Raw genomic sequence first — 143297 nt, 5'->3', positions numbered from 1 at the left:
AGCCATTAACTGACACAAGGGCAGGAAGTTAACTCATCACCACATGGTTTGACTGCTTATTACCACAGATTGAGAACGGCTGTAGGGCTCACCAAATTCCAAGGAAAAATTCCCAGTAAATTACATTCCCTATCTGCAAATGGAACTTGTGATTGGAAGCGTGTGCAAAGCCTCAGCAGGTGTCTGCAGCTGCTGCTGACTTATCCATTGCTTTCCTCTGGCTACGAGAGCATCAGTGCATCTGCAGCCTCCACCTTTAAGTCTCATAAGGAGAAAAGAAGTTCTAATTTTGTAAAAAGAAGTCTTTGGCAAATACAGAGCAACTTGAGTGAAATCTACATAAGCAAGAGGCAGCTGCCTTCAAAAAAGAATGCTGGTACAAGATCCTGTCTGCAGTTAAGGCGAGAAAATGGTCAAGATGCACCTTGACTGCACAATGACAAAAATCAAAAATTATTTCAGACCGGTCTAAAGTCTTCTGTCACCAAAGCAGACAGCTCAAGCCATTAATAACTTCCCATTCTCATTCCTTCTGACTGGTGGGCTGGCACTTGCCTGCCAGTCAGACCAGTCACAGCCCAGCTGAAAACCAGTCCTTTCTTCATGCTGCACTAGTTTTAGCATTCCTGAAAATGAATCATACCTTCCACACTCAATAAACTTTAGCAGACAACTTTTTACCCTCAAATGGTTGTAAGTGAAGTTTACATATTTTAACAAAGTGACAGAAGCATAACAGAAAAGTGTAGCAACTGCCTAGGAAAAGTATTTCCTGCAGAGCAGTTTCATAACAACCAGGGTTTAATGTTCTGCATGACTTGTACACAAAAGCAGGAACACCAGTTTTTTTCACACTACACCATCTAAACAAAATTTAACTATCTTTCAATCCCATTGTCCAGAATCGTAACTACTCATTTTTTATAAACACAAAAAAAGATTCACTACATTCAGACTTCCTGCGCTACAGAAGTGAATAGAAATCCTAACTCCCAGAGAACATGCACAGGACAAAGGTTACTCCACCTGCCACTTCCCTCAAGGACACAAGTCCCTGCCAATACCAGATGTAAGAGAAACCAGCCAGCTCACTGGCACAATGCTGCTTGGCAGTGACAGAGCCCCAGCCAGGGGTTGCACAATTACATGCAGGAACAGCAGGACAACTGCACCACTTCTCAAGGCTGCATAATACACGGTGCAAAACTCAAGAGGACTTTGGACAGTTAAATCTTACTTTGAAAAAAAAACATCAAGAAAGCCAGAATACAGAGGGCATTTGTGGATGACAGGATTAAGCACTGTGGAGAGGAAGATGCCTAGAATGAAGACTGTGAACAGAAAAACCTATAGAAGCATCAGGAACATTAGCCTGTAAGTCTTTCACTGGTATCTGAAAATCTCCTTTCCCAGTGCTGTCTTTCCAGCCTCATTTCTGGCTGCAATGCTGCAGCAGGATTGCTGCTCCCCTGAGACAGCAAACACCAAACATGGCTATATTTCAGGGCTGGGGGGATTATCAGCTTTCTGCGAACAGGACTGCAGGTGTTAAAGTGCATGGAATTTTCCTCCTTTTAAATGAAAAACTAAGTGTTTTTCACTTGGCAAACACTGAAATGTTTTCACTTGTTCTTACTAACACAGCTGTGGCCTGTCCTTCAAGACCCAGAAGTGGATCCTCACTAGTCTGCTCCACAATCATGGAAATGTCCTGTTTACACACATCACTGGGAAATACCCTACCAACTCATACCCACCACTGTTCTTATTAACAGCACACAAAACCCCCTTGAACAAACAAAAAGCCCCAAACCAAAGTAAAAACCCCACAAAGCTCATGCATGAAGTGCCAGAAAGCAGGCTGCTTCCAGGTCAGCAAGCATTTTAAGCTCTTAACTGCCCTGACTAGAAAGACAGTGAAAACAAATATTCAAGTGCTTTCTCAATAATCTTGAAAAAATAAATAAACAAACCTGACCTTCTGTGAAATCTTGATTTATCCTCCCCTTCTAAAAAGTGAAATGTTTTTTGTCAGTTACACAGGGATTTCCTCTTTAGAGGTGTGGAAGACTATTAAAAGGGTAAGAGCCAACATCTCAGCTAAAGCATTTCCTGTTAACAATCTCCTCCAGCAACAGAAAGCACAAATGCCACATCTGCAGCAGCTGTCCAAGCTAATTGTTGCTGCTTGGTTGTTTGCTAAAACTCCAGCCCTGGAAACACCTTGGCAGGAATGCAGCCCAAGTGGTGTGCAGAATCTCAAAGTCACTGAGACCACTTAAAAGGACCCCACCTCCATCACTGTAATGTCTAAGCAATTTTACCAGATAATCATGAACCTTGCCATGCACAACCTCTGAAGAACCAAAGGGTTACATGTAGATGGGGAACAGAGCTTAGAAGGGCTAAGAGATGAAACACAGACATCTGTAATTTCTGTGCTTTTGAAGGAGGAATCCAAGTACGGTGTTGAACAGGTCACCCCAGTCCATAGTGAGTATCTCAGAAAAAATCTTTGCTAGAGCAAAGAACAAATTCCTGTTTGAAGTGTCTCTGATCAGCAGCTGAAACACTGCAAACAACGCTCCCCAGAGTACTGTTTGACTTCAGTGAACAATTGTTAACAACTGAGACTGCAGAGAAAGTAACATGGCTTTCAAAGCATTCCATTCAGCAAGTTGAAAATAAAAATATAATTGAGACTCCATTAATGTTTGTAAGTTTTTATAGGTTTTATAATAACTATTTTACCCATGCTTCTAACCCTCCAGCTTCAAATTTGAGCCTAAACACCACAACCATAGGACTAATGCAATAAAAGGGCTTTTGTCCCTTCAGCTTCTTACCTCTGTTCCTCTAAGATCTTTGGGATAGTAAATGTCTTCAGTCATTTGAACACTTAGGCCAAAATCCACCAAAACAGCCTTAGTTGACATAAAGACAATGTTGCTTGCTAAAAGAAAACCAAAAATTACATCATTTAAGTGTTTGGCATGTTTGGTATTTATTTTACAACACTCCTGTTTCATTCAGATGACTGCCTGAAAAGGGACAGAAATTAGCACAACCACTCTCTATAGCCAATATCCCTCCAGTCAAAATAGGTCTGGTAATGATTTGGTTGAATTTTAAATCGTATCTTAAAAAACAAACTGGTCTGGTTTATGTAAAAGAACCAATGTCTTGTCATTTTCTTAGTTTAAAATTTAAAAAAAGACAAAGAGAGAAAATAGCTGAGGCTAGAGGAGGAAGGTAGAAGACTGGTAGGCACCACAGCACAGTGCTCTGAAGATGTTTAAGGGTCTCCAAGGAGGAGATCATGCTGTGCAGCTCTGGCTAGAAACAGCACAACTGTTGCTCACCAAGAGGTTTTTCTAGAGTAACAATTTGAGTGAAGACAGAAACAGAGAGTAACCAGGGCCCCTCCACAGCAGCCACACCAGCCACCTGCACTGGTCTGTGAGAGGAACTCAGCATGACAACAGAGGACAGACAATGGCTGTAAAATTAATAGAAGACTGAGCATTTCAAACTCCCTCAGAACTGCAGCAGTATCTAGGAGCTTAATTTACTTTCCTTCATAAAATTCTGCCTAAGGCACAACTTTGTACTCAGAGGCTTTGTTTGCAGCTGTATTTCTGATCAAATATTTAAGAATGTAGTGCTCAGTGTGAGCCTTGAGAAATTCCTGTTTGCTGTTTCAGAAGATGTGGTAAAATGAAGTCTCCAAGTTACACAACAGAAACACATTTCCCTTACAGGAAACTGTGGGCCATTTTCTGTCTTTATAGTGCCTACCATGACCACCCAGTGGGAGGGCAGACTTGATTTCAGCAGTTCTGATTCCTGGAGCAATGCTTCACACAGCTGCCTCCTTACCAGTGCTATAGACTGTGTAAATCTGTCATTTTAGGGATAACTTTGAAGATATGGATTTGAAACACCCTATAATAGATCATCCAAAGGGCCACACTTCCACAGTGCAGTGGGACCATACCTGGGACCATACCCAGCCCTAGCTGCAGCTGATTTTGGACTGAAGCTCCCCCAGACAAACAGCCTGATGGTTCCACTGCTCTCCAACCAAGGGTTAAAATGAGTGGCAGCACTGAACACCTCTGAAGAACCAGAATGTCTTCCTCCCCTTCCTTGTTCAGGGCATATTTTTTACTCTCAATAAAATCCCCATCTTCTGTATCAGCAGAACAGGCTCAACTGCAGCTCAAAAGCAGCAGATGGAGTAAGGAAAAAATCAGAGGTTTTGGGAAAGAGTCTTTTATATTAATTCCACCTGGGGAGGGAAAACACACACTGCTCCCTGCATGGAGGCTGCCATGGCTCCACCTCAGGCCTGGTGTACCCAGCTCACCCTGGCACCAAACAGGCAGGAGCATGGCCAGGGCTCACCCCAGGCACTTCTGGACAATCACATCTGCCCCAGGCAACCTCTGCCTCAACATCTGCCCTGCATCCACCAACACAGGAAAAGGCTGGAAAAAGCAAAACACACTCATATCCACCACATCCACAATGGGCTGGTTCTCCTATTCACTACTTAGATGTAGTAGGCTTTGGGCTGGTTTGGTTTTTAGATTGTTTAATTAATGTCTTTGTTACTGCCAATTAAAATAAACCCATAAGAAAGACTTTTACTACAAATGAGAAGGAAAAATAAAGGGGGAAAAAAAGCAATTTTGTAGCTGTCAGAATCTCAAAGGCTTACATCTAAAGTACTGACCTATACTAAATTAAAAAAAACAGAAAACAAAAATGCAAAACTGAGATAAAAATTTTAGCAATTCCTAATAGCTAATTTCTGTGAACTATTGTAATGCTTCAGTCTGAATATTTCTACTTTAAACCCCCAAGTTTAGCTAAATGAACTCACAGAGATGCATCTATCTGTGGGCCAAGACGGTACTGGGAGAAAAAGCATTTAATACTAATTTAAATGCAACACATTAACATTGAATTTTAAAGCATTTCAATACCACTGTATTTAATTTGGACTTAACATCAATATGTTTGATTATTTATAGACGTAATATCCAGAAGTTTTAAAAGGCAAATATATATTAAGATTTTCTGTTGAAAGAAAAAAACCAGCGCAAATTATGTATTTACTTCTAAAGTGTCTCAAACTAAGGAACGGCAGTGTAGAAATGTAAAATCTAAAAGAAGGTGCAAGATGAAGGCGAGCATGGAAACATTCAGGATGAATTTATATTAAGAGCAGGAAACTTCCAGCTGAACAGACTGATAACTTCACTCTTAAGGTTTTTATTTAAATTGAATTGCTCATGATGGCATAGGATCTACAACTTTCTAATTACCTTCTCTGCTGGAGTGAATTAATAAATAGTGTAAGTAACTGTTACCTCCAGAACCTGACCTTGCCATTTGTTAGGCATTATCCATCCCTCCCACTCAGAGATCTAAGGCTATGTGCCCCAGCTCGGTCCCAGGGACTCTACTGGGGCCCCAGCCCAGCCAGGAGCAGAAAGCACCCCAAGGAACACCACAGACGTACGTTTGATATCATGGTGGATAATCCTCTTCGAGTGGAGAAAGTCAAGTCCTTTCAGAATATGCTTTGTCACCCAAATTATTTCAAACTCCCTCATAGGCCCACAGCTCTCCAGCTTTTCCATGACAGATCCTCCCTCTCCAGCTTCCATGAAGAGATGGATTGTCTCATCCCACAAAATAGCGCCGTATAATTCAGCAATGTTTTCATGACGGAAACATGCCTGTATTTCAACATCTGATGGTTTGAACTGCTCCACTGGGACCTAGGACATTGGAACAAAACCACAGTTATCCATAACAAAAGCAAGTTATCCATGTGGACACAGATTATCCTACAGATTAACAGAAAAGGAAGTATAGCACTTGTATCCATTTGTTAAAATACTGAGCTTTACTTTGCTCCTGTGATTTTTCTTCCCTTGCAGCTGAAAAACATCCTGTTAAAAGTTGAGAGACATTTTGGAATCATGCCCAAAAAAAAAGTGCAATCTTCCAGAAAAAGCAGTGTAGCAAGAGTTATTCCCGTCAAAATCCAGTTATTACGCAAAAGCTTTATGCAAACTTCCTGGTGAAGGAGATAAAATTCCCACTGCTTTTTCCATTAGCTTTGTGCACTCATCTGCACTACCAGAACTACACACCCACCTGACAGGTGGATCAGTGCTTGCAGTGCTCATGCCCATTACTGACCTCAATTCAGTCCTTATCAGCACTGGTTTATGGCTTACAAGAAATGAAAGCTGCTTTGAAGGGAGTGCCAGCAGCAGCACGATATTTCTTTAAAAAGTACTGACAGCAGATTGCTGAGACAATAAAAGCAGTGTTTGCTTACACACAGAAAAGCTACTACTGCTCTGTTTAGATTTCTTCCCTTGGACTTGTGTTTGTGAACCAAATAAGAGGCTCATTTATTTCAAGGAGAAATACTGTTTGTATTTTCAGAAATATTAGGATACTTCAATTCTGCCATGGGCTATGCAGGAGCAGCTAACAATCTGTCCCCACGTGGGCACACAGGCTGCAGGGGAAGGACACACAGCTGCCTGCCCAACTCTTTGACACACAGAATTAATACAGGTACTTATTCATGAGCTGGAGGATGTAGAGCAATGTCCCAGCTGAGCTTTTACTGGCCCTGAATATTTACTGCTCAATTCCAAATAGTATGAGCTGAAGCTGAAAGAAAATGTCTTGCATAAAAGTAGGACAGCACTCAGCAGTTCTTTTGAGGCATCTCACAACCTTAACCCTGCCAGTGCCCAAAACACAGTAAGAGTTGCACATACTGAGTTCTCAGGGACTTTAATGGCACTGGAGTAAAGAAAACTAAAGTCTGAGCACCTCAGTTAAAGGACAAGAGCATAAAACTTCTGCAGCAGCAGGGTTTCACTACCCCCTTCAGCAGGGACAGGATCTCACTCTGATATTTCACACCAGCAGGACAAGTAGAAAATCCACTCTGCACAACAGGCCATGTGCCAGTTCCACGCACTTCTAGATACTTTCAAAATGCTGAAACATTTGCACCTTTAGAGCAAAAAAATTTAAACAAGCTAACAGAAGTGTACATTTTCCCCACCTTGTTTAGGCCAACAAAACCAAGATGATCATCAGCCAACAGTGGAATTTGATGCAGAACTTTTTGAAAATAGACTGCAAGTAGTATGTTATACAATATTTGCTCAGAGATAAAAGCACTGAGCTAACATACCAATTTGCATGCCATTCGTTTCTTGGTTTCTCTGTCTTGGGCTAAGTACACTTTCCCAAAAGCTCCTCGAGGAATAAAATCAGAACCAATATTCCTGTAAGTCAACTTCCATGGAAACAGGAGCACATCGGAGTCAATTTGATAGCGCCCGTTCTTGGGTGTGATCTGGGGAGTTAAATAAATAACAAAAAACCACAGTGAAGTTAAAACCACTACAAATCTAATTAATTTTATATATATAGTGGGAAAACCCCCATATCACTTATGTGTATGATGCACATGATCTGCTTAGCAGTCTTTATTTAGTAACACCAAATGGGAACAGCATGTGAGGTGTGGCACTCATTCACAGCCCAGGCATCCACGTTTCTCTCCAGTGACTAAGTTATGAAGTGTAAGTTGCAATTAATTGTCTTGAAACAACAACAACAGCAGCAGGGCTAATGAAATTACCCATCTCTTGTTATTAGATTTACCTGCACATGTTTGTCCTTCCTGTAATCTGTTAACTTGTTATGCCACATACCTGTTACTCATAGGTTATCTTATACAATGTGAGCAAGAGTTTCAGCATTTCCTAATATCACATGTACTGCTAGGAGTTTAATTTCCCATCTTGAACTGGAGTTTCTGCTGCTTAGTAAAAGGTCAGAGAAGTCTGCCTTGATTTTACCAGCCACTTTTCTCTAGTTTTATACCATAGTTTAGAAAAGAAGAAGTGGGAGTAACATTGCCTCCTTTAGGTGGGTAATATTGGGAGCTTTGCTTCTTGTGTATCACCAACTAGGCAAGGAGGGGATTCAGGGCACCCAGGTCAGTATCTTGCTCTAAATCTTTTTCCCAAACAGTTCCCTCCCTCTGCACATGACAGAGAGAGGCCAAACGCCCAACTACAGCCATGTGAGTACTGGTTGATCCCTCATGTTGCTTCTTCAGTCTCTCAGCTACGAAATCAATATTATTTCCTATGAATATGCTTCTTTCAGCCAGTATCCGGAATATCATTAATCTCCTTACTGCTACTTTATCAAGATTCTTGAAGAGATGTAACATCACATCAAGGATATTTATCATTTCCTGTCTGTCACACAGCGTCAAATACTCAGCTCTTCAGCTACTCTTTTTAAGATAACAGCATATCAGGAAGATTATTTGGTTTAGATTTCTATTTAAGGTGTAACATATTATCTCTCACTCTTAATCTACCTTCATGCTTTTCAATTAGGAAAGTACCTTCTTGACTGCTAAAATTGTCATTTGTGATTCATACCTACATTAAATAAATTAATTCTTCTAAGTTCCTAAATCTGGGGAGGACAAGTTCTTAACCTTTGGCCAAGGGGGCATGGGGGGCTGTCCTTCAATAAAAAGTATTCTGCTTAGGATAGAGAGAACAAGCCTTCCCTCTACTTATTAGAGCCAGGGTAAAGCAATCTGTACATGTCTAATAATCTGTACATCTTGCTTGCCTACTTCTGCACTTCAAAGGGTTGACACTAATCAATATGGGTTACACCTTATCCTGGAAAGGAAGAGACGCCGAGCAGATCTGATCTGGAGAGCAAGACAGCAACAACCACCACACTACTTCTGTTTTCAGGAGGCTTTTAGGACTAGTTCCTAGCCTGATCCTGTGAACATTTGTCTGCGGCTGCAATGCATCTTTCAGTTCAGTTTTAACTAAAAGAAATCCAGCCTGTGCACTTCAAGACCCTTTGTGATGCAAGCCATGGTGCAGCCAGTGAGGGTCACCAGGCAGTCAGAAACACTCCTGACCCCAACCAAAATGCTGTAGGTATTTCCAGAGCAGTGCCCTGCTGAAATGCACGCACAGGTAATACCCTGCCTCCAACCCTCAGTTGCATAATGGGATCACGTGAACCTAATAGTACTGGGTTCATACCAATTGTATGCATCTGTAGAAACAATATGCAAGCAAAACAACCACGAGTATGTAGAACAGTGTCTACCCTAAGCATAGGAAACATTTAATATTACTAAGTGTCATTTCAATGTTACAGAGTTGAAAAGTGATTGTTTTGCAATACTGCAATGCTCCCTCCAAATCAGAATAAAGCAATACTCTGTGGTATTTTGCACCTAAGTAACCAGTAAGCCTCAAGCAACCAGTGTTCACTTATAAAATATATTACATGCAGAATATTTAAGAAGATAGATGTAGAGTATCTTACAAAAATACAGCAGCAACACCAACATGCATGAACAGAATTCCATTGCAAGACTGATTGTTTCCAGAGCAACTGATCTTAAACAAAAGTTTAATGACACTAATATCCAGAGATCCTTGTAGAACACAAACAATTTTAGGGAAAAAAATAACATCTCAAAACAACACATCTATGTACTTGAATTCAGCAGTGTGAGATATTACATAATACTGTAACTCTTAAAATCACACTTGATAGTATGTGCTTTTTCTCCTTACATTACTACTATTGACATTTTGTGCAGATAGAGCAAATTTAGGAACTATATTGTCAGATCCTAGATCTTTATTCTTGGGAGTTTGCATAATGAATATTTTACTCATGAATACAAGGCATTAGAAGACTCTTGCTGTCTCCCAGACCTGTAAACCATCATAGTCCATAGAATCATAGGTAGGCTTTGGTTGGAAGGGATCTTAAAGATCATCTAGCTGTAACTCCTCTACTATGGGAAGAGATGTCACCCACTAGGTCAGGTTGCTCAGGGCCCCATCCAGTCTTGCCTCGAACACTTCCGGGGATGGGGTATCCACAATTTCTCTGAACAGTCTGTTCCAGAGCCTTACCACCCTCGGAGTAAAGAAATCTCTACACTTTTAGTTTAAAATCATTCCTCCTTGTCTAATCACTACACACACTTTTTAAGAGAAATTCTCCCTCTTTTTTATGCAAGTTGTGGCTTTTATAAGCCCCATTTAAGTACTGAAAGGACAAAATGAGTTTAGATTTTGCTTTTTGACTGCTTGTCTCAAGTTTGTATTCAACACTGGGAAATGTTTTCTAACCTCCAAGGATACTAGGAGATAATAGAGTGGATCCTTCTGATAACAGACCTTTCTCCATAGCTGCCTGAGACTGCAAGGGCTAGACTTGATGGGCTCAGAGACCCCTTCCAGCCCCAGGACTCCACAGCAAACCACAGCCTGTTACTTCAGGAGCTGAGCTTTATTTAGAATCATTAAAAACTTCTAATTCCTACAATCTATGAAATGCCAAGTAAAAGGAAAAGAGATGTACGTACCATATTCAAGAGGATTCCAGATTCCTGTTGTCTGCATCCTTTAAATTGCTTTGCAGTGTTAGACACCTGATTGGCAAAAGCAAGTAGGTCTTCCACAGTCCCGTATTTGACAGAGGACATCAAAGAGACCTCCCCTTCACAAAACAGTAATGATTCTGCACGTTCATCATTTTGATTTGCCTCTTCACACATAGTAATTAAGCTGTCTTCATAGACAGCAATGTCTTCACCCGGATAATGGTTCTCCATGATGGCTATCACCTCAGACATATTTAGATCAGCTAGCAGCAAGTCAATCTCCTCTTTGCTATCACTACCCGTGCTCATATACTCCATTACTGTCCACTTTGCAAAATCACCCCTGGAAAAAAAAAGAAACAAACTTGAAAACACTTTCCACCTAAATTTATTTTAGCAAAGTAAGAATGAAAAGGAGTTATCAGAAATGACCAGCAGCTCATCGTTATACAGATTTAACATGAATAACTTGTATTATGAAGAAAATCATAATTAGGATCCTGGGTGAAGACAAAACAGAGACATATTTGTTAGTGAAATTTATTTAGAAGTTACTAGTTAACCTCCCCTGTCACTCACTCTCAGATTTTTTTATGATAAAGCTTTCCCTAAGAGGAACAGGTACAGTAAGAATACACCACTGTGATAGATATGCAAAAATGAAGGAGCACCCTCAATACAAACAAAGGAATTCATTGTTTGGAAAAGAATGACAAAGAGAGATATTAATATTCTCAATTAGTTATGTCTAAGTTTGTATTGACAATTTATGTGATGTATCCAGAAAGAAGGAAAGGTCACACAGCAAGGTCATTCCACTAGTAATAGGCATCTGTTAGTATCATTGTACAGTGCACAACTGTCATCACCTGAGATACAAGATCCTTATTTTTTTTTGCAATTAACTGATCAGAACTAGACTTGAACTGAAATTTTCACCCTGACTTTCAGAAGAAAGTCAGAAACTGAGCTATCATAAAAGCAATGAGCTTTTGAAGTGGTTTCCAACAGTTTGTTCTGCTTCCACTAATCCTAATAACTTTTTAGGTCACTATTGCATCTATTTTGCTGGAATGGATTTACAGCAAGCTGGGTTCAAACTTCCCAAAAGGTCCCTTTCTATTCCAGAGAGTTACATATTCAAGTTAAAAACGTATACATGGTCAGTAATTAAAATACTGACACAAATAGTTTCCAACACATAAATGTCAAGAGCACTTACCTTGTATTTAACCTGATTACATCACTCAAAACCATTTAAAAACGTCTCAATAGAATCCCTGAAGTCATCACGTTTTTCTGAACCCGTATTTACCACTGATGATAATTTCACAGTGTTCTGTGGCAGTCTATTAAAAAAAGCAAAACAAATAAAGCCATTGCATACCAGCTCAAGCAGAAGGACTGGTTTGTACTCAAATAGATCATTTGCTTCACGGAAAGAACAGCTAGTAATCACAAGGCTGAGATAACAGGGGATTTTTCTGCAGAAAACAATGACAACTCAAGAAATAGTCAAGCTACTGTATCATCCAGATTTCCAAGTAGTAGTGAAAAACAGTTTTTCCATGGTTAGGTCCTGAGTTCTATTCTCTCTGTCTCATGCTTGCTTAAGCAAAGAGTAGGACCTTCTTTTCCTTTAGCAGAACTGACTACAGCATGCCCTCTCTAAAGAGCTCTCACTTCCCTTTTTCGTAATCCACTGCACCATCTATTTTGGGCAAAAGATAACAACTAGGCAAAAAGACACTTAAAAAAAAAAAGGAAAAACGAAAACCAGCAAACAAAACCTTATCTCAAGGACAAGCAGCAGATTGGGTCCCCTGAGGCCATGGAGCAATGTGTTTACCCAGGTACAGTTTCTGGTTATGATCACTATCTTTCTTACCCCCACCACAAGGACGTAGAAGCTTTGTGGCACATATTTCTCATGGGTTAGAGTATTTACGTCAGCTCTAATGTGAAGAAAACCAAGTAAAATGACGTGTCTAAGTTGGCAAAGAAGTTAGACCACGTGCTGAAAATTCAAAAGGCAGGACAGGACAGCAGATGCAGCATCAGAAAAGGGAAACGGAGTGCCTGTTCCTTTTCAAACTCCGATCCAAACCCTGAGAGTGACGGTGGCAGAGCAATGCTCTGCCAGCCCCCATTCCCCAAGATGGGCACAGTGACTTTCACCAGCACTCTACACCAGTTCACCCAGCCCTAATCAGCCCACACCCCCAGCACTAGGGCAGCCAGGTTGGAAACTTTGTGGTCACTAGCACTACTTGATCGGGGAGGCCCCAGGCTTTGTATCCTGGGTGCTCAGAGAGATCACAAAAAAGAAAAGATGCTGTGGGTGTTTTCCAGCCCCTATCACCTCAACTTGCTCCATGACCAAGCTATAGGCTGTTAACAAAGCCTGGATGTGGTTATTTTTCAATAGAAATGAGATTTCTATTTTTCCCCAGAGCAGGACTTCTATTCATTGGTTTGTTGGTTTTTAGGGTTCTTTTTTTGTCTGTTTTTTTTTGTTTTGTTTTGGTTTGGTTTTTTTATGCTGAATTAGTGGGGTTCAAATGAAAAGAAACAGTGCTGTCATAAAAGGAACCAAGAGACCTCATGTGTAAAGTCAGGTAAAGTTACAAACTAGTCCTGAGGGACTTTCTGAAGAAAAACATGAGCGTCTAGATGCTCTGGTCTTTTGTGGATAAAGACAAACACGTGCCACAGTTAAACTAATTTACTCTCTGACAGCATTTTCATACACAAAGCATCTGTACAGATTAGACCAAATGTAGCTTTCTTGAAGTGCCAGCTCTGCTCATTCCTCAAAATGTTCCCAAACTGGAGCACAATACTAATAATACTCTTGGCAGTTTCATGATTACTCAAAAAGTTCTGAATAACATGAAGAAGTGACTATAACCTGCATATTCTCGGTTCTTTTACTGCTTGAGAAAAGCTGCAAACCCTTCACCTTTACAACTACCTGAAAGGAAGAGGTAGTGAGGTGGGAGCTGGTCTCTTATATCAAATAACAAATGATGGAACAAGGGGAAATGGCTTCAAGTTGTGCCAGGAGAGCTTGGATATTAGGAAAAATTTCTTCACTGAAAGAGTTGTCAAACACTGGAACAGGCTGCCCAGGGAAGTGGTGGAATCAGCATCCCAGGTCACTAAATGTTTACACAATAAAAGCAGTGTCTAGACTATAAAAGTATTATACTGTACTATACTTCCCCTACAGGCAAAAAAAAAAAAGGTCCATTTTCCAATGGGGAATTCCTTCTATGTATCTCTAAAATCCTGTAATAGTGTCAGTGGTGGGCACTCATGTAGTATTCTAAATCATCCTATATAATCCAGATTAATGAAGAAATGACATCACTAAGTATGCTTTACTTAGATTGGCAGCTGAAAACTAGGTTTACCTGCAGTGGAAAAATAAAACTGCATGCAAGCACTTAAGTCAGTTGCTAAAGCACAAGACTCTTTCTCCAGTTTTGCCAATATTTCAACATCATCACATGAGTAATTTGTAAGTCAAAGGTTTATTTCTCTATTTTCTGCGTAGCTTTTCAACCCCTTTTGCCTAAGAAGTGTGCTGCCAGAGACCACTCTTATACCTATCATATTAAATTAAGAGTAACTGGATACCAGACTTCTGAGCCCCTGTGAGACTTTTTGTGTGTCAAAGGTCAATGATGGAAAAAATTGAACAAAATCTACAATAAAAATAAAATTTAAAAACCAAGACCACACAGACAAAAAACCTCAACACCCCTTGGCCCCCCCAAAAAGCTAGCCACTAACTGCATAGATTCGCTGAACATAATCATACACCCATAGTAAAGATCTCTTGTGCTGCTTTTATAGAAAAAATTTCTGGTCTAAGTGACAAGTGACTGCCCACTAGAAATTAAAAACGTCCTTATTTACTTTTAAGAAAACTTATCAACAGAACTTGAAAAACACAATCCCTCTGAAAAGAAACTTCTACTGTTAAGGAACAAGAAATATCAACAATTTCAATTTCGACAACATTTCACATATTCACATGGAATCAGAAAACCCGCGACTCTCCCAGCGCTGGCAGCAGCAGCAGAGCCCAGCGCCAGCCCCTTCCTGCCCTGCAACCCCGGGGACAGCGCAGGTGCCGCAGCCCCGCCGGCTCCCCCGGCACACGGCTCGGGAGGCCGAGGGCAACCGGGAGCCCGAACCCGGCAGCGCAGCGCAGCCCCGTCCCGTCCCGTCCCGTCCCGTCCCGTCCCGCTCCGCTCCATCCCGCCAGGGCTCCCCTGCCCTGCCCTGCCCTGCCCTGCCGACCCCGTCCCCGCTCACCCCGGGGCTCCGGGAGAGCCGCGCCGCCCGTCCGCCCGCAGCCCGCGCCGCTCCGCCGGTGCCGCGGGAGCTCCGGGGGCGGGCAAGGGCGCAGGTAGCACCGCCCTCCCCTCCGAGGGCGGGGGACCGGGCCGGCCCCGGCGCCGCTTTCTATTTCGGTTTCCCGGCAGGAGCAAGCGCTGCGCTGTCCCAGCCCGGCCTCAAGCCCGGCCAGCGACCGCCTCCTGCTCCATCGGCAATGGCCTGTCCCCGGCGGTGGCGTCGGGAAAACCCTTCCCTACACCTCATGTTTCCGTGCGCACCTAGAGGGCGTCACCAGCGTCCCACGGGTTTAAACATTATCTGAATTAAACTTCAGCTGACACGCGGGTGGAATTTAGGACAACAACGTGAAGAATTTGTTAGTGGCAGTAGTATTAAAATACTCCGGGACACACTAGTGTGAGTTGGGTAATTGCTAAAATTGAGTACGACTACTTTTTATTTCTTATCCATAAGGAAGAAATTCTCACAAAACTGTGCTGCCCAATAGCTCCTCTTCAGTCAGTTCGTTTTTAAGGAGACAAGTAGCACGTTTAACAAAACCAGCTGCCACAGCACTAGGAGCTGATGAGTTGAATCTGTCTCAAGGTGTCAAGAGACCCAAGATGGAATTTTGGTTCATTATCTGCAGGGTAATGACTATTTGCTTACTGAAGTCAATGGCAAAACCACCATTATAAAGTTTCAGGACAAACATTCACCTTAGGCTTCAGTGTTTATTAGTAGTTCATACAACTCTTTTTCTCTTTACATTATCAAGATACCCTGACTCCCTTGTTTAAATGGTTTGTGTTTGCTACCTCACTTGGGACATTCACAACTGTCCAAAGTATGTCACAAATGACATTCTGGAATGTGCAAGAGTTTAGACTCACTATAGGATTTTCTTTTCCATAGCATCATAACTATGTATATGGAACTCAGTTAGCAGGGTTAACCTTTGCTCATACACGGTTTCTTTTCCAGACTATACAGATGTTAAATACATTGGCAAGCCTCCATAAGGAAAGAGGTGTCTTCTTTATTAAGTTTGACTTTGTTCAGTTGCACCACCCAGTGCATTTGCTAAAAAAAAAAAAAAACAAACAATAAAACAAAACAAAACTATGGGGGAAAAAAGGCAAGAAAGCTGAGGATGATTATAGAAAAAAAAAAGAGAGGAAAGACTGAAGAATAAATTAGGCTATAGGAGAGGCCAGACCAAGGAGAGGGTGGAATTGGCAGCACCTTGAAAGTGGGAGGTTAAGGAGGCTGAGTAACACATCCTTAACGTGCAGCAGCTCTCACGCTAGGGTACTTTGGGTATTCTCTTTCAGGAACTTGCTTGTGCTATTGGTTTTTTCAAACCCACAATTAATTTTAATGAAACCCTTTTCTATTTTTAGACCAACTTCAAAGACGGAAAGAGGAGGAGGTCCTCTCTCCACATCAATGAATTTAGGCAGGACAAGTCTTAGGATTCCAGAGGAAACTCGCCATGGAGAGATGGAGGAAACACAAGTTTGTACTCCATGGCATGCATAAGTAGGATATAAATTGAAATGCTCTATTTTAAAAGCAATCTACTCTCTGTCTTAATGATCATACTAGAATACAAAACCAAAATAATTAGGTCATAGCAATTACTTGCAGACCCTGACTTACTGGGAGGCTGCCACAAGTATATACAGCACTGCACTGAAGACCTGCTAACACACAAATTGCCCTAACACACGCTACAGATGTGCCCACAAGTTTTACATAGATGTTTTTAAAAACCAAAGAAAATGACATTTTCTTCAGTACATGCCTGGGGAACCATTCTGCAGACCAATGACTGCTTGCTGGGTGCCTGAAGCTCTCTGCCCCAACCACCTAATTTCTGATCCCATGTGCTGCCTTCACTGCAGTATCTCTGAATTCACAGCCCTGGCCCAGGACCAGACAAACAGAATCACAAAATCAGTTAGGTTGGAAAAGACCTCTGAGATCATCAAGTCCAACCTATAAGCAAGCACTACCACACTGACTAGACCATGGCACTGAGTGCCATGTCCAGATTTTTCTTAAATACCTCCAGGGATGGTGACTCCACAATCTCCCTGGGCACCCTATCACAATGTCTAATCCCTCCTTCTGTGAAGAAATTCTTCCTGATATCCAGTCTAAAACTATCCTGGCCCATCTTAAGACTATGTCCTCTTGTCCTGTCACTGGTTACCTGAGAGAAGAGGCTGGCCCCCACCTGGCTACAACCTCCTTTTCTTCAAGCTAAACAACCCAGCTCCCTCACCTATTCCTCAAATGGCTCATTCTCCAGACCTTTCTCAGTTCTGTTGCCCTTCTCTGGATTCACTCCAGCACCTCAATGTCCTTCCTGAACTGAGGGGCCCAGAACTGGACACACTGAGGCACACTCAAGGTGTGGCCTCACCCATGCCAAGTGCACTTCCCTACCCCACTAGACAACATCACTGATACAGGCCAAAGCTTTTACTTCCCTTTATTAAGTCAGTCTGTCAAAACCTATATTAGACCCTCATCATCTTGGCCATCTGACCCTTCAGGTTCACCCCCAAGCCCACCATCACCCTCCTGCCCTTGGCTGGCAGGGCTCACACAGGGGTTGACAGCCAGCCCTGGCCTGGGCTGCTGGTGCTTCCTCACACAGGGCAGGCAGCTGCTCACACCCATGCCTCAAACCTGACCTGAGAAGCTCACAAAGTCACAGAATCTGCTGAGTTTAAAGAGACCCACAAGGATCATTGAAGTCCAGCTCTTGGCCCTATGAATAGGACAACACCAAGAATCACACCATGAGCCTGAAAGCATTGTCCAATGCTGCGACCACTTCCCTGGAGAGCCTGTTCCAGTGCCCAACCACCCTCTGGGTGAAGAATCTTTTCCTAATATTCAACCCAAACCTTCCCTGACAAAACTTCAGGCCATTCCCTCGGGTTCTGTCACTGGACACCACAGAGATCAATGCCTGTCTCTCCTCTTCTCACGAGGAAGCTGTTGACTTCTATGAGGTCTCCCCTCCATCTCCTCTAGGCTGAGACAACCAGGCAAAGGGACCTCAACTGCTCCTTTTAAGTCTTCCCCTCAAGGCCCTTCATCCTCTTCGCTGCCCTCCTTTGGATGCTCACTAAAAGCCTTATATCCTTCTTACATTGTGGTGCCCAAAGCTGCACACAGGCCTCAAGGTGAGGCCTCCCCAAGGCAGTACAGGGCAGGACAATCCCCTCCATTGCCTTGCTGGCCTTGCTGTGCCTGATGCCCCCCAGGACACGGTTGCCCCTCCTGGCCCCAGGGCACACTGCTGGCAGCTGTTTGTCTCGTCTGCCCGCAGCAGGCACTGCCCGCACCCTGGGCCACCCGCTCAGCTTTGCTCCCTCCCACCAGAGAGCCCAAACGCCGCGGGCACCCTCTGCCCTTGCAGCGCGCACGGAGCGGGCTGAGCCCCGCCGGCCGCCGTGGAACGCGGCGCCTGCGCAGAGCGGGCGCGGCCGTGCCGGCCATGGCGCTCCGCGCGGGAGGCCCGGCGCTGGCGCTGCTGCGGGGCCGCCTGCGCCTCCCCGGGCCCGGCTCCCGCGGGCACGCCCGGCTCGGCCGCTCCGGCGCCGCCGCGCAGCCGGCTGACGAGGAGCCGGGGGAAGGTAGGGACGGCTCGCCGGGCCTCGCTGCGTTCGCCGCGGGCCTCGGTGCCGCGCAGCCGGCTGTGCTCGGGGGCGTGGGGAGGGGAGCGGCCTCCTGACCCGCTCGGCCCCGCCGGAGGCGCCGGGGCAGCGCCCGCGTCCTGGGCGTGAGGAGCCCCGCAGGGCCCGGGCAGCCCGGCCGGGCGGTGAGGTCGGCCTGTGCCGTCTGGGGCTGCAGCCCAGGGGGCCAGAGTCCGCTGTCAGTGCCCGGGGCGCGGATTGTTAAATGTAGATACAGCTAGAGGTGAACCAAGTGACCCGAGAGACCCCTCAAAAGGGCATAGGAAATGTGTGACTGGCACTTTAGTGTCTTTAGGACAAGCCGAGAACTAGTGAGGCTGCTGTGCATCGGTGCCATGCTCAGACTGTGTAAAGGACAACAGAGCCAGAAGTTATGAGATCACATCATCTCTGTAGTGGCTAAGCATGTACAGCCATGTGCATGCATTTACAGGCAAAAATCACAGCCATTCTGGCCTAATGCAGGTCCATGTCACCCATCCATTGGACTTGTCTTTTTTGCAATCTTGGTCACTTCATCCTTCTCAGTTTCCATGGAAACTGTGGTATTTATCATCTTCATAAAGTGTTTCCTTATTTTTCTGATAAAAAATGCTAATATAAAACTTGCCTGTGGAAAGAACTACTGTGGTTATTTTTTACAACAGTAAATAATGCTGTGAGAGCTCAGTGAAGTTATAAAATGAAAGATTTTTTAAAAATAAATAGTATCAAGTAATACAACTATCATGTAATGATACTTAAAGGTTTTCTTGAGGCCACAATATCTCATGAGTTCTTCAAAACCAAAAGCAGAATAAAGTGCTCTCTGCTGAATATCCCTGTGGCAGATGGTAGCTGCTGGGAAATGCTCCCCAGCTTCCCAATCCAGATGACAAAAGGGAAATATTAACAGGCAACAGCTTCACAGGCTCTGCTGATGTGATGTGGTTAGTGAATTAGTTTGAAAGCTATGCAGGGAAATGATCATGATTTCAGATTTGGGAGATGGCCGCTTTGTATGCAAAGAGGAAAAAAGTTCCATGTTTCTGGATGTTCAGCGTGTCTCGATTCCATGTGAATTCTGGAGGCTGTCAGCAGCAGTACAGATTGGCAGTAGTGTGATGAGATATGACTGCTCTGTGGGTTTATTATACTGGAGTAGATGAAAGTGTATTATTAAGTGAAAATTTTGAGTGGGTGTTTACCGTAAAGGAAGGTGCTGAGTTGTAAAAATAGCAAGTGTTGAATTGTTCCGAAGTGCTGGCTTCGTGGTATTTAAGAGAGACTGTCATTTCAGTGAAGCTTGCCAAAGGTCTAGAGCTGCCTCACTGCCTAGCTGGCATTTCCTAACTCTTATGGGTGTGCTAAGTTTTTTGATGGTGAGCAGCAAATTAAAAAGTAAAAGATTCCTTGTATTATGAAGTTTCCTGTGCACCAAAGGAAGTCAGTTTTGTCTTCTTCCTACCTTTCCTACTCCTTGTTATTACTAATGTATGCATTATATTTCTTTCATTCGTTCCTCATTTTTTTCATTTTTGTTGTCATGATCTTGGAGAGCCAGGACAAACCTTTGTTCAGTTGTTCAATCCATAGGAAGGGATTAAGTGTACTAAAATCAGCCACACATCTTTCTGTTCACATAGAAAAGCCTTGATGCTTGTTTCTTCTCACAGATGCTGAAGTCAGTACCAGAAAGAAGACATTTGCTGAAGTCCAGACAGAACGACTGGATCAAGCTGAACGGACTGTTTTAATTAAGTGCCCATCAAAACTTAATGAAAAAAAATTATTGCAGTATTTAGCCAGTCATGGGAATGTTAAGAGTCATTTCTTTTTTGAAAATCGTGTAAGTAATTAATGATGTCAACTAAAATCTAGACTTAGATGAAAAGAAATACCAGAAGGAAAATTTGGTTAAGGCCTCATACATAAGTTAAGCAAATTATATACACTTATTATATTAAATCAGTTTTTATCTGTGCTAATGTTCACAAGTTGCTGAGCAGTTGATTTTTGTTCATAAGTCAGGCAAGCCACACCTCTAAGGAATAGCCAGCAACCTGTTTTGCACTAAATCTTTGAAACTTTCACATAGCACCATTCATTGTTCTGACAATAGAGGTAGCTCTATTTTATGTATTTCTTGAGTATTTCAGTTGTGAAGATGAATATAGTTCTGAACTTTTATGTTTAGTGCTTGCTTCCAAGAATAGCACATCTTAAATACTTTTAACCTCTTGTGAAAAAGCATCTAAAATGTTTTGAGACATGGAACCTAGCATTTGGCTTCAGGGCTGTCATATTAATCTGTCTCAGGAGCCCGAGGAACATCTGAGTGATATCTGTGCAATGAGTTCAAGCATTATATGCATTTATCTCACCCTGTATTTCTGTTCTTAATGTTTTAGGGCATCAGTGCTTTAATAGAGTTTTCAGAAAAGAGCAGCATAACCTCATTGCAGGATGCTGTTGGGATCCCAAGTGCTTCAGAGCATCATGTTGTCCCATTTAAATCAAGACTTTTTACTTTCACACTGAAAAACCCAGTGAGTCAACATGTTGAAGAGACACCACTTCACCTCTCTCCTCAGAGTCACATTCCAGTGAAAGACCTTATTGAAAAGCTTTGTCTTGCAGACAGTGTAAGTAGAGGTTTCTAGATCTCTCTTAATTAAAAATAAGGCTTGTTCATTTCAGATTTGCAAGTGGTCATGTGAAACTTATAAAGCTATTTATTTTTATTAAAATGGTAACATATTAGCATTTTATGTGAGTGGTTCTCCTACACTGAAGTAAATAAATGAAATTATTCATTTTCATTATGAGAATAATTTTTCTGTGTGAAAGAAACCTTTTTGAAGTTTTGAAAAATAACCTAATTGCATTGATATTAAATAGATGAAAATATATGTTAATAGAAGATGGGTCATTGTATTTTTATGGTGTTTATTTTCTGAACTAGATAAGCAGTCAGATGTACATTCTACTGAATGAGTATCAGCTTACAGAAGAAAACATCAGGCTGCGATTTCTGGCCTGTTCTTTGGTTCGAGATTTTGCACGTGCCTATTTCCCTGACAGCACAGTAAAGCCATTTGGCTCTTCAGTCAACACATTTGGCAAACTGGGATCTGATGTGGACATGTTTTTGGACTTCCGTGACACAGGAAGGCATGCTACAAAAATGGTAAGATTGTGCTGTGCATCCTCAGTTTGTTGGATTTCTTCAACAGAGCAGCTCATTTGCTATTTCACACACAGGAATGAGTTTATTTTTATTTAGATTTTATATGGGTTCATACTATAGAGTGTGAACAAGTTTATTTGAATGTTTGGATCTGAAGACTTTCAAAAACTGATTGTGATGTGGATGAGATGTTCTTTGCAATAGGAAGAAAATTATTTGGTGTTTATGTAAACTTTGCACTATTAGGGTGAATTTCACTATGAAGAAAACCCTCATCCTCCAAGATTGTTTCAGCAGAATCAGACCTTCCTATTCTATTGACATGTTTTCTTCTCTGTACCTTCTGTGTTTCAGCCATGCTCTGTTAAAGCTTGGCTTTGTTTTTTAGGGTCCTCCATGTCCTAAAGCAAAGTAAGTTTGTGCGTGTGCACATCTGTGTTTTGGGAGGATTGTCATGTTCTTTTCCTTACCTTAAAGAGATGACTTTATGCTTCAGGGAAGTTACTGGATTATGTACTGGGCAGTATATATATCTATAGGCACATATTGAGTGTGTGCAGGTGTGAAAGCTCAGGACATGGGATAGTCATGGTGAATACTTACAGGTCACAGATTCTGAATGAATAATCAAGTAAGTGATTCTCGTGAAAACCTTTCTTTTTACTTGTATGGTGACAGATAGTTTGGGAAAAAGCTGTCAGGAAAAACTGTTGAAGTTTGGGAAAAAATTTAAGCCCATTGTCTTTTAATTTTTTCCTTAGAAGACAATGGGCTTAAACTTTTGAAGATTGAAAATTCTCTCAGCTTTTCTGTACAATTTGTATATTGCTGTGTAAGTTACTTTTAAAGAAATAATCCTTCAAATGTATATTGTTTTTAGTATTACTGCAGTGATAAATCACAATGAAAGCAAATATGTCAGCTGAAGAGGAGGATTGTCGTGTGTGTGAAATGTTGAAATCTTTATGCTTAATCAATGAAGTTGCCTCCTAAATTTTGAAGGAATAACTTTTAAGTATAAAATGTCTATTTTCAAAGCATGTTTGGTAACTAGCTGTTTTCTTTACTATGTATTCTCTGTGGAGATAGAAGTTCTGTTGTGAAATGTAGAGTATTTGATCCTGAGTGAGCAGCTGTGATTACCTGTGAATAGCTGAGGGGCTTATTACTCTGGGGAGACAGAGGGGAGGTAGGTTTAGTTACAAGGTGATTTATTTAGCAGCAGTGGAAAAGTTATGTTCTGATTTCTTCACTTCTGTAGCCTTCAGGAGGTGCCAGCAATGAGGAGGATCAGGCATTTCAGCGCCTATTTACATGAAATAACTGGTTTTGAGCCTTGTGGCAAGCTGATTACTAATTGTAATTTAGGAAAAGGGGCAGAAATGGGAACATTCTTTACCAAGAGTGGATGCTAGACCACAGATAGGGCATTTTTAACCCCTGGCCAGTTTGGGAGATTAGTGAATGACTTTAAACAAGGTTCTGTGATGCTTTAGAGTAGCAGTTTTTGTTAAACTGTTGTGCTTCTTCCTTAGGTTACTGTATCAGTTTACTAAAAAGTAACTATTTACTTTTAATAATAGTAATAGTTTCATATTTGCTGTTTCCATCTACATGACAAGACTTGGGGAAGGAACACAGGGTTGAGGCAAGCATATCAGTTCTTCATAGCCCCTAGTTAGCATGAAAGTTATTTGAAGGTATATGAGGGTATATAAATATATGAAGGTTCATTTAATTGCTCAGAATATCTACTTTATAAAACAATCTTCATTCAGTTTTTGAGTAAAGTAGTGAGGTGCTGTCTGGAAAGGCCCATTGTGGTTTTTGTCACAAATATATAAACACCCGCCCACCTACAGGTCAGCTGAGAACCCATCTTTATCTTTCCTGTTAAGTGCCTCGATGTTGATAGTTACAGGCTCCTTTCACTTAGAGCCAGCCCTATGTAGCATGCAGCCCACAGCCTGATGGGATTAGGGATTGCTGTCCTGGCATGTTCCACCACACATGGTGCTGGCTGGAGAGCCACTCCCCTTGGGAACAGTCACCTCGGTGATGGCCAGAGAGACTCAGAAATTCAGCCCCTGAACTGACTTTATGGGAAAGGTTGCAAGGTCCATAACTTCTGAATTGTTTCACCTGTCTGAGGTCACTAATGTGTGGACAACAAAAGTAAGGCACTCGGTATCTCAGTTACTGTTACATCACTGTAATTTTATTTGTACAGTATGCATTCACCCATGACATGTTCCAAGGGGGAGGATAAGTCAGTGTCAAGTATAGGATTAGCAAATAAAACTAGCTGATGTGTTAAAAACACAAGACTATAAAGAAAACAGATATTTCACAGCTATTTTATTGAGGTAAAAACTACAAATAGTGCAAATCAAAATATGAAGACCTACAGAGAAGTTAATTTCTGATGTCAGAATATGTCTTCACAATATTTTTGTCTTTCAGGGAAACGATATGTGACATAAAGTATTTTTTTTAAGTCTTCCAGAATTGTATCTTAATTTTGAACAATTTAAGTAATTTGCATCCTGAATTTTATACTTTTTAAAATGAAAAAGACATTTTTACTCACACTGCTTACACATTTTTACTTTACTTACACATTTTTACTTTTACTTACACTTGATTTACTAGTAATGCATTGTTCTTTGAGGGTTTGACATGGAATTACCAATAGTTTGAAATTATTCATTGTTTGGTTGTGTTGCCCCTCTTGTAATTGTATGCTCCTCTTTGCAGTCAGAGCATTTATGCTCTCCTGGTAATTCCAGAATTACCTTTTTTTAGCCAGTAATGAGATCTAGTACTATTACACTTCTGTTTGAACATGTAGATTTATAGTAAGTTGATCACTATTAGCCTGGAAAAATTGAATCACCAGAAAAGAATGTAAAAGAGAGAGCAATATGTTTTTACCTATTTAAAGTTCTGTGGACTGCTTTGAATAATTCTTGTCTTTCAATTTTAGTTGTACAAACTCCTTTGCAAATTGCGGTGGCCTTTCAGAAGTGTTTTTAAATGTCTCTTTTGTTTGAGAGCTAACAGCTTGCTTTTAAAATTCTGTGTTAGAAAAAAGGTCCCTTTGAAATGGAGTATCAGATGAAAAGATTACCATCAGAAAGATTAGCAACTCAGAGAATTCTCTCTGTGATTGGTGACTGCCTTGATAATTTTGGTCCTGGGTGTGCAAATGTACAGAAGATCCTCAATGCCCGCTGCCCTCTGGTGAAGTTTTCCCATCAGCCAACAGGATTCCAGTGTGATCTGTCAGTGAGCAACAGGTGAGACCTGGTTTTAAAAAGTTTACAGAGAATTCTGATGTACTTAAAGTGTTCTGAAAACCTGTAATATCAACTGTTTTTTCTGTGTTCTTAATAAATGTGAATGTTGGCTCTGAAGGTAAAAAGGATATTTTTTGACTTCTGGAGGTTAGAGTTTAATGTACTTAAGTTGTCTTTCTCCAGCATAGGAAATACTTGCTAGCTGAAGCCTCAAAAATCAGTCTATGGAACAAGGTTGGCTTATAAAACAGGAAAGAAGGCAGTCAGTGTTCATTAGTCATTACTTCCCCATGGCATACGCACAGCCTTTCTTGATTACTTTTCAGATTAAGCGGCTCCAGAATGTTAATTTTTAGGGATTTTGCTTCTAGCTATTTTGGTGTCCTTTCCTTCTTCTTAAGGCCTGCATACCCCTGTTTGCTGGGAAGATGCCCTGATGCCAAGGGAATTCCCGCGGGGAAGGGGAGCCTGCGGCGTTCCCGGGGCCGCTCGCAGCACTGCCCGCTAGGGGGCGCCGGCTGCCCAGGAATCCCCCCAGGCCCCCCGTGACACAGGAATGGCCGCGTCGCCCCTTTGGGCTTCTGCTCTCCTGGGTTTCTGTCAGAAACACCCCCTCACCGCAGTAAACAGCTCTGGCATAAGTGTACATAGCCCAAAATGAGTTACTGACCCTTTGCATTGTTGTTGGAAAATATAAAAATATGAGCGATTATTCTTCAGGATAAAAGTGACAGAACCCAAGGGAATGGCCTGAAGTTGTGTCTGGGAGATGCAGGTTGGATATTGGGAAAAGGTTTGAGCCCTGGAACAGGCTCTTCAGGGAAGTGGTCACAACACCAAGCCTGACAGAGTTGAAGAATGCTGTCAGCACAGGGTGTGACTTCTGGGGCTGTCCTGTACGGGGCCAGGAGTTGGACTTTGATGATCCTAGTGGGTCCCTTCCAACTCAGATTATTTTGTGTTTCTGTGGTACGTGTTTTAGTGCAGTTTTGTGACTTCTCTGCATCAGATACAATCTGATCAGATACACTTCTGAATTACCCAAAGTTCTGTTTCAGAACATGCAGGAGCTGTTAAGGCAATACTGAACAAGTTTCTTACAATGAACTTACTTTTCTATATGCAGCCACAGTGAAAGTCAGCATGTAGTTCTGTACAAGCTTCCACTGCTGATAGTTTGGCTGGTTGGGACTGCATGTCTTGTCTTGTTATAATTTTTACTAGAAACACATCTCTCTGGACACCCTACAGCATCTCACAGCTGAAATTTAAGAAGTCCAGGTGTTACAAAATTTTGACCTAGTAAATGTGCTCAAAAGACTATGCTGAATTTTTAGAACATCTTTTAGCACTTCAGGCTAAAACTAAACCAAAGTAAGTTTTGCTCTCATACTGTACTTCCATTATTTTTCTACTTTTTCTTGCCCTCCCATTTGTACAATACATGAATGGTTGTGTAACAGCGTGATAAAGGAGATCAAAAACTGATCCATCTGAAAACCTTTATCCTTCCAGATTAGTTGTTTTTTTCAGCTCAACTAAGCACTAATCATTTGAAAATTACCAAACTGACTTGTTTTGCGGATTTCTTTGTGTCTCTGCACTTAGATTATTTTTCAGTGCAGCATTTTACTACCTTTTAGATAAAAGCTGTAAAAGATGTTCTAGTTGAATTTTATTATATGTTAGGATAGAGATATTACCTAACGTACCAAAGGTAATTATGGCTGAATTATGTTTTTTCACCTCAGTTCTGCATAGTATGACTCCACATTACTTGATGGTGTTTTCTTTATTTTGGGGTTTTTTTTTCCTGCCACTGTGATGTGGATGGAGGAAACAGGAAACAGTGCAAATGCATATTATTTACCCAGAACTGTATAATTCTTGCTATGAAAAACTACCAGGTATTTAATCCTGGATAATTCCAGGCATTCCTACCCAAACCATTCTACTATTCTACAATTCTCTTCTATTTTTTAAAATGTATAAATGTTACTTTTTTTTTTATGAAAGCGTCCTTCTCTTATAATGAACAATGAACACTGCACCTGATACTTTATAATTTTCTCAGAATTTACATGTCTTCCCATTTGCTCTGCAGCATTGCAATAAGAAGTTCAGAGCTCCTGTACATCTATGGCTGCCTCGATTCCCGTGTGCGAGCGTTGGTGTTCACCATCCGGTGCTGGGCCCGTGTCCACGGGCTCACAAACAGTGCTCCTGGCACCTGGATTACAAACTTCTCCCTGACCATGATGGTCATGTTTTTTCTGCAGAGGAGATCGCCACCTATCATTCCAACACTAGACCAGCTTAAAGAACTGGCAGGTAAGCACAGCTGTTTGTGTTTATTGCAGTTTATTTTTTATTGCACATTTGTTTTATCTAAAGTGATAAACAAACCCAAGCAATTTCTTCATGCTCTTGAATACTAATGAATACTATTTGTGTTTTAAGTTTGAGAGAATATGCAAGTTTTACATGGTTTTTTTAGTGAAAATAATGGATCTTTAAAGGCAAAATCAATCCCTTTTCAATACAATACTAATTTGACTTAAAGAGGTTAGACTTTTCTGTCCCTTAGATAAGTAAATGTAATTTACTTGTTCAGTGCTCCTATGCTGGAATTTTTTTATTTTGTTATTTAGAAGACTTGTAGGGACTTGAACGTATCTGGAGTTAAGGATTTTATGCAGACTTAACTGCACAAAATATGATGATATGATATGAATTGTTTTATAGCTACCAAAAGCTTAAAAGAAAGGTTGTGTTTTCTCCTCCTAATTTGTAATTTCCTTGAGACTGTTCAGGCCCTTTGCAAACAGTTCTTGTACCTCCACAAACAAGCTGTTCTGGAGGTTTCTTACACAGCATTCAGGGTGTATTATCTTCAGTGAATCGTATGAAAGCATTGAGAATGACACCCCAAGTTCTTGATTCCTTACTCATGTGTTCTGCTTATTGACATGATTCCTTGGAAGCTTTGAGTGCTCGAAGTGAAGGAAAAGGTCTGTGTTCAGTTACTTTAAAATAATTTTAAACATTTCCTTCAGAATTCTGTAGAAATGTTTATACATAAAACATGTGTTCTGATATTTACAAGAGCGTTCCTAATTCTGTGAAGTTTTTCAGAGGAAGACAGTGAACACTCTGGGACTGATTTTTTTTAAACCCTCGTGTAGGTAGTAACCTCAGAGAGTTGTGCTGTTAAGTGTGTAATACAGCCCTCTTTGTAGAGATACCCTGCTTGTTACTTATAAGAAGTTTTCAGAGATACAAAGATGTCATTTATCTTAGTCCTGTAGGATTTTAAAAATGTGCCATTTGCTCATGATGCTTTTTCTTTGCCTATCTATGGACTTTTTTCTTTTAAATCTTTTACCACTTAATTTGAATCTTAACCTAAAAGTTCACTTGTGAATTCCTAATTTGATTAGTATGGTAGTCTTGATTTCAGCTTGTTATCTGAATTTTATAAATACAATAGCATTTTACTGTTTATTACTTCAAAATATGCCCACAATTTTTCTTTCAGGTGAAAAAGACAAGCATATAATTGGAGGATATGATTGCTCATTTGTTAGTGATTTAAGGAAGATTAAACCTACAAAAAACACAGAAACACTTGGTAAGCAGATCTTCATAACTTTTGTTTATTTTATGACCATATTGAAAACAAACTTTTCCTTAATGTTACTGATGGCTCTTGTTTTTCTTTCCCCTTAGATGTATTGTTGGGTGAGTTTTTTGAATATTTTGGAAACTTCGATTTCAGAAAGAATTCCATAAATCTTCGAAAGGTAAATGGATTTTAATTGCTCATCATTAGCAATTGAATCTCTCTATCTGCCATTTGACAAACTGCATATGCTAAGCAACATTTTTTGTCATCTTTAATTATATATGAAAAAACATTTATATGGAAACAGAGTTCTTTCTGTGAAGGAGGAGTGTTTTCCTCTTGGAGCCCAGTAACTTACAATAACATTAAGAACATTTACAGTGTCATTGCTTGGATATGCTGGAAAGCAGAAACTGATGCAAAGCTGGTGTGATTTTAGTGAAAAGCCCTGTAATAAAAGTGGCAGTTTTAAAAAGTCAAAGTTCTTTTTCTTCTGTGGGAGGAAAACTTTTAAAATGTCATAATGTCTGTCATAGCAAAAGTCTGTGACAAACCCTGTGAGCTGACAAAATTCACATTTAAAGTTGGGAGTCCAGACCCAACCAGAGCCTACATTAAAACTTACAGCTGAGTTTTGGGTATGCTTTTGACACTGCAGTTTTCTACTGCAGTTTGTATCAGCCTACAGTTACTGTGCTGCAGCTCAATAGGCATGCCATAGCATGATAATTCTGTGCTAGCACTTCAGTTTGTTTTATATGTTTTAGTCATCCTATTGATCTGTGTGTGCATGCAGGTATAATAGGAATACATGAAAATGTAACCTCCATAACTCACACCTTTTCCTGCTGGGCTGCTTCCAGAGTGGGGTTTCAGTGCCATGTTGCTGTGTGGATGCTCATTTGTTCTCTTTCCTGTTTGGGCATTGTGGATCACTGGCTAAAGAGCCCTTTTTGCAGATCGATCCTAGAAACTGATTTATTTAGGTGGAGAACTTCAGTTTGCTGTTAAACCTGAAAAAGGGAAGCAAAATGACCTTTGGAGCCTGAGCTAGTCAGGGGAGGTATCTGGGCTGCTGCTCTTCCTCTGACAGTGCTCTTGGCCCTGGGGCAAGTGTATGTAAGCTGTACACAGAGACTTCCTGGACCAGCAGGAGCTGGTGGATTCCTGCTAGAGCTTGGGAAGAGGTTCTGCTATACAGAACCAGCCAGCTAAGAAAAATGATAAGCACTGAAATGGAAGTGCATTTAAATAACAAACTACATCGTTGTCAGCTATTTCTGTTGTACTATACCAGGTGCCTAACAGTGGACCATGACCTGAATAGCTCTGTGCTTAAAAGCAGGCCAAACTGGGAGGAATTTCAGCCAACAAAGCAATCTTGTTCACTTACACCAGCACTGTGATCTCTCTGAACAGTGTGGGAGGAATGGTTTGAACAGTTTAAGTGCATGCAGTATTTTATCAAACTGAGCTGTGCAGGTTAATATGACACCCTGATGCTGCCCATACACAAGTGGAATTAAGAGTAGGAGGTTGCAGTAGTGAGGTCTGAGGTTTGTTGGACAAGAAATGGGAGAATGGCCAGAAAGATAGGTTAAGCTGTAGTTGTGTGTTCTTTACCCTGAAGGATATCTAAGTTGAACGTGGCAACGGCAAAGAAAACCACCACTCAGAAGGTTTAGAGAACAGGAATAATGCAGTCAAGTGACAAGAAAATTAACTTCATTAATAATGACTGGGTGTTTTGTAAAATGTTCTCTGATAGGTCAAAACACTTCTAATTCTAATGTAATAACTCAAGTGATTCGTTATTTGCTCAGCCTATAATGTACATATGCAACTTTGGCTTTTTCTTTATGCTGTCTGCAGGGAAAGGAAGTAAATAAGCCTGAGTCGTCTCCTCTTTATATCTGGAATCCCTTTGAACAAGACCTTAATATCAGCAAGAATGTTAATCAGCCACAGCTGGAGAAATTTATAGCTATGGCCAGAGAAAGTGCCTGGATTTTACAGAAGGAAGATAAAACTCAGCAAATGATCAATAAAGAACCTTGGGGACTGGCAGCTCTACTGATACCATTTGGAAAAAATAATTCCAGCAAGATGAAGAATAGGATGAAAGGAATAGGAAGTGAAACAATCAGAAGCCTCTTGGACTCTTTAAAGTTAAATAATGCAAGCAGTCAACAAAAAGCAGTGGGAAAATGACTTTAAGCACAGAAACACAATAGCTAATATTCTGTTTTAGGAATTGAATGTGACACGCAGTCCAAAGAACATTAATTTTAATATTTCTATTATGGGGAATGGAGAATCAAGCAATCTCTGGTTTTCATCTTAATGATTTTTGTACAGGTCTATTCTTTCTGTACATTTTTCTCCTCCTTACTCCTCACTTTTCCATCTGTTTTATGAATGAAGAGTATTCAAATGTAAGGTTTACAGATACATTTTGGAAGTAGCCTTCGATGGGCACTCTTCTGTAAAAAAGGCTGACAGGAGCAATATGGGAAAAAGCCTTTGGGAATTCTCTTGGCTAGCATACAAATGATATGCTAATTAAAAGCTCAAGAAACAACCACCTTTCCATGAAACCACAGTCTGAAAGAAGATGAATGTGTTGGAACCACTGTTTCAATCCAGTCGTGTTTTGGAAGCCAGTAAAACCCAAGTGCATGTATCTGTTTTTGCAGTTGTTTTCCATTCATGTAGATAGTGCCAAGACAAAATAAAGAGAATGGAATTAGATAGTTGGGTGTGCAGTTTCATAAAGCATTGCACCATCACAGCTCTCCAAGGATAGTGCCACTGTTTTGTGTTGGAAAAGTGGGTTTGCTCTTGTGTTTACCACCTGATTTAAAATGTCTTTAGTTAACTCTCCTTTGTTTTCTCTACCCAGGACTGGTCTCCACCCACACTTGTTTCTTATTTTGCCTTCAGCTTCACTTTAAACCTGTATTTCAGGTTCAGGCAGGGGTTCTTGAGTGCCCTTCTTGCTTCATCACTCTCCCCAAAGCTGCTGCCTACCAGGTGACATCAAAGCATTCCCACAGAGGCATCTGTCCTATGCAGAGATCCAGAGAATCACCCCAGTCTTGCCTTGGTTTTTACATATTCAGGAGAACAGTGAGGGTCCCCCTTCCAGATCAGTTGGGCCAGCAGAGTCAGTGTTTTTTACTGACTTGAAACATTGAGTGCTCTCTGCATCTACTTAAAAAGAAGTCTTTTCAGAGGAAGGGGGAGAGTGAGAGAAGGAAGGAAATGGTAAATGGAGAGCAGGCAAATATCAAATTTTAAAAGTACATTTGTGAGTATTTCACCTGTCCAGTTTGAGAGCCACTCATGTCATTAGACTAAATGGTAGCAGTGTTAGCAGTTCCACAGAGTGTTTTCTTTATTCTTAACAGAAATTCCATGATGGAAATTACTGTATTCAGAGATAATCATATGAATGCAACATCAATTTTATGATTACTTTCTCATTTTCAGTGCTTTTAGACTCTTTAATGTTGCACTGAGATATGGTCTTGTATAGACTTTTTTCTAATGGTGTGATCTGAACAATTTGTAAGTGTGCTTTCTCTTTTCTCTGATACATTATTCATTGGAAATACTGTAGGCAATAATAATGCATACTTCCAAGTACTTGTAAAAACTGGGCAAGGAAAAGTATCTTCTGCCAGTTGACAAACTGAAAGGTTAGACCTTCCAGTCAATTCCATAATAGTTTATTCAGAGTTTAAAATAATACTTATATGTGTCCATTTCTGATTCATAAATGTTTTCTTAAATTATGACTCACATAGTCATTACCTTGGTTGCTGAAATTAATTCTCATATTAACTACTTCAAGATTGAGCCTTGATTTTGAAACTTCGTTTTCTACCTAAATCCTGGTATTAGAATTTCTTTTTGGAGGCTAGTATGAATTTTATTGTAACTTGCTATTGATGCAAACACAAAAGCTTTGATAGCAAGCTTGACACAGATTCTGTAAGGAGCCTGCTGCTCCCTTAATCTTTACAGAACCTAGAGGTGCATTGTCTGCAGTTTACCCAGGAACAGACTATGTAGCTTTTTGAAGATTAGGGCAGTACTCGAGTACTTTGGAATTTTCTTTTTTTTAGATTAACCAAATGGGTAATGGTGTAATAATAAGAATATGGGTTACCAGGGACAGAAGCATGCAGCAGAACTGTGGCAGTGTGTACCTAATTGCATTATATTCCTATAGTGTGTACCTATTGCATCATACAGGGATCCACTGATATAGGTAGGAAAGATTTTATAGGAATTTTGACACATAGATACAGGACACTTGTAGACAAATAACTGTGAGTTTTGTATTTTGGTTATGTGGTTGAGCCATGCTGAAACACAAGCTTCATTTGTAAATGGTTATAAATGTTCAAGCCGCTCAGTATTCCTTAAAAGGCAGGGCAGACTATGGTTACTGTGCATGCAGCGCCTTTCAGCATCACTTTTCTGTTTAGGCTGCCTGTCCCTTTTGGGAATAGTTCTGAACCCTTGTCACGGCTGCAGGCCAATTTCTGAAAAGATGAGAAAGAAGCCAAAAGCAGAGCTGTAGCAGTGGAATGCACAGGTTATTTTTTCAGATATCTGCTAGTTGAGGAGCTGGTGAGCAGGGAGCTGAAGCCTAGAGGCTGCAAGGATCAGCTCTCATTGGTGAGGTAAATAAGCCCAGCAGGCAGCTTTCCTAGAAGAGGCTGTAGCTGGAGGAGGTGGAGGGCTGACCATGAGCTTCCCTAAAGTAGGAGTTTTATCTGGGGAAGAGCTGAGTGAAACGGAAGCCACCTGTGGGAAGAAAACCAAGACTTGAGGGGGTGTATTTATGAGATCAAGAGAGATGGTATGATTATAATTTCCTGAGGGCAGCAGTCTTACATTGAAGATATTTAGAAACCATCAATATGGTTCTGTCACTGAAAACAAGAGCTGGATGTATGTCAAGAAAGGACTATGATTATGATCTAGATTTAAGAGCTCATTCATATGCTCCAGAAACATCTAAACAATGTCTCTGCAAGAGCAAGGCAGTAAGTTTTAGTTACTTCTCAAACTGGTGCTGATCTACTGTATTATATGGTGGGGCTGTTTGTGAGGTCACAGGTAGGGAACACTAGTGAATTAAAGACAGTTTTACCCCTCTGCCCCTTTCCCTCACTGGAAATACTTTTTAGTGCAAGTCTCATATTTCCTGGCTCTTAAATGTTAAGGGAAACTGAAAACATTTGGAAGTTCCATGTCCTGAGAAAATACGCTTTGGGATATTAACTTCAAAGTTAACGTTTGTTGCCAGGAATTTTTATTTTCCTAGATGTTTGATGCTCACAAGTGCTGCAGGAATAGATTCTACCTCAACTGCCATTGTTCCTCATTCCTCTATAACTTCCAGGGAATCTGCAGAGTTGGCCTACAGCTGACTCCTGGTTGAGCATCCTAGTGCCATGCTTGTGAAGACACAGTCACAAAACAGACTTATTACTACATTTCCTGTCTTGGGCTCTGTTCATTACACTTGGAATCCTGATATATTTCAGGCTGGGAGAGAACCCTGAACCTGGTCCAGTTGCCTTCTGAAGTGGTATCAGCTGTGAGATCAGACCAGGACTTTTTATCTAGTCAGGCCTTGAAAATCTCCAAGGATGGACACTGCACAGCCTGTTCTAGTGCTTGACTCTTTCCGTTACTGTGGTGGGCTGGGCTGAAATATGCAGCTCCATCATTGTCACTCTTAGTGGCTTTTTTTCTGATCCTGGAACATGCTCTCAATCCAAATGCTGTCTACTACAAGTGTTCAAGCTACTCCTTGACATAGAAAGCCCCAAATCTTCCCTTCTTTCTCTGTCTTTCCAGAGGAACTAGTATCCATCCATCACATGCAAACCCTCCTACCATAGCTGTTATTCCCACAGCACAAGTAGTAGTAACACCACGAGGAGCTCTAGCTCCTCCTGCTTGTTCCCCAGGCTGCCACACATTTGTATCTGTACATTTTAGGTGGGTACCTGTTCATGATATTTTATTATTCTTCTTCCTGTCTTTTATTATTCTTGTTCCTGTCACCCTGTATCCTTTTCTCAATCCATGTCCACAAGCATGCCATAACTGGGGGTTATGGTTGTCCTCTTCATTATTCTGATTGCTTTGATATGGCCACTGTGCATATCCAGCTTACAGAGTCCTCATGACACTAAATCCTGATGAAAACTTAATTCCTAAAAGGCTCTGCAGGAAAACTAGAGACTGGTGTACTGCACTGGCAGAAAAGCCCCAGAAAATACAGTGCCATGCAGAAATGATGATGCAGGTGCAGAATCACCTTAGGGCACAGTGCTGTGTCTCTGGGAGCTTGTTGCTTCCACAAGTTCAGTAGTGTGGTACAGGACACTGCTGGCCAGCAGAGCTTGTCCATGTGGATCTGAGACATCTGTGGCGCTGTTCACTTCTAAGTCTAGAGCAGTCAGGCTCTCAGGCACAACCTCACTCTGCCCCATGCTTGTGCTGGTCACTGAGGAACTGTGTTCATAGAACAGAAAGTCTTCCCTCATAGAAACAAATCTGCAAGTTCAATTTTTTACACTCTCCAGAGGTACAGGCTATAATTTTGCTTAACAAAATTTTGTACCTTTGGAGAAAGAAAAAGTAGACAAAGAACCTCCATTTAAATAATCTTGCAAACTAGTGACAGGCCCGTGCCACATTCAGCTGAAGAAAGCTTAAGATTTCCAGCTGGGCTGCTTTGGAGATATGATGAATCAACAATGAGGAAGCTTTTCAAAATAAAGTCATGTTGTTCACTGGAAAGTTCTCTTTCAAATGCTTTCCCTTGCAAATCACAAAATTACCACCAAGGTTCTCTTCTATTACTAAATTCTTGTAAACATCATGGGTAACTTGGGGTCAGTTTGTTTAAAACAAGGGTTAGGATTTATTTGAGGCTAACCTGTGCCTGGAGATAAAATCTCCTTCTCCCATAAATCCTCTTAGTTGAAAGTCTTGATCCACTGCTTTTGCAGACCTGTTTCTCATACTTTCTTTAAGCAGAGGATTGGTTTGCTTTCTTTTGCAGGACCTCCCTGCTTCTTTTCACTCTTCCCATTGTCTTTTCATTGTATCTGACCTGTAAAAAATAGTATTCCACTTCCCCTAGTATTTTGTGAAGCAATGGTGAATACAGCTGTATTCAAGAAACAGGTCGTTTTCAGAAGGTGCAATTGCAATCTCACATTGCAATGTAATTTTTTTTACTGCTTCATTTCTTGTGTAGACTGAATCTCCATACTGCATTTCCCATGGCATGGAGAGGGATCAATTATCTGGACTTGATGGGTCTCACCTTTATGGAACATGTATTTTTGGGAAGTCTCCTCAGTAAAGAGACTTGTTTAACACTGTCTGTTATATTAGAAAGCAGAAGATCCCTGCAAATTTTTGCAGGGAGGCGCTCTACCCTTCAGGATTTGTTCTGTTTTCCCTTGTTGTTACAGGGAAAACCATGTTCAATTTGTTTCACAGAATGACTTCAGAGATAGGTTTTTGTTCCCAGGCTGAGCTTTCTTGTGCATACAGATTTGTAGTCAATGTAAACAGTGCAGCCCTGTACAGGAATTTTGTATGGAACAACTCCCAGAATATGTCTTGTAGGTATTATGCTCACAGCCCAACAGGGGAGGTAAAAGCCCCAGAAATTACTAAGGCATAGCCTCTCATTTGTGGTGCTGACTCCATGAGATAGAACAATTTCCATAATTCTGTATTTCCTTTTCTCATATTGGACAGAGGAAAGACATTGCTTTCCTGCAGAGAAAAAGTAAACGTATTAGAAGTTGGATTGTTGGGGTAAAGAGCTGTAGTACTTACATTATTTCTGAATATTTCTATCTGAAGTTTGGTTTTCTAAAGTCCTTCTCTAGGAGTGATTTCTAGAGATTTTGAGGAGGAGAGAACTGGGAGAATATACAGAGGCTTTGTAGTTCAGGCAATCAGATAAATGGTACTTAGATTTGATTCATTATCAAAAGTAATTGCATAGGAGACAATGACACATGTAACAGTCTGACAATAACAAATATCACTGCCTTGTCTCTTGGAACCAGTTTTCCTGCCTTAATTTTCTGTAGTCCAGTGGTGCACTACTTTTACAGAGGATGGGATTTCAGAGAGCATACTGGATGGAAACTATAGTATCCAATACATGTGAGGCTGAGTACTTAGCCATTGCAGTAGATAAAAAGAAGCATTGCCAACTCCAAACTGAAATAAAATGCAGAGATTTTTTTTATTCCAAAATTAAAACATATAGAATTCCTCTGTGAATCTTGGGGATTCATAGTTGTTCCTTTTGAAAATTATCTTTGGGCATCAATCAAAAGAGGGTTTGCTGTAACTTCTTGATGTCTGAGCTTGCAAAGTAAGGTCTCATTTGAAATGACCATGATCTGTTTTGTTGAGACATTAAAGACCTTGGGGATTACAGTTCTGCTCGAAACCCCATGTTTAAGAGGGTTCGCATTGCAGTTGGTTGATGAAACTGGAATATTACCATTTTCAGTTATCCTAAGAATGCAAATGCTTACAGTTAGCAACACACTTTAACACTTCTGCCCATTACAATTATGTTGTTATGATTTTAGTGCTTCTTTTTAATGTAGACAGTATTTTCAATCTTGTGTGTTGCAGCAATCAATTTTATATTTCTTCTATGAGATAAATAATAAAGAAAAACATGTCCTCTGTATTTGTTCAGTAAGTTAGTGAGTGTTCCATTGTGCTGTTGAAATCTTTGATAAGATAAAGAATAACATATCTGGTGCTTCCCTTTCTCAGATGCAGGCAGAGATTACTGAAATGAGGATGCATTTCAAAGAGCAATGGTTTTGAAGGGTTGATGTCTAAATGCCCCAGTCTACAGAGCTCACCAAAGAAGTAAGAAAACAAACCCCTGAAAAAGCCAATCTCAGTGTCAGCCAGCTTCAACTCACCCAACAAACATTTTTAACTTTGGGGATTTTCCAAACAGAACAATTGTCAAACCAAATGCTGTCAAGTCATGGTTGGAGATGGAACACTTCTTGCCTTCTAGAATCACTTTATGATTAATAATTTGTTTAAGTAAATGGTGGTGTGTGAATAGTATGTCTCTATCACTTACAAAACACAGTTTCTAATGAAGAGAGCAGAAATAACACTTTGGATATGTGACAAACTCTGTGAGATATCTCTTAATGGGAAGAGAATTTTTTTTCTAGCTAGATATCCAAAGTTCCTGAACCCTGTCCTGGCAAAAAACTTGCTTTTTATCCTTTTAATTTATAAAGGGGGAATACAGGCATCTCTGTTTGTCTTGATTTAATTTTATCCCACATGTATAGGGTTACAAGTATGTGGCAGTTAGGCATAAGTGATAGAATTTTATGCTCCAAATGCTGGTAAGAGAGAAGCTTCAGATCACATAGATTAATGCAGGCTTGATTCAAAGACACCTAGACCAAATCTCCTGCACTTTTTTAGATCCTACCCACCATTGCAGCAGAGGACCATAAATATTAACAACTGCCAGCTGCTCACTCCTGGTAGGGACAACTTCCCCTGGGGTTAATCTTCCTAAGCCAATAGCAACCTTTAATTGCCAAGCTGACCTAGAGACTGGTGAAGCCTGAGAATGCAAAGAATGGTTTGCCATCTTCATAGCCCATTCCTAGCAAGACTGTTTTCCTCCTGAGTCCAGTAACAGCAGGACATATCCCTGAAATTTTTTCTCAGATGCAGAAATAGTGAACAATGATGCTATAGCATGGCCATTTCTGTTCCTCAGACTTGTGCAATGTATGGGTTTGTGTGTGTTTTTATCTAACATCTTTATTCTGTTTTTCAAAAAAGATTGATGAAATTTTTTTGTTGTTTTTGTTGTCCTTGGAGTTCAATAAGCTAGAGCTTTCAGAGCTGTTCTTCACTTGTTCCCATGTTTTTCCTGGCAAAGAGTAAAATTTAAAGCTGAGCCTTTTTCTGCTGGATGTTTTTCTTTTCTGTGATAAACACAAAGTATGCAGTTGGTGTCATGAGAGCAGTAGGTGCAGGGTTCAGCTGACACTTCCCAGCAGAAAATCTCCATCTTGCCAGGCCTTTGAGGAGACATGACAATGATTCATTTTGGAGATAACACAGTAGGAACACAAGTCCAATTGTTTGCTATGTAGGTCAGAATGGGATATGTTGGCATCTCTGTTTGCAGACTTTACAAAGATGTCTGGGAATGGGAAGCATGACAGCAAAAAACCTATTCTGATATAACTTAAATTGTTCTGCTGATGGAAGTAATCTATGAACAGTTTGCTGTCAAATAGTTGCTGTCTAGCTAGCAGAGCTGGACATTGTCTGTGTATGAGGAGATGTAATTTTTCCCATTAAACAGCTCATTTACTCTTTACCCAAGCTCTGCAATTAAAGTCTGTCTCTGTGCCAAGGAGAAAGCCTTTAGAAATACTCAGTCTTGCTGTTTCAGTATGAGTTCCTTGCAGTAGCTGCTGTACATGTACATGATGTACTTAAAAATCAGAGGAAATTGACAGTTAACTTGGTTAGCTCAGGACTTTTCTTTCAGCCTTGTGCTTTTTAATGTCTGTGCTTCAGAAACGTGTTCAGCAATCAGTTTGGGTTTTGCTTGTTCAGTCAAAACTGGCTTTGGGAACATAATTTTTTGTAGCACATGAAAACATTTTGCTGCACACCCCATTGCACACCATGCAGGACAATTACATGCCTTTTTATGGGAGTCTACCAGCTCTCCCCTGATGCCTGTTCCTTCTAGGAAAGCCTCTGGTTATTGAAGATGAAGAACAAAGCTTCTCCCTCTTTCCCTATGTGAGTGCTGCAATGGAGGGCCCTGGGACTGCTCTTGTTTGGAAGGTTTGGATGGTGTCATGCACTCTCTGGACCAGGTGTGTCCCCTGGCTGGTGCCTCCGCAAACACCTCATGTTCTCACTCCCAGGTTTGTCCCTCTGATCCTCTGTGTTCATCACCTACATAAACAGCAGCATTACTGCTAATTCTGCTCTACAGATAGGAAAAGCTGAGGCACCTTCCTATTTGGGGGAGAACAACTCTTCCCCAAATGATTCATCTCCTTTAAATTAACTGTCAGTTTCTTCTCATACCAGTGGGAGAAATGTGAAATACCTTACAACATTGCTCAAATATATGTTGTGACAAACATTACAGCCAAAACCATACCTTTTTCTTTAGGTTCTTCACCACACACATTCAAGGAAAAATATTCTTTGTCACATGTCTTGAGAGCTGAATAGACATTTTAAGCAGTTGGAGGTAGTGTTCCAAGATCAGAGATCAGACCCTGTACTATTTTTTTCTTTTTGAAAGAAGGAAATAAATCCTAATGGCTGGACATAATGTTGTCTGTGATCATGCTTTGCCTTGGCATGTTTATTAGCACAATGTAGACTTTTATGAAACTGTTCTCCCTCTATCAGTCCTAAGCATTTATAACAATTACTTTCTCTGGGGTTCTGTACTGGTTATCTTATGAAAATCTGTCTCATACAGGAAGGACACCCAGTCAGGTGATAATAAGTTTGAAATAACAATATGAGTAACAATTTGAGCTTGAAATACAGTTCAGAAGGGAAGTGGGTGGTAACTGATATTTTTATTTCAGCCTCATCAAAAGAATTCAATTGAATCTAATTTTTTTATTGCTGGTGAGGCTTATTTCAAAATAAAAAACCAACCCAAAAACCAACCTAACAGGGAAGTTCTGCATACCTACCCAAAGGTGAGATTTCTCTTCTAGGAGGGCTAAAGCCCTAGACAGTGTTTGTGGAAGTATCTGTAGCTTAATGCCTTTCCACAGCAGTCCCTAGCTGAGGATCTTGATTGTTCTTGATCATGAAAAAAGACATAAAGAATAATTATGGGAGGGGATCTTGATTTCTGTTGCTGCACTCTTATGTGAAATGCATGCCAACACAGACCAGAGCACCACATTCTGACACAGAGAAGCATCTGTATGTAAATGAATTTGAGTTTTCAAAAGGCTCCAGTGCTGAGTCCTAAATCTTTTCAGCAACTTTGAAAATGCACTAAAAAAAAATCAATCATAGACTAGTTTATGCAGGGAAGAGGAAAGGGAGCATGTCCTCTGCTGAAGCATCACGCTGTGATGAATGGCCAGCAGGTCTGGTGAGCCAGTTGTCTGTTCCAGTTTGGTCTCTGTTCCTGTAAATGAGCCAGTGTATATCTGGAAGAACAGGAAGTTGTCTGGAAACTTGATCCAACTGATCCAACAAATAGCTCCGTTGTTGCTGTGATAAAAGCCGAGCATGGCTACTTCAAATGTTTAAATAATGGTGATATTTTTAATTAAATAAGTTATTATAGCCTTCTTTAACACTGCCATTACTGTTTGTTGCTGAAATAAGTAAAAAAAAAAGGAGTATAGATCATGTGCTACACTCTAATCTTTCCATATAAACATCTCCAAAACAAGAGTAAGAAGTAGCACAATAGGATGAAAAAACATATTTTGCCAAATCTTTATCACACATATTTTGACTGCCAGGCATAAAGATTGTATTTAGTTTTGAATGGTGTAATAATTGCTGTTATATTAGGCTATTTTTATATGCATTAATTTAATGCACTAATCCAAATAAAGCTGTTTTAAGAAGTGCTAGGTTTGGTGTGATTCCTATAAAAATAAGAGGAATGGAGTCCCCCATGATTTTCTCCTTTGGCAGGAAAGGTGCTGCTGAGAAGATGCTCAAAATCCCAACATTGTTCAAAGCTGGATTTCTCAGTTGCTCATGAAAGTTTTCTTGTTCCTCCCTCATATTTATGAGGCATTTTATACACATCTACATACAAGATTTTTTTTCATAGTTAATCAGTGGAGGTAGAGTAATCCCATAATCAGTAAAAAATAAATCTGCTGTGGTCCAACACCCTGCAATTCTAGCACTATCAGAGTGGGACTGGGGCTATACCACTTCACCCTCGAGTGAAACAGCAAAATGCACATGCTCTCTGGTGGCTCAGGCTAAGACAAAAAAATGCAGGAGACTTTTCCCGGTGCCTCTGGAGAGAAATCTGTGCTGCACCTTCATGAGCCACTTCTGGCTGTGGCTGCCAGAAGGCAGCAGCTTTGCACATCCCTTCAGCTGAGGTTTGCACACTTTTTAGCTGAGTTTCGCACACATTCCAGCTGAGTTTTGCACACCTTGCATCTGAGCTTTGCGTACCCCTTCAGCTGAGATTCGCACACCTTTCAGCTGACTTTCGCCCACCTTTTAGCTGAATTTTGCACACATTTCAGCTGAGTTTCGCACACCTTTTAGTTGAGTTTTGCACACCTTTTAGCTCAGTTTCGCACACCTTCCAGCTGAATTTCACACACATTTTAGCTGAATTTCGCCCACCTTTCAGCTGAGTTTCGCACACCTTCCAGCTGAGCTCGGTACCTTCTCGCTGAGTTTCGCACACTTTTAGCTGAATTTCGACCACCCTCCAGCCGCGGCTGCCGCCGAGGAGCGCCCTCCCGCTGCCCCTCTGTCCCGCTGTCCCTCTGTCCCGCTGTCCCTCTGTCCCGCTGCCCCTCTGTCCCACTGTCCCGCTGTCCCACTGTCCCGCTGTCCCTCTGTCCCGCTGTCCCGCTGTCCCTCTGTCCCGCTGTCCCTCTGTCCCGCTGTCCCTCCCGCACGGCCGGGCTGCGCTGTCCCTGCAAGAGCGGCCCCGAGAGTGTCGGGACACAGCCCGCATCCCCGCTCCTCCGCATCCCTAATGAACACAGCAAGCTACAAACTTGGTTTTCTCCTGCTTTTGTGAGCTCCGGCAGCTTGCCGGCGGTAAACACCGGGCCAGTTTCTAATAACTCATGCTCTCTGTATGTTTGATCAGAAAAGGGCTGGCGTGGGCTGTGTTCCTGCGGCAGCCGGCCGCAGCAGGGCTGTGCCCCATGCCCACACGGGCTCCGTGACGCGCAGAGCGGCTCCAGCGCTGCGAGCCTCGGGAAATCCCCCGGTGTTAGAGAGTCTTTGGGCAACAGCACGGACCGTGCAGCTTCCGCTTCTCCAGCTGTAGGAGAGGGGAGATGGAAAGCTCTATGCTCATCCAACGTGGTTTAGGAGCTGGGAATAATGATCTTCGATGCTTGAAGAAGCTGCAGCTTTAATCAGGGAAGCTTTAAGGTGCATGTGTGGCTCACAGAGACCTTCTCAGCATCCCCCCCACTGCCCCTTCTCGGGGATTCCCTATGAAGCTGCATTCCCCAAATCATCTGGAGTCCCTAGGGATGGGAGTGACAACTCCTCTGCTTGCTGTTGGCAGTGAAAATCACCTCCAACCCTTCACACCTGGGTTTTGCTCCAATCTGAAACCTTGGGCAAAGTGCTCTATTTCTTCCTGGAAATGGAAATTCCAGCTGAGGGAAGTTAATAAATCTGTTAACATGGAAAGGGCCCAATTGCCTCCTTTGCCTATCTCATCTGCAAAGTCCATGGGAGTGTTTGCATGCTGCTCAACCTGTCAGAGACACAATGCACAGCATGTTTTCTCTTGATATAACACTGGAGGGAGAGGATGTTTTCTACATAGCATGAATATTGTGTTAATTATGTTTTCTCCCTTTTAAGGCATTTACACAGCTTGAAGAACTTCCACTTGTATTTTACAAGCAGAGAGCCAAGGCAGGTAGATGGCTGCTGTCAGCACTGAGTGGCTCTGTGCTGCACCAAGCCTGAGAGCAGGCACTGCTGATGGACTTTGGGTGAGACCCAGCCTGCTACAAGCACCTGGATTACAAAACAGGTGCCAGTGAAATAACTTTCTCATCATCCACTTCAATTCAAAGCAGGAGAATTTCTGTCATGGAAAATGGTTGCTTCTGAATGGTAAAGTCCACAAGAGAAACCCCCTCTGCCTTTCAGAGAGATGCTTTTTGATATGTGAATCTTGGGACAGTTTGTGTGTAAATATGGAGCTTAATATTTGTAAGCAATTTGCTTCACGTAGGATAGACACAGCTTTTTGCCCATCACCCATCTGAAACAACAGTGCCTTACAAGCTGGAGCCCCATTTTCCCCTGGGTGGAGATCTCTGGGGTGCTCAGGGGTTTGCTCTCTCCCTGTGCTGCAGCTGCTCTGCCCCATGGGCAGGTGCTGTGCCCTCACAAGCAGCTGCTGCACAGGTACCCTGTGTGATGCTTGCCCACAGCAGCAGTTTGCTGCCCCCATTGCCCTTTGTCACTCAGCCTCAGCTGGCAGTGCCACTGCAAGCCCCCAGCACCCTGCAAACTCGCCTCTCACTTTCTGGGAGCCTGGCAGGGAGGTAGGGACACACCAAAGGGTGAGGTGCATCCATGGCTGCCTCTGCAGCTGGGGACAGAGCATCCCCCTGTGAGCCCTCTGCAGGTCCCCTGGAATTCAGGTGCTGCCTTGTGACCTCTTGTGCTTCTCTGCCTTTTGATTCACACTTTTCATCATGTTAAAATCACACAAGTCAGGGCCTGGGCTGTGTGCCATCCCCTCTCTTCTGGCCTGCTCACACTTATCTCTGAAATTTACTTTCCTCTCTCCCTCGTGCTGGGAAAAGCCCTGGGTAGGCTCTTTATTGAGATAAATAATTCCTGCTCTGTCTATACTTTGTCACCTGCCAGCTTGGTCAGTGCTGGACAGCTGCACCATTTATACATTCTGGTGCTAAGTCCACATTCTGGATAAAAGCTGTCTCTCTTCTGTACATTCAACAACCAGCAGATGGGCAGGTCCTGACAGCCAGAAGGCAGCAAAACACCCTCTCCTGTTTAGATTTTGAGTTTACCCCCAGCATTAATAGAAAAAACTTTTATCTGCACGGAGTTTAAACATAACCAGTCCTGGGTGATGGCAAAGGGTCTGTTGGAAAGCTCTCCATCCCCCAGTGTGCAAGGACAGCATGGACATGGCCTTGCAGGAGCCTGCAAAGCACTGAGAGAGAGAGAGTTTGGGTGGTCTGCTCCCAGGAGCAGCAGCTCAGTGGGTGGGGTGGTGCTGTAGATCATAACTTCGGATGACTTCAGTGCAGCACAGAAGACTAAACTTCACACTGCTGTTCCTTGTCAAAAATCATTTACTGCTCAGCTGAAGCACAGCCAAGCCTCCCCATTGCTGCTCCTGGAGCTCCACGTGGCACCAGAGGGTGCAGCTTGCCCTGCTCCTGGGGCACATGGCCCTGCACCAGCAGAGCTGCAAGGGGCTGACAAGGCTGAGCACTTCTCCCCAGCAGGGATCTGCTCCCAGCCACGCAGTCACTGGGCTGATGGGCTCCACTTGAGCGTGTTTAGAAATGTTCCACCACAAGTGCTTGGGAAACTATGAAAAGCAAAAGAGCTCTGGCTCTGCCAGCAAAAACAACTCTTAAAAGGAGAAGATAAACTACTTTTTCTATGTGGTAGGCTCACTTTCTAGAAAGAAAAATGTCACCAAGAGTGGTGGGAGGGATAAAGGAGGCAGCTTGTATAAGGAGGTGATTTCTTTCAGCATGAAATTATGCATCTGTTCTGCCTGCCACAGACATTGCAGCATCAGCCCTCCCTCCCTTGGCTCAGCTTCTTTCTCTCAGCATGAGGCTGCAAGCTGCTGTGCTAAAAATACATATTTTTAGCATGAAATAGCTGCTTCTGCAGGATCACACCTCAGAGACACCAAAGCACCCCTTGCAAGCTCTGACCCAACCTGCTTGGACTTCTCTCCTGAGGGTGGAGCATGAGGCCATTGACTGGAAAGGGCTTTGCTGACACCCCAGGTGAACTGGGAAATCTTTCCCATCCCTCCATGGATTTCTCCATGTCCTGGGTTTGCCTTAATTGAATCTTTTTGGTAAGGAAACTGAATTTGAAAAAGAATCTCCCCAGAAGGTTTGTTCACAGTCCTGTATGCATGAATCTGTAAGAATGAACATGTAAGAATAACGTTTCTATTTGTTCTGTGACATTTTCCTACAAATTTCTCATTATTCCAGGGTAATTCATTCAAGACTTGTTGTTTACATGTAGTAGCTGCAGTGTTTAATCCCTCTGAAGAGCTGTAGACTTTTCTGTTTGGGCTGAGAGCTGACAAATCTGGTTTATCACATGCTTCTTACCAACAAAAAGCTGCAATTCACTAAAAAAGTCATTCTATCAATACTGACTGAAGAGATAAAAATCATGACAAATTGAAGCCAGGTAACATTGGAATCACAGACTGATAAGGCTGGATAAGACTGGTGGGTTCCTCTGGAGATCACCTTGCCCAACCCCTGCTCGAAGCAGGTCAGCTAGAACAGATTGCCCAGGGTCATGTCCAGTTGATGCTGAATGTCTCCAAGGATGGAGCAGTTTTTTCCATTCACCTCTCTGGGCAGCCTGCTGCAGTGCTTGACCACCCTCACAGTAGAGCATGGTTTCCTTGTGTTTAAATGGAATTTCTTGCTTTTCAGCTACTGCTCATTGCCTCTTGTCCTAGCACTGGGAACCACTGGAAAGAACTTGCCTCCATCTCCTGTAAATCCTTTCTTTAGGTATTTATACATAAGGGTGAGATCCTCCCTGAGCCTTCCCAGCCTGACCAGTCCCAGCTTTCTCAGCTTCCCCCTCTGTAAGAGATGGCTCCAGTCCTGTAATTAACTTCCTGACCCTTCATTGGACTCTCTCCAGTGTGTCCATGTCCCTCTGGTGCTGGTGAACCCTGAACTGGACAAAGCACTCCAGGCAAGAGAGGGGACCTGCTGGCAAAGCTTTGTCTCATGCAGCCCATGGCACCATTAGTGTTCTTTGCCAGTTTCCCAGATCTTATTTTTGGCTCTCCTGGAAGAGGAGGACTATTTTCTTTCTTTCAGTGCTCAGGTATCTCTCCTGACTGCCAAGGTTACAGAGTGACCTTGCAGTGACATTGGCTAGCCCCTCAGCACTCATGGGTACATCCCATGAAGTCTCATGGGCCTGCATATGTCCAGTTTGTTTAAATGCTCCCTAACATGACCACTGAAAGCAAGTCTTTCTTGCTCTGATCTCAGGGTAATTATAGCATTGTACAGCAAAGATGCAATTTTCTCTTAGTTCTCTGCAGTGCTCACAGCATGTTGTGGTTTTTTCCTTGTTGAGTTCTGCAGTATTTTCCAGAAAAAAAATTACTTCAACAGCAGGTTTTCATGTAATTATACCCTCTATATCTACCTTCCTTCTCTCCCTTTTCCTCCCACTCACCTCCAGCACCTTATTTCTAAATCCTCCTCCTCCCTCAGTACCTATGAGAGAACACCAGCAGTGTAGCATGTCCATGGACTCACACTGACTGCTCTGAGGGGCACAAGAGTTGCATGCTCAAGCCCTTGCGGTGTATGCTTGAAAATTTCAGCTTCATTTTGCAGAGGAGGCGAGCTCTGGTGAAGATTTTCCATTTGCCTCATCCTGTCCCCAACGCTACATCATCAAATCCCCAGCAAGCAGTACTGGTGCTGCATCTTCACAGTGTAAAGGTGAAAAGACTCTGTTTAAACATACAAATTTAACTTGCTAGCCAGAGTGTGCTTTAGAATACTGCAGAATTTTCCTGAAAGATTAATGATGTTAAACTGTGCTAATGGCAGGCGAGAGCAGCACTGTACATCCATCCGAGGTGGGCAGGCTGGGGAGCTGCTCCCTGGGGACCCTGTCCCACACATGGGATGGCACAGCATGGCATGGCAGCCCACCTGCCCCACCACTGTGAGCCTGCCCTGAGCTGACTGTGCTCTGACAAGCCTTGGACAGGCTTGGGGAAGAGTTCCTGGTGGTTGCTGCCAGGCGTGCTGGTCCTCACGCTTCCAGAGAGCAGGCGTACTCTGAAATGACAGGTTTTGGTCCAAAGTGCTTGTCTGTCTTTTATGTTTGCCTCCTCAAGCAGAAGAGCTCTCTCTGCATTAATACACCACTGCAGCCTTTTCAGAAATATTGGCCTGGCCTTTGCCTGTCCATCTGCAGAGCCCCTCAGCTGACTTGTGGACAGGATGAGCCCTGCTCCATTTCTTTGAGTATGTGCCCACATCACCCCAGCAACCCGCCTTGGCCCAGCCTGCTCCCCATCTTCCTGTCTGCTCTGGATGCCAAAACCCGCCTCTTGCTCCATGAGGATCCTTTTCTCCTTCTTAGTTCTTTCAGTGAGACAGGATCCTTCTGTGGTTTCCACCACGGTGTGACAGCTGGATTTTGGACGCTGCTATGCTAGCTGAGAAGATCTTCTATCCAAGAAAACATTACCCATGCTACAGGACCAAAAAAAAAAAAAAAAAAAGGAGAAAAAATGTAGCGGCTTACACTCCCACCCTGGGAGATCTGTTTACAGCGAGTGTGGAGAGCCAGGCTTCATCTCCAGCTTATCCCTGCACAAACAGATCGTGTTTGCAAGCCCAGAGCAGGTTGCATTTGGCATAAACCAGATGTCTAAAGCCAAGTATGGGCCCACTGAACTCCTTAACAGACAGAAATTATGGTCTCTGACTTTAAGCCCATGCCCCTGCCAGTTTGGGATTCTTCTGAAAAGATTTCAATTCCCCATTCTAGTGCATGAACTTGGAGGGAGAGAAATCCTACCCACAGGCTTGGTTAGAAAATGAGATGCATCCCATAAAGGACCTTCATTTTGTGCATGTAACAAAAACTTAATTAGCTGGTGTCCTTCTCTATTAATCTGCATATGACCAGTGAGTGATTTCTACAGAACCAGTGGGATAATCCCATTGCCAAGGCACACCCTGTGCAGCACCTGTTAAATGAGTCACCAGAAACTGCTGTGGAGGACACTGGTAGGGTAGAAACCAAATGAAATGTTTAGCTGCCTGCTGCTGGAGGAGACTCACCATGCTGAGGCAGGCTGCTCTGTGGCACTGCTTCCAGAGGAACAGACTGCATCCACAGAGCCTCGGATTTGCCTCTGATGTGACAAAGGAGAAGCACTGCAGCAATCGCTCGTGCTCTGAGGTTGATCACATCTGACTTTCTGCAACCACACTCAATGGACAGAGATGATTAGAGTGAATTCTGGTGCTCTTTGTGTCTCTCCAGTGCTGGGATGTTGATGAGCAGTGACACTTGCACGACTGCCGTCCTTTTCCATGGTGGATATTGCAGATGGAAGGGTAGAGACATGGTGGTGCGTGCTGCTTCTTGCAACCCTGCTCTGAGAGGCTTTTGCCCCTGAAGATCCTCACTGGACCAGCGGAATATTTATGTGGATTCGTAGACATATATGAGTATATTTATGTGTATTTCTCCAAGTAGATGTAAAGATTGGTCATTGGCTTTGGGGAGGGGAGGGAAGGTCAGAGTGGACACCTTACCTAACTGCACCAGCAACCAGGTCATACTGTGTTTGCTCCATGAAACAATCTCTCTTCAGATCTGGGTCACACTCTAAATGCCACCAGAGCCAAACTGCCCCCTGGTAACTCACATCACCCTGGTTCTGCCCTCCCTGTGCAATCCTTTCACTTACCTAATGATACAGCACAAGCCATGATCACACCCATAAACCTACAATGCTTTTCTGGGGCTCAGTGGGAAATCATCACCATTCAGAAATACAACAAAAACATAGCAGCCCACAAAGAGCTTCAAAATCAGAGAGTCTGTGTGTGTTTGAGCAGTTTGTGAAGGATGCTCTGGACAGCCCACGTGCAGGCTTCTGCTAGCAGAGATTTGCCTGGAGAGCAGCACGTGCTCTGCAAGGTGAGCAGAGGCACTGAGCAGTGCTGCCAGCACACTGGTGTCCTGGCTGAGGTAACCCCTGCAGGGGACATCAGTGCTGGCAGCACAAAGCAGCCTCCCCACCTCTCTGAGCTCTGTTTACAGAGCCTTAGCCTCAGCTGGCAGCAGCCACGATGACATGGCCAGTGGGAAGGTGGTTACATTCCAGGTTTCAGAAAAAAAGATGGCATTTCCCTGTCTTCAAAGCCACTGAGCTGTGCAGCCACTGTGTTTGCAGATGCTCCCTCTTTAGGTAGGAGAGCTTTTGGAGCAATAACCTCTCATCTAGCATCAGTGTTGTGCGGGACACTAAGCACCAAAAAAACAGCGGGACACCAAAGTCAAGAACAGAACGTTTTGCTTTGAAGTTTCTGTAGCTGGTTACGGAGAGAAAATAGTTTTACTATAAAGTCCAGCCTGTCCAGATTTGTCAGTAGAAAATGTCCAGTGGAGTTTTAGCTGTTTTATATATTTAAGAACAGATGTGAAGCTGAAGTTCTGTTATTCTTGCACATTTCTCAGCTATTTTTTGCCATGAGACATTTCATATGTTTTATACTCCAATGCACTTCCCCTCCCATTTCTGTAATCCTGAAGTATTTAAATTGTAACTTTGTAACTTCACTTCACTGGAAAAAGAAAACATATTACTGCCTCTCACACACAAAACAATTATCCCAAAGGTTGTTCTGGTGTCTCTCTTGGTCTTTGTCACACATGAGGTGGATCCTTGGTGCTGAATTTTTTTGTTCCAGCAGAAATCATGGTCATTCCCATTGTCCATTTCAGCTGAGTCAATGCAACTCTTTCAGAGAGCTGTAGCATAAACTAAATCAGTGACGTGATTTGGGTTAAGAAGCAGCAAGGCAAAAGGGGGAAGCTGCATCTGTTTAATATATGTTCAAGCAGAGCAAATAGTTTACTTTTCTCACCCATTCTCAGAATTATAGTAACTTTCTGCTGGCAAGTGAGGTGACATGCTGGGCTAGCTGTGCCAGCAGCTGTGCAGCCCCAGGGCACAGGGCCCCATGCTGGAACTTCCATTGAGACTCCCAGGCAGGCCTTGGAACAGGTTCTGCTGATGTGGAAATGTGTTGTCTTATATATCAAGAGTTCTATTACCATTATAGTGCAAGGATTCCATATCACCAGAGTCTCATACTGCCTCTAAGCACTAACTCTTCCTAGTCCCTGCAGTAGCCATCTGACTCCAGATCCCACCAATGCACTCTTTTATAATGCCCTTCTTATTGGCTGCAGGTGTGGCCTGTTAGCATCAGGCCTGCTCCTAACCTTTAGTAATCGGCTCAACTGCAACTCTTTAGGGGATAAGATTACATTCTATACCAACTTCATTTACCCATACTGTATCCCCCTACAGAAATGAGCCTCTGTCCCAGGACATGCCAGGACCCACCTGCCAGCTAACAAGGGATGAGTTGGAAGTCACCAACTCCAGAAAATCCACCAGTAACACAGTGTTGGGAAATGTGTCATCCCCAGTGAGGCAAATGCAGAATAAAGCCATGAAAATATATGCCCCAAAGGAACAGGGGCATCATGGGGAATTTTTTCTCCTTCCAATGTGCTCCATTTACAGAGCAGGACCCTGTGCCATATCCTCCACTCAGCTCCTTTCTTGTGCATCACCGAGGGGTTCTGTGCCTGGCCATGCTGTCAGCCACTGCCACAGCAGTGCCTTTGTAGTGCCTCTTTCTTCCCCTGATCTAAGACTCTCTTCAAGCATTGCCAGCTACATGATCCCACTGTCATGAAAAAAACAACAAAAAGAAGTATTTTTCAGCAGCCAGGAAGTTGGCATATTTCTTGCTACAACAAAGAAAGTGGCCATAGCCTGTTTTGTACAGATGACTTCCTTTAGTTAGGCCAAAAAATGTGACTATTTCAAAGCTGATTTATGTTTCTCACTGAAGTCCAGAATCTTAATCTCTCTTACTGTTCCCCCTGTCTGAACTGTGCTTGGCTGTGTGCAGAGCAAGGAATTAGGGTTAGAGGTGGAAGTCCAAAGGAAGAAGGATCAATTGTTCCTATTGCAAAAGTAAACAGCAGTAAGTGCCTAATTGTTTCTGTATTTTCTCATCAAGTGGATTTTTCAGACAGCTGCAAAGAGCCCTCAGTGTGTGCAAGCAGCGCAGACTGAAATCAAATCAATCAATCCATGTTCTCCTCTCCTCTTGAGGTGCTTGATTTTCTTGTCATTGGTCCAGGGCAAGGACAAGCTCCTCCAGTGCTCCAGGCCTCTGCACAGGACAGAACAGCAAAAATCCCAAAATGGTGGTATCCAGACCCAAACTGGGACAGGGGTAGAGAAATGTCTGCAAATGTTACTGGGTCACCTTCTGAGTGCAGCAGGGCAATGATCAGCCCTGAAAGCTGAGCCCTGCCCCCACAGCTGCCACCAACATGAAGGGACCACAGCACAGGGCTCTGATCCCCCACAGCCCTTGGACACTGCAGGAGGGAACTACCTCATGTGAAAACCAACATTTTGGTGAGCACACGAGCTCCTGATACCTTGTTTCCAATGGGTTTCTGTTTTGTGTTTGCCCTGGGAAATTGTGGTCTCCTATGCTGTAAATTCCAGAACAGCAGTGCTTCACCCAAAGCAAAGGAAAAGAGGGATTTCCAAAAATCACTTGATTTTCAGCATCAGCCACACTCTGTGTGTGCTGGTCCTGATGCTAAGCAGGCTTTATGAGGATGTTTGGAAGGAGGAAAATCACACAGCTTTGAACTACATATCACAGCATGGTACTCTCCTGTCTGCAGCAGCCAAGTACCATGGAAAGCATCAACCACTTTGGAACAAGCTCTCATCCCCAGTAAAGCCACAGTCTAAGCCCCTGGCTGCCCACGTTTGCATGCGTTTCTGTCACCCCAGGCTACCCAGGAGTTTCCCTTTCAGCAGGATTTTTAACTCTCCCTCCTTGCCCTCCTGGAAGTGTGCTATTTATTTTAGCCCTCGCATGCATCCTTCAGAAACAAATCTTCAAGTACTCAAAGGCCAAACTGGGCTCTGCTTTAATCTGATTTTTACCAGGCTGGCTGCCTTCAGCAGCAACCTGACCCTGCTACCCACGCCAGCCCTTGGCTTTGTCCCCTCATGAGGATGCTGAAGGATGCACTTCCCCACAAAGACAAGGATGCTTGATGCTCTGGAACTGAACTGGGCTGTCATGCTGATGAATGATACCCCTGTGCTTAAGATGGCCTTGTGGATAGTGAGATGGAGAAGGACTGGATGAGATTCCAGAGGCTCGCTGTCCTGTATGTCATGCAGATGATTTCCCCTCTCTTTCCCATTTTTTTTCCCCAAGATATTCATGTGTTTTGACAAACAAATGTAACCAGGATGCTGAAGGGATTAACCAGGATCAAAAAGACTTTCTTGACTTGGTGGTTTGGACTGTTAATCTTTGGTCTGCATTTCTCAGAGTCACTGGAAGGCTGCAGTGCTCCTGTGTGGGATGTAATGGGTGTCACATAAATCCAGGCTGCTGCACTGCAGGTTAAATGTGAGCAGAGCAGAGATGAAGAAAGGAATTCAGCGTGGGCCAGAGGCACACCCTCTGTTTTGGCAAGAAGCAGTTCACATTCTTACTCTGATTTACACTAGTTTATAGAGAAGGCTGAACTGAGTTCTTGAAGCATGTGGTAGTATTTAACTGTATAAAACTTGGAATCAGCTTCAAGCACTGCATGTGGAGAGATCAAAGCTATTAAACTATATATTTTGTGTAGGAAATATCTATGATGAAGAAATAAATTCATCTCAGTAATAGCCAACAGGGAGAACTCTTTGAAAACAAAGGCTGGTGTGGTGTCATGCCTCTGTTTACTTGTTTTGCAGGGAGATTGATTATTAGAGCTCCCATTTTAACCTAAGCTCTGCAAAGGTTTCTGTACTTTGCACAAAGCCCCTCGTGCTCCTGAGGCTGGGGCCAAGGCACGTGCAGTGACAGAGCTGAGCTCTCCGGGCTCCTGCCCAGGGGAGGGATGGGGGCTGCACCTTCCTTCTCAGTTACATGGGAAAAACTCCCCTCCTGGTGCAGTCAGGCTGGTATAACTTGCCTCTGGCCATGTTTTTCCAACAGTAAAAGAGGGAGAAAAAAGTCTTTGCTTGGCTTTTTTTTTTTTTTGGCAGATCTAATTGTTACCTATTCCAGATCAAGAGGAACCACCAAGGATGAACTGCAAAGCCTGTTCTAAAGAATCTCTGAAAGTCCTTCTGCAACCCTTGGCACTGATGCCGACCTTCAAGCCATCACCATGGAGGGTCCTTTCCCACTGATGATGGCAGCCATTTCCTGCACAATCCTCTTTGAGACCTCCTGTCTTCCCCTCCCTGCTTGCTTTCCCTCACCTAGTGCAGCTCATCTTTCATGTTCTGGTTATTTATCTGAAGGCTGCTCTCCAGGGCTGCCTCACGTGGCTATTTTAGTCATTTCCTCCAGCAAGTTCCTGCAATTGTTGGGCTGGCATTGTGTGAGTCACCCACCACACTTCCTCCCATGCTCCCTCCCAGATGGGAAAAGCCTCCTCCTGCTAGTTTTCCTTTGTTAACCAAGGCATCCTGAAGTAATTCCATCTTTAACAGCACAAGGGCTGTGCTTGACTGTGGCAGCCAGGTGCTTTGCAGGGCCAGAGCAGAGCCACCATCAGAGCAGGGGACACCACTGAGCTGCCTGGCAAGTGGTGCAGACAGGGGAAACCAGCTGGGCTGATCTACCCCTTCCTTTTCTTCCTGCAGGTCCATGTGGTCGCTCTGTCCCTGGGCTTTTGGCTGGGAGTGAAGCCAGATTTCAACTGAGAGATACCCAGACCTGGGCTTTGCTCCTGCACAGTGACCTTCCTGGGGCCTTTCCAGCCTGGAGGACACTTGGACCTTGCATCCAGCATCTGCCAGCCCTAGCACCAGCAAAAAACCCTGTACCAGGCTGTCTGCTTTAGCAGACATGAGGCACAACCAGCTCTGCTGCCCAAAGCCCCAAGGCTCTGTAAGCAGAGCCCTTTTGGTGACAGCAGTGCTGGTGCTGACTGTCACCACTCTGAGGTGGAGAGCAGGGCTGGCAGGAGCCATCCCAGCCCTGTGTGTGTGCATCTGGGCTCCACATGGCCCTGGGAAAGCACAGCTCACACCTGGCCACACGTCTTGGCTTCCCAGCTAATGAGCTGCTAGCATGTGAGCCCTGCAAATATCTCAGATACATGCAGGGCAGGTATCTAAATACACATGGTAGGCATGTGTTTAAAATCTGAAGGAAACTGCCCAGCAAGGTTTTTTTACATTCCATCATGTTTCTTTTTGCCTGTTTGTTTTGCTTTTGGCTTTTTGTGTGTTCTCATATGAAATAAAATTGCGTTTTTTCACCCTTGAGTACCAGCCTGGTATGGCATTAACATTTCTGTTCCTGTAAGAGTGGCAATCATTGGCAAGTTTGAGCCCAACAACTCTTTCTGTTTATTTTTGGAGATATAATGTTTTTCCTGCTTGTGCAGTGCTGGACAGACTGATCCTCAGGGATGCCTCTTGCAAGGGCACATTCACTTCTCTGCTCTGCCTTGCACTGAGTGTGGGTGAGGAGCAGCAAAGAGAACCCTCTGGAGTGAGCCCATGTGCGCCCATGGGTGGGTGCTGAGCCCCACAGCAGCCAGGCAGGAGAAGGCACAGACAGCTCCCAGCTTTTCTGAAGCTGTCTCTGGAAGACCAGGGACCATACATGGGTTTTACACAGCTTTACACAGCTCCTCCTCTATACAAGAGGAAATCTGACGTTTCTCCCCCGTTAGTACCTGAGGACCTTGGCTCAGCTGATGTTTTTTGTACTGCTTGTTAGGTCTGCTCTTCAGTGACACATTTCCCGCTGGGAAGGTACTAAAATCATCACCCAATTACAGGGGATAATTACAATTTCTGCAGGAGGGATCCTGATGTTTCTCATTAGCACCAGTGCTATGTGTGGAAACTGCACTTTGGGGGGAGCAGGTGGCAAAGCTGTCCCTCAGGAGCACTGGGAGAGGAGGGAGGTTGGACTGCGCCACCAGAAGCATCTGCCAGCTCTGTGCATGGACAGCACAATCCTGGGACAGTCTGAAGCTTTTCTAACACATGGAGATATATCAGAGGGTGGAAGAAAAGGAAAGGACTGTAGAAGAAAAGCTCTAAAAAAGTGTCCTGTGAACAAAATCCTGTGACTTCTCTTCATGGCTTTATTCTACATACACTGATCAGGTAGTGAAGCAGGGGGAAGGTCAGGAGGGAATTTGTGAGCCATGGGGTGGGCTTGGCCCATCCTTCAGCCTCTCTCAGCACAGGGCCATGAAGAACAACTGGTTTATGCCTCAGGGATGGTGCACAGCTTCTTTTCAGTGCAAGGAGAGAAATTTCCTCGCCTGAACACAGTGTCCTTGCCCCACAAGGGACAGAGAGACACCCTGTACACATGAAAAGGCAGGCAGCACACCCAAATTATTCATCTCTGCAGGCATCAATTCCCTCTCTGCCTCACAGCTGCAAGGAAGCTCTTGGCTCTGAGCCTGGTGCAACAGAGCAGCAACACCGGGGTAATACACCCAGACCTTTCCTTCCTTTGTCATTTCTCAGAGCATCTGGGAGCTTATTTCCTGAAAAAACAAACCAAAATCTGAAAATTGCCTAAAACTTGTCAGAATCAGGAGATTGGGATGGCTGAAAGTGCCTCCTCACACCTGTTTGGGGTTGTGCTACACCTGTGAGCTATCCTGCTCTCTGAATTTGTTCCTCTAAAGCCTCTTGGGCTGGTGATTATAGGCAGGCTGCAGTGGGGCCCCAGAAACATTCTCCTGAATTTGGTACCACACAGGCACAGCAGATCCCTGCTGAACTTTTCTGTGCTCTCTTTCAGCAGGGCTACTGGGCTGTCAAGGAGCAAGAGCATTTAAGAATCTCCTTCTTCCTGAGTTTAATAGGCTTGGAAACTGTGAAACCCTGGAGTTTGAGGTGAAGAGGTTGGTGAGCTGGAAAATGTTTGTTTTACTCCCAGTCCTGCTTTCGGCAACACTTGAAACAGCAGAGAGAAACAGTGAGGGATGAATTCCCTTTGTATTCCCTATGCCCACAGCCAGGGCCGTGGAGAACAGAATCCCTGGAAGCATTTTTTCCCCAAAGATGAGCTTCTCTAGTTCAGCCAAGTGCTACAATGAGTTAAATATTAAATATCCAAGAATCTGAGAAGTCGTGTCCCAAGCCTGCCTCACACAAAGCTCTAGTTTTTCTGATCTGCACCTACTACCTTGGTCAGCAGAGCAGGTATCTGAACTCCTCAGGCAGCCACATTAAGACTGGAGTGTCTGTCTAGGTTTGGAAAGACAGGAGTCTGCTAAGGAAGGCAGGAGCCTCCCCTGAAATGGAGAATGTAAACCCTCCCCACCCCCCCGAATTGCTATAATTTTAAATTAAGGGGCTCTCAGGCAAAAATATGGGAGCAGGAAACAACAGTTCTTTAATAGGGAAGAAATAAAAAGAATAAAATAAACAATGCAGTCCACTAGAACAACACTGACAGAGTCAGAACCCAACCTGACACCCTGTTGGTCAGGGTGTTGGTGGCAGTCCAATTGAAAATGTGGCTGCAGTCCTCTGAAGTATCAGGGGTGGTTCTGTTGGAGCAAGGGGGTTCTGTAGAGAAGGATGTAGTCTTCCTCTGAAGATCCAGGAGGAAAAGGCAGCTGCTGTTCCTCTGGGGAATCTCGTGGAGAAAAGCTGAGTTGCAATTTCAGAATCTCAGACTATATCGGGGTAGCAGTGCTTGGCTCCTCCCTCTGGGCGGAGCATCTCCCAATGGGATGTTATAGTTCTTATCAGTCATGCACCGATATTCAATAATCTGTTATCAGCAGAGATCCCCTCCCAAGGGAGGTGTGAATGTGGTCATTCAAAGACAGAGATAAGGCAAACTGCTCACTTGACAAAGTAATCTGCCATACAGATGGTAATGGAAAACATCTTACATGCAATCTTCAACAGTGTCTCACAATGCTGAAAGTGATTCTCCCTTCCACAGACCTGGGTGAAAAAATCAGAAGGGCAGCGACTGGCCAAAGTCAGATGAATGTTTGCAGCAAACTGGTGTCTCCTGAGCTGATTGTCACCAAAGACCTCAGCAGGATGGCTAGGACCAGGATGCTCAGGTGTGATTTATACCCCTGGCAAAGCCTCTATGCAATTTAAAATGTGTATGCCTGCTCTGCTTTAAATTTACCCCTTTAAGCTGTAAGGTTTTCTGGCACTGGCAAAGGGATGCTCAACCTGACCTAATTTTATGGATTTTTCTCATCTATAACCTCTATGGTTCATTGACTAGGAGGAGTGCTGTGTTTCTCATTAGGGGTTGGAAAGTATTTTTATGCTTTTGTTCACTCAGCACAGAACACAGAGCAAAATCTTCCATGTTATTCTTCTGTGTTGGCTGGGGCTGCAGTCCATGGAGAAGCTGGGGACCCTCACCCACTGGTGCCAGTGCTGCTCCAGGCACCACATCACAGAGCTCACAAGAGGGTGATGAGCAACTGTTGGAACTCAGTACATCCCCCTGGGTGTCCAGAATTGCCAAGGACCCTGCCGGGGGGCTCGGAGACCCTGGCATGCTGCCCAGAACACCTGGGGATTTGATTTTGACCCCTGAAGCAAGCTGCCAATGTTGTATGAGGACATGAAAGTCACACAAGTTTGAATGGGGTAATAACAAAATGATCACAGGGTGAAAATGTAGATTTTAGGATTTTTGGTGTGGGGGTTATGGGGACAAGATGGAGGAATCTGGGCATGTCCAGCCTTTCGTCTTCTTCTTCTTCTGCTTCTTCTTCTTCTTCTTCTTCTTCTTCTTCTTCTTCTGCTTCTGCTTCTTCTGCTTCTTCTTCTTCTTCTTCTTCTTCTTCTTCTTTTCTTCTTCTTCTTCTCCTTCTTCTTCTTCTTCTTCTTCTTCTTCTCCTTCTTCTCCTTCTCCTTCTCCTTCTCCTTCTCCTTCTCCTTCTCCTTCTCCTTCTCCTTCTTCTCCTTCTCCTCCTTCTCCTCCTTCTCCTCCTTCTCCTTCTTCTTTTCCATTTTTCTGCTGTGATGTTGGCACTTTGGGATTGCTCTAGAGTAGAAGTGCACTGTCTAACATAGGTGATGGGTATTGGGAATTAAGTGTAAATATGCTGTACGCAGTTTGTAGTATAAAAAGACAACACTGCCCCGAGGGCAGTCAGAGTGCCTGTGGCTGCCCTGCAGAGCGGATCTCCACTGGGCAGAAAGAAAATGTCGTAGATAAGAATTAATAAACAACCTCAAGACTGAAAAGTGAAGAGTCCAGACAGGTTCTTCAGTTGCGTGGGCCGAAGCAGAGACATCCTGCACATCTCGGGGCAGCAATTATCAACAGCAAGTCGAGAAAGAACAGCACCTCTCCTGTGGCCAGGATGCCCTGGGGGTATTTCCATCCTTCATACACCTGGATGCTTCCCCTTATTCCTCTTAAGAAGTGACTTGCTTTTTCTTATGGGGAAGTAAAATTAAAAGAAAAAAGTAAAAGAGAAAAAGAAAAATTTAAGAAGAGAAACTATTAATTAAGCCTAGGATTTCACAAATACCTTCTGAGAGGCTTCTGGTGAAGATCAAGTGTAATATAACATTAAATATTTAGTGTGGCCTCTCAAAAGGGATTTGATCTTTACATATGAAAAAGGGATGAGACTTAAAGATTAAACAGATCTTTTTAATATCCAGCTTCAGTTAGTCAAAATAACAATGCAATCTGCAGTGACTGAAGAATTTGCATGTGGGTGATTAGGCAGTGATTAGACATTAGGGACAGCACTCAGGTCTGCAGGGGAAGCTGGGCCATTTTCAGGGTGTCACTGAGGGACACACAGAGAGGAGAAACACTGACAGCCCAAAGGGGCGGGCCAGCAAGAAGTGACCGTGTGCATGAGGAAGGGTTGTGTGACATTCAGGGGTGGTGGCCTCATGGTTTCCCAGTTGGCCATCAAGTGAACAGCACATCCTACCGCACTGCTGTGGTATCTCCCTGTATACAAGGAAGCTCAGGAGTGTTCTCAAAGGATCTGAAGAGTCCCTCCTGCCCCAGTATTAAAGCAGGAGGTACCATGCTACAGGTATGTATATTTATGTACATAAATGCGTGAATATTAAAAAAAAAGAATTTGTGGAATGCGTTTCTCAGGCAGACAAAAAAATATTTCAAAAGGCAGAATCATAGTATGTGTGGGTAGGAAGAGACCTTTAAAGGTCATCTAGTCCAACCCCTCTGAACAGGGACATCTTCAAGTTTATCAGGTTGCTCACCACCCAGTCCGACCTGGTCGTGAATGTTTCCAGGGTTAGGCCATCTGCCACCCCTCTGGACAGCTTGTTCCAGTGTTTCACCAACCTCCTAATAAAAAGTTTCCTCATTTCCAATGTCATTTCCAATGACTGCCCCTTGTCCTGTTGCAATAGGCCCTGTTTAAATATGTGTCCCCATCTTTCTTATAGACCCCCTTCAAGTACTGAAATGTCACAATAAGATCTTCTTGGAGCCTTCTCCAGCTGAACAATCCCAGTTCTCAAAGTCTTTCCACATGGAAGAGGAATTCCATCCCTATGTAAGAAGAAAGGGAAAATGACAACATACACAGTGTGATAAAATGAAGGGTTAAATAGAGGGATGTCCCTGCTGCCACAAACCCTTCTCTTTTTCTTCTGTAAAGCAAGAAAACTGTGAGATGAAGACAGGTCATGTCAGAGCCAGCAGTTTGTTTCTCTAGGTGCCTCTAGGAGAGTTGAGCTGTGTGCAGTGGCAGCAGCACAGGGCACTGCCATGGCAGAGAGCAGCCAAACACGGCCAGAGCTGTGGGGACCCTGCACTTCACTGCTGCCATGGCTCCAGCCCCTTTCTCACTTCAGCCTTTCCTAAACAATGCATTTACAGTGTTTGCCCTGAGAAAATATGCTTGTCTGACTTTCTTTGAAGTTGATTTCAGCCCTTTTTCCCAAGCACAGCTCTGTGCCATTTTTGTGTCTGGGTGAACAGTGAGTACCTACATGGGAAAAAGGTGGGGGTGGCTCAGTCAAGAAATAAGCCTTCCCCATTCTTTCCACAACATTCCAGTCTCAATTGTGTCCCTTTTTCGTTCTGTGGAGCAAAACCCTGAATGATTTCAGTCATTTCCCTTTCACAATAATTGCTTTCCTGATGCAGCTTTGGACAGTCCAAGCAAAGAAGTGTTTTTTCTTTCCAGCAGCCCTGCTGAAGGAGTGGCAGATACAGCAAATGGAGCCCTGGTGAGCTCAGCATTACTAATGCCCATCAGATCCAGTTCTCATCACTGTATTGCAGCAACTTGCAAATTTTAAAATGTACTAAAGCTGGTGAAACCTGTCTTCAGTTTACCATTTAGATTTGCCAAATACAGAATCAGAAGACACTTCTACACATTTGCTCTGACTTCCCAGGCAGCTCAGGCCAGAGGTTCCCTGAATTAACTTGCCTTTGAACTAGAATATTTCTGTTTAACAATGCATTGTAGGAAAATTTCTGAGGTTTGAAAATCCATCCCAGTCTAGGGTAAACCTCTCCCATGTTTGGTTAATGTAATTTCTAAAACACATTCCCTTTGATCTACAACTCCCATCCTCTGACATTCAGCTCTAGATTTTGCTGCCCTTTGTGTTCCAGACTGATGAGCTCTCTCATTATATTTTTATTTTCTTTAGATTCATTTGCAGTGGAGTTCACCTTGCCTTCCTTTGGGTAGCTGCAGTGAGGATGTCTCCAGCAGAGCAAGTCAGCACAGGCTCTTTATACTCAGTTGAGGGAAACAGGTACTTTGAGGATACATTTTTGTCACCTGTTTTAGACCTCTCCTTTAAAAGGAGAATTGCACCCCTAAAGTGCCTATTTTCTCTGCATTGGCTTCAAAGGGAGCCTACAGGATAAGTTTAAATAATGCCTGTGCTTAGTCAGATGAGAACCACCCAAGCAGGCAGGGATTCCAGCCTTCCGAATTCATCTCTGACAAACTCCCAAACCACTCTGAGAACCTCAAACGTTGTTTTACAAAGAACAGCTATCACTCCTTGCAGTCATGCCCATCATACTTCCTCAGTGCCTCACAGCTTCCCAACCCCTTCCTGCAGTGGCTGCTGCTGTGATTCACAAGATCCCAGCACATCCCCCCAGCCCAGCAAGTCTGATCTGGGGAGTGAGCTCCCTGCCCATGGCAATGCTGCCTTTCCAGGGGTTGTTTTCATTGTGTGCAGAGCTCTAGGGTCTGTTTAGCAGCTCCATGTTTGCAATGGTGCTGACACCTAAATAAGCATGACCTGCTCCCAGGGGACGGCGCATCTCCTCATCCCTTGCAAGACAGCTCTGCTGTTCTACCCCCCTGCCTCTCCCAAACACCGGGATGCACTGAAGACAGGGAATAAAAAGGGAGATACTGTTGAGTCAAGGCCAGAAGGGAGTTTACTGCTCTCTCAGAACAGTCTCACTAATGGGAAAGCTTCTTGGATGGCCGGGTGAGCCCTGAGCTGAGATTAGTACCTGGGAAAGATGGCTTCTGCAGGGAAACACCATTTTCCTGCTAGCACAGCAGGTGCATATCTGGCTTCCTCCATGTCCCATGGCAGAGGCAGGTGGCTCTGCAGCTGCAGTGACCCCACTGGTGGCTCTGACCCTGCCCCCGGGACAGGCACTGGGGCTGATTGTTATTTCCCCTCATCATTCTGTTCTTGGTGCTCTTTCTGGAGAGCCTTCTTCCTGGACACCCTTTGCCTGCACCATTTATGCATACTTCAGCCTCACCCAAAAATGCCTGCTCTCTCCTAGGCCCTTCTCCAGGACACTGTGAACAAGGAGCAAGCAAGCAGACCAACTGAGACCAAAACAAGAGGGTCTCATTTCCCTTCCCCTCATCAGCTCTTGGGACTATTTATTACTTCTGAAAATTCAGAGAAATCCTTGCTTGCTGTGGGGCTGTGTCTAGTTCCCTGCTGGGTCCCCAGAATGCTTCCCATTCCCATGGCAGCTAAGGGAAGGAAGAGAAGTTCTCTTCTTTCCCAAGCAGGAGTACCTGCCTACTCCTTAGTCCAGCCTCCAGGCAAACATCCAGTGCCTACATGCAGGATTGGAATTGCCACCTCTGCAAAGCAGCTGAGAAATGTGCAGAGCAGGAGGGAGCACAAAAAAAGACAATAAATTCTCTGTAAGTGGATTGTTCACGTATTTGGAATGAACACCTGGAGAGATTGCTGACACCCCGTCTATCCAGGCAGCTTCATGCACTTCAGAGCAAACAGCACAGATCCAGCTGAGAGATATCTGCTTCAGAGATATAGCCCTGTCCCTGCCAGTCCTGTCCCCTCCAGCCTTATTTCCCTACATTCCTGCCTCCTACAGCCCTGTCCCTTGTTGACCTGTTCCCTCCATCCTTGACTGCACCCTTGAAAACCTGTCTCTGATGTCTATTAGGTTTTCCCATTTAAAGGGATAAATTGTGATGTACACATTGTCAGATGGGCTCAGCTACCTGGGCTGGAGGTGAGGGGGCCCTGGTGAGAGATGGAGAATGGCCAGGGGGGAACCAGAGCATCCCCTTTACCTGCAGGATGGGGTGAGGATGATTTGGCATTACCAGCTTGTCGTCTGTTGGCTACTGGGGTTTAACATCCACCCCTGGGGAAAAGGGGCTTGGCTGAGGCTGACCCACAGCCAGCAGCAGAGGACAGAGCTGAGAGCCCCTGCTGCAGTAGGGACCTCATGGAGGATGGCCCTCCCAGCACTGCCATGGACACAGCATGGATACAGCACTGCCATGGGCACAGCATGGACACAGCATGGACACAGCACTGCTGTCCTGTGTCCTACCACTTGTGTTCATGTGGGCAAGGAGAAACTTCAACCTGTTTGTATATTCATTTTGCTTCCAAAGTAATAATGGATTATATATATATAAGACAACATCACTGTCACAGAACTGCTGGGGTTTTTTTTCTTCCTGGCCTGGCTTTGATAGAGATTCCTGGGTTTCTATTGAACTTTTTCCCATTAGTTTTACTACCAGTTCATCCCATACTGACTTTCCATCAGCTGTGTCTTAGCTTTTGCTTTTACATAGTTCTCCCATAGCAGAGAATTTCTTTAAGAGGTAAAAAACCCCATCATTTTCTGCAATTATTTGCTGCTACTTTTTCCATATGTTATTCATCACTGATCCATGGGATAGTGAGTTGGTTTTTTTTTTAAAACATATCTATTGAGGTAAAGTTAAAAGGAAAGTAAACAACCTACTGGAGAAGAGTCTTGAAGGCAATGAAGGTTCCCAACCAGTGATGCTTCTTTCTTTGCTAAGAAAATCTCCACCAATGAAACAGCTGCTGAGCACAAGTCTGGGGAAAGGCATCCCCACAGTCACCTCATAGTATGGATCTGGTAGGTCTGAGCCTTTGCTCTCCCAGCCATTCCTTGGCATGTGTAATTAGCACTGATCCTGAAATATAGAGCAGTCCTTAAGAAGGATAATAACTGCTAAGAAAATGGCATTGTCATGCACAAGTCTGTTACGTGTGTCTTTCTCAAAGACAAACCTTAAGGCTTAATGGATGTTTGTATAAAGACATCCCACCTCCTGGAATAACTGGGATTATTGAAAGTGGAGTTGTTAGTACAGGGCAATCCATTTTAGAAGAGCCTCCTTTGCTCCAACAGCTGGTGCAGAGCATGAACGTGGTCATTGCAGGCACTGGGACATGGAGCAGGGCAGATGGTTTGGGTGAGGGCTGTAGAGAGCAGCACAGACAGGAAAGGGGGGGTCAAGTGAGTTAAGGGCCAACCTCGAATATTGATATGCACAATGTTCCTGTGCCAGGAGTGCTGCTGCCTGTCTCTGAGGCAGAGTCCAGAGGTGAAGGACTCTCTCTCACATTTCCATTGAACTGCATCTATTGAAGGGCCTTGCAAATCCATCCCAGCTGTCAAAGGCATTTTCTTTTCAGATAACCCAAGCTCATATAGTGCAGGAGCCTCAGGCTGAATCCCAGCTGGGAGCAGAGCCAGGTCAGTTATGTTACTTCAGTTTGTGATTGTCTCATGAGTCCTTCATAAAATAATGCAACTGTATCTAAGGTAGCTTGTAGGTGACAATGCATGCTGATTTGTGAGGAAGGATTTTCGTGCTAAAAGGATGATACAGAAATCCTCTCGGCAGGGAGGGCACAAGAACTCATTATTGCTCTGTCCCTGCAGTCAGTGGGTTGGGTAGGGCTTGTTAGATGTTGGCCCTTCATTTGGGCTTGAGGCTGTTCCCTACACACCAGCTTTTCTCCTCCTCTGGCCAAAGTGACCAACAGTGGCACATTCCTTGAGAGATCCCCTGTCTGATGGCACCAGCTTGGGCTGGTGGCTGCCAGCTCCCAGGCAGCAGGTCCGTGAGCCCTGTGGCCACACTGACAGGGAGAGCAGGATTTCTGCAACAGCACAAGCATGTAGCACACGGGAAAGGCAGTCAGTCCCTTTGGTATAAAGCACTGAACGATCTGACCTGCTGTCTAATTAATTTTCTATTTAATAGTAGTGATGATAATTAATACTGGACCCATATTTATTATTTTTATTAGTAGAACAGAAAGCACAATACAGAAATGTTAATTATGCTCATTTTACATACGGTGAAAGTAAAGCAGAGATGGGTGGAATGCCTTCTTCAATGTCACACTTCAGTTTACTGTCAGATCAGGAACTAAAATCTGTTTTCCAGGTCCTGGTCCAGCCTGGAGGTGCCAGGTCCCCTGATGGGGTTTTCTGAGTGCTTATGACTGCTTCAATGACTTTCCCATTGCAGCACTTCCAGAAACTGAAGGAAACCACTTCTGGGCCAGGGTTAACCCACTTCAGTTGAAGGTCACACTGAAAATCACCTGCTTGATGAGGATTTTCTCCAGGGGAGCTGGTAGAGTGTCTCATGGCAGTGAACAGAGCAAGCCCTGCTCTCTGGAGGATTTGCAGGCCCTCCAAGGACATGTTTCCTATTCTGAAATGAATGTCAGGTGTTTTGCTTTACTAATGTAGGCCCTATGCCACCACCCAAACACAAACCACCACATACATTTTTTTCTTTCATGACCCCTTATGCTGTGGTAGCCTCGATACCGCCTACTTCAACCACTCATTTTATTTCAGACCCACTTTGTTTTTGCGGCCTCTTCACTCTTTCCCTGGCTCTTTTGTTTGAATTTGCTGTGTATCTTCAGGTGTGTGTTCTGCAACACCTCTCCAGTTAGCATTTATGTCCATCCCTAGGCCATGAGCAGAGGGGGCTTTTATGGAGCTGCTCTTCTCTGCCCACTGGTACAACCCAAGACACTTGTCCAAGGTTGTCTGAGCCTTGTACAGCATCTCTGCAGCACTCCACATCACTGTCCCTGACATGGGCATTGTCGGTTTTGTTGAGTTTGTGTAATCATGGCAAGACCACAGGGAAGCCTGTTGCCCTGGAAGGAATCAAAGATGATTAACTGTATATTTGTGTATTTTTTTAAACTGAGGTTTCCTCTATTTCTCAGATTTGATTAGCTGAATTGTTTGGTAGAGGGAAAAATATTGCCAATTTTCATTTCAGCGACATAATGCTTCCATCCTCTGTATCAGTGAGTGAGTTGGTGCTTATCTTTTTGCCAGAACCAAAATTTTTGCAATATCTCTTTCAGACAAGGCTGTAATCCTGAAATACAACAAATTTAAGCAATCATTTTGTAGCTGGATATTTCTTGATTCTCCTTGTATATCTAACTAGAAAGGAGAGCTGTAGAACAGCTGGGAGAAAGTAGAGTAATTTCTGTATTAGCTGTTAGCCAGCCAGAGATTTTTCCTAGGGAAACTTGCCCACTTAAACAGAAACCTGAAAATTCAGAGTTTTTCCTGCATCTTCAACTGAGAGTGAAGTGAAATGGAGGCATTAGTGCTGAATCATTTTCAGGTTTTGTAATGGCTTAACATAAACAGCTTTTCCCACTCCAAGACAGTACACTTGACAGCTGTTAAATGCCACTCCTGCCAAAACAGGCCCTTGTCATTCAGTCCTTACCCTGGTAAACTCCCAGTTCCCAGCTGAATCATGAACCCCATGCTGCAAGGGAGACACTGCATGGCTCTCTGTGGTTCCTGTGTGTGGGCAGGCAGAGCAGCCTCTGCAGGGTGACAGAAAGCAGGTGGTGAGGAAAGCAGGGAGGCAGGAGGGTGTGGGGCTGGCAGCACATCTCACATGGCTGAGCACCTGAGCCACCTTCAGCCCCTCCAGCCTTTGGCACCATCTGCTGTCCACCCAAACCAGGCCATGCACTGGGGGAAATGGCTCCTGGTCCTGCAGGATTGGCTTCCTGACATGGAGACCAGGTAGGTGCCTCTCAGCTGTCCCTGTGGCACGGGTTAACCATGGTGACACCCAGCTGAACTGAGCTCCTCATGTCCCAATGGGCAGCCAGGGTACCACCATCAGCTGCTACCAGAAGGACTCAGACACCAGCAGAGTTGTGGCATCTCTGGAGAGAGAAGCCCTAAGGGCAGCTGCAGTCCACTGCTGTCCTTCAGCTCTTGAGTAACCATGCATAAGCTCACATTATTTTTGGGGAGTGTCTGCCACCTCGCAGACACAGTCTCCTCAGAGTGGGAAGGAGTCCTATAGAGCACCCTAGAAAGATCCTTTTAGCATGTCCTGCATTTCTGGGGTTGCTGCAGCCCCTTTCAAGTGTCATGGAAGAGTGGGTGACCCTGACTCTGTGGCACCAGGCCCCCTTCCAAAACCACTCTCCACAGGGTGAGATTACCAGCCTGGTGCATGGAGCTATCTCCAGAAGCCCTACAAACAGCACACGTGGGTAATTTGCCCATTACACCAACAGCAAAAAGAAAATGTTGCTTGCTTTCTGCACCATTTTCCCCTGGTGTCCTCTCTCTGTTATTTTGTTCCTTTTCCTCAGAGTAGTCATTTAAGCAATTTCCCATCTCACATTGAAGTGAAGTCATTTTAAGACGGCTTCCTCCTGTTTAAATTAGAAGGAGAAAGAAAGGGGAAAGTAAATATTTCTTGCTTTGTTTTGCTGTCAGTCCTCCAATATGAAAAAGTAGAAACTGTGTTGGTTGGAGATAAGTCCCTTCACCTTTCTGGTAGGAGCACCTTGCTTGTAAAGGTACTGTCAGTCTGCAAATCTGACATACAGAATTGCAAGGCACTCCCATGAGAGCAACTGCCGGGCCAAAAATACCCAGCTGCTCTTCTTTCACCAAAGTTGTGGTGGTTACAAGCTTTCAAACACAATATTTTCATTATACTGATATTTTCCAATACTATGTTGAAATACATGGGTAGTTTAAAAAGCTGACCTTTATAAGAGGCATTGTATTTTTCAAAACGATGAATGTTATTCTGAAAGATCAATAAATAAAATATGGAAGGAAGCAGTTCTGTTCATCAATGCAGGATGATAACCACCAAAACAAAGAGCCACCCTGCAGTACAGCTGCAGCAGCAGACACCAGCCAGGACTCCCTCCCCAAGGGGCTGGGGATCCACAGGAAGGGATGCTCCTGCAGTTCCTAACACCTTTTTGCTCAGCAGATGTGACCAGTGGCACCACTTGTTTTTTGGCCCTTTTCCTCTGGCCAATCAGCCTGGCCGCCACACCTGCTTCTAAACTGGCTAAACTCCTTGGCTTCAGTTCCTGGGGCTTTTTGTTTTTTAATGTCACTGCTAATGGACATCTCCAGGAGATGGGAGAGCGGAAGAATTTACATGGATAGTGTTCCAGGAATACAGGAGAAAGTAAGAACAGCTTTTCTGCTCTTGCTGGGGTAGCCCAGCCCAGGCAGGGCTACAGGGACAGCCCTCACCATGACCTCAAACCAGGCTCTGCTCTCATCAGCTCCTCACCTGCTGGATGCTCAGCACATGTCTGGGAAGTGCTCAGAGCTGGGGTAATGAACACCACTAATGAGTGGAGGTTGAAAAAGAGCATCTCACTCCCAGCTCTGGCTCTCAGGGCCTTTCCCCAGCCCTTCCTCCCTGCAGGGAGCTCTGACAGCAGCGGGAGGTGCTCGGGGCCATGAGGCCCTGGCTGGATTTCAGCTGTTTGGCCAGGAAGAGCCAAACAGTGAAGGTGCTGCATCCCAGGGCAGGAAACCAGCTGTCTCCATCCACAGCTTCAAGCACCACCACAGCAACTAATTAGTGTTGTTTATTAGTGCTGCATTCCTCTAGCTGGGCATGCTGCAGACTGAAGCTGCTTTGGTCCTCCCTGGGGCCCCAGGAAAAGCCCTGGAAGCAAATTGCCTTGCAGCATGCCCTGAGCCCCTGCAGGACCAGAGCAGGTGGCTGAGCTTCAGACTAGGAAACCTCATGGGAAAAAAAAAAAAAAAAAAATCTGTTCAAGGAAATGATTAAGGTTTTTCACCTTCCCTGCAGTGAGGTACTTCTTGTACTTCTTGCTGTCTGGTGAGACCAGTCTTGCTGGGGATGCTGAAGCTGTAGAAGCTGAGAGTGATGCAGCAGAGTCCCCTCTCCAGGGCAGCCTGAGGGGAGATGGTGGTGTGAGCCCTCCATGCACCATCCTGAGCCCCTCCCTGCCTGCAGCACAGGCTCCCCAGCATGGCCAGCAGCTCATGGGGTGGCCTTGCCTTCCCACCAGGAGGCGCCACTCAACACAGACACCCAGCAGTGAGCCTGATGAGACACACCCCATGCCTCCAGTGCACCATGAGCACCGCACTGCTCCAAAGATGGGCAGCACATTAATGGCAAATCTGCTCACACCACATCTACTGCCAGCTCTTCTCTGCAGTGACCACCAGCTGAGCCTGCAGAAGGAAATGCTCAGGAGAAATTAAAGATTTAAACAAAAAAAAAAAGGTTTTGTCTGACTGAAATGGGATAAAAGAGGATCCAGCATCCATGCTCCTGGTGAGAGGATGGCACTTTGGCTTTGTTTAAGGCAGGACTGACTTTCAGGAGACAGCTCCACGGGGTACTTGGGTGAGTGTGGCCTCTCTGTCCCTCCTGGGTAACTTGTGCTTCCTCACACACCTGTACTGTGTCCACCTCCCTCACCAAGTGGGCTCCTGCCAAGTGCACAGCTCTGCTCTCACCGCACACCTTCCCTCCTGGCGCAGCCCTGCCCTGGGCTCAGCCTGTGCCTGCCCCTCCCAGCACAGCCAGCCCTGCAGCAGAGTGTGCACTGTGCCCCTGGGGCCTGATGCTGCCTGGGGATGGATACATGGTGTGAATTGTGGTTCACACAATGCACATGGCCTGTGCTTTGGAGAGCCTCCTAACAGAAGACAAAGATCTCACAAGCAATGGCAAGCTGAGGGGGGAGCTGAGAATAATCATCCAACAGCTCTTTAATTTGCCTCCTGGGCAAATTTGATCCCTTTAGTTTCATATGTTCGAGCTTTTCTCCTCAAACAAGAGAGCTACTAATATTTTCCTTAAATAAACTTTCACATAAGGCATTTTCCCATAATCAGATTATTCCAGGAGCTGGAGAATTAGAGGAAAGACAGAACCTGTTACATGAGGTGCAAACATGGAATCCCCCCGAGCATCAGGGTGCTGTCACTTGGATAGATGGGAGGCACATTTTTGCAGGGGGAGGATTATCCTTCATTTTTAAGATTCACATTTTGATCTAGTTAGCCTCCTGAACATTTAGCAACCCCTCCCAGATTTTATCAGAGCCTCAAGGGACCAGTGGTGGGAGAGCAGTGAAGGAGAAGGACAACACACCATGACAGCACAAGACTGCAGCAGACGGAGAAGAGAAGCTGTGACAAGAGCAGGGTCACTGAAAGGACAGTGCTTGGATCCTGGCTGTGGCAGGGATTCTCTGTAGTTTGATGCTAAATTCTATAACCTGGATTTGCCAGTGGTTTTGAGCAGCCATTGGCAGGACCACCAGCACCAGCCACATCACCCTCATCGCTCTGCTGTGAGCTTCCGAGGGAGCAGAGTCAGATGAATCAGGCACAGGTCAAGAGTTGTTCTTTGAGTCATCAATCTGACAATGACACACAGTGTGTCCTAAAGACAGCAATTTAAAGCCTCCCAGGTTTCTGTTCCTTTAACTGTAAAATGGAGCAAACAAAGTGTTTCAGTTAAAAAGCCTGAAATTCAGCTTTGGGTGACATATTGTAAAGCAATATGATTAATCTCATATCTGTGGATGCTTAGGAAATAAAACTAAAAAGGAGCTGTGATCTTTGTTTTCCTAAGTTCAGAAATGACTTTATCTTCAGATTGATGCAGGTGACACTGCTTATTCTCCTTAAGAGGTATGAAGGGGCAGTAAAATGTGCATTGGGACTGTTGCTGTCTAATTCATGCAATTTCTTCTCTGTTATTTTGCTCATCAGTTGAGTCTAAATGGGAGGAAAATGGCAGGTTTGCTTTCAGGCAGCTTGGTTTCCATGGGACTTGGAATTATCAATGAGTTCCCATCATCACCACAGGAGCTGGTGTGGACTGGCTGTGGTCGCATTTATGGCACTGCCTGGGTTGGCTAAAAAATGCACAGTTTTGCTGTCTTAATACTCCAAAGCTGGTTCTGGTTCAGTAGAGGCTCCTGTTGGATTAATTTTCTTGTGAAAGCCATGCCAGCCTGCCTTGCATAAACAGTGGGATGGGGCAGCACAGGGTGGGGCCTAGATCCAGTTGGATATTTTCCAGCTGAATGTTTGCTTCCATTTGAAGATACCAGTTGGCCAAAATGGGAATGTTCTTTGGGAATATGTCTATTTTGACAGAGTGCAGCAGCCAGGGGAGTTAACTTGCTGTCATGGGGGTCCTTGCTACAAAGCCCCTCAGCACCAAAGGGCTCTAGAACACCAGCCCACACACCTGCAGGGCTGACAACAGCACCTGGTTTTGCTTAAGGGTCCCCTCCCCACCAAGTAACCTTCCTAGGGAAGCCAGACTTCTGCAAGCAAACCAGGCAGGCATCTCTGCTTCCACACAACAGAGCTTTCCTAAGCTTCTTCAAATCTTACAAGTTTTCCCAGAGTGGAAGTTTGTTTTTCTGGTCTGCCTCAAATATGAATCTTTAAAAAAACCCAATTTATAGCTCATTCTGCAATATCAGCACACAGAGATGCATGGGAATCATCAATGGTTAACTGCTTTGCTTCTGAGAATTCATAACAAATTCAAACATATCTCCTTCAAAGGAAGACAAAATGGAAAAGAAAAAAAATAATGAGACCAAGGAGACAAATCTGAACAATAATGGAAAATGTTGTGTGGGCCTGAATTTTAGCAGGACACTATCTTGCCTTCCTCTCCTTGGACATCCTTGGACTAGGGCTCCCTCACATCTGGGCAGGGGAGACACCAAGCAGCAGTGGGCAGCAGCAGCCTGGCCTTGTGCCCACAGAGCCAGCGGTGCCCTGAGCAGAAAGTGCCTGTGGTGTCTCACTCATCTCCTCTTGGGGCTGAGGACAGGCTGTAGTGGTTTTTTCACCCTATTTGCAAACAGGGATCAGGATGCTGGCTAAGGCTGCTGCTGACCCTGCTGTGACAACGTCACATCTTCTGGAGCCTGGCCGAATTCATCTCATTTGGGCTATCAAGTAGTTCTCAGAGGGTAAAAGCTTCAAACTGCTCCTGTCTTAAATTGATTTGAAGAGATTTGCTAAAAGCAAAAGACTTTGTATCCAGGTTATTCCCTGCATACAGCCCAGAACAGCCTGACAGGGCTTTTTTGTAGAGAACTGAAATACACTGCAAAGGGGATGGTAAGGAATGAAATCCACTTGGATTGTTACTTTACAGTTTAAAAAACCCAGCTTCAAACTCAGGAGCATCTGTACAAAGGAGTAACACACGAAACTAAGAAATTTGCACCTGGGTGTTGCTCAGGTAAATGCTCACATATCTGTCTTCAGAGACACTTCTTTGTGATGGGAGATGTCACTGCATCACTGTCCTTGTGCAGGGCTCCTCCCTGAGTATGTCTGGTGTGGTAATTTGGCACTGAAAACTGGGATTGCAGTGGCTGTGAGGGGGCAAGCGCAGGAGTGCAGCTCCATCAACCATGGAACATGGATGCAGTTGTCAATCTTTCTGGGATGCTTTCTCCATACTGAACAGACCAGCATCAAGCATGAGTGCCCAGACTAAGACTGGTGGCCTTCTGTGAGTTTTCTGACTTGCTGCAGGGAGGTGACAGCAGAGCAGGCCATGGCACAGGGCTGACCCTGATTCCAGCAGCAGCTGCCTTGTGATTAGCTCTGTGGCAGGCAGTGCCAGCACATCCCCAGCACAGCCTCAGAGCAGGGTTTGGCCCATCAAGTGCCAAATGCCCTGGCTTTGGAAGAAGCTACTGGCACTTACAACTTTCTACAATGCCCCCAAGATTTCAAAAATACCACCCTGTGAGGCCTGCAAGTTGTGTCTCTGAAGGATGGAGATGGGAAACCATCTGCCAGCCCCTGCATTATTCTCCTTAATATTAACTTGTTTTCATGTAATTTTTGTTGGGAACAGTTACTATGAGTTTTTTGGTCTTAGTGCACATCTGAGCCTGATGATCAGAACTTTGCCAAAAAGTTCTTTGTCTTTTTTTTCTCCTTTGCCTCTAAACACTTGTGCATGTCCAGTCAGGGCACACCCCCAGTGTGAGGCTTGGCTTTCTAGAGTGCAAACTGGAAGGAATGAGTTTTGGTCTGCAGGGCAGTGCATCATTTGAGTACAATGACCCTTGCACCTTAGGTTGTGAGTAAGTTTCCACAGCTCAAAGGAGCAGTTCCAGCACTTGAGGAATCCAATGTTAATGTGAGTTTTAGGAAAAAAAAAAAAAAGGCTTGCTATGGCCATAAAATTGGAAAGTTCCATTTGCTCCGACCTTAAGTGCAGTTTCTCTCTACTTCCTAGGAACTCCTGGTGTCTTGCTCCTTCTGATGCTTACCATAGAGAAAGCATGCTCATCCTTATTCATCTTCATTGTCAAAAACCCAAAGAAGATTTGCCCTGTCTTTTGCAATAAATGTGCCTTCTAATCCTCCAAGTGTACACAGCAGAAATAGCTCCCAAACACTGAGGATCTTACAAGAGAAAATTGATTAAAGTGCATAAAAGAGGAATCTAATATGATGTTTTATTTTCCTTTCCAGTGTCCTCCCTCTGAGCAGTTTACTTTTTTAAGTTCAATTCCTGTTGCCAGCAGTGTGTATCTGCGTAACAGGGGCAGGCAGATGTGTGCCAGAGGTTTGTGCCCTGCCGTGAAAGACAGGTTAGAGGTCTCATCACCTGCCTTTGTGGTTGGAACAGAAAAGCCAGACCAAGGGCCACAAGGAAAGATGGTTTATTTCAGTGTACAGATGGGAATGGAGACAGGGAGGTGTGGGGATAAAATTTCCTAAGAACTTCGGGCTGCCAAGTGCAGGCAGGTTTTCAGAAGAGCTGAGCTTCTATTAGTAAGTAAAATAATGGGCTAATTTATCCAAAGAACTCTGGACAAGGGGAAATGAGATCTTTTGGGGATCTTGCCTCATGTAGTTACTATAACGACTTGGCTTTGGTGCTGAGTGTATGAAAATCCATCAAAGGTGGTTTGCCAAAAGTGATGCAGGGAGTCTGTGATACATCTGGGGATCAAATCCTCATGCCTGAAACAAAGTACATTATTCAGGCTTCTTACTTGTTTGGGAAGGACAAGATTTGGCTTAGCTGTCTTGCTTTAGAACAGCAGAAAAGAAGAAAGAAGAAAGAAAAAGAAAAAAAAAAAAAAAAAAAAAAAAAAAAAAAAAGAAAAAAGGAAAAAGAAAAAAGAAAAAGAAAAAAAAAAAAAAAAGAAAGCATCTCAAAGCAGATTGTGCAGATCCTTTGTGGCCTTTTGATGTTTCCTGGGGTGAGCTCTGTGACCAGGTTGGATGGAGCTCTGAGCAGCCTGGGCTAGTGGTGGTGTCACTGCCCACTGCAAGGGCTTTGGGACTAGATGGCTTTTACGGCCCCTTCCAACCCAAACCGATCTATGGTTCTGTGATTCTCTCTAAGAGGAAATGTTGTCAGGGCTGATATGGCTGTAACAAGGCAGAGACAGCCCCACCTCACCCTACTCACCCTGGACAGTGCAAAGGGCTTCAGGGCTCAGTACAGGTTTAGAACTTCCATGCACATTTCTTAATTTTTGAGCAAATTCCTTGGGGCTACTAGGTGAGATGAAGGCTTGGAGAACGCCTGTGAGCAGGTCAGTGAAGCATCTTACCTCAAGTCTTGTAATATCACATAACTTCTCTTGTGGAAAACAAACACAAAGCTTGAGCACTGGGGTGGTGCCACACTTTCTGCCTTTTTATTCAGAAAGATCTCTGGCTCAGCATTTTCTTCAGACAGGCTTTCACACTGCATCCTGGACAGCCACTTGGCTAGTTGTGACAGAGGTAATTGCAGGTAAGCAGCTGAAGGCAAGGCTGCAGTTCTGGACACATTAAAAAGAGACTTTTCCCCCTCCTTGCCACATGAACACACCCTGCCTTGCTGAAATTCTCAAGAGCTGTCACATGAAAACAGCCAAGGAGCCGCTGAGGCCATGGCACTGCAATTTCTGTCAGACCCACTCTTGTTTCCATGAACAGCAATCACTCCTTTTCCCAGAGAAGCAGCCATGGGGCTAGACCCACTCCCTTCCAGGTGGCTGGGTTTGCAATTTGCTTTCATGGCATACAGTGAAAAACCAAAATGACCGACAGACATTGGCTGTGCAATGGCATCTTCCAATTAACATGGCTCATTTCGCAGTCCATGGTCCTGAGGCCTGGCAGAGGCCCCTGGGCTCCTGCAATCAGGGGTGTGAGAGAAACAAGAAAACCACTGTCATTACCTAACAAGAACCATCACACCTTTCTCTGATTACCAGTATTTTTCTTAAGTTTAGGAGAGAGCTTTGCTGTTTTCCTCATTAGCCTCTATTTTCAGGACCTCTGAAACCCTATGTTCCTTTCCTTTCAGCCTGCATTTTCTCTGTTTTCTCCACAATGTGCCCAGACACCTCCATCTGAACAAGGATTTGTTATTTGTCTCATTGAATGCCCATTATAATTCTGTCTCATTGAATGCACCAGCTAAACCAGGGACTTCATGCTGACATCCTGCAGCTGGAGCACAGTGTGGGGCTCTCCAGCTGGGCCCCAGTGTGGGCTGTGGGGACACAGCTGCCTCACCTTGCTCTGCACCATGGGCTGCAGGAGAATCTGCTCCAGGGCCTGCAGCACCTCCTCCCCATCCTTCTGCACTGCCCCTGGTGTCTGCAGGGTTGTTCCTCTCACACACTCTCTCACTCCCCTCTTCCCTGTTGTTCCAGGCAGCTTTTCCCCTTCTTAAAGAATGTTATCCCAGAGGCACCACCCACTGTCACTGATGGGTCCATGGTCAGGGGCAGGTCTGTCCTGGAGTCATTTAATCCTTGGCTCCTTTGCAGAGTCCTGCAGTTCCCTGTGACCCAGCACTGCAGGGGAGCAGAGCCTGCCCCATTACAGGTGGTTTATGATACACTTTGGTTTATGATAGACTTTAGTTTATGATAGACTTTAGGGTTTGCCAGAACTACCACTCAACACAGCTTCAGAGGTTTCTGCCCTGTGAAATGAAGCTGATTGTTGAAGAAGGGCTAAGATGTGAAACTCAAACCTTCCCCCACAAGTATTCATTCCAGAAGGAGATGGATTTGAAGCTGCTCATCATGCCAGAGCCATGGCAAAGCCTGCAGGGCCTGGCTGTGGGGCTCAGCCCACACCAGCGTGTCCCTGCCCTTCCTCAGCACACCTGAACCTCCCCTGGACCTGCCACCTCCCCATGGGTGCCTGGGGCTCTGGGCAATGGGCTGTATCCCACAGAACCCCGAACGAGGGTGTTCAGAGTCCAAATGCCATTAACTGGGAGATCCTTCTTGATGGGTTGGGAGAAGCTTCCTCATGGTAGGGGGGAAGAGCTGCTGGGTTTGGAAAGGGGAAGCAATGCCCACCTAGGGCCAATGGCTGCCAGAGCCCTCCAGTGCCAGTCAGTGGGGCCTGGAACCCACTCTTTTCTCCTTGGGCTTGTAACAAAGGTGCCCACGCCTCATTTAAGGGGAAGCTCTTTGGTGGAATTGCCTGGATTAACCTGCAACTAACTGTAAATTTGTGTGATTTTAGCTTGTCATGTCATTTGGTGTTTTATGTTCACTGATGATCGTGATTGGTGTAATTTTAGAAATAGAACAGAACAGAAGGAAGCACTGCAACCTAGAAAGAAAATAATTCAGATGCATGAACCTAAATTCACTTATTTCCCCTGGGGTTTTCTTTATTTTGTTTTTAGGTTTGACAACTATCACAGTTTTGTGTCTTATTGTGCTTGATATGGTGAGGTGCTGGTTCAGGGCCTCAGTCCATGGAGCACTTTGACTAAAGAAAACATTTGCTTTCTTTTACAACAGAAGTACCAGATGTCAAAACTGTAGAGCAGAAGTGTGCAAATTGTGGTCTGTTACCATTCCCAATGGGCTCCTTTCCCCAAAAGCTTATGTTTTCTAGATCAAACACAAAATTTTGTGTGAATCCTAATGGAATATCTTTTAACAGTGTGGATTGGCAATATCACTTCTAGAAGATGTTCCCAATTCAAAAGAAATAGAAACTTTTTACTTCCAGTTTTCACTATATAAAAAAGGAAGAAAACATGCAAAATAAATGAGCAACGACTCAGTTCCTTTAACATGTAATTGCCCATCAACAATGTCCATTACAAAGTCTTCATCCCTTTATCTCAGAAGGAGTGGCCAGTGTAGGAGTTCTTGATGCTGCAAAATTGTACTTTATTGTACAGTTTATTGTGCAGTTTACTGTGCTTCACATTTCCTTTTGTTTGTTGCCCAATTCATACAAATGCTGACTGGAGTGCAAAACTGAATCCCTAAATAGGGATGTGTTTTATTCTGCAGGCTTTAATGGGAGGCAGGTGAGCACTGCAGCTTCCAGACCTCAGCCAGTGAATACAGAAATATCCAGCCTTGCATGAGGCTGCTGAAAGGGAATGCTCCTCTCACAGGCCAGGAGTGACTTGTTGCTGTTTATGCTTGAGAAACAGCCATTCCAGCTTGGAACCATAATGAAGAGAGAGAGGAAACTGCAGAGCTGCCTTTGTTTTGGAGGCAGAGTGTTCGTGGTCTGTACCTGCAGGGTACATCAGGCAGGGAGCAGGTCTGAGCTGCCTCAAGGCACAGGGGCAAAATGAAAAAACATCACCAATAAGCAGGTGTTTGACTTCCAAATGCTGGGTGCTGTGTCAGAGTCTAACTCTGGCAAAGGTTTCAGATTGAAATATTGGGGTTTTTTTGCAAAATAATGTGAACTTGAAGGAACTGGAGGTGAATTTGTGTTCAGCTTGTTGGCTTCTCTAGGAGAACAAAGGAAACACTAAACCCATCCCTCTGTTAGTACTTCTGTCCACACCCCAAAGAAACAGGAGTTATGTGGAATGCTGAAATGTCTTGCCTTGACATCTCAGAAATAAAATTCTAAATTTCCTCTATGTTTGTTTTTAAAGTGCTGTTTCTGTGTAAATTGAGCACAGGCTGACCTAAGAGATAAGCTAGAAATACCAAACCATGCATTGGGATCAAAAGCTTTCACTTAATTCAAAATTATTTTTGCTTTCCCTCCTCCCAGTTTTGTGTTTTTAGTTTCTCTGGAAAAATGGACTCTTTTCAGGTCAACCTGCAGAGCAAAGTCTGCTGGCCTCTCTTCCTCCTGCTGTTTCCTATTGAAACAGCTAAATGAAAATGAAAAATATACCCATCTGCAGCACAGAAACTTTCTTTGTACACACAGAATCCCCCATCCAGGTGCAGCAGGGATCACAAGAGAAGTCCTCTGTGGCAGACTGCAGCATTGTGGTGCAGTGGTCTGGTCCCTCAGTATCTGCAAACTGAGAGACCTGGGCTCTTCCTGCTGGAGCTTCCTCCCTGCCCCTGCCCTGGGAGCATTTCTCATGCCTGCTTTCCTTGTGGCGTGCCATGCAAGGGTGAGGTAGAGGCTGTAGCTGGAAAACATCAGTGGGATTGATGTTATGGCAATTACAGCAAGGAAAGCCACCTTGGGTGGAGTGAGCTGCTCGGGTGGTGGAAGGAGGAGTTGGTTCATGACCCAGAGGTAAGCTGATGGGAGCTTTGGGGACATTTTGTGTCAAGCTCAGGTGCACATCTCTGCCTGTGGCACAGATGCTTGGGATCTGCTCTGGTTTCAGCTGGGATAGAATTAGTTTTCTTCCTAATGGAGGGTACAGTGCCATGTTTTGGATTTAGTATGAGAATAATGTTGATAGCGCACTGATGTTAGTGGTTGCTGAGCAGTGCTTGCACTAAGTCAAGGAGTTTTCAGTTTCTCATGCACGAGAAGCTGGGGAGCCATGGCTGGGACAGCTGACCCAAACTGGCCCAAGGGATGTTTCAGACCACAGGATGTCATGCTCAGAATATAAACTGCAGAGAGCTTGCTGGCAGGGGTCAATCACCAGCAGGTGGGGAACAATTGTATTGGGCATTTCCCCTATTAATACTATTTTTTAAAAGAAAAAATTATTTCAGTTATTAGACTGGCCTTAACTCACAGATTTTGCCCTTTTCTGATTCTTCTCCCCATCCCACTGGGGAGGCTGGGGGCAGGGAGTGAGATCTCAATACTCAGTTGTTGGCTGGGGCTAAAGCACAGCAGGTTACCAATTTGCCCGCAAAACCCCAGGCTCAGGGGAGCCAGGGTGAGCCATGCCTCAGGGGAGCTCAGAGAGCTCAGTCTAAGCTCTGAGAAGCAGGCTGGCATCTCTGGAGATGCCTCAGTCCCCTGGGGAGCCTGCAGGCTGAGCTGGGCGCCAGGCTCTGAGCCTCTGCTGGCTGTTACAGACACCAGAGCTGTGCAGAAACACTCTCAGCTGTTTCTGGGTGACCCAACGAGCTGGGTCCCCAAGCAGCACCCACGAGCTGGGCTGCTGAGGGACAGCAGCCACCAGGCTGCTGCTGGATGCTCTGCTGCCTTCCCCCTGCACAGCAGGGCCCCCATGTTCCCCATGCTCCCGATCCTGCGGGCCAGGCTGGGAGGTCTGCCCGCGATTTTCAGAAAGGATGATTACATCTGCAAAGCACCCGGGATGAAGAGCGTTATGTAAGTGTAAGATAAGGTTATTTATAGAGCCAGGTTTTATCCAAAATGGAATTAAACTTGTGTTCCTGAAGCCTCTGCTGTCAAAGACAAATTGGAATTTGTCCGCTAGCTTTGCATTCAAATTATTTTTCTCAGTTCATCCCAAAGTTTAAGAATGTGTTTTATTTACAAATTATACATCTCAGAAAGTGAGGAAATCTCTTTTCCATCAGCTCTGAGGTGGCCATGTGAGTCTGGGCAGTGGCCATGGAAGCCTGGGCCATAGTCAAGCTTTGCGATCACATCAGCTGTGGCACTGAAGTACCATAAACCAGGAAAGGAAGGCAGAGTTTGAGCTGGGTTAAACAACAAAACCACAAATAATTGTCCTAGGCACAATATTTTGCTTGCATTTAACACTCTCTGTAGCAATCCATGAGCTGCAGGAGGGTTATATCCAGCTTATATCCCTGTTGGAGGTGGCACTAGTTCAGTGGGTTAATGTTTGTGCTCCCGCAGAACTACAGACCCTGTGACCTAGTAAAATCAAGCCTTATTAACTTAGAGAGCTTTACTTGAAATATTAGAATCAAATCCCTCCTGTCTGTACTTTTTACAAGCCATGAAAATGCAAATTTCTGGGATGCGTGCTGAAATCCATGCTAACAGGTGCTAGGAATATTGTTTTATGAGGTACAACACCTTGCATAGGTTAGTTTGTGGAGTTCATCTGCTGCCCCTCACTTGTCATAGTATCTAGCATGAAATTCCACACATGCCTTTTATTTAGGAAAGAACACAAAAGTATGTTATCTTATTCCTCTGGAATTTTCCACAGTTATTTAGCATGTTAGTTTAAGCATAATTGGTTAGTGGGCTCTTGAAATCTATATCTTAGCTGTGCTTATTTACATCAGGCTAAAAGTAGTTCATTTCAGTTGAGGTAAATGTGAAGCATTAGATTGCAAACGTACCTAATCCATCTCTCCTCCCCCATGACTAGAAATCCTGTGGTTAAAATAACACAGCCTCTATTCAGAGCACAAACTTAGAGCTGCGAGCAGGAGCAGGCTCGGGATTTAAACAACTCTCAGCAGATGAGTCTGTTCACGGGTCTTTCTCGGGTTTGTTTTTCATCCTACTTTTGATCCATGAGAGGAAGCCAGGCTCTCTCCTCTGGGCAAGCAAGGTAAAGATTTTCTGCATTCTGTCTATGGTTGCATGCGCTTGTAAAGGAGCTTATAAACATGATTGCAAAAAGGCTGTTGCAGAAGCAATTGTAAAAATGTTGCTGTTATAGAGCAAGAAGTGTTTGACAAATGGCTTCACAATCTTGAAATGTTAGTCTGGTGTCCTGGCTATTTCCACACGGCAGTGAAAGGATGGAATGATAAACCTTGCACAGAGAAGCAAGGAGCAGTGATTCTCCATCACACACCAGAGAAGCTGAGCCTGTAGGAAATAGCAAACCTGGGAACTACTGTCATCCAGCCAGGCTCCAGCAGAGCTGGCATTTTGCTAACTGCCAGGTACAGTCCCTCCTGGGTTTGTCCAGCTGCTGTAATCCCGTTTGGGAGACTGAGGCTGTGCTGGAGGATGGCACTGAGTCTGTTTACTGAGGATATGTTAACGCTGCTCCAGCGTGACTCTTACAGGAACGGCAGAACCGTGCTTTCAGGAATGTTTGGATGCGGCGTGCCAGATAATTAACTGCTTTTCTTTCCTCTCACTGCTTCCCAAGTCACAGGGGATGTAGAAAAGCATCATCTTTCCTTGAATCCTTATTTTATTTGAAATCCAGGAAACAAGCGTGATGTCTGTGCTAATGCCCGTGGAACTGCACTCCCAGTGCCAGGGTCTGTAACTCTCCCAGCCCTGTGCTGCTTTTCACCGGGGATCACGAGTACCTCACCAGCCCTCCTGCACCACGATGTTCAAACACAGAGGGTGGCACTGCTGGGGGGAATATGGAAACACCGTTACTCACATTTTTGCTTAATTTAAAATAATGCTGCCCCTCCCTGCCCCAAGGCACGGGACAGTATGATTGTACTTTGGGGCACTTTCTCCTTCCATCGGGGTAGCACAGACAAATGCTGCTCCAGGTGCTGCCTTTCCAGTACTGGAGAAAGCCTTGTTTTGCTCACAGAGATGCTCCCTTTCCCCTTCCTCTGCTTTCCACTCCTTTTTCCCTTCCCTGAGCAAGATGGACTGGTTTCCCATTGTCCTGTGTGCAGTCACTGGCCACCCCGGTCCCCACTGTCCCACAGCCGTGTCACTCCCCATGGCAGCGTGCTCTCCACTCCTGATCAGCCAGAGGAAAGAGGGGGACACACCAGGTCCTGTCAGCACGGAGCTGCCACGCTGTGGGGAAGCCTCTTAACTGGAAAAGGTGCCCTTGGCCCTTGAGCCAACAGTGCTGCTTGGTCCTGGGGGAGAAATGCAGCTTTTCACTTGGGTGCCCAGCTCAGGGAGGGACGAGCAGGGCTACAAGGAATACAAACACACCTCTTTTCCTGATTCTCTGAGCACACCGCGGCAGAGAGGCAGCTCAGAAAGAGAACATGTGCAAAACAAAGAAATGCAGTCAGGCAGGAACTATAAAATTCCAATATAGAAAGTGGAGCTGATGTCATTTTAACGTCCTAAGCGGTGCCAAGAATTCTAAGCTCTGTATCAAGATTCAGTGCAAAACCCCCACAAACTCACAAGTTGTTCTTGTGGAAAAATTAACTTTTATGGAAAATATGCATGGGAACATGCCAGAGGAGTGTGTTGTTTTATTTCTTTTATTAATTTTGAATACATTAGTTCAGAGAGCAATCCCATTTTAGCATCAGCTGCCTCTATCCAAGCAGCAGAAGCTCACACACACAGCTCACAAATACTGGAGGCGAGGGAGCTGTGTTTTCCTCTGTGATCAGTTGTTAGATGGAAAGATCTGCTCGAGTAGGAAGGGTGTGGGAAGGCTCAGTGGGATGACTGACTTAAAGCTTTTTTCCTGGTGACATATCTGAATCGTGATCAGATGCACCTGAATGGAGCAGCATCATCAGCTATTATAATGCTGAGTGCGTCAGAGGTGGGATTGCTGATAAAGGTTACTCATCTCTGTCCTGCTGCAGGACCGCCTTCGCTGCTGCTTGTAACTTTGTCAGACTTGAAAAGTTTAGGCTGAGCTCTTCCAACTTGATTGTCTGCCTTGGGATAAGTTCTTTTCTGGAAAATTTCAGCCAAAACTGTCCAGCCAGCTTTGTCCATTCCAAGAATGAGAATAGGGAAAAAGGAATTGTTGTCCAACTGGAAAAAAAAAAAAAAGAAAGGAAGAAACAGGAGGGGGGAATCTGATGATCCTTTTTTTGGATAGTTCTTAGCCCTCTGTGCTCTGGAGTTGAGATCTGAAATTTGGCAGCTTTCTGTTAGGAATGTGATTTTTTTTAAACTTTGTAAATCTCCTCCAATTTGGCTTAGTGATAGCCTTTGAAGGGAGAAAATAGCAACTTCTTAGGGATGTGCTAAGGCTGAGCAGTCAAAATCTACTGAGATTCCTTCCCACATGAGTGAGCTCAGCCCAGCATCCCAGCAGCTCCCAGGGCTGACCCCAGTGCTCCTGTGCAAACAGTCAGTGCTACCAAGTTTCTGCAGATCCTTGTTCTTCCCCACAACACAACAGGGACCCAGGTCCTCTCTCTGCAATCCAAGAGTCATCCCAGCTCGAGGAGCAGAATGAAGATGGGCTCTTTGTGTAATGCTGCTCAGGGCAGAGTCGATGGTCACTGGCAAGGCAGGCAGGGAACAACACTGATTCTTTCCTGTCACAGCCTGGTGGCAGACAGGGACCCAGGCAATGCTGGGCTAAGCAAAGACCTGGTACTTGGATGCTAAAGCTGGAGGGTTGCACGGGAATGGTTTGAGGAGTACATGGCACAAATGAGGAGTCAGGGGGCTTGGGAGCAGGTCAGAAAGGTGTGTGTCAAGGTGTGAGCCATAGGGAGAGTCCAGGCACACCAGAGTTTGATATGAAACCTCAGCTGCCCCATCCTTGGTCCCTTTTTGAGAATATGAGTGCTACCCCAGCATTGGCTTCAGTCCCAATCTCCCTGCAGGGTCTTCTGTGCCAGCTCTTGCTGAGGCTCTCCCCAGTCTGCAGCCAGTGGCTGGGCGTGCCCCACGGCCTGCATGTGCCATAGGGCCCTACTCCTGGTGTCCACTGCTGGGATGGGAGTTTGTGGGAGCTCTGCCTCCAGAATGTCCAGTGTGCCTGATGATGAACACTCCTGCACAGCCCCATGTCTGTTGGTCACCCTCTGGGGACAGCTGGGATGGGTGACCAAGATCCTGATAAAATATTACCTGGCGCAGTCAAGCTGTTGCTTACATGCCTTTCTCTGTTTCCAATTTATTAAAATGGCTAAAGATCCACCACCCTTGACAGAAGTACTAGAGCTCAGGGACACTTGTGAAGAACCCAGGTACTACAGGGAAATCTGTCCTTGTAGTTCCAAGTTTTGGGAAATTCAGTCATTTTTATAGAGGAGAAGTTGGGAAGAAAATAAAGCCTAGGACTGCACTGAACTCTAAGGGAAAAAACCAAAATTCTATAGAATATCTCCAGTGAAAAAAAGTCCAGCCAGTACCATGGGATAAAGCTGAGACCTCTGGCAAAATATTGTGTGTTCATATAATTAACAGTTGTACCATAACACATAGCACAAAGGAGGCCTAATTCTGGCTTTTCTTGCCTCATGGATTTTCAGTCATAGCAGTATTCTTACAGCCTATTTTTGTATGCAATGCATATGCAACATTGGAGACAGATGGCAAAATCTCAGTGCTCACTGTGATGTGATTTCCACATCGAAAGGTAGGAGCTGCAGCCTGCTTGTTTGCACTCCTGCTGCAGTGGCAGGGAAAGGTGGTTTTCCTCACTTCTTTTATGACTGTAGACTATGGAGCAACCTGGACAGCCCCTCCTTCCACAGAGACAGGCTGTGAAGTTTTGTCATCTTCATCAGCTCCTGTGAGCCCCATGCTCACATCAGGACCCAGCTCTGTGAGACTGTGCAGAAACAAAGAACAGAAGGACAGGAGCTGTGAGAACAGTGTGAGGAGATCAGAGCTGCCTACAGCCAGCTGTGGAGGGGGGAGGGAGCCCTAGGAAGCTGTGAGACATTGTTGGCCAGGGCTGCAGGCAGCGCTTGCTGCGCACGGACAGCCTTGCCTTAGTCAAGGATGTCACAACCAGGAGTTTTAAGCAGGGATTTGCAGGAGAACTGAAACACAAAAGGAAAAGGAGTGGTGGATACTTATGGGTTTCTGCTCCAAGGGTCAAGGTAGAAAATGGACATCCCTAAAGTTTGATGCTGAATAAGTATGGAGTGGAGTTGACAGTTGAAGGACCAGAGGCATTTATTGGGAATGTCCTTGTGGGAGCTGTCACAAAGTAAATAAATCCCGGAGGATGTTGCTCTTACAGCTTTGATGAGATGATTACAACTAGGGAGCAGCACCATGAATGAGGCAGCCAAGTCTGTGCATAAGATTTCTTGCACAGATCTAAAAGAGCTGCTGCCTTGTCATCTGGCACCCCAGCTGGTCCAGCCAGCTCCTCACACTGCACCCAGCCCAGGGCAAGAGTCAGGTCACCTCGTGGGTGCTAACCCAAAACCTTCACTGCTTGATGAATTGTTTGACCTACTTGAGGCTCAGACTCCACTCAGAGAATCCCATGCTCTTCCTACAGTTTTGGTCTGAATTAAACCAGTATGTACAACATAACTGGTTCAACAATCACAACACTGTGCCTTGGGACTTTGCCTCTGCTGGAAACTAAAGTACATGCAATTAATGCTGTGGTTCCTCAATGAACAAAATGGGTCTTTTGTGTAATACTATTACTCATTTGTTTCCAATTAGTTATGAATCATGAATTGTTTTGTCTGAGAAATTAATGCTATTTTTCCCCCAAATTATCAGTTTTTACCTACTTTGCATACCCCGATGTTTCCACAGATTCTGTGAGCCAAGCCCTCTGTCCTGATCCATGCCAGAATCTTGGGTTTCTGAAAGTAATTGTAGAGTAAGATTGAGGTCTTCAGATCCTGTGGCTTGAGAGAATCAAAATGACCCAAGACCTGAGAAAAGGTTGCTATTTTCCTGTAATTGCATTTCAAATATAAATCTGTCTTAATTTTATTCTGCTGTGCAGTGATGTGTGTTAGGGTGAAACATCCAAAAATCTGCTTACCAATGGATATACAGGTTTTGTCTCCTATCAAGGCACAGCCCTTTCTGAGTACTCTTGTAGTGACCATCTTGGTGACCCAAACAGTGTTCTCCTGTATAAATCAAGTCCTACTCAATAGAGGGGATCTGTTGATCTATTGATCAACTCTTCAAATGCATCCATGAAATGTGTCACTTGGGCTACGTGACCTTTACAGAATCCTCCAATTTCAGGGACACTTTGGAAAAGTGACTTATTATGTGCTGTATTGCCTTGCAACTCAGATGCAGAAAGGGAGTGAATACACAGTCATCAGGAAAGAAATACTAATTTCTGATAAGGCAAAAAGGCCTTACCTTTTTCAAAAGAAGGAAGCTAGCACAGGGTGAGGAAGATGAGCATTTCAGCCTTTTGCACTGGTGAGTTTGGGAAACCCCTACCCAGACACAAATTCACATTGACTGGATAGCACTGCCAGGGTTTGCACCCCATTGGCACAAGGCAGAAATCCCCTTATCAATAACTTCCCTCAGAGAAACAGAATCAAACAAAATGATGTTTGATCCACCTCCAACACCTTTGCTCATAATGGATTATTTTGGCCTCTTGCATATGTGTAATCAAATGCTGCTGCTTTTCACACGCAGTTCACTGTGTTTAAATTGAGAGGGATCTTGCTTAAATATTTATTTAAACAATAACATCCCTTGAGTTCTTTGTAAATTGCTGTAAAAAATTAACCCCAAACACTATTTTAAAAATTTAATTAAACTGGATTTCTGCCTGAGCACAGTGCTGTGGGCCAGTGCCTCCTTCTACCAGAGATGAAGATCCTGCAGCTCTGAAAGCCAGCTCCTGCTCCACAGGACTCATGGACCCAGCCCTCAAATTCTTCCAGCTGCTCCCAGAGTTGCAGAGCAGAGTTTCAGAAGTCATATTGGTTTTGCCTCAGGAACCCAAAAATCCTGTAACTTCCAGGAACAGGATCTTTTCCTGGATGCAGGGAAACTGCTCTATCTCTTCCTACTGGTACCCACAGACCATGGCTGAGGCTGGAAACACAGCAATGCCAACCCTATGCAGCTCACAACTGCTGGGCAGCATGAGGAAGCTGAGGCTGCTGATAGTATTTAAATTATAACTTCATAACCTGCAGTTCTGGGAATTTTCTGAGCAAAAGACCCTAAAAATACATAAACCACACAACATACTCTCTACTATTTGGCTGGAGTCTGCAAATCTGAGGACTCACTATCCCAAATAATTTTTTTTGTTATATATAAAAGAGACGATTCAAACTCTTCATTTAGCAGGCCATTTTCTTGAATTTAACTTTTGTTAAAGGTGTACTTACACAGAAGTGTAGGTAGCATTAAAGTTATCTCTTAAAATTTTGCACTAGATTAGCAATGTTGAAGTGGAGAAGAGCTACAGCCCTTCTTCTGCATTTTTAATTCCACATTCTTCCAGCATCTTGATGAATCAGTTATTGGCTAAATCAGTTATAGTCAACATGGATTTGGATGGAAATTGAGTTACTCACCAGCTAAAGTAAGTGCAAAGAAGATAATTCATTATGCTGCTCCTTAGCTATAATTGAAGCTCATCTCCTCATTTGAGGCTCTGTGTGGGTTTAATCATAGAGCTGAACTGGGGGAAAAATACCAAAGCTTCTCTGAATCATTTTTATTCTTGCTCCAGTTCTTTATCATTAATTACATCAAGACATATCTCCAAGGAGACAGAGTGGTGCCATCAGCCTGCTGCCGCTTAGGTCCCCCCAAAACCTTCACTTCTTTTGCTAAGTGCAATGTGTCTTTGGATGGTCCCTTGGGAGGAAGAGGCAGGCTGCATTTTGCTTGAGATCCTTCTTGTTCTGAGTGCAGATTTCAACAGACTAAATAAAAAGATACAGCCTTTTTAGCACTAGCACTAGAGGTGAAGCTGGGAGATCAATCAGCCTTTTCTTCGCTGAAGATGATTGCAGAAACAGTTTTGAACATCAGGAGGGTATTGAGCATTACTTTCCTCCCATGGTGAATGCAATATGTGGAATGTGTGCCTCAGACATACTTTCCTTTTTCCAGTCTGAATGGGAAAGACCTCCTTGTACTTTTCTCTCCATTAGGCAAGGCCATGGTCAGCAGCATGGATGAAGTACTACAGTTCAACAACTTCAAATCAATACTTCCTTACTTGTCTCTGTTCAGAGGAAGCACATTTTTCTCTCCATGGCTACATAGAGCCTTTATCCAGCTCTCAACCACCCAGACATCTTGTGTCAGTTTTAGGGTTAATTTCCTCCTTTTCGTTTCCTGCCATTATTTCCTCACAGCACCTGGAGTCGACCTTTGCCAGTGAATATGTCTGAAATAGGATTTCCAGAATAAAGGGGTTTTTAAGGTTTTTTGCCTGGATCAGTCAATATGAACAGCTGCTTGGTAGCTAGAAAGGGTTTTTTTCCTCTCCTTCCAAACTTTTGCCCTTCAGCTCTTGCATAGCCACTGGGCCTGGCAGTTCCACTTCAGAGGATCTGAGAATCATGCCTTTGTCCACAATAAGATCAGAAAGTGAAATTACAGAAAATTTTAGGGAACTGCATTGTCCTGAAACTGTTGTTTCAGACATGTCCAGGTTGCTTAACTCCAGAGAAACGAAACACTTTGAGAGTTCAGAACTGAAACAACTTGTTTCTAGTTTGAGCTGAATTAAAGCCTCTGACTTCCTCTCAGTTTGATGTTAATCCATGCCCTCTCTCTTGTTCTGTGGTGTCTCATGAGGGCTCTTGCCTGCCCATGGCTGTGTCTGACCAGCTGAGCTGCACACACACCTAACTCACAGCAATCACACTCCTGTGTCGCTCCACTGGAGTTTGGAATGCCCCTTTCACCAATTTTCTCAAGATCATACACACCTGTAATGGAAGGTACTCACCCAGAAAAGGGACTTTGGAAACGTGACCCCAAGGACTGCAGCAGGAATCTCATCTCGCCCCTGGGAACTGATGTAAGACCCTGTAAAATGTAAGACTGAGGAAACCAACCCTGCAGCATGACCTGAAGCTGTGCCAAAAGAAGCAAGCCCACTTATTTCACTGTGCTCATGCAAGGACTGGAGCTGCCTCCTGGACATGGTGATACTCACTTCCCAACTTTCACCCTCCTAGATCTGGAGAAGCAGCTTGAAGTGTGATGCTCCACATCTGTTCTGGCTGTCCTACCCACAAACCCAGCTGTTTCCTTCTGCCCAGTGAGTGCTGCAGGGCTGGGGACAACCTGGGCAGGGGGCAAAAGCAGAACCAGGAATTGTCACCACTGTACCAGGCACCCCTGCAAAGGTCTCAGATGTTTGCATGGCCAACGTCTGCTCTGGTTTAATTCAGCCCTGTTTGTGTGGCTTTGTGAGGACTGCAGCAGCAAGAGTCCCAGTGTTGAACTACTGTTATTTATTAGGTAGAATACTGCCCAGTCCTGAGCCTGAACTCTCCAAACTGAAGCCCAATATATACAGTCCATCTTGCCTCTCTCCAAACAGCATCAAGCATCAATCACAGCACTGTAAATTGTTTACACAAAGCTGCAGACATCATAACTTTTTAAATAACTCTCTTGTCGGTCAGATAAGTAAATATTTCGAAAGACTGTGAACATCGTGGCAAGCTGGAACTGCCCAGAACAGCTCCAAATGGATCCAAGCTAACAGGAGACCATATTTGCCTTGCCTTTGATGTTCCTGCTCCAAACTGGGCTGAGAAGGGATCTGAAAACAAGCCTCCCTGAGGGAAGCTTATGCAGTTTTAAAGATGCTCAACCTTCTGTAGAGATAACAGGAAGAAGAACGTGGAAAGAGTTTGCAAAGAAACTATCTTCCTGAAGCAGTAAATTTGAACTTGTGGGAGTCAGACCCTCCCCCTCCTTCTCCAGTTCCTCCTCTTTAAACCCAAACAAATCAAATGGATGCCAAAAAGTCTCTGCTGCAGAAGGGGTTGAGGGCTCGTTCCTGGGGCCATAGCTGGAGATTGCAGGGGGGATTTCTCTCGCTGTTGGTGGAATGGATGGTGGCAGCACCTTCACACAACCACCTCTTCTTGCAGGCAGCCCTCCCAGGAGCTCTGGCTGTCAGAAGGGGAATGGTGCTGGCTCTGACTCCCACAGTTCCACTGCCTGCCCATGGTAAGTCTCTGTGCTTTTGCAAACAGACCACGGCTGTCTGCTGCTATTGGAAACACTCGGAAACATGTTGTTCTGTGAGATACTTGTTTCCAATCATTTCCAACAATTATTTGGGATATTTTTCCTTTCAAGTTCACTGAGTTTTACCAGTTCACCTCCTTTTCAAAGGGATTGTGTTATATGCAGGAATGTGGAGTTGAAAGGACCAGAATTTTTGCAACAGGAATTTGTTTTGGAAGCAAGCGAGTTGGAAGGAGAGGAAACGGGCAGCCCACCAAGGGCTTCAGCAGGATTATCCCACCCTTTCAGCAAGCTACAGCCAGGGCAACTCATGAGCTGGGGCTGAGCCTGCTTCTGGTGGGGGTAGGGACAGACAAACTGCTCTCACCAGCAGTTTAATACAGCACAGGATCCAGTCATGTCTCTTGAAACCTCATCTGAAAATTCCCCTCAGGCACAGACCTCACTGATGTGAATCATAGAATCATAGAATATCCTGAGTTGGAAGGGACCCCCAAAGATCACTGAGCCCAGCTGTGGCAGCCACTCTCAGGTAGGAAAGGTTCAGCTGGGCGAAGCTGGCTCTGGGCTGCTGCTGTGGGTCACTGGGGTGCTGAGGAGGGCAGTGGTCTGCACAGCCCCTGCCAAAGGCCAGGCACACTGTCCATTACCAGATGAAAACCCATGGACTTGAGTCTGACCTGGTGCTGAATCAGTGACTCAGCTGTGTGTTTGGCATTTACTTGTTTGGTGCCTGACTGGCACCTCCTGGCCTGCATTTTTCTCTAACAAGGTTTTAATTCTTAGTCTTTTGAGATACTTCAACACCTCCCATTTGCTGGTGCATCTGGGTAGTTTTCTTAAAATATATGTTTCCTTGCACTGTGTGTATCACTTATTTAATGGCAGAGGCATGTGTGAGGCTGTCCATGTTTGCAAAAACTCAGGGGTTTCATCCCAGGGCTGAATCAAATGCTGCCAACACAGCACAGTGCAGACATAAATAAAACATAGCTTGTAGAGACCAACTGTCAGTGGTTCTCAACTCCTCAAATATCCATTTCTGTTTGTGCACAACCATACTTACTGGCACTCCTGCCTCAATATATTCAGTATAAACTGATGATTGATTGAGAAAACAGGTTAAGAAAAAGAAAAAAATTAAAAAAGAGCAATTTCTTACACAAGTGGGTGCATGTGGAGGGGAGATGGGAAAAGGGTGCAGAGGTGACGCTGACCTGGTGGCATACAGGGCAGCATGAAAAGCTGTCAATACAGTCAATATGTTCATGTCCCACAGGTGCAGAGAGGTTTCACACCTTGGAGTAAATGCTTCCTAATTCCTAAACACACATGATAGAAAAAACCAGCATGCAGAAGGAAACACATTCTGGTAACTTGCCAGAAGAAAAGGTGCTATTTTTCAAAAGAAAGCTGGAGACACTCCAGCTCTGGATTCATATCCAGCTCTAGCCTCCAGCCACAAATACAAACCTGCACTAATGCAGATACTGCTAAAGAGCCACCACTGTTGTGGTGTGTGTCACACACAGCTGTGTGGCATTGCTTACGTGGCTGTCACTGAGTGGGGTGTCCCAGTGTGCTGGATGTACCTGTGGGCACTACAGGAGGAATACCCTCCCACCCCTGGAGCCCCACGGAGGGACTCGCTCACGCTCTGCAGGACCCCCCAGTTCCCAGAGCCCATCTCAGGTCTGTCTCTTCTCCTCTGCTGGGGCTATGGGTGATCCATCTGCTCCACCAAACTCTGCCAGCCCTGGGGACGTGCCCTGCTCTCTGCTGAGGAGGTGATGTGTTGGTAATCTCTGCCAAAGGCTTTGCTGTGAGATAAGGTACTGTGCAGCTGGCTCTGTGGTAGTGTTCCTATTGACCAGCACCTACAACAGGAAGCTTGCAGTGGGTAAATTTGCCCTTAAATAAGTGTATTTCTTTTCCAATCTTCACTGCACCATGTCACTGTTTTTTCAACCGTTAGTGATTTTTTTCCCCTCTCTCTTAACATTGTCTGTGATTTCTGTATCAGGAGGGGGAGTATTGTCAGATCACATTCTCATGATGGGAGAGGCAGAAAATCCATTCTGTGTATCATGTGACCTTGGCTTGCAACTCCACAAAGGATTTCTTCGAGCCCTGCTCATTATCTCGTTTTATACTTTAAAGAAAAGTGAAAATGCTGGTGACAAATGGCCTCGTTTATCACATTTAATTGACTGACTATTCTTTTAAGCCTCCGAAACACACTTTGGGCCAAAGCACTGGGAATAGAACATGCCATTTACCCTGGTCTGCTGCCAGGTCACATTAAAAAATGTTCAGGACGTGTTTTCTAGATCAGTACATGGAGCGGGAGTAAGGCTGTGCACTCTCACCACAGAACACTCCCTCCTGGTTTCTAGCAACCATGACAGTGCCAGCCCTTTCACAAGCAAGCAGCAGAAATGAGCAGAAATAAGAATTTTGTGTGAAACTGTTGTGGGGAGGGTGAAGCCACTAAAAAATTGTATGTGAAAGGCATCAAGACTTCCCTGCTGACTAAGGGAGTGCCTAGAATGGGACTGTGAGGGTCTCCCTTCATCCCAGAACTAACAACAGAACTAACCAACATTTCAGTGACAGCTTAGGCAATGTGAAAATCAGTACCGTGCTTGTTGCAGCTATGGCAGGTGTTGTGCTGATTGTAGGTTGTGGAATGACAATTGGAGATAGGGATTGAAAACCCCAAAGATGCAGTTTGGGGGGGATGAGCTTTCCCCAGTGTCCCTGAGACAGGCTGGCACTGGCTGTGGGGGCTGCTGCTCAGCCCCAAGGGCCCACAGGTTGTGATGGGTCATGGGCTGCCCCAAATGCCCGCCTATAATGTCATACTGCTGCAAACAAAACCCCAAACATCACCAAAACCACACAAACATAGCCTGTAAGACATCTCTCTTCCCTCAGTTCAGCTCCCCTTGCTAGTGTGAGACTTCACCTAAAGATTTTTCTTATGGAAGGAGATGGTATTCCTCAAAAAAGGTGTATATGGGTATGTGCAGGAAGGTAGGCAAAAGAAACTGGGCTTGATTGAAGAACAGAAATCTAAAGAGAGAAAAAAATGTTTTCAAGCACATAAAGGGCTGATCAACAAGAAAATTAATAAACTGGTCTTTGTCCCTGCTGTAGATATCAGCCACATGCTAAAATTTCAGTCAGGGTGTGTACTGGGTCTGGCTGGGAGGGAGTTAAGAAAGACTTAATACAGATTTTAGGAATGTTTTTAATAGTAAGTGTAGTAAAACACTGAAATACTCAGTCTCAGGAGACTGTGGAGATTCTGTTATTAAAGGTTTTTCAGAACACGTTATACAGACATCTGTAAGGATTCACCTAGGCATGGGATGGAACGATGGACTGGAGCCAGCCTGAGTCCCTGGGGACTCTTTGCATGAAATTTTCATCACATTAATGTGAACACAAGACCCTTCTTATAGAGTACTAAAGACACCACCCTGTTTTTTCACAAATCCCTCCAAAAAGGTTTCAGTCTCTACTGAGCCTGTCTCCAGTTTGGAGATGGGAATGTTTTGACTCCTTTCCCCAACCCACTGTGAGACAAAGGGGCCAATGAACCCCAGAGTCACAGAAATTTTCTCTCCCCTCCTGTCCTCTGCTAACCTGGGACCCCTGACATGGAAAGGGCAGGGGAAGGACCCTTGTTCCAAGTGGTGCTGGAGTTTTGTGCCCTGGGAGAGCCATTCCCACATTGCTGCTCCTTCCCAGCACACAGAGGATACCCCAAAGCCCAGTGCCACCCCACAGCTGCTCACCCCTGAGCACACCAAGGGCCTTCCCAGCCCCTGACCACCCCCCTGAGCACTGGGGGCCCAGCATTGCATCCTGAGTAAAATATTGACACAAATCCCACTGTGCTGATTAGCCACCCCTCTAATCCCCGTGATGTCCAGCGGGGTTTGCTGGCAGAATTTGGCCCATGGCCAAAGAGCTCTGGGCTCCATGGTCCTGGCTCTGGTTGCTGGTGGCAGGAGGAGGCTGCAGGTGTGAACCTGCAGGAGGAGCCTGAGCTGGTGCTTTAGATACCCAGCAAGATTCACTGCCAAGTTTTGTTCATCTTTGTGGGAAAGGTGTTTCATGAAGAATGCAAAAAAAAAATCCTACCATGCAGTTCCTCTTTAACTACACAGCATACACATATATGTATATGGACATGGGTTTGAGGATATCTATGTGTAAAAATACATATATAAAGTATACTGTTTTCATGGTCTTTACAAGCACAGTTTCAGGGGATAAGACAAGGTACATGAGTGGTGGGGGGAGGAAAGGAAGAGATGGAAGGAGAGGAAACTGCTATTGTACACAGCAGCTCTTTTCTAACCCCCATTTTTTACACTGATGGAATGCACCCAGTGACTGTTTCTACTATTTAAGGAAAAAGGTTCCTATACAAAATCCTGTGGTTTTGAAGTGATCCTTTTATAGGCATAAAAAGATTTTTCCATATCCCTCTGTTTGATTTCTTTTCTTTTACTCAGACCTGGCTACTCAAATAGATATTTGCAGAATATCATGCACTGGAATCAGACACTTCATTCCTATTCTTGGTACTGGAGATCAAATATCCCTCCAATTTACCACATAAAGCCATGGGGATGCAAACTGAAGTCAGTTTAGCTGTAGGGCAGTGCAAGAGAGAGTTGAATTTCGTCCGTCACCCATCCCAAGGGATCTTGTGCTGGCAGTGACCCATCACAGATTTGAATGTGCTGTATGTTCCACAGCAGGTTTCCCTCTCCCAGGCTTCTCACTGGTGGTGAATATTAATGGTGTTTGTAATCTCATGATTTGGAATAAGAATATGTTAACCTTGAGTTAATAACACAGGGGCTTAGGCTGCATGTCCTAAACAGCAGTTGGATGCAATGCTCAGCCTGCACCTGGAGCAGGGACCTGAGAACTCATTTCACATGTCCCAGAAGTGGGAAATGTGGCATTCCCATCTGTTCAGGCCCAAAACATGGTGGGCACATCCAGGACAGTGGTGTGTGATGGGGCTGTGGTGTGGGCAGTCTGGGCTGTGTTTGTGGGCTCTCCTGGGCAAGGCTCGTGCAGGCAGCACACATCATGTGCAGGGTCTCAGCTGGGACACACAGCCCAAGGGCAGATGCTGAGCTGCTGGGCCCAGCTAAAATCCTGGCATGTGAAGCAGCAAAGCAAACCCTAGAGAATTACAAGCAAGTCCTGAGACACCTGAGGGTTCCCTGTCTCTCTCTTCAGGCAACAGTGTCCTTGGGGGAATTGGACACAAGGGCCAAGCTGGGGATCCAAAAGCAGCGCCACACAGCTCCATGCTTGTGAGGACCAACACAATCTTTAATTTGGTACTCAAGCCTATAGAGTCATATACTGTGCTGGAGGTAGGTTTTTTTGCACAAAACTACAAGCCAAGGGATTTACAGAGCTCCAGTAGCTACTCACTGCCAGATGTCTGTTATCACATACATATGCTCCACAATGGTGCTGGAGCTAATGCTCTCCTGCACCGCCACAGAGACGTGCCTGGTACCACCAGTTTGTGCCGACATAAATAACAACCTGTCCAAGCATCTCCCCTGCAACTGCTGGGGGAAGGGGCAAGGACATGTGTTCCAGATGGAAATACAACCAGGGGCTGTGCCCTTGGTGGCTTTGAGTTATGTAATTTTATCTCAATGCAACATGAGAGGAAGCGATTCCTCCACACAGTGCATCGTATTTGGCTGCTTGCTCACTTACTTTTTATGAATGTAGGAGGACTGGTAATAGGGATGATGACAAAACTACAGCAAAGCAGCTGAGACCCCAGTATATGATAAAAATTAACTTGCTATGTGGCTCCTCCTTGACAGATGAGGTATGCTCACTCATCCCTGCCTTAAAGTTATGTAAATCTCTGACTTCAGAGGAATAAATTTTGATTTACTCCCACACTGAATGAGTGGGAAATGCTAAAGCTGAATTTTGGATCAGTGGTACAGGTCTCATCTCTACAGGCTTTGAGGACTTTCAAGTTAAAAACACCTTTTTGCTGTATATGAGGTCACCACAGAAAATTCTGTGATCCACATATGCTTTCAGCTCATCTAGAAGGAACAAGTAAGGCCAGGCTGAAGATATATAGACAGAATGGGGATGAAAAACTAAGTGATGTCTGCCCACAGAGGGAAAACTCGTGGCACCCTCCCAAATTGTGGGTGGTCTATTGTGCATTGCTCTGGTCAATGAGAACATTGCACTCATACATGCAAACCTAATTTGAAAAAACAGTATTTAAACAAACAATGAATGTATTGTAACCTCATAATTCATACCCACTGAACCTCAGCTCTGTACTCCAGTACATAGTAGCCTTCTCAAATCCTGCAATTTGATTTTAAAAAAGGAATGCTGTGGGCGTTGAGTTAGTATAGAAGTACACAAGACCATTGATGACTCTGTTTTCATCTCCTCAGAGCATAAGGCAAGTAGGTGATTTATTTTTATTGGCACTGCTGGCAGATAAGCTTCCCCTATTACGAAGCTGTCATAGGCTGGGTGGGCTCCGGCTGTCCGTCAGAGCACACCCAGCAGAAAACCCAATTCAGAAATGCCATCCTCCTCAAGGATGGGCTGTGGAGGAAGGCTGTGAGCCCTGCTTCTCCCATGGCACTCGGAAATAGCCAGGAGTGTTCCGAGTCAACAAAGGACTTGGACTGTTGTTGATGTTTGTAAATGTCATGGCGTGGCACGGGACATTGCAACTGAATGAAAAATGCGCCAATTCTAATAACAGCTAAACCCTGAGACTGAAAAATATAAATCCTTCACAAAGATGCCAAGATCTGGTGCCACCAACCCCTTTTGCAAAGTGAAGCCAAGAAGAGCGAGCTGGGGCATTTTCACTTGGCTGCTGCTCTCCTGGCTTCTACAAAAAGCTGTGATCACCTGGACTCTGGAATTAAGAATACAAGCTTTTGATAGATATTCCCACTCTTGCCAAGTTGTAGCTAATTTATCCAGATCCTACCCTTTCCTTGAAGGAGACCTTGACTATTGTGCAAATGACATTTTTACCCATTCATATGAGATCTCAGGAGGGAAAGGAATTTTTTAAACTAAAGATTGCTAGAGAGGTCTAACAAGTAAAAAGACCATGAATAAAAATGGATGATGAGGGATTAATATCAGATTATATTAATAGCCCTGCAGAATTGCTCCATAGCTTTAAATTTCTGTGCTGTGGGTTTGTGTGTCTCCACAGAAGTACTCACACTTCTTGGACAATGGCAGCCTACTCTGTACTCACTTCTACTGTGGAAACAAGGCAGCTCTCCTGCAGCTTCAAGGCCAACAACAAAGATATCCCAAACAATGGCAAATCACAGCTCCATATGCACATGCACATTCTTTGAGCAGGTCTGAAAGCACTGGCAGCGGAGAACAGGGCTACTCAGACTTTTGTGACTGAAAAATTTTCTTCCCAGAACTAGAATTTTGTCACTGTTTTTCTTTAAGTCACTTGTTGCACAAAAGGGTTGCTTTTGAAGAACTATTTTGCAGTATATTTTAAAAAGACAGCTGTTATTTGGGTCTACAGTTTTTGTTAAACAAAATACCTTAAGAAATTTGAATGTCATTTGTCCATCTTTAGTACCAGGTGCATAACAATTAAAAAAATATCAAAGGGTATTCTTTATATTTTAGGGGTCTCCTCACCTTGTTTGTCCATCTCTCTTGTACCCCCAAAGGCTGGGCCTCTCCTGCCTTCCCTTCCTTACCAAACCAGTTCACCAGAGTGGCCCCAGGACCCCAACACCACCATCACTGGTGCACTCTGCATTTTGGAGAGGGGTGAGCATCCCCCCATGTCCGCCATCCAGGGAGAAGCTGCACCCTGGGCCACCCACTGGACCTGATGGGACATCCCAGGTCAGACCCTCAGCCATGTGCTCTATCCAGGGCTGCTCCTGTGCTCCTTCTCCTCCCTGTTTCTCAGCCAGAGCTTTGCAAAGGTCTGAGTTTCCTCCAGCTGGCAGCTGGGCATGCTGCTTTCCTTGATGAAATCTGTTTGGAAACAGTGAAGATCTGAGGGCTCCCTCAGCTGGAAAATCAGATTTGGCTTACCTGAATGTCAGGTCAGCTGAGCCTGAGTTAATAAACAGGGGATGAAGAGGGACAAACAGTGATGGAGTGGCTCCTGGGAGCCTGTCAGAGTGGTTTCCTGCAGGATCTGGCCTTTGGTGCTCCTCAGCTGCTGCCTTGAGCCCCCCTGCCCTGGCAGCAGCCAGCGCTCGCCTGGCCAGGGGCAGCTGGTGCTGCTCAGAGCCGGCTCCTCGCGTGTCCCAAACCCACGGGGACTTCATGGCCTTGGGACACCTCTGCTCTAGCAGAGCCACACGCTGCCTGGTGCAGATGGACTGACAGCACAATGCCACAAGCCTCCTCTTGGTGGGAAATGGAGCTAAATAATCCATCTTGGTACTTGTCCCTGTCAGTGAGTGGGCTGCGCCCCACTGCTGCTGGTATTCCAGACTCTGGGGACAGGAAAATGGACTGTTCCAGGCTCACCATGCCTGCATCCCTGACCATATAGCTAAGGCCCTCTAAAAATGTGCATAGAGGTGGAACAAAGTGGATTATGTGAGGATTATTTCTATACAGTAGCTCTAAACATGCTGAACTGCTTGAGGAGAGCATTTCTGCTCTGTATGGCCACCTTCCCTGTGAACCCCACACATCCCCTTTCCCTGGGCACGTCCTGCCCAGTCTGGAATCTGAGCACCCCCACACTGAGCTCAGAGCTCCTTTCCAGGGTGGAAGAAAAAGGTAGACTCCTCCCATGTGCCGTGGGCTGGTTCTAGGACTGCAGGCACAGGCAGGGCTGTGCCCACACTGTCAGGAAGCTGTGCAGGGAGATATCTTGCTTTGGAAGAGGGGACAAAGACAAAAAAAAAATGCAGAAAACTGCTGAAAGTGTGACTCCTGGTTACCATGGCTGTAATCTTCCTCACAACACCTCTATGCTGCAGCTGAAAGAAAAGTGGTTCAAGGCAGCCACAGGCTCTGCCATGGGGATTTCATGGTCCTCAGACAACATTTGGGGTGACAGCAGGTGTTGCAAGGGGCATCTCCAGGCACACACTGGTTATGACAGTGCCCCTTGCTACAGATGTTTTGGGGCCCTGGCATGCCTGGGTTTGGACCCTTTCTCCTTCCAAGGCATGGGTGCCCCTAGAGCAGGGGCCACCCCACTGCATCCTCCACCCCTCATTTTGAGCATCTCATCACAAAATGGACACAGTGGGAAGGCACTGCTGGAGGTCCTCTGGGGATTCAGATCACCAGCCCTTACCCTATTTGCTCATCTCCTTCTAGTCAAAAATGAGATTATCCCCTTCAGCTGCCAGAGGCTGAAAATAAAAATGAGTCAGATCTGATTTTGTATCACTGCAGTCAGACTTTCTGTGCTGTGCAGGGGAAACAAAGAAAGGTGAAATCCCTGTAGGGATGGATTTGCAAAATTCTGCGGGAAATTGGTATTACAGATAATTGTTTCCTGCTGAAGGGATATAACAGAACTTTGTAGAAAAGCTGCCCTTTCCAGCAATATCCACTGCAGCGTACCCAGGCACAAAAATCTGTCTCTAGCATGAATATGCTCCACTGCACATTTTCCTCCTGCACCTGAAATTGAGTACTGGTTAATTCCACTGGGATCTCCTTTAAAAGAGACATCATAGTGTAAATGATAAACCTGTTAAATTACAAATGAGGTGAAATGGTGGGTGCTTTGGCCTCTGGAGCATCAAGACTTTGATTCGTAATGGTAGCTGTTGAGACTTACCAGCTGAAAATGTGAAGAGAAAATTATTGACTATCAGAACAGAATCCCCACTCCTAGGCAGGTTCATGCTGCTGGAAGGCACTTTTTTCCTGTTTGACTGAGCATAAAAAAAGACAACTATGAGCAGTTTCTTCTTTGTATTTAATTCCCAGTATTTTGAGAGTATGTCCTTTTTTTCTCCCTGTTGAAGGTAGCACATTAAAATAAGTCAGCATTAATTAAAAAAATATGACAATTAAAGTAGTTCTAGCTTTCATCATTGTATACAGTGATGGATATACTTATATATTTTTAAATCTATTTTTTCTCTAAGCCAAGACACCATTGGTAGGCTACTCTGAGCTACAGTAGTGTTAATAGTGGATGAGAGAGTCATCAGACAAGCTCCTCTTTATTCTTCCACGGATCTTACCAAAGCAGAATGATGGCACTTGCTGAAGCAGATAATGCCATCCATTGAATGAAGCCCTCTTGCTCAGTCTCTCTGACAGCTCTAAATTTGAAGGAGCACAATCTTTGACTAGACAAAAGAAAACTTCTGCTTATAATTATCACAATAAGACCAAAACCAAGAGCAGTGTGACTGTTTTATTAATAGTGTGCTTTGCTGCTCCCAACCTCTGCAAAATCTGTGTATCTGGCTCTCCAAAAATATTACTACTTGGACCTGTTTCATATGGATCGTGAAGGATGAAGACATTCCTGAAAGCTCGCTTGCCAGCTCTGCTGTTCTGCCAGCAGCAGTAACTTGAGAAGGAATCATGGCTCCTTTGAAATATGGATCACAGCAGGGCCAGAGGATGGGGCCCAGACAGACACACATGGATGGACAGGTCTACAGGAGATTCATTTTCTGTCCCACAGTAGCTCTCATCTTCCCTGTTCAGCTGCTCTGCAGTTTTCCTGCTGAGGACACATGTAGGCAGAGAAGACACCAAATCTCATCCTTGAAATCTTTTCAGAAACATGCTTCCACATTGGGCTCTTCTCCTGATGGTGGGAAGAGGTGCCAACTGCAGAAGGCTGGAGCAGGAAGTGGCTCAGATCTCATGTTTTCCTTACACATCTCAGTAATAGCTTTTTGAAGAACTAGAGCACTTTTGCAGAACTGAAGGGTGCTGATGGCATCTGGTTTAACGTGATAAACTTTTCTTGTCATCCCAAATTTACTGGCTAGCAGATCAGCTCATCTGTTAGATGGGTATAGTGGCTCCCTGACATCACCAGGAGTGAATGTGTTGCATCGATTAAGCCTTTTACGGCCCAGCTTGGATTTAGGTGAAGAGCAGTAACTGAAGGGCTTAATGAGGAAAACAGCCTGTGCATGTAGAGCTCTACCTGAGATTTATATTTGAAAAGTGCAAGTTTCTGTCACACAGAGCCCTAACTGCTTTATCAGACAAGAGGAGAAACCTGGCAAAGCGCAATGGTCTCGTGGCAAGACGTGAATGTAGTCAGGATGTCAGGGCACCCAAACATAGTGCAGCAAGGCATGCTGCCATCCCAAATAACCAGCTCCCAGCACTGGGAACTGTGTGCCTCAGTTTGTCATCTACTCAGAGCTTTCTTGGAAGTAAGTAGCTTTTTCAAGAGCAAGGTGAATAAACTGTAGTAGAAGAGCAACTATGCTCTTTCTCCCTCCCTGTAAGTCACTGCAATTTGATAACCAGAGTTCTCCAACTATTCTGAGCTCTATTTTGAGAAAAGAGGCACATGGACATACATACTCTGCAATGTAATAGAGGAGTTGGTTATTGGAGGAATTTTGTACCTTGTTAGGAATGTCTTTAAGATATTCTTGAATAGATTTCTATTGATATTCTATTGATAGGTGGCAGTATGAGTGGATTTGAACCTGGCAATCCATGACCCACCCAGTTTCCACACAAGGAGCAGATGCCAGACCTGACTCCACCATTCCCCACCAGGCCACCAGTAGCAAGAACAGTGGAGGAGAAAAACCCCATTTTCTGTGAAAGGCATCTTTATCACCTCTACTGTGGCATTAGAGAGTGGGAGGAGGAGAGTGTTACATGGGGAAAATGTACTCAAGCCAAGCTAGTGACTGCCTCCTCCCTCATCAGCATAAAATCACCTTTGTGCTGTTCTCTTCATGACCCTCTGGCTGCAAAGAGCCCCACAGTGGTTATATCAGCTGGAAAAACCAACATTAGCCACAGTTTGAGCAAGAGCAGCTGTGGCTGCTCAATTCAGAGCTCTGGCACATCCACAGAGTGTCTGGGTATCCCAAACACAGCCACCTCATCTGCAGGGCTGGACAGCACAGACACAGCAGGCAGGCTCTGGTGGCCAAGCCCAGTCAAGATGACAGCACCTAGAGTCAACCTGCTGCAGAAGTCCAGGTTTTTAAAGAGGTTCAGGGAAGGGGCATACAAAGGGGGGAACCTAAGTCCTTAGGCAGCTGTGAATCACTGTCTTGGATTTAGGCACCTAAGTGCTTTTTTGGACTTCATCCCAAACACTTCATTGAGTGAGTGTTGCATTAACAACAGCCCAGTCAGAGGATAAGCAGCAGCAGAAATGCTCCAAGCTGCTATTTCAATGCATCCTAGAATGTGAACAAATGATGCTGCAGAAACAGCTGCCCTGGGTTATGGTGTTATTGCCCCAGGCTGCTTCCTTCACTTGCACAAGGAAACTCCCCTCAGCAGAATTTCCTTCACTGCAAAACCTTCAGCCCAGTGCAGTCCAGAAATCCATCCAGACTGGAACCACTGGCTCAGTGTGGAAATGGGCATGCAGGTCCCACTATCCATATATCTGTCTCTGTTAGAGGGTAAGGTGGATCCTGGCAGGTAGAGAACAGTATCTTAAAGCAGTATTGTTAGCTCTGTAGGGATTTGTTTGCCTCTATTTTCAAATATGTGGGGTAAGGACCCCACAAGTTTTGCAACTCACTTTTCAGCTTCCCTTCTGAAATATGTAAGTAACCTGGTTACTACATGATTAGTGGTGCTGCTCATGACCACTGAGTTCATGCTCAATAGAAGGACAACAGAGGCTGATGGGAATAAAAAAGAGAGGGCTGTGTGTGCCATTTTTCACTTTAGGCAAGCATACTCTGACTTTGGAGGGTAGATGTTCAGGTGAACACTGCCTGCAGGGCACAACAAAAGATGGAGCTGAAGTAAGAAGATTCAGTTCTATTTTAACTTTCCCCTTGGAGTGGATGCAGCTTGACTTCTCTGATGTAGGCTGCCTGGCTGGAAGTTGCACATGCAGGAGAAGGTTTAATCTCCTTTCAAACAGCCCTTCATTCAGAGGCTGGCTGGCTGCTTTTCTCCCAGAGCGCTCCAGAGCCTGAACAAAGGATCTCCTTCCAGGTTCAGATCTCTGTCAGGTGAAGGCAGAACTTATGAGGTCTCACATTAGACAAGGGAATGTGGGACCCCCAGAGCAGGGACTTGCCTGAGGGGGTGACTGGGTTTGGGCACAGTGACAATGCAATTAAAGAGTGTGTGTGGTGTAAATGTCCCACAGCACCCTGGTCTTTAAACAGCCTGTCTCCTCTGAGAGATGCCTGCATGATGCTTCTGTATCACAGTGCTGCAATATGCCCAAATGGCAGGGGTGAAGCTTGATCCAGGGAAGGAAAGGATGTGATAAATAAGGCTTCAGTGGTGTCTGTTTCGCATCTGAAGTAGAGAAAATATGGTGAGGTAGAGGTGTAATGTCCACAGATGAGTCTGGAAGTCCTTTAGTGAATTGGGGGCTGCATAAATTGTGCATCAGGTGACCTTAGAACAAACCCACCTTGTAAAATGCACATGGATGCCTTTTGATTAATCTGAATGAGGGGTTGCTAAAAATAATCTTCTATTATTTTTATTATTTTGGTACTTAGTTCCATTTTCTCTCTGGGGAAGGGAAGGAAGGAAGGAAGGAAGGAAGGAAATAGAACAATTCACAGCTTAATCAGGAAAGTCTTCTGGTAAGAGTCTGCATTTCTCTGCCTTCCAAGAAAGGTTTCCTTGTAATATCAGTATAAATTTCAACAACATAACTAACAGATTTCAATGACTTTCAAATCCAAATGAAGTCCAGTGCATGCTGACATTCTGGTGCTGCAATCCTTTGCACAGTTGCTGTAACTTAAAAGGTTGTCAAGCAAAACTGTGTTTCCTTAATGCTGCTCAGATAAGTTCTTGGTACTAGTACTTTTCCAAAAAAGTATCTCCTTTCCTATCTCTTCAAAAAGCAATTCCACTGGAGAGCAGATAAGAAATGGGGATGACATCAGTATCTGCAGAAATGTGTGTAAAAGAATAAGAGAGCAAATAATAGTAAAATTCCAGACTAAAATACACATGCACAGGGCAAGTTTATTACTGTGGGGCTGAAACATATCCCCACTCACTGTGCTAAACCTGTCTCCAAGCAGGTAGAAAGGAAGGGAAGCAGATTGGAGAGCTGACTCTGTACAGCAGGGATGCTCTGCACAGCTGTATTTTTCTTTTTCTGGTTTTCCGCATGAAGCAGAGGTGGGTCTGTACCACCCCCACAGATAACAGGACACTCCCTGTGTGATTTCATAGCATAGCCAGGCATTTGGAAAAGCTTTTCTATGAAGAATGGATTTGAGTCATAATCCTTTGACCCCATGGCCCATCCGAGATGTCCGTGACATGTTGCTGCTCCCCGATAATGATTCCTGCGCCACCTCTCTGCTCCTGTGAGCTGCTGCTGGGATGGGGGCACGTCCCTGGCCTCCCTCCAGAGCCTGGGATCTGTGCAATCTCCAGTGTCAAGATGTGTTTGGATACGGGAAGCCGTGACACTGCTCTGTATCGGATAGATAACAGGAGCAGCCCCTCACTCCAGGAGACAGACGCCTGGTGCTGGGCGCTCAGCGGCCACAGCCCGTCCCTCTGGGGCTCCCTGCCTGCTCTTTAACCCTGCATGACAGTCACGTCTTCAAGGGGCTGTGTCTTGGAAGATAAACATAGCTTTCCTGGTTCAAAAATTACAAGCCATTCTCCCATTTTTCTCTGTAACTGAGGAAGACTGTAATTTCAGCTTTTTGGGTGAGGCTCTCTGTGGGAATGCGCTGACATGAAGGGGTCTTGCAAACTCTTGTTGAACTTTTTGAGTGCTCCCATTACAAACAAGCCTTTCTTCACTCTCTGCCCTTGCTACTGTGCTCAGATTCTCTTATTTAAAAAACTCAAACTACCTACTGGAGATAGCTTTCTCCCCTTGATCTCATAAAAGCAGCTCATGTAGATCCACTGGAGGGAGGCAGTATTTCAGAAAGGGCAGTGCTGCCTTTTGAAACTTAAGATTTGAAAACTTATATTACCACAGCTAAAAGCTGGAATTGGTCAAATAGCTATTAATTCAGTCCTTATGGACTAATAGAAACTATGACACAAAGCATTGATAAAAAGAGAGTTTTTATTGTATATTAAAACACAGTTTCAAGGATGCTCTCCTCTCCCTGGGGGAATCTGCATTCCCCAGGGAAGGGCTCTCTGCAGAGGCTCCACCAAGACTGGTGCCCAAAGTATGGCAATGCAGGGGGAAGGAAGTGACTCACAGTATTTATTTCCAGCCTCCTGAGGGCAAGCAGGAGGACTTCCATGGCAATGGCAGGCCCACAGCCCATGGCCACTGATCCAGCTGCCCATCCTGCTGCATGCCATTGCCAGCTGCACACAGGTGCCTCAGCACCCCTGAGCCTCTCTGTTTGGCAGTGAGTGGGCTTGGGAGAAGGGAGTAACCTGCTCCAGGGCAGCTTTCCTTTATCTTCCCAATAATTACAGTCTGACCAAAGTTTTGAAGACTAAAACCTTTCCAGACTCTATTTTTTGATATTTGCCGCTGTAGCTATAGGTCCTTCTGTCATCAGTATATAATTTCTTTTGTTTCTAATAAACCCAAGGCTTCAGTTACCTCTTAACAGCAGTGATTTCACAGCCTAGATGTATCAGTGTAAATAAATAAGAACGATTTTATCTGTACTGTGTTTGCCATCTTCCAGCTTATTGTTTATACATATATGTTCAGGAAAGGGAGGAGACATTCCCAAAAGGCCTCTCTGGTTTCTACATTACTTCACATACCTTTATCACTCTGGCCCTTGTGCTTCTCTTCCCCTGGGTTCTCCACTGTTTCAGAGTCTACTCTCCCAAAGAAAGACCTGGTCAGCACCCATTATGCATTTGCAAGTTAAATTATCTGTACTAGTAACAATATGATTGCAGCTGTTTTGAAGATGAAGTTGACTCTTTTTTTCCCAAGTAAATTTGAAATTTATTTCATGAAAAAGGCAAAGAATTTTTAGCTAAAGCCTGTGGGTATTTTCAATCTTCACTGTAACTCCAACAAGTCAGTATCTGAGCTTGACACAGTAAACCTGGAGTCACAGCAGGATGGTGCTGAGCTGTAGCCAGATGTCTGATGGAAGGACAGGGTGGACACTGCTTGACTAGACTTACACTGGACATCAGGCATGACCTGGTGGCTGCTGAGCACTCACAACTAAATGTGAGGTGGGCATTTCCACAGACATCATAAACATGTTGTGGTAACTCATGAGTTCTGACCAAAGGCTCCTCTTCTTTCAGCTTATTTGAAGTCTGTTTTCCTCATGCTCTAGTCTGCACAAGGATGTTAATGAGATCCACAGCTCCTACTAATTTATTGTTATTACAGAAATCAAGCTAAAACCTGTACCTGGAAAAAGACCTTTTCCCAGCTGCACATGTCTCGCTTCCCAGTGTCTGTGAGCCTTCTCTCCCCATCAAGTGAAGCTCACATCTCTTGCAGGAATGCCAATGTGGCAGTCACAGCTGAGCCTCCATGTGTAGCTTCATGGAGATGGATGGAGCTGCCATAACATCTGCATTGTACCACTCTGTACCCTGGTACATAATGCATATACTATCAAATCTACAGTACATTATTAAGGAAATGCAGGAATTAGTCTTCTCTGAAGTAGAAAGCATTCAAATTTTAAGCTAAGAAAAGTAGGATAGATCCAACACCAACATGCCTTGCTACTGCATAACTTTTCTCCTTTTATCTTCCCCTACCTCTGGGGGATGACTCTTCCTCCCCTCATCACCTTGCTGAGAGGCCAGCTGGAGCTTCTAATCCTTCTCAAGAGCTTTTCAGCTGAATGACTGTACAAATATTTCAGTCAAGAAACACCCCTGAAAAACAAGGCTTAGCTGTTCTGTTCCCCAGCTGGGTGACAGGGGTAATTACTGTGATAACTTCCCATTTCTCTTGGGTGTTATGATGAGAAACTCATTAGTTATTTTCTGAGTACCCTGAGCCAAGTCCTTGAATGAAAGAGCTGTAAGGATTGTTTTAACAATATTTAGCACTTCAAAAGTTTTGGAGGCACTACCTAATTTTCCCAAATGTAAACCAGCTAAATTCTGCAGGGTAATTTGTGTGCCACACCCCTCAGCCTTTTCGTCAGTCTTCACAATGTTCAGGAACTCACACGATATGGGTGCACGCTTCCTCTGTGTTAACTACTCTTTTATTTTTAGCTTTTTCCCCCCATTTTTTCCTCCCTCCAGCACACTTTCATGTGTCATACTTTAGGACTTCAAGGTATATTTGACAGACCTGATAACTTAGTCCTTACACTTAAAGGAAAATACTCTCCATGAGTGCACTATTTCTGCTCCTCTACAGCCAGTGGCCCAACACCTTGCACAGACAGCAATTGTTGTAAATTAAATCATCTTTGCAGAATGGTCACCACCTGACATCATGAACTATTTCCCTCTATTCAATACACACCCACTCCTCCTGCTCTTTTGGGATGCCTAGGAAGCAATAAAGCAGTTCAAGAAAAGGATCCCTGAATACCAAGTCAAAATACAGCTAAAGAAGCACCAGAGAACTGGCAAATGGAAACCTCCCTTTTCCACAGCAATGCTTAGTGTTTCCCTTGATGTAGCAATAAAATATCTGAAGTTTCTCTGTTCCAAACTAAAAAGAGGCGCCAATTGTATAAACAAGTGATTACTGTCAGGATGGGCAATGTGAATTTTTTCTTGCAAAAAGGTAATAGCTATTTTGGTTTTGACTAGCAGCTGCTCTAAGTTTAATATCTTATGGTTGTAACATGCCATATAGGATGGACAAGAGGAAAAAATAACCAGGGGTTTAATAGCACATCTGTGGCTAGTTAGTTATGGTAAACTTCAGGTATGTGGTGATTTCAGCATATGTTCCCAAATATTTTCCCAGCAACTGGATCTAACACAAAACCTGTTACAGTCTTTTGGGGAGTAATTAATGCACCTAATCACTTCCAACCCCACCAAATTATGAAAAAGTATGCTTGATTTCACTGTAAAAAGCACTGATGAATGATCACCTCCAGAAATGAGGCTCCAAGCCCACGACAAGTTCTGTAGGAATGGCAGGAAAGTTCCGATCCTGAGCAGTGACACTGCTGATGGGACATAAAATATAAACACAGGGCTCCCAGTCAAGGAGTTTTTGAGGCCAAGGAGAATTATAAAGGCATAAAACAGCAATAACTTGCATCGAGCAGAGCACAACTTCCCATTCACTTGGCACAGTGATGACACGCTGCAGTGCTGTTGCTGAAGAGTTGGCTGGTGTGCAGCATGTCTCTGTGTTTTTTCTTTTCCCTTCCCTCTAAATTAATTCATCTGTGTTTCCCCCATCTGGCCTGTCTTGCTCATGTTTGTGTGTTTCTGTTTTCCACGATTTCTGTCCATAATGGCCACTTGCAGGCCAGACTTGCAGGCGCTGCTCTTCATCTCCTGAGGAGCCAGGTCCTGGTGTTCCCTGCTTGCCCAGGCATGCAGACCTGCTCTGCCATGTCCCACAGGATCCTGATCTGAGCCTGCCTGCTGTGACACAGGGATGCTCTACTGCCTGCTGGGTTCATGCAGCCCCACTGTGCTCCTGTCCAGATAGCCAGCTTTGCACACACAGCCATCAGCAGCTTTTGATCCGTGGCTTCTTTGCCCTTCTTCATGCAGGGGGACAATAATGGTTCTTTCCTCTGTTGCCCCATTGAGTCACCCTGCCCCATCACACTGAGTTTTACCCACCTCAGGAGTCCAACATGGCAGGACAGTGAGTGGCTTTACTGCTCTTTTCTCTTCTGCAAACTCCATTTGTATGCTTCTCTCTCAGCCACATTTAGTTCTTTTAGCCTTTTAAGGATGAAGCTCTAAACTCGAGAATGTCTGACTATGGTCTGCTTCTCTGGAAGGAGCCAGGAGAGGGAGATCTCCTCAGGCAGCTGCAGGACTGTGGCCTTTGCAGGGGAGTGATGCTCCATCAGTTGTGCACATTGACCATCAAAAGGCAGAATTCTCTCCTGCCTCCTCTGCTTTCCTTCATCAGTGCAGTCACAGTCTGCACTGCAGTAGCAACCTGAGACCACGACCCCACTGATCTGAGCACCGGGCAAAGGCACAGCAAGAAGCAACATCTGCCCAAAGAACTTGCTCTCTAACAGGCAGAGGGCAAGGGGGTGCAGGAGCAAAGGGAGTCCCTGGCAGCTGCACTGATGCTGAGAAGCTCAGCCCACAGACCTCCCAAATCACAGAGTAACGTGTTACACCGACCCTCTGGACAATCCCCCTTGGACATTAATTGCGGCTGCCAGCCATCATTTGTTGTTAATTGTGAATCCAGCCCAAGGCATCCCTCCCATTGTCCCCAGAATCATGTTTGCTTTCTGGTGTCTGACTCTGGAGCTATGTTCAGGTCATGTTTTTAGTTTTTTCTCTGTAACAGAAGACCTAGAAGCATGGGCACTGATTTCTTTTTTTAGGATCTTTTCCTCTGTTTTTTCTGACTTCAAGGTCCTTTGACTTCACTTGGGGGAAATCTTCAGGGACTGCAGGACTCCAGACAAACCTGCAAGAGTGCCTTTTTCCAAGGACTGTACCTCCCTTTGCAGCCCACAAAGTGTTCTCAGAAGAGATGTAGCAAAAATTAGCCCCAGATGCCTAGAGGCAGATCTGAGATGTGCTGCCCTCTGTGCTTTTATCATGATGTCTACAGGCTGTGACATCATGAAGACAATAAGATGTCCCTTCACTCTGACAATGTTCAGTAAGTGGTCCCATTTCAAATGGTCCAATGGAATGGTCCAGCCTGTTCCCCCCCTCCGCCACCTCTACCCATCCCTTAAATCCAGGGCCAAAGCAGCTTTCCCAACAGAGAGCTGTGAGCTCCAGGAACAAGGACCTGCTCCATGTGGCACACCATGACTACCCAACCAGAGCAAAAGCTTTTGTCTTGGGAAGCAGGGATTTAAACAGGATTGTCTTCTACAGCCAAGGAGAACAAACAGCTCAGAGTTGCAGCCATGCAGACGAGAAAATCATTCTGGAAATTTTTTCTAACAACACAGAGGAGACAAGTATTTTATAAACCCAGAACTCCCAATTTGCCTGTCAGAGTCAAGATATTTAAATAATAAACTGGAGGTTGTGGCAGCACAGCTTCCTTGATGGAAACCCTTGCTGTTGTCACATCCACATGAAGCTGCTTTGTGACAAAACTTAAACCTTCTACTGACTGACTACTGTGTCAGCTACAAGACTTCACCACAGGAAAATACAGGGGTTTCCCAACCAGCAAAGCCACAAAGAACTTCACAGGTTCCCTGCAGGGACAGGGTGCAGGGGGTCTTGCTCAAGGTCCCCCTGCTGCCGGTGGCATTGTCTTTGGTGGCTGCACCATGTGTCAGCAGCTGCAGGCTCACACCGCCACTGCTGGAAGACAAAAGGAGATGTCCATAGAAAAGCAGGTCAATGACAATTACTCCCAGAGCCCTGGGAAACCAGGGCACCAGGAAACCTGTCTTCAGTTCTGGGCTCTCCTGCAGACTTGTGTCGTGACCTTGGACTCATCATGTAACTTTACTGCCCTTGTTTTCTCACTATTAACTAGAGCACATATTGAATAGGACTCAATTTATGAACATGTGTAAAAACGCTTTGATAGCCTGGGGTAAAAGTCAATTAAGACAGGGCAAGCAGTTGATGGGCCCAGCTAATTACTAAAGTAAATGATTCACAAACATACTTTTTTTTTTGAGAGTGTCATTAAACCAAAAGAGATTTGCAAATTATTCACCTGTTTCTAGAGGCTGAATAGATCATGGGGAGGGGAAAGGTGGGGAAGCAGTGCTTCAAAAACGTTTGAAAACCATGTTGAGGACAGGCCCTTTGGGTGCATGGCCAGGTGCCAGCAGGAACAGCAAGTTTTGAAAAGATCTGCTCGTGTCCCTCTCCATCCTTGATAGACCCGTCTTGCCTTCCGCAGATTTTCCCTGTGCTAAGAAAGTTGATGAAAGCTGAGCCATGAGTTGTGCTCATCTGTGGAGAGGAAGGGAGGGAGGGCAGGACCTGCCCGTTCAACTTTCCAGAGCAATCACGCCGCCTCCCGCAGCGCCCGGGGCGCCGGGCCCGCGGAGCCGCCCGGGGCGGGCCGGGCCGGGCCGCGGGGGAACGGGCGGAGATCCGGCACCGTCCCTCCCTCTGTCCGTCCCTCCGTCCCTCGGTTCCTCCCTCCCGCTCCGCCCCGCCCCGGCCGCCGCGGGCTCGGCGCCTCCCGCAGCCGCTGAGCGCGGCGGCCCCGCGGGTCCTGCGCGGCGCCCGGAGCGGTGAGTGCCGGGCCGGGAGCGGGCGGCGGGGAGGCCGGAAGGGAGGGGAGGGGAAGGGAAGGACGGCGGCGCTCGGGGGTGTCCCGGAGCGGACGGCGGTGCGCGGCAGTGGGGGGCACATCCCTCGGGTTCCCATCCTTTGCACCTGCTCGTTCTTCTCTCCCCGCCGTGGCCGCTGTCTCTGGCGGGGCTCTCTGCCTGCATCTCCCCGGAGCTCGCCCCGAGCCGGGGTCCCAGGGAAGTTGGTCGGTGCCGCTCGCTGGAGCCGCTCCCTTCATTCACTGTCGGTCGCTGTGGTCCCCTGCGCCCGGGACCGGGGCTCGGGCTGCGGCTCGGTGCCGGCTCTCACCGACCCGAGAGGATGTGGCACCAGGGTCTGAAACACCGAGTGCCGTCCCTGTTGGTGTTTGTCTGTACTCCGGTATTTACACAGGAGTTAAATGGCTCTTTGGCTTATTTTACTTTCTGGTGGTTTTTAAAGCCATGTCCTATTGCAAAGGAGACAAAACCTCAGCTGTTCTGTCAGAAGGAGATCTGTGCTGTTATGTCATTTCATAATTGCCTCAGAATTGCAAATCATGGCCTTAGTCTGCCTACTGGATCTGTGCCAAAAGACTCTTGCATCTATTAAGGATGGGTGGTTGTTTGGGTTCTTTTTCCCTTTTTTCCCCTTTTTTTTTTTTTTTTTTTTTTTTTTTTTGGTCAAGAGTTGAGAATAATGGCTTTTTATTGGCATGGACTCTACACGTTAAATTACTCCAGCCCCTGTCTTTAAGTGAACACACGATATAACTGTACTAAGTAGTCAGTCTGATTCACAGAGTCAAGACATTAAATCTTGGCTAGTGACAATGAGAATTGTGTCCTGCTGAAAAGTATTCAGCTGCACTTCTTTGCGTGAGCTGAAGCAGTTTCTCATTGTTACTTCAGAAGTTCCGATTCTGCCCAGAATGGCTGTTGCTTTTTGTGTGTAACAGACACATGGAAAATAGCAACCTTCCGGCTTCAAACTAAACAATATCAGATTAATGACAGAGAAGGGCTCTACACATCAGAGATGCAGTCACTTACAGAGCCCTAATTTGTGCCAGCACTTGGCTTGTAATCACAGAGGCTAGATCTGCTCTGCCCTACTATGCTGTGCAGTTCTACAACTCATGATGGTACCACTTGGAGGAAAAAGTGTGGTCCTGCCAGCTATTCCCTTTTCCAAGGACGCTTTGGGCAGGAGGAGTAGGAGGAAGTTGAGGCAGACTGCTGCCATGGGATAGAGAAGCTGGGCATGGCTGTGCCCCTCAAGGCAGGATCATCTCTAAGCTGTGCCATCAGGGCACATTACAATACCAACTAAAACACCAATGTAGTCTGTCATTTCAAAGGCTGGGCCCTTCTGCATCCTCCCTTCCTATGGTGATGTTAAGTATTTCTCCACACTGCAACATGCATTTGCCAGCTCTTGGAAAAGACGGATCTTTCAGGGTCTGCCAGGCTGTGTGTATCAACTGGCATATTACAGTACTATATTGTTCTTTAGATGCATAACTTCACTGGCCTCTTATGACCTAAAAAGCACACAGAAAATAAACAAGGGCATATTGTTCAGTGGGAAGGATGCAGAAAGTTCTTCCACGTTAGCTGTTAGTTAGGGAAATACGACTTCTAAGTGTTTCTCCTGATTGTCAGAAAAATGACATGGCACATGTGAGCTTGTTTTTTGCCAAGCAAGCTCTACTTGGAAGGTGAGGCATTTCTGAACTTCTTGGTCACCTTGGAACTAGTTATGAGTGTATAGCAAAGTCCTGCCCAAATCTTCTCCTCTAATTAATTTGGCCAGAGGCCATCCTAATTAACCTCGAGGGAGTTCAGGGGTGGGAGAGCTCGGTATGAAACAATTGTTCTCTTGTAATTTGCCGTTCACAATGTGTTGACCAAGCTACGAGCTACATCTCTAAAATCCTCTGGGTCCCTTGCTGAAGCCATTACACCGGTTTATTTGTTTTTTAACAGATGTTGTTTTCTAATCCTTGAGTGGAAGGGTTATCTTGCTTTCTGCAATCTTGTTATTGTGCTTTGTTGCAAGGGCAAGTGGGCTTGGGCTTGCTGGGGAAACTTACTCACCAGTTCCAGCTGTGAAGGAAGGGGTTGGTCAGCCTTTCAGCAGTCCTGATGCAATTGTTAAGGTCTCTGTGTGAACTGATGGCATCTTTTCACATCTACCTAGAAATAACCCTCAGTTCCTCTGGTACTGGCAGTGCCTGCAGGGAACGAAAAGCTGCAGGAGCCTCTTTGCCCAGGAGTATTATAGTTAGGATATTAATGGAATTCGTCAGCCATAACTTGGACTGTCTCAAATGGTGAGGCAAGGGAAAAAATCTGAGATAGTTGAAAAAAGAAAAAAAAAAGGTTAAAGACTGCGTTCTGCTTTTTGAAAATGCTCATAGCACCCTGCAAGTCACTAAGAGTATGTTGAAGGGGGGAAAATGAACAGCTGCTTCTGAAATTTCAGGATGGTCCATCTTCCCCCTTGTGATGATGACTGCTCACCTTGTTGGTCCAGGGGGCTTATCTGTGCTCAGGAAGTGGGTCACCCTTTACCAGCCTGGGCTTACCTTACTGGTGGGCAGCCCTGCCCAGTGCACACAGCTCTTCAGCAGCACAACACTGATCGTGTGTAGCCTTCTCAAGCATCTGTCTAGTTTTTTCTGTGCTAGTGCATGAAAATGCTACTTTGGCATTTGTTTTCTGGTAGAGCGAGGGGTCAGGGGGAAATCCTGCTGAGACTACCAGTCAGGACACACAGATCCAAGAAAGAAAGATCAAAGGCGTCTGTAATACAGGAAGAAGCAGAGGGTCAGTCCGGAAGAGAGGGCATTTGATTATAGTACAGGGGTAATATAAAGGGGATAACACACAGGAGAGGATGGTAGTGTCCAAAAATGAGTAAACAAACAGATGTGGAAGACTCTGCTGAGAATTTATTTACTCCAGAAGACACAATCCTTATCTCTTTGAAAGAAGAGAAGACCACACCAACCTCAGAACACTTCCGCTCCCAGCCACATTTGTGACCAGGAGAAAGTGTTTGTTTATGGATCCCTCCTCCATGAGTCCTGGCCTGATGGGCCAGCCTGTCCTGCTGTGATTAGTAGGATGTTAATGTATGTAATCCTTTTGATCACAGAGCCCAGGCTCTATAAGTCATGTCACTGTCACCTCAAAGAAGTTCAGCCATGTGATAGATCCCTTATTAAAAATTTTTGCTTTGACAGATTTAATACAGTTATTATTGAGATCCTTTTTTTCTTTTGTCTTGTGCAGATGGAGAGCTTTTCTATTAAAAAATACAAAAAATAATGTTTATTCATGAAGTTCTAATGTGGGAGTAGCTTATTAGGTCTTTGCCCATAGGTATTTTAGGTAGGATGATCAGCCCCGTAATATCTTGATTTTAAGATGTGAGCAACAAATGTGATTCCCTGTGCTTTGTTCTACCAGTGTGAACTGCTCCATACAAAACTGTAAACAGCATGGAAACATTCATCTGAGTCCTAAAAGGCATCCTCTTCTGCAGTTCCTTTTTGGGAGGCAAGGAGTTGACTAATTACTCTTTGTGGAATAAATGTACTATTTTGCTCTCCTGTTGTGACAGACAAAAGCTGTCATTTGAGGAAATACACCATATGCTGCCAATTGGTGTAAGGACTGGTTATATCTGGAGCACAGAGTATCAGTGAGTGCTCTTTAACAATTGCTCCTTCTCTGAAAAAAATCTGGGCCAATTTCAGTGGACTGATGTGCTGGTCTGTCATCAGTGAAAGCCAGCTGTTGACATTTTGAAAACCAGCTAATACAAACAGTGGTATCTGTGCATGCTTGGATATCCTCTCTCCCTGTTAGGCATTTACATCTATTTGGATGCTTAAGAGGCTCAGCCTATCAGTGCTCAGTCAGGCCTGGATTGGTCCATGGCAAATTTAAAAATCAAACTTATTTCGGATACCAACTCCCATCCGTTCATAGTCGGACACGTTTTTCAGCATTGTGTGACACCAATACTCAAACACCCACATTACTTAAAAAAATAATCTCTCTCTCTACCATTTTTCCTTGGTGAATGTGAGAAAGCAGAGTCTGAAAGCTCCTAACAAACAGCAGCCCCTGAAGAGCAGCTGTCACTCGTGGAGGTCTGCCCCAGGAGATGCTGTGCGCTCTCTCTCATCCCATGGTGGGTTTGCAGATGCATCTGCACCGGTGAGATACAAGACAGGAATAGCTACCTTCTGAGAGTTAAATAAACTCTTTAAGACTTGTTCCTCTCATCCTTCCCACTTCCTAATTTTATTGGAGACACATTGTATCATTAATTTGTTCTCTGGCACAGTTCCCCCAGAATTTCAGTGAGGTCTTTTTGCTCAAAGAATGCAAAGAGGATGCGAGCTGTAATTTTCACTGTCTGTGAATCTCTGTGTTAGAGAAAAAATGTGAACTCTCCTGCCCGCAGGTAATGAGAGTTGAACACAAAAATTCACATATTTCTTTTTAATTTCTTTGCGGTGGATGGGAGGGACTGGCCTGGGAAGACATGCAGAACTAGCATAAAGTTGGCTTATCTTCCAGCAAAGACTTTGGCACGTCTTCCTCCCATGTAGTCTGTAGAGATGATTATGCATGTAGCGCTAGCAGCTTTGAAGCCTTCACTACAGCATTGGCTGCAATGGGAATTTTCTTGAAGCTTTGCCTGGTGTGTATCCATGATGTGATCAGTGTCCTTTGGTCAGGAACCCATTCTGGTGCCTCCTCTCATCTGCTGCCTCTTTTCTGCTCAGGAGCTTTCAACCCGTGGTGTGTGTTTTGTGTCCCAGCCTCCCTGTCCCTCCCATCCCTGGAGGAGAAGCAGAGTTTATTTTTCTACCCCTGTGCCAGACCTGCACCCCCTTATCAACGCCTTCGCTCTTCCCTGCAGTGCAGAGATGTCAGGAAAGGAGGGTGCAGGGAGAGTTGTAGCAGGGGGCTGGGGATAGAGGGGAAAGTCACATTGTATTTGAGGTGACATGGCTATTTGTAGCACTGAGAGATTTGTGGGAAAGAGTTTTGATTTTCTTGGAAATGTGTGGGGCATGCCAACAAGACATTTTCTGGGGGAAAGTTAGGGGAAGAATATTAAAAAGTTTAGTTTCCATCCCAAGTCCCTTGTTTCTCAGGCAGGATTGCTTCATGTGCACCGCTTCTGATAGATGTTCATTCAGTCTGTTCTTGAAAACCTGTATTGATTCACAGCCTGCCAGCATAAACAGTCAATAACTATCATTATGGCTAGACAGTTCCTTTTAATACCTAATCTAGATCACCCTTGCTGCTTCCTAAGCCAGTCCCTTTGGTTGTCCACTTCTGCAGGGAGTACGACAAGATTATTACAGCCTTTTAGCAGCCTGACATATTTAAAACTTGTTATCATCTCTCATTCTCTCACCCTCATTCCTCCACACTTTCCTCCCAATTAAACAAGCCCATTTTTTGTACCCTCTTCTCTAGGGGTCACACTTGGCTAAATTTTTTATCATTCCCTGTGGGCATCTTGCTTGAGGTAGGACACAAAGTGGATATAGGGCTGAGAGGAGTAAAGAGCCTGATGTGTGATGCTCCTCTTGATATATCTGCAAGCATATTCACCTGTGTCTACCAAGCCCTGCACTGCTCTTATCATGAAACCATAGAACTGTTAAACTTGGAAAAGGTCTTTAAGATCATTGAGTCAAATCATGTCATCCCTCTTTATGACTATAGCCCCAGAGACCCTTTTGCTGTACTGCTCCTTTTTGTTTTGCATGACATCCTTCTTCCTCAACATGGTTTTTTACACCTGCCTGTATTGAATCTCAGTAATTCATTTCAGACTGGGCCTTTGATTTATTAAGATTTTATTTTAATTTTAATCCCTGAAAATGCTCACAGCATTCCCTAGAGATTTGTAATTGTAATCTTCCTCCTAATTTACAAGTCATTAATGGAAATACTGAGTAGAGCAAGACCCCAGGCATAGCCCTTATGTGTCTTTTCAGGTTACCATTGGACTTGCTACTGTTCCTTGAGTACATATTTGAAGCCTGCCCTGTATGCCTGCCTACAGTAAATTATACCTCAATTGTATTCACCTGGTTTGCATATAAGACTATCACATGCATTCATCAAAGCTTTCCTCATTCCAACGTGTGACTTGTGCTGGTTTTTTCTCCCTACTCACTATGCTCCCAGCTCAGTTAAAGAAGAAAATTAAATAGATTAGGCTTAATTTGTTCTTGACAAGTCTGTATTTTCTGTTTTCTCATGGCTTTATCATGTGGGAGTGGATGCAGCTGCAGTGCAAGGCGGCAAGCAGGGAGATGGAAATTCTTCTTGGATTGCACACTTGCTCCCTCCTGCTCCACGATAATCAACATTTGTTATAAGTATTTACAGGAGAATTGAATAATAATTTGTCTGATTTGATATCAAAGCAAGGCTGTTTGGTCTATGATACCCCAGATCTGTCTCCTTCCCCCTTTTGTTTGAAGTTAGATAATATGTTTGCCCTTCACTCATCCTTTGAGGATTTCTAGAAGGCACTTACTCATGGCTAGGAGGCAGCCGTGGCTATTTCCCCACTCCTTCCTTACTCCTAGCCCGTGCTTAATTAAGCCCCACCAAGTTGGATACATCCAACTTGCATTAATGTTCTCCAGTCTTTCTCCTGTGTTCTAGAGTATCTTTGCAGTAAATAGCTAACGTTTGATCATAGTGAACATTATTGTTGAAGGCTCTTCAAACACATTAAATTAATCTTTCCCAATGGAGCGTGTGTCTGCAAGTCAGTGGATGTGGCGCTGGCTGTTTCTGTGTCAGAGGGCAGGGGCATGGCATTCTGGGGTGGCTGCATGCACAGCACCACTGCAACCTGCTGGTTACAGTCCCATCTGACTTTATTGTCCTGCAAAAGATGAAATTAGCAAGGTAAAAACCTTGTTTAATGTGCTTTTGATAGGCTGTTTTATATGCGCACATGCAAAGCCAGAGTGAGAAAACAGGAGCAATTAAAATGTCCAAAGCCTTAGATATTCTCCTGGGATATAGCTCAGGGTTATATTTAGACAGAGCAAGTAGCACCATCTAGTATTGAAACAACCATAAGAACCTGTTTTCCATTGCTCTAGTCTGTCAGGCTTTTATCACTTGATCTGAGACTTTCAGGTTGTGTCTCTTTCTTAGGCTAGGTTTATTTTAATATTGTCAGCTAAACCAATTCAACCATTTCCAAGAAAAACTAGAGGGGAGGAGAGAAGGAATGTTGTTTTGCCCACATTAGAAAGGGGAAAGAAAATAAATCTTTCAGCTTTTTGATTAAGAGCTGCAGTGCCATCATGTTCAAGAACAGGATCTCTGGTGACAAGGCTGGGAGACATCTGTGCGTGTTCTTGGCAGACTCGTCTCTGCTTTGAGTTACTCCATTTTCTGAAGACTTTTCTCCCCATCCATCATCACAGCCCAGCCTCTGGTGCTGAGCAGCCCACCGGTGACCCAGCCCTGTGCTCGTGCCCTCACTGCTCCAAGGGATGTGCCAGCACAGCGTGCCTGTGTAGGGCTGTGCTGCTGGAGTGGGATCATCCCTTAATGACAGCTCCTGCTTCTTCCAGTATAGGTGAGATGGGGTCTCAAATCTGGGAGCAGGCACAGAGGTTCTTCTGCTGGAAGTGTAGACAGGACAGTAGGTGTCCATCAGATGGGGAAGGAAGAAACTGGGGTGATGGATGCAAACTGAGGACTGGCCAGCAGAACCTGTGAGGGGTGCAGGAGGAAGGATGGGCTGACTGCCACCATGGTGGGCTGTGTGGGAAGAGTGGCTCAGCTGGTGGGACCAGGAGACAGAAGGGCAGAGAAGGGATCCTGGAGGAGAGGGGGAGGACAGCAAGAAGGATTGGTGAGTGTGGGAAGGGGGAAATGAAGGCACTGGGTTATGTGGTGGTGAGGAGTTAACAGGGGTGGGGAGATATGGGGCTTCCTGGACAAAAATGTTGGAGTTGGATTAGATGGACAGAGGGATGGAGGACAGCACAGTACACAAATTACTGCAACCAGTTTTTTTAGCTCATCCCAGGTCTTCAATGTGTGGACAGCTATTTGCCATACTTAGGTTCGTGTGCACTAGGTTCTTGCAGCAGTTGTTTTGTACCTAATTCACTTTTGGAGCTGAGTCCTTCAAAAAATCAGGTTGTAAGCACTTCAGACTGGGCGCCTAGAGTGGAGAGGATTGTTTCACTTTAGTCTGTCTGCATAAATGTTCTGTCTGGCACATGTCTGATATGAAATGAGAATAATGTCACCCAGACGTGAGTGAAGATAAGCTAGTTTAATGTGACCCATCTAGATAATACTCTTTGTAATTCAGATGCCTGTTAGTAACTACATCTTCAAAGCAGTGTTTGAATAGCTGCTGTAGAGACATAGAGCTGCTGTAGAGCTCAGGAAGAACTGCCATCACCTAGCCTGCACACCAATCAAGGCCAGAGTCCTGCAGAATTCAGTAGCCTCAAGTCATGTAATTAGAGACTGCGGCAAATTGTGTGTCCTTGATTTGGGTAATTCTTGATGTTGTATGCTTCATTTTGCAGTATGAATCATGTTCCTTCAATGTTTTATTTTCTTGAAAGTTGTACAAAATCATTTATATTATTGTTATAAATAGTTCTGCAGAGGTGGGAGGGCAAATCATGCTCAAGAAGGATTTCAGGTGTTGAATTCAGCCACGGAAAGGGTTACAACCTTCCCCTACATTTCAAGTAGTGGAGGGCAGGAGAGATGTTAAAGAGGGCAGCCAGGACCAAATCCTCTGTCACTTCTGGTCTCCCACCCTGTCTGCTGTGCCAGGGCACTCTGCGGAACTTGGGCTAAAGGAAGGAGCCTGCCAAGGGGCTGCTCAGAGCACCATGAAGAGAGCATTCAAGGCCATGCAAGTCATTTCAGAGCACAGAGGTAAGACCTGCTTCTGCCATTGCTGCAGGTGTTGGCATTCACCATCACTGGTACTGGTCATCATACAGATGGTGGTGGTATCCCCCGAAATAACAAGGCTTGGGAACCCCTGCCACTGAAAACAACTGCAGACAAAGGCAGATCATAAATAGAAAACAATGTGTTTCCCCCACTGAGAATGAGTTCCAGAAGCAGCTCAGAGGAAACTAGCACCAAATTTCTTCAGGGTGTTTTTCAGGAGTGCGTTGGGCTTTTCTCAGGCCGGAGGTGAGATCCATGCTCCTGGAATGAGCACCCCAAGGTGAGGTGCTCTGATGACGTTTCCATCTGCTGATCCCATTGTGTCCCGCTTGCCCAGGCTGTGGGTCTCCATTGTGTCTGCCTACATGGGGGCTGATGCTGATTTCCGCCGTTCACACTTGTTTCTTTGCATCTGAGAGTGCTGCTGAGAAGTTTCCAGAGAAAAGCTTGGCCCCTGTTTCCAATGTACTGCAGAGTTGTACCGGCTGCCGGGGACAAGTCGGAAACACTGGCAAGATAGCAGGCATCCTCAGGAAGCAAACCCTATCAGAAAGCAGTGATGTCATTGGCAAACAAAACAAATGAGGGCTGGAAAAACAAACTGTTTTGCAGCGTTGTTGATCCTCCCTCAAATTAGAAGCTCTGCACAGCCTTTACTCTGCGGTCCAGATTGACAGATTATTTACATGGAATACTGCAGCAATGGTTTTGTTACTCCTGCCAATCCAATTCCTTTGATTTTATTTTTTAGGTTTATTTATCTAAGGGAGGTTGGGGTGAGTGTCCCAGAACTCTAGCCAGATTCAGAAAGCCGGCCAGCATCCTTGCACATGATGAGTGCTGACATGATTGATGTCCTGCATGCTTTGATCAGGCAGGACTTCTGGCTTCCCTGTCCCTGATCAGGTCCAGTGCAGGAGATGCTACTTCCCCATGACTTCTGCACTGCCCTTTGAGGCTGTGTCCTGACAATGTCCCAGCTAGTGGCCACCTGCCACCACTGCTACTGGCTCCTTGGAGCTTGTGCCATGAGCACAGAGCAGGATTCTCCTCCTTAGTTGTTCCCATTGTGGTGCTGTGATGGGCATAGTGATAGCATCCTTCTCCCAGATGGGCCTCCCCAGCACACATAACACCATGGGGTTTCCCCTTCCACACATGGTGAGTTTGCAGAGCAGGAAGAGACAGTCATACCAGTTCCTCATGGCACACTTCCACTTGTTACTCCTCACCACTGGTGCCAAAAGAAGGATCAGAGTAAACCCCATGGGCTGGAGGTTTCTCGCCCACGCAGCTTTGCCTCTCTGATGGCTGCAGTGCGTGGCAGAGAGGGGGTTAAACTCTTCTCCAAAGCAGCCCTCTAACAGCAGGAAAAGCACATTTCTTCCTTGCACCTGTGAGCGCTTCGATGGGCTTTCTGCTGTTTATGGAAGTCACATTGGATCTTTCTCCTGTTAGAAGCTGAACAGCTCTAGCAGCCAGCTGTTCCCTCTGCTCTGCTCGTACCTGGCTCCTTGCACAATCCGGGCAGGGGGTGGATGGAAAATCAGCTTTTTAGGTCAGCATTCAAAAATAACCCACAAAGCCTTCCCTTCCTTCCGTGAGGGAAGGGTCCCACTCCTCCCTTCTTTCTGCCTGCTTGTACTTACTGCTGGCTCACCTACTCAGAGCTCTTACTGGGAATTTGGAGTTCTGTTCTAGCAGGGGCTAATATCTTCAGCACAGAGCTCTATTTCTCTGTTTTGAAAGGGTGTGTAGTGTTGAATGTGTGAAAAGGGAGGAGATTCATTAAGCTCTAGGGACAAACCGGTTTGGGTGTTCAGGAGGCTCTCGGGGTGGAAAGCCACTTTTGCAGGCCAAGTTAAATTGTGGCTCTGCATAACAACTGTGCCTGTTTTTCTAAACTCTGTGCTCTCCTTGGGCAAGTGCTATGGCCACTATGGGCAGTGCAGCAGTAGCTGGAAGGTTCCTGGGTGCCTGGAGCTGCACACCAGGCTGGCTCCACAGCTGGCACAGCATCCAGGAGTCAAGGTGGGACAGAAAATGGAATGGGCACTGGATAGGCAAAGAGTGGCCATAACACATGGAGTGCTGCAGCACAGAAAATGGTTTATATAGAGTGCCAACCCATCCACTTCTGTGTTTATGTAGCCTGAGAGATTTAGTACTAATAAACACACGACAGCCATCTCAGGAGTTGCTCCATTTCAGGTAAATCCTTGTGAACAACAGTGAACAGACTTATCCCTTTCTTCATGCCCAGAAAGAGCATTAGAGACAGTGTATAAAATGCACTTTTGTTATGATCTTCACAGAGACAGTCTCCTTTTAAGCAGCTGCTAGTCCAGGGCTCATGATCCTCAGGTGGACCTGCTGCTACTAAGGACACACTAGATGTGTTAAATGAACTCTTCATACAGGGAAAAGAATGTTGTGGTTATATTTTACATAAATCTATTTCTGTGTGTTTTGTGTGTTTTACCTTTTTATCCACCTTTTAAAAATTTCTTTCTTTTGTTAACACAGTTCAAACGGGGAGGAATGTATCAGGATGGGTCCATTGTTTTGTCCAACCTTCAGAACAGAACATTACCTTCCACACATTTTAAGACTCTGAAAGAATGGGTATTCTATAATTGCCATTACAAGCTGTGAGAATGGTACAGACAATAGAGACTGTTTTCAGCCAACTAATTCAGTTTGCTGGATCTGTGCTCTAGTCAGGGCAGAATTGAGGGCTGTCACTGGGGAAGAAAAATCTTGACCATGCTGTGTCTTGCAGCTCCTTGAGACACAATGCACATGGGCATCACGTGTTGTTTATAGTCATGTTGCACAATGGAAGTGTGCTGTAAAAACAACATACTTGAAATCTTAGGTTTTGTGTTATTCTAGCTGGATTGCAGCAGACCAATGCAGGGAGAAAAGAAAGTAATCTGTAAAAAGGACTGTTTAGCTGGGGCATTGCATGATATTACCTGGGTTTCTCATGTGGTTGCATAATTCGTTTTTGTTCTTATGCATATTTTGTTCTTGTTCATGTGAACATTTTTTTTTTAATTCGAATATGCAGAACTGTAGGGAGAGGCTTATTGCTCTGTAATCCACCCCCTCCTCCTGCAGCAACTTAAAACATAATACAGAGCACACCTCTCCATGACTGGAGAAAAACAGTTGTCTAAGGAAATGCCTGCTCAAGTTGTGGGCTTACCTCCAGTGCAAAGTTTTTATTTTGAGGTCGCATTAGTGAAACCTGAAAGCTGCAATCACCAGTGAATTCTTGAGTGAAAGGGACTGAGTCAGCAGCAGCAGCACAGCATCTGCTGCTTGGCTGAGTGCAGGGAGGTGTATTGTCTAGGGAAGGACAGCACATGGATTCATCAGCATCTGCATGCACTTTGCTTCTTCTATTTTATTAAGAGGGTGAAAAACTGAGTAGAGGAGATGAGACTTCGAGCTTCCTGAGCCTACCAGCTGATCAAGGGTACCTTTTCTTGTCTAAAGTGGCCTTCTGATTGTTTTTGGTTTTGTTTTGTAGTGATGGGTCCAGCTGGAAAGAGCTTTCTGATGGCACAGCTGTGAGTGAACCCAGCACAACATGTTCAGTGTCGAAGACCTTCTGATTTCTCATGGATACAAATTGTCGAAAAATCCCCCTGTTTCATGCGAGAGCAGATACGATGGATACCGGCATGAAATCACAGGGAGCAGATCTGCTCAGAGACCAGCACTGAATGGGATTGAAGCAGAATCCAGAGCTGGGGCCTATGGCAAGAAACCTCTGGTGAAAACCAGCTCAAGCAGCACTGAAAGCAGCCATGGGAGCCAAGGGAGGCAAGCAGGTCCTGGTTACCACCATGACCTTCAGGGTTTGTCCACTTTTCATACTTCAGAAGGGGGGTAAGTTTCAGCATCATGCCATGGCTTTGCTTTCTCTTTCTTTTGGTCTTCGCAGATAACTAATCATGACTCTAACCCTTAACACCATCTTCCTGTGATCCTTTCCTGCTCCCATCCTAGTAACCATTTCCGTTCACTGGATGGCCACATCCAGTGACACATCCATTCACCTTCTGCTAGAGAAAGGCCTTTGGGAATACTGGGATAATGGGAAGTGGCTGAGTGTGAGAAAATATGTTTTAATAACGAGAAAGGCCTTTCTGATGGACTTAGGAAAACTTAGTTCTGGCACAGGGGGAAAGAAAAGGGAAAAAGGTCATCATTTTCTTCAGTTTTAAAACTACCCAGCTTCTTCTGCCACTTACACACCCAGGTTTTACTGTGGATTCAGCAACATGCAGCTCTGTGGGTGATTCTACATTCATTGAAGACTTGCTTGTTCTCCTAAGGCTGCTCTTATGGAGTAAACATGAGAAGGGGCCTGTGCACTTCTTTTACAAACAACTCCAAGCCAGTGGAAGCTGTTGTTGTCACTCCAGAGAATGTGCTTGTGCAGCCATGGCTTGCTCAGCACCGAGTACGTGCGCACGGGGCTGGGGCTGGCTGGGCAGGAAGAGCTGAGTGTACACAGCGACACTCAGCCATTGTTCTGCAGCTATTTGAGGGCTGCACATGGACAAAGGAAAGGGGCTCGAGCAGGACTGGAAGCCAGCCCAAGCATGACGATGGTTTGCAAGGAAAAGCCCCTTCCTCCTGCCGAGTGGGCTTGAAACTGAAAGCAGGACAAACACTGTCACCTTGGGAGCTTGTCCTCTTACAAAGACCTTCAGTAACATGTGGCAAAGCCATGTGTCTCCTTACTCCTGGGCTCGTCTGCTCTTTCCCTTCACATCTTTTCCCCTTGCAAGTCTTGTTTGCCTGAAGCAGGAATGGCTGCTGGTTGCCTGTTAGGATAATGGGCAGGAAGAGATGTGAGCCCTCTAAAGCAGTCATAGGACAGCAAGTACTGGTGAAGGTCTCCAGGTGGAACCATCCATTCTAGAGAAGGAAGGACAGAACACAGATGTAAGGGTAATTGGGAGGGTGCTTTCTGCTGTGTTTTGGATGAAGTGAACTGGACAACAAAAAAAGTGAGGAAAGATACTGAAAAGAATGAAAGGGAAGAAGGTTTTGAAGCAAGGGAAGAGAGTGTGCAGTGGTGCTGAAGCGGATGCTCAGTTTAGTGTGGAGAAATACTGTTGTGAAGAAGATCTCACTGTGTGAGGCTGGAAGCTACCACAGCACTGCTGCTCCTGCAGCCTGTTTGTCAGAGCCTGTGTGGGTGCACAGGGGTTTGGGAGGGCTGCTGCCTCCCTGCTTCCCATTCCTCTGGGTGCATCTGCAGGGGCTCACACATCTGCCCCACATCTTGGATATGGCAGAGGTATCTGTAATTTCTGGCCTTGGCTAAATATCAAATAATGCTCTCAAACAGTTTAAACACCTCTTTCTAAATGCAAGGGGTGGGACCTGCCAGTCTACAGTTAAATATTAATCCAGGTTTTTAAAAGTGGCTTTTGCACATAACATAGGGAACACAAACCTGAAAATGGCTTTGTCACACTTTCATAAAAATAGAAATATTTTCTTGCTACTGCTGTTACAGCAAACTCTGATTCCAGGTGAGCCTACTGGGAGCTCTCACAAGGGACTAGCAGCTGGTGCCTCTGGTGTGGAGCATGGCTGGGCTGGGCTGGGAAGGGAGGAGGGAGCTCTCCAGGCTGGATCCAGGGAAGCCACAGCACTACAGTGTCTCGTGTCAGCTCCTGAGCCCCTCCAGGTCCCCTCCCAAGTCACAAGGCTGCCACGTCATGCTCCAAAGCTGGAGAGAAGATACCTGTGGTGGCCCAGCTGGGTGTGCTCAGGCCAGTGACAGGCGGGCTGGGGTGAACTCCTGCAGATGTTTTGATATCACTGCTTGGTTTCTGGACTGCTCTGGGAAATCAGCTTCTGGTTCCCAGCTGGGGAAGTGCTGCACACTGCAGAGACCTGGGGACAATCTGGGCCCAAAGAGAACATGACCACCCAGCGAGTTACTCTCTGGACATCGCAGGCTTCCTGCCACCATTTCTTGGTACTGCTTTCCCAGTTAGCACAGGGCAGGAGAGGCCCTGAGCAGGCTGTGTGTGTCCTTCAGGGATGGTGACAGTTCCACAGCAACTCTGAGCATGGCTTAGGCTCCTTGTCCAGGGAATTATCCATACCATACTCTTGTTTACACCACTGATGTAGAACTAATCATCTCCATACACCACAGAAGTGGGTGAGGTTGCCAGCATCATGGCTGCCTTTGCAGGCAGGTTTGCAGGGCTTGTGGTCTTTTGTGATGGCAGGGGATGATGCTGTTGTCTCTGCTTATTGAAGTTGTTCTGCTAATCAAACCTTGTTGAGGAGGGTAGAGGCTTCCTAGCCACTGCTCCTGGTGCATGTGAGGGGAGAGCGATGCCCTGGTGGAATGGGGAAGGGGTGTTTGGCTCCATCCTATTCTTCAGGCAACGGAGGGAGCAGATGGTAGGAGGGCTCTCCTGGCTGTCCTTGCTTAACTGAGCATTTTTAGGCCACACAGTAAAGATTTGGAAGAGGAGACAAGTAAAAAAAAATGGAAAGCTGATCCTATGGGTGTAGATGAGAGTTCTCTTCACAGAACTCCCTTCTGATTCTGTTCTAAGTAGGGAGAAGAGGCACTTTGCTTATTGTTTGTGTGGGAGGAACTGTTAGTAGCTAGCAAATTTAGTGATAAATAGATATCACTAATGAGATCACCTGCTGGAACAATTAGAAAAGTATATTGGTGTTTTCCAATGCTGGGTCTCAGAAGAGTGTATGTGACGATAGGATCTCAAAATAGAACAGTAGCTGCCAGTGTCCAGAACAGCCCTCTGAAAATTTTTCCACCTTGCTGACTTTTTTAACAGTGCCCTTTGTGGGGCACAAAGTCTGTGCCAGTGCCTGCAGCTCATGCAGGATGAGCTACTGAGTGCCCAACACTTTCCACTTGCACGCTGGCAGCCAGCAATAGGGACAGACATTGCCTACATAGCCCTGCAGTGGCCTCATTCTGCAGGGTTTGGACTTGGATGCCTGTGCCATGCTGCTTCACTTTTGGCCCCATTATTGCATCATGTGAGGTCCTGCTGGTCCAGCATCACCCTAGGGGAAAAGGGCAGCTCCAGCCCATGGCTCTGAGCAAGACAGCTTGGTGAAATGTGGTCATACAGCCAGTGCAGCTTAGACTTATGGCCTCATTTCTTGTAAAGACCTAAAATTCACAGAAAGCTAGAAATAGTTTTGGGGGTTTTAAACCATTTTAATTAAACTAACTTTATATAGAATCAATTCAAAGCATTTTATGAGAGCAAATGTGATACTCATTAGAAGCAGGCCTGTTAGAAGAGAGTTCATAATCTTAAAACCCATCGCCTTGATCCCTTGGGACCACTCTGTCCCTGGAACTTAAATCTCCACCGCTGGTCCCATGGGACTGCTCCATCCTTGGCTCCATCCTCCTCCCAGCTCTCACGCACGTGGAAGCTGCTGTGTCTGGGTGTGCATTTCATTGTGCGTCGGCACTGGCACATCCTGGAGAGACACAGAATTGGGTAGTGGCAGAGTCAGAGATGAGCTGCTGCACACAGGGGCTGTGAAGCCTTCTCCCTGGTGATATGCACCACCTCACCTTTGGTGAGGCTGCAGTGAAGGATTTTAAACTTGGGGTAGCTCTTGGAAGTTTCCCCTTGCAGCACTTCATGGACTGCAAGAGCCAGAAGTGCCACATGTCCAGGTGGGAGGCACTCTCTGCTGCAGCTGTGGCCACAAGCAGCGTGGTTGTGCTGTGCCTGCCTACCATGCCTGCATGCAGGTGTGCAGGAGCTGCTCTCCATCACTGGGAGCAGAGGAGACTTCAGGTTGGAGCTGCACTGGAGGGTTCTTGGAGCATCCTCTTCCCTCTGCACAGTGCAGTGTCATCTTCACAAGTTTACAGAGTCCCTGACAGAGGCTGGCTGTGTAAGCACTTCTAATGCCTTAGCCAGGATTTAGAGAGACAGATACTGTCTGTCCTATGAGTAGATCTTAGAAAGGATCAAGTTTAAAATGCTCTAAATGCCTCCTTTTAAATGTCTTTTTTACACTCTTGTTGCAATGATGACATAGTACAAATTACACTGTGGTTTGTATAATGTCCTGAAGTTCATTACTGGAGTCTAGATATTAACCTTTAAAAATAAATTTAATCTTTTAAACAGCTTTTAATAAATGGGGGGACTTTCTTTCTGTTGAAAAGGATTTTGGGTTACTTCATGGGGTTTTTTTAATGGTGAATTAAGCTTTGCAGCATCACAGGATATTTAAAAATCAGAATTTTTAGGTGCTTTTCTAAGCACCTAAAGCAGGAATCATCTCAAAGAAGTCTGATGGCCTGTGCTGAGCAAGATGTCAAACTAAATAATTCTAATAGTCTCTTCTGATCTTGGAATCTATGACTGTACTTCCTGCAAATTCTGTAGACCCTTTTACAATGATGGACAAAGTCAATCAGAAAGAGCAACCTGTTCATTTTCTCCTCACTCTTACTGGACCCTGTTTCTCACCTCATTTTGTAAACACAGATACAGATGGTGCCACAGCAGTATGGGGATGAGATAAAAGGTTGAAAACAGCATTTGTTCAGCTGTATATTTCCCCATGGAAGTGTTGGTTGTTACTACAGTCAGCTTCTGATATAGGAGGTGTCCTGTTATATTTCATTGATTAATGGAGATGTCTGTTCCTTCTTGGGGTTCAGCAATCAAACTGTGTTTCATGCTTCAGAGGCGGAACATTTTGTTCAGAAGCTCAATCTCAATCCAATTGAATTAATGTGAACAAGATGCTCCTTATCCCAGTCTGGTTTTTAAACTTTTAGACTCATAGGATGAAAGTAATTTACATAGAAGAAAATTGCTGTGGATCTTCATGGATTAATTTTCATTCTGAATTTTGACTTGTATTATGTCTTCACAAAGTCCTATTTAAATAGATCATTTAAATAGATCATTTTTTTAGTAAAAAAGAGCCAGATGACGCTGTTTATATACCTTGGGGTGCAGGGAGGAGGAAGAAATTCTTGGGTTCTATCTACATACTTGTCCTATTTCTGTCAATTTTGATTTTTCTTTCCAGTCTTATGCTGGTGGCAGCCGCGTAGTGTAAAGGCAGTTATATTGTTGGACACCTTAGGTACAAGAATAGCAGAATGCTATTCAAGTAGAAAATTAATTATTTATATAGAAGGGTACCAATTTTGTTCTGCAGAAATGTATAAAACAGTTTACACTCTGTTCAGAGCAGACAATGAACCTATTATGTTCGTGTAAATCTGTGTTCTGAATTTCTAATCTGCAATGTCTAATGTCTTTCATATTTCACTGATGGATTCTTTTATTTAAGAATTTTATACTTCTTTTGAAGTATTTTACATTTAAAATATTGTTTCCGTTTTATTCAGAACTGTGTTGATACATCACCATTGTTGTGACATGTGTCATTTAATCCAAAGCACCCTGAAGAAATTTGTTCCCTCAGAAAGATGAGCAAGAATCAATTCAGGAACTGACATGTTTAATTTCAGCACTTTTACCAGGATGCAAATCATGTTTCTTACAGACTCTATCTTATGAAATTTTACGATATAGACACCTACCTGTTCTCCCTACCTCTGCTTCTTGGAACCATATTAAACTTGAATACCACAGTAGTCTCCTTAACATCTATAGATTTTGATTTAGCAGGATACAGAAGTAATTTAAGGCAGTCACTTCTGGTTTTAGAATGGCATCTTAGAATCAGAGGCTGGTCTGTGTTGGAAGGGACCTTCAAGATCATCTAGTTCCAAATCCCCTGCTGTGGGCAGAGAATTTTCTAATGTCCATCAAGGAGGGCTGTGCGTGTTTGCACAGCAGGTAACTGTGTGCATTTGTCTCTCTTTCTAACATCTTTGCATAGCTAACAACCTGTCAGAAGAGCTTCTTTCCCTTCCTTTACCCATGTTAATTGGCTGACTTTTAAATCCTCTCATTAAAATTGTCATCTGGTTGCAAATAGATTACACAAATCCCCATGGCATAACTCATCATTTGACCTCCTAATGACCTTAACCCATGGTAGAAAGAACTGGCACCTGTGCACACTGCCTCTGACACTGCTTTTTTTTCCAGGGCTTATGACAGGCCTCATTTAGCACGGTCTTCCCAGTCCAAGAGTGATAAAGATCTGGCCTACTGGAGAAGACGAGGACAGGACTTCAGTGTGCTACTGGGCTATTCCCAGAAGGCCAGTGTGGAGATGAAAGGCCTGGCTGCAGCCCCAGGGGCACCCCGGCACCCCAAGGAGAATCAGCTGAAGGTGGGCACAGGTGCAGGGTATGGCAAAAGAAGTGGCTTGCAGGAAAGCTGTGAAGTGCCCAGTGACTGCAAATGGCAAAGTCTGGAAATAGAGAGCTGGAACCAGCCAAAAAAGGTAGGGAGGCAAATGTCTGAGGGTGACAGGGAGAAGCTGCTTCAAGAGCTGTATTCACTGACGCTGGGAGACAACGTACTCAGCACCCAGAGCAGGGGGAAATCGCAGTCCTTGCCAAGGGTCCTTTCACCTGAGAGCATGAGGTGCGTGGAAATGCCCTCCCTGACCAACAGTAACAACTCGCTCAGCGTCACTAAAACCCCCTCCTATCCCCCAAACAGACTGAATGTGGAACCAGCCAAGCACCATGGAACAGGAGGCAATTTCCTTCCCCTGGTGAAGCCCAAGTATGGGAGACCTCTCAAGCCTCCATCCTATGAACTGCAGCGGCAGACTAGGGCACCTGCAGAAACCGTGGGTTTCCAGGACCACTACCAGAAAGAAGAGCCTATCTCCTACTTAGCCAAAGTCAATGAGCCAAGGCAAGATGCTGGCATTCCAGACTCTGGTTTGGAGCCCCCAGTGTATGTACCTCCTCCTTCTTACAAATCCCCATCTCACCAACATGTGACCCCCCATTCCCCCAGTGAAGTGCCTAACACCAACCCGTGCGCCAGCAGTGATCCACAGGGTCCTGCAGAGCGGGTTGTCCCCTGCCAACGACCAGCAATGAATACTTTTGAAGTTGGGGGTGACCCTTGCAAAGACAACCATTTTCCTCATGGGAAGCAAAGCCATGCAAGGCGCCCTGCTGACCACCTGCGATCCGTTCAGTACATTCCCTTTGATGATCCTCGGATACGACACATTAAAATTGCACCACTGGAAGGTCTGCAGGGCAACTCTAACCACATGGAAAATGCATGTAGTCCCAGTTCTGGTGCTTTGCAAGAGAGAAATCTTGAAGTACAGTACAACAGTGCCTTTGTGGATGCATCAAACTTGTCCAGTTCTGCGAAAGGAGAAAGAACTTCCAACAGTTCCACCCATAGCAACAGATGGTTGGCACCATCCATCCGAGATCAGGAAAACTGTGCCTTGCCGGACCAAAGAGACAATTGTAGAGCAACTAATCACAGCCCCCGTAACGAAGCCAGCACAGAGTACACGAAAGGCAAACTTTCTGTAAGAAATTCACATATGGACAACACCTGTGAGACTGTTACAAAAGTGAAAAAGTTTGAACCTGGAACTGGGATGCAGAGCAAAAAGAGTTCAAAGAAAAAAATGAATGAAACTATATTTTGTTTGGTCTCCATCCCAGTTAAATCAGAATCCAATCTGCCAGATACAGATAGGAACAACAACATAACTCAGAGCCCTGATAAGAATAGGTTTGATAACAATGGAGCTTTGCAAGAACAAAGTCTCTTAAGTATGTCTTCAACAGACTTGGAGTTACAAGCGCTTACAGGAAGCATGACCAATAAAAATGAGTTACAAAAACAAGAGCTGTGGAGACCAGAAGAGTTCAAACAAATGAATGACCTCAGATTTATTCAGCCTACAAAACACAGAGAGCTCAAATATTCTGGCTCCTGGCCAGGTGATCAGTACAAAGACCAGCAGACGCAGACAAGTTTCTCTGAAGAATCCGAGAGCCCAGAATTTTTCCATGGTACAAAGCCTGGGAAGCCTGATAGTAGTAAACAGCTATCTCCAAAACTCCCAGGATGTACAACATCCACAGTGGGGGCAAAACAGACAGGGTCACCTTCTGATGAGAGAGGCTGCAGGCAGAGCAGTTACAGTATGAAGGGCCAGACTCACCTCAGCCAGTCTAGCAACAGTGCATTTTCTAGGACTGCCACCTCAGTCCTTAAGTCTCCCTCCCCAAAAGCCCACCAGAGCCAGCCTGTGCCTGTCCAAGAGAGGGAAAATGGCCTTCTTTCCAAGGGAGATGTAGTTAAGGGAGAACCAGGTGCTCCCTGCAACAGTACAGAGCCATTTGGGCAGTTCCTGTTGAAACCTGTAAGTCGCCGTCCCTGGGATGCAATAAGTGAGCTAGAAAGTTTTAACAAGGAGCTGCAAGGGCAGGAGGAGAGCACAAGCAGTGAAGAAGATTTGGAAAGTGCTGCAGCTCCTCTGCAGGCAGGTGCCTTTATGCAGAGGAGGGAGTCCAGAAATGAGAAATCAAGCCAGGAGCCAAAACATGGTGCGAAATCAGAAATGGTTGTGCCAGAGGTGCCTGTAATTAGGTCAGGAAGGGTTAAAAGTAAGTCTGAAAGTTGGAGCATGGGGACAGAGCATGGTAGCGAGCCAAGATATGGTGGCTTTCAAGGCTTTTCAAAGCCAGGAGGGAGCAGTGAAGGAGTCAGGCCAACAGATGGAAGACTGATAACAGAAATGAGGATGGGGGAAGCCAAGAGTAGAACAAGCAAACAGCCAGTTCATGAGAGCCCTGTCAAAAGAGTTTTGTCCAGTAGCTCAAGTAGTTCATGTCACAGTAATCCTTTCAATAACCCTGTCTTGCAGGAGATGAGTGAAGACCAAAATTACCTAGACTTTATTAAACTGACCAAATGTGCAACTCCCACAAATGATAGGGTGTTAGAGAGAGGGTCAGGAGTATGCTTGTCACTAACAAAGAGGAACCAAAGGTGCTCTGAGCCAGATTTGAGGTCAGTGGGACTTGATGTGGCCCCAGAACCTGGTGCTGACAGCTCTGATCACTCTCCGGATGCAAATGCAGTGGAAATCCCTGTGAATGAGTCATTGCAGGCAAGAGCTGCAAGAATTTTAGGTATAGATATAGCAGTGGAGTCTCTCCTTCCAGATGACCATGTTGGGTCCCACCCAGGCACTGGCCCTTCAAACGGTGCTCAGGACTTTGAGTCATCAACGACAGGGAACACAGTAAGTAACAAAGAAGGAAAAAAAGAAGATTCTTATGAAGGCAGGCGAAAGTGTGGCTGGACAGAGAGTGCTCTCTTTGTCAGAGCGGGAGGGCGATCTTTATACCCTGTTGAAAGCCAGGCCACTCTCCAGGAAGCCAGCACTAAACCACTGGTAACTGAACAAGTTCTTGAACAACCTGTGAGTCCCAGCCAAGGCGAGGACCAAAACTTGGTTTGCAAGTCAGCTGCTTATCAGCATTCAGAAAAGAGAGTGAGGAGCACCTCAAAAGTGATAGAGACACTCCAAGGCAAGCTCGCTTCTCCACCCAGCCGGACTGCCATGGATCGCTTGGTGCGGATGAAAGAAGTTGACTCTGTGTCGCGCATGAGACGCCTGAGCATTAAGAGCGCAGACTCGGGAGAGGAGGTGGATGAGGAGAAGCTGTCGAAGGTACCAGAGGAGAGAGGAAGCAAACTGGCAAGCTCAGGGACTGTTTCCAAGCGTGTTATCTCTCTTAGTGAAAATGGATGTTTAGGTGGAATGGACAAGAAGAAGATTGACAGAGATTTTTCATTAGGTAAGACTCTGTTATGGGAGATCCAGATGGGTACTCGTTTCTTATGTAATGGGCATGATCAGTTTGCTTATGCCCACGTAATGCTGCTCAAATAGTAACAGGCTGTAGGTGGTACTATCCTCATCTAGGAGCCACCCACTTTGCTCTCCTTGTGGAAAAGATGAGTGTTCTCTGGTCCCATTTTAGGAATTGTTACTGTAAAACTCACTTGTGATACAGAAATTCATTCACAGAGACTGGAGTGCTCCCTAAGGTCTTATCTCTGTCTAATTGTTTCAGGGAATGGCCAGGCTAAAACACTGGAGTTCAAAGACAGTCACTCTAATGCCAGTGTTTGGGAACATATGGTCATTTAATCATAGCTGTTCCTTGAATGCAAATTTTTTTCCTTCTCTAATACTTAAGTAGACACATACTATATCATAGTTCAGAAGAAACTAAAAATAAAAATCCGATGTTCTTCTATGAAGCCTCTGGGAAATGGCTGCATATAGGGGCCTGGAAATTCTCTCTCTCATGAATATTTTCCAGATCAGATGTTGAGAATAACTATTAACCCCAGGACAAATGGAAAGTTGACTTTTTCAGTGAACACCTTTTTTTTTTTTTTTTTTTTTTTTACTATTTTTTGGTGTTTCTGATCTCTCTCTAAAACATATAAACTTTTGTAGTCCATTTGCATCCCCAAAGTAACCTGAGCAGTTCCCTCTCGGGAACAGTTTTCATTTAACATTTTTTTTACCAACTGAAAATCAGTTGTTGCTATAGACCTGTGTAAAGAGATAAATCTCCCAGGCCACCTGCCTAGTCCATTAAATAAATTGGAGTGAGCAAACATAGGGTGTGAAAGCTGTTAAATTAGTATTAATCTCCTCCTTCCTTTTTCATCCTTTCTGTTACAGTTTACACTTTGCCTTGAAATCTGCACAGGTTATTCATTTAACCTCATTGATAAAAATCTAGTCACAGTTTTCCAGTACATAGGGACTGAAATTACATAAGGTCTACTTTAACCTGGATTTATGCAATTCCAACTGAAAAGAAATGCTTGTATGAGTTTTAAGTATTGACTCCTGCAGCCTTGAAGCCTTTTTCTCCATGTTTTTTTCTGTATCCTACATCTTGGTCTGTCTCTGCTCTGAACTGTATTTCTCCAGACCAGATTTTTCAAACAGACTGATTCAGCTTTCTTGTACCCATCAGGTCTAGTCTGCCCCACATGCATTTCATATGCTTTCCTCCCTTGGGCTTTCTGCTGGAGTGAAGAAAATAACTGTTGTGGTGACATGACTTCAGGGATGTATCAAAACAGATTGTGTGCGTTTTATTGGAGAGTTATTCTGCAGTAAATTAGGTCTAAATTTATCCCTCTTGCTGACAATGCCAGGCTTGTGTTCTGCAGTGTGTTCCCACTGCAGCAGCTCCCTCACAGCCATAACAGCCCTCCCCATGTTTGGATGGCACAAATGTCTCTTCCTGCTGTGCATGTCCAGGGTGACACACATGGGGTGGGTAGGTGGCTTCTGGCCTCTTCCCATCCAAAGAGACCCTGATTTGTTGCTGCCCCCAAACGCTTCACCTTACAGAGGGACTGGAGATTTATGTTTGTAAAAAGGCCTGATGTTGTGTCTTCCTCTTTTAAATCTCACTCCAGTTTTCACAATAACTCATTGGTACCATTGAAAGCCCAAATGAGAATTAATCCTGGAAAACCATTATTCCATTCTAAAAGGTCACTTTATTTGGAGCAAGGTAGGGTGATGTTAGACTTAAAATTGCAGACTGGGCCTGTCACAGAGGCTGCAGCCCTTAGCAGAAACAGGCTTTCACATGTATAATGTAGCTTGGCAGAGGAACAGTCATCTCAGAGTAAGAGCCCTGCCAAAACTGAGTGCAAGCTCATCTTACTATGCAAATACTGCCATTAGGAGAACATCTCTAAGTGTTCCCAAATGCATTGGATGTCTTTTCTCCTTTGCTGTTTGAAGACATGAGTCTGCTAATCTGGCTTTGTTTCTGTAGAGAGCATTTCAAATGAGCTTAACCAAATGTTGAATAAGCATTTCTGTATCAGTGCTAGAACTCCAATGTCTGTCCCCCTCAAAAGGGTGACCTGGCCTGTCGGTCTGGCACTTTTGTGTCCTTGGTTTAGGTGCTGAGGGCATGGGTAAGCTTTCAGGAAATACACTGAGCCATGCAGAGGCTCCATGTCTTGTGGCCTGGTTTTCTCCTTTCCTCCCCACCCCTGTCTTGCCACTCCCTGAAACAGTGAGCACCTGAAATTTTGTGGGGAATTCTGTTAATGTGAATGTGTCTGGCCTTAGGAAAATCAGGTTTCTGAAATGCAAATCCATTTTTTTCCTTAGGTCAGCCTGTCACAGAACACTTCAGAATTTTATGTTCTAACAGTTTAGATGGCAAAATTCTTACGACCAAAAAAAGTTACTGCTGTAGAGGCACCTTCATACACCATCAGTGCATTAAGCTTAAAAAGATACAGCATTATCCTAGAGAACACTAGCCCTCAAAAACTTGATTCCTGTTGATTTTTTGCATTCATGTGGTGTCTGTTTGGAAATACCAGAAAAGGCTTAGCAGAAATCATAGGTGTTGCTGGCACAGATTCCTTTCTTGGCTGGACTAGCAGCTCCAGGAGGGTGGGCAAGAGAAGTGATAAAAGATTCTGCAACACAAATCCACCCACTGGGGTCAAATCCAGAAGTCCTTTCTTAGCCAGTTCCCCCTTGACAGGAGTGTGGATGTAGCAGATGGACACTTGCACATAGGAGCACAAATTTCCCTGGAGGATTTTGATGCTTTTTATGTTTGAATGAAGACATTCACTCACATCAACATGAAAGTCCCGAGGATGAATGTTTTACTCCAAAGTGTGATATTTGTGTGTGGAATTATTTTCATGCTCAGCTGTTTAAATGTGAGTGCAGTGGGAGTACAGCCTACGGGAGGGACGTTTAAGGTTAGCACAGATTCCCAGGTTGTGTAAGAGCAGAAGCAGCACGCGGCAGCACGGCTGCAGTGCCGGTTTGTCTGGGCCCTCTGTGCCTGCAGACTCCTCTCTGGCTCCTACATGCCATGACCATGCACATCAAGGGCAAGCCAGGTGTCTGCATGATGGCACTGGGCAGGCAGAGCTCACAGGGCAAAGCCTTTTTGTTGCAATCCTGTCCCAGACTGACAAGGGTCATGTCTGCTCACTACATGGCCAGCAGTGGGATAAATCCAATCAAGAAATCTGATAGAAGAGTGTCCTCAGGGATTTGGGAAAAGGAAAAACCAACCTGTGGTATGTCCTGTGAACTGGCAGGAGGGAGGCTGGAAGTGAAGAAGAGTGTTAGCAAGCCATTCCAGTGCTTTAGTGAAGAAGGCTGAAACATGAGCTGCAGTTTTGCAGACTGAAGCAAGACAGACTAACCATAGTGATGCAATGCAGCTGTGCTTTCCTGTTTTCTGTTGAATTAATCTGAAATGAAGGATTTTCAATCAAATGAAAAGACCCTGATGACTGCATGGCATAATCACTCCTTCACCCAGCCTTACACACCCTGCTAGGATGCTTAAAGCATTTGCTGGTCCTTAGTGTTCAGTACAAGGGCGAGCAAATCTTATGTCTTTTTCTTCCTGTCAAAGCACCTGAAAACTGGAAGTAATCACTTAGCATTGAGTGTGCTTGTTCCTACCTACCCAAGGCCTTCCCAAATTCTATCTTCATGCATTTGGTCAGAGTTGTTCCTGAATTATACTGGTAAAAACACAGAATTTGGGTCAGGAATGTGATATGTATCTTTAATGCGTCAAGCTTTATCAGCTTCTCTTTTTTTAAACAAAAGCTAGGGAAAAAATGTGTCACTTCCACAGCTAGAAATATTGAATAGATTTCACAATACATTATTAATAGTGTTTTCTTGTTTTTTTCCAGATACATATGACCCCACCAAAGTTGAAAAGGTGTGAGATTAATGAAGAGGAGAATAGAGAAATTTCTGCTCTACTAAGAATGTTTCACTGATTTTTTTCTGGGTGCTTTTTGTTTGGTTTTTGTTCTTTAACATTTGGAAATTGTCTCCATTTGTGATGTTCATGGTGTACTGATAATGCCTTTACCACTGCCACTAGGAATTAGCTATTCATGTCTGAAGCTGTTGCGGAGACCACAGAAAAATGACTTCTACATTGGAACCATCTGGCTTTGTAGTGTTTAAGACAATACCTACCATTGGCAAAGAGTTTTCATCTGAACTTTATTTCAGTCTTTAACAAGGATAGTGAAATGCATCAACTGAGGTGTTACATTGGTGTAAATGTAAACGTGGGAAATTTGTGAAATTATTTTTTAAAGAATGTGAATCTATAAGCTACACTTCTAAGAATCTACATTCTAAACTTTGTTTAACTTAAGGGATTTTTGGCCATAAGTAGAAAGTGCTGCTGCACTGTGTGGGGGAAGGAATGTGAAAGAATGGTAGCAAAGACTGATTGTGAAATTCTCTCTGACTTCCAGAGTTTGAATTCACTTGGATTAAATACTTACCACCTATAAAGAAGAAAAACAAAACCCAAAAGCTTCTGAAAGATGGAAGACTTTTGTAGTACAGTGTACAGAACATGTAATTATAGTAGCTGGCAACTATGTTTCAAACCAATGCAAAGTATACCACTGGCTGTTTTGCACTCAGTATTACCTGTTTTTGTTTTGCTGTTTAGAAATTCTTTATATGAAAGAATAGTAGCTGGTTTAAAATAGCCCATTTTAACAAAGTAACTATATTTCTTGTTACAGAATACTATCTATTTTTCTACGATGTAAACAATTGCTAACAAGTGGCAAGTATAAAGAAGTATTATTATTATTATAATTATTATTATAATTATATTTTAAGAAGACTTATTCCTCTGAGTGAAGGTGCCCCAAGCAGATTTCACTTATATATCTTAATGCACACACCATATTGCCACTTACTTGGTAGTGCTACCTTATTTTGCTCTGAAAAAAAGCCATCTATCTATCTATCTATCTATCTATCTATCTATCTATCTATCTATCTATCTATCTATCTATCTATCTATCTATCCATCTATCTATTTACCACAGGGTTAATTTCTAATTTTTCCCACTCAACCCTTGGATCGTTCTTCTTGGAGCCACTTTCTGAAACACACTGAGAACTCTCCAGGCTGGTGCTGCTGCCATTCCATTCCAGGGACGCTGATTACCAAAAAGTGGGTTTGGATCTTTGTCCCAGTGTTGCCGAGTGGCTCAGATAAAATGCCTGCTTGCTTTCTTATACTTTGTTCCCTTTTACAGATTATGAGTTTGGATTAGGCCAGTGCACAAAAGTAAATAAAACTGGGTTCTTCTTCCCTGAAGTCACCAGGTGTTGCTGGGGAGAAGTTCAGGTGTCTTTTTGATGGCATTTAAATACATGGCTTTAAATATATTTTATCTGCACACACAAATGCATGGATTACAGAATTTATAATAAAGCCTATGCATTCTGCCCTTTGATCCTGAATTAGCCTGCTAATTATCTGTGTCTTAAAAGCCTTTATGTCCATTCCTGTAAGTTTTTTGTAAGTACCTGTGTACTAACATTTTTCTGATGACTTGTTCATGTACTTCACCAGTCTATTCTCTTGGCCTTTTCTGGGTTTTAGCATAATTTTATTTTTTAAAATCTTGTAATTTCTTGAAATATTTTTTCCTAAGTCTGTAATTTGGAAAGAACGATCGGGAAAAACACTCATCCTGTGTTTTGGCAGCAAGAGTTTCTTGTCTGTAACACATGATTCTGTTACATATGGACTATTTAAAGCTTGCTTGAAAAGAAAATGTGGTGTATAATTTATTTTATTAACTCTTGCACATGCTGTGTAGCAATACTTGTTGACAAACTGTTCCTACCACTCTTACTGTATTCACCTCTCTTCATCACCATCTAGTACATCCAGGGACTTGTAAATAGCTACAAAACATGTTTCTCCCTCTAGTGCCTCCCCACCTGAATCCTGCCCATAAAAAACAGTTCTGAAAGAACTTCATCCACTCTCATCTTCCTACTAACCAGTGAAGCTGAGATGCATAGCAATTAATTGAAAGTTTTAGTTTAACCTTGATTGCAGAAGAACTGTATATTGTCCCATATAAGCATTCCTATTACCTTCTGTTTATGTCTACATGGAACAGAAGTTTTCTGTGCATTTTATTTTCTTCTGATAGGAATAGGTTTATTGATTCTGCAATGTGTCTGTTTCATCAGTTATGTCAAGTAATTACTTTTCCAAAGCACACAAACATCCAAGATCTTAAAAAAAAAAAAAAAAAAGAAGAAGAAGAAGAAGAGGCAACAATATTGCAGAGAAAGTTTTATTGACCAAAACTAAAAAATGAGAACCTAAAAAGTGGGTAAGCTTTGTTTTGCAATAGTCTGTGACTGACCAGTGGATGAAGGAGCAGAAATGCTGTATTCCTCTAACAAGATTGGTAGTTTCATTTGATACTATGATACAGACAACTTAGAAATCCAGAGGGTACAGTTTTCTCAACAATTCTGCCTCAGTGTTTCTACAGTGTCGATGCCATGGGTCAGCTATTGGAATAGACTGTATTGTACCATAGCTGAACCACCTTTCCAGAAGCCTTTTGTCAGTCTGCAGTCAACAGAGAGCTCCTTTTATGCCAGACATGGTTAAAAACCAGTAAATGGGGATTGCCAGTGCCTGTCTCAGCAGGTCCATAAAACTGTCTTGGCAACAGCTGTCACTGGTAATGGCAGCAGCAGGAGCTCAGGGCTGAGGGGGTGCAGAGGTGGAGGATGCAGCAGGCTGCTTCCAGTGCCTCGTGCAATGCAAGCACAGTGAAAAATGAGGAACTCTGCCTTAATTGTAGGGCAAAGAGCAGAGCTAGATCTCAAAAATTATGTTTTTACAACGTGCTGTGTATCCAGCTCATGCTGCTGCTATGCTGTTATAGCTGAGGAAGCTGAGGTCGGGGGAAGATGCTGGTTTCATGAGCATTCTCAGAAATTCATGCAAAAAACCCCCAAAGCTGACTGATCCATACATTTAGAAAAATGTTTAATGGGGACACTCAGAACCTGGATGGCTAAAGAGGGCCTGCCATCTCCTTCCCTTTACCCTGTTGAAATCCAGAAGGGACAGTCACATCCTGAGGGGCTGGTACCAGTAACAGCGGCTGGTGGCAGGGAGATAAAATCGAACACGACATTCCAGGCTCCTATCTCTTATATGAGGAAGAGAAGCCACCCGTGAACTCCGGGGCTGCCGGGGCAGGACGGCCACTCCCGGTGCGGCAGAGGCAAGGGGATCGGGGCTGGGATGGGGAGGGGGACTGGGATCCGCCAGTCTGGGATGGGGAGCGGGACTGGGATCGGGGCTGGGATGGGGAGCGGGTCTGGGATCCGGTCTGGGATGGGGAGCGGGTCTGGGATCCGGTCTGGGATGGGGAGCGGGGGCCGGGCGGGCTCTGCCCGCGGGCGGCGTATCTGGGGAGGGCAGCGCGCTCCCTCCTGCGGTTCCCGAGCGCCAGCGGGAATCTGGTTTCCCTGAAGAACCGCTGTTGGCGGGCCTCACGCCATCCTCCTTGATAGAGTCCTCTGGAACTAGACAAAGTGAGGTCTGAGCAGAGCTCTTCAGTGTTTGAAGTGCCACCACCACCGCAGCTAAAGGAGGGGATGGGAAGGCAAAGGAGGGAAATGCCTCTGAATGACCTGAGACCTCCAGCGACAGAAATGCCCTGTGATACAGTGCACGCCTTGTGATACCTGACCAAGCATCACTCATCAGATATTTACTCAAGAAGCCTTCCCCAGGCATAAGAAGGGCTGTTGTATTTCATACAACAGGTTTGTCTTTATTGAAAATATCAGCATCATGTATCAAAACCATCAAGTTTCCTTGACTCCGCTCCTGATGTGGGGAGCAAGTCTTTGTACTGAAACATCCAATGATTTGGGCAGAACAGGAAGGACAGCAATGCTTAAATTTGTAAAGTCAGAGGTAAAGAATTAACCTCTCACCCTTAAATATAATCATTCTTATCAAAGCTTATTTAAGGATAAATATTGGAATTTTGCAAAATATTTCTGTTTAGTATCAAAAATCAGTATAAATATCTAGAGTCAACATTCTATTGCCTTTTCCACATGGACAGCCTGCTGAAGATTAGTTTTATAGTGCTCGACCTTCTCTTTGGTTTAAAATGTTGATATGTTCTTCACTGCCTTTTTTCAAAGGAAAAAAAAAAACAAAAACAGTGGAGTGATTGGGAGAAATGCAGAAATCCAGTGTTCTTCCATTTTAAATGATAACAGTTCTTGCAATTGCTAAGTGGGTCCTTTTGTCCAACTTCAAAATTTGATAGGCAAGTATATGTGAGAAATGAATCTTTACTTGGCAGGAGCCTTCAGCTCAAAGAAGACAGACAAAACAGTGCTAAAAGGAATAGAGAGAACTGACAGCTTGTTAGACTTTTTGAATGTTTTGTGTGAAGCTGTCCTTTTGGAAGACATTGGTATTTTCTTGGTTGAGGATCAAACAATCCCCTAATTTCCCTCCACTGGCAATAAGCCACAGTGCTGGAGCCCTAATTTACTGGAGTGGGTTTTAATTACATGTGGAGTCTACAAAATTTAGACTTCTATTCTTCTACATAAACCAAATGAAGGTTCAAGCTGAAGATTTCATGACATGATGAATATATCCCTGAATTAATTATAAAAATTGGAAAATTGTGATTTCTTATTCAAATTTGCACGAAAATGTTCACTTTCCTTCCCTGTGGACTAAATGAAACCTGTTTACCATCAATTCTATTTTCAAAGAAAAAAAAATTCAAACAAAGAAAAAGGGAAATCCTGATATCAATAGCAAAGCCCAAACCAGTGCTACCT

General features: G+C 44.6%; 3 protein-coding genes across 7 annotated transcripts in view; 2 read left to right on the top strand and 1 right to left on the bottom strand.

Moving 5' to 3' along the window:
- Window positions 1–14908, bottom strand: part of MAP3K8 (mitogen-activated protein kinase kinase kinase 8) — an 18675-nt gene extending 3767 nt beyond the window's left edge. The window contains exons 1-6 of the mRNA XM_030943239.1: window positions 14834–14908; window positions 11730–11856; window positions 10490–10850; window positions 7241–7405; window positions 5531–5792; window positions 2847–2953 (exon numbers count right to left, since the gene is read on the bottom strand). Of these exons, the coding sequence (XP_030799099.1) occupies window positions 2847–2953; window positions 5531–5792; window positions 7241–7405; window positions 10490–10850; window positions 11730–11764 (930 nt within the window). The 5' untranslated portion in view covers window positions 11765–11856; window positions 14834–14908. The remainder of the gene's footprint in view (window positions 1–2846; window positions 2954–5530; window positions 5793–7240; window positions 7406–10489; window positions 10851–11729; window positions 11857–14833) is intronic.
- Window positions 14909–20231: 5323 nt separating this feature from the next.
- Window positions 20232–31349, top strand: MTPAP (mitochondrial poly(A) polymerase). The gene is made up of 8 exons (XM_030971867.1): window positions 20232–20401; window positions 20964–21197; window positions 21518–21742; window positions 24830–25041; window positions 27146–27372; window positions 28580–28672; window positions 28771–28844; window positions 30539–31349. Exons 3-8 carry the CDS (start codon window positions 21530–21532, stop codon window positions 30875–30877), a joined length of 1158 nt encoding a protein of 385 aa, XP_030827727.1. The 5' UTR covers window positions 20232–20401; window positions 20964–21197; window positions 21518–21529; the 3' UTR covers window positions 30878–31349.
- Window positions 31350–80688: 49339 nt separating this feature from the next.
- Window positions 80689–140218, top strand: JCAD (junctional cadherin 5 associated). Of its 5 annotated transcripts, none has more exons than XM_030943119.1 (4): window positions 80689–80827; window positions 89958–90036; window positions 124120–124481; window positions 130715–134465. In XM_030943119.1, exons 3-4 carry the CDS (start codon window positions 124180–124182, stop codon window positions 134463–134465), a joined length of 4053 nt encoding a protein of 1350 aa, XP_030798979.1. In that variant the 5' UTR covers window positions 80689–80827; window positions 89958–90036; window positions 124120–124179. The 5 variants fall into 5 exon arrangements, with proteins under 5 accessions (XP_030798979.1, XP_030798978.1, XP_030798981.1 ...); XM_030943121.1 differs by lacking the exons at window positions 80689–80827; window positions 89958–90036 and adding exons at window positions 111481–111557; window positions 138308–140218 and having other exon boundaries at window positions 130715–134370; XM_030943122.1 differs by lacking the exons at window positions 80689–80827; window positions 89958–90036 and adding exons at window positions 111500–111557; window positions 138308–140218 and having other exon boundaries at window positions 124120–124450; window positions 130715–134370.
- Window positions 140219–143297: the final 3079 nt, after the last annotated feature.

Source organism: Camarhynchus parvulus, chromosome 2 (genome assembly GCF_901933205.1).
Source record: "Camarhynchus parvulus chromosome 2, STF_HiC, whole genome shotgun sequence".
Lineage (NCBI taxonomy): Eukaryota > Metazoa > Chordata > Aves > Passeriformes > Thraupidae > Camarhynchus > Camarhynchus parvulus.
The sequence above is the reverse complement of the archived record's forward strand: the minus strand, read 5'-3'. Positions and strand labels throughout refer to the sequence as shown.

What these genes read in the sequence shown, in the direction of transcription:
- MTPAP (XM_030971867.1), top strand. Translation starts at nt 21,530, where the DNA reads ATGTACATTCTACTGAATGAGTATCAGCTTACAGAAGAAAACATCAGG. An exon ending in CCAGCTTAAAGAACTGGCAG is followed by an intron (nt 27,373 to 28,579) that starts GTAAGCACAGCT and finishes TTTTTCTTTCAG; the next exon opens with GTGAAAAAGACAAGCATATA. An exon ending in AAAAAACACAGAAACACTTG is followed by an intron (nt 28,673 to 28,770) that starts GTAAGCAGATCT and finishes CTTTCCCCTTAG; the next exon opens with ATGTATTGTTGGGTGAGTTT.
- JCAD (XM_030943118.1), top strand. Translation starts at nt 124,180, where the DNA reads ATGTTCAGTGTCGAAGACCTTCTGATTTCTCATGGATACAAATTGTCG. An exon ending in TTTCATACTTCAGAAGGGGG is followed by an intron (nt 124,482 to 130,714) that starts GTAAGTTTCAGC and finishes TTTTTTTTCCAG; the next exon opens with GGCTTATGACAGGCCTCATT.